This window comes from Martes martes, assembly GCF_963455335.1.
Source record: "Martes martes genome assembly, chromosome: 5".
NCBI classification, from domain to species: Eukaryota; Metazoa; Chordata; class Mammalia; order Carnivora; family Mustelidae; genus Martes; species Martes martes.
In genome coordinates this window covers 158111466-158255644 of record NC_137892.1, presented here as the reverse complement: position 1 = coordinate 158255644, position 144179 = coordinate 158111466, and the positions used below count along the sequence as shown (strand labels likewise).

The 144179-nt window shown below is 43.9% G+C and overlaps 1 pseudogene across 1 annotated transcript; it reads right to left on the bottom strand.

Annotated features, from left to right (window-relative positions):
- Positions 1-22263: 22263 nt before the first annotated feature.
- Positions 22264-22886, bottom strand: LOC308343377 (large ribosomal subunit protein uL30-like; annotated as a pseudogene). Its single transcript has one exon. The product of its transcript is annotated as a large ribosomal subunit protein uL30-like (transcript).
- Between the last annotated feature and the right edge of the window lie 121293 nt (positions 22887-144179).

Here is a 144179-nt window from a genome sequence, read left to right as displayed (position 1 = left end):
TTGTCTACGGTGGCTTTTGTGTGACCAAGGCGGAGCTGAGTAGTGGTGACTGCGACCAAATGAGGCCCCCAAGGCAAAAATATTTACTATCTGGCCCTTTCATAGAGAAAGTCTGTGGAGTTACCCTACCAAAACAGGGGGGCTCAGTGGCAAAGATTCAGGATTCAAAGTTGTGAGCAAGTCTGGGGGCACCTGGGTGGCTCAGTCAGTTAAGCATCTGGCTCTTAATCTCGGCTCATGTCTTGATCTCAGAGTCATGAGTTCAAGCCCCGCATTGGGGTTCGCACTGGGCATGGAGCTTACTTTGAAAAAAAAAAAAAAAGCAGGTAGCAGATCTGAACCCAGCAGACATCTGGGAAAACTTTAAAAGAAGAGTGAAACACGACATCAGGGAGAAGAAACCCAAAACATCTGCATTTGGTTTCAAAGCAGCTTAGCCTCAGGCAACTGTTAGCTTGCTGCTCAAAAAAGTCAATCTTGGAGCCTCTGGACCTAAACCTGACCCCCAATAAAACTCACAGCGAGGATTTGCACGTGCACACGAATGGCCGCAGCCCCTCTGCTTTCTCTTGCGAGTAACAATTGGCCTTGGGTTTTCCACTCCGTTTTTAAGCAGCTTATCATCACCTCCAAAGAGGGGAGAAAATAATCCTTAAAAGATTGCATTGCTAAAAGCAAAACAAAACATTATCATTAGAAAGAAATTGCCTTTCGGGACACCTGGGTGGCTCAGTCCCTTAAGCGTCTGCCTTCAGCTCAGATCATGATGCCGGGGTCCTGGGATCGAGTCCTGCACTGGGCTCCTTGCTCAGCACAGAGCCCACTTCTCCCTGTGCCTGACACTCCCCCTGCTTGTGCTTTCTCTCTCTCTCTCTGACAAGTAAATAAATAAAATCTTTTTTTAAAAATTGCATTGCTTTTTTTTTCTGGCAAGAGCATATTATGAAGCTTTAAACTTTAATGAAGTAGTTTTGTCACATAATTATTCCTAAGTTTTGTCTGCCACTTGATATCTGGAAATATTTTGTCATATCTATGAAAACTGCCCACTCCCCCAACCTCCCCCACCTTTCTTTGCTTGGAATAAATTTCACTGAAATGAACTGACTTTAACATCTCAACTCATTACCTTGTATCTGAACCAAAATAGTGCCCGAGAACTTCTGTAAGTATCAAATGAAAGGAAAGTTGGTAACGATATTCTTTATCACCAAGGTGTAAGAAAATACATGACCACAAAGACATGGGACAAAAGAAAATTAATTTTTTCTAAAAGACAAAACCCCCCACGATGCTTGGTCCAATACAATGAACTTTGGTGATTAATCAACCACGTGTGGTGCCTTTATGATCTATCACATGCTAAGCTGTGTATCCAGCAGAAAAAAATTCCAGCCCGATACTCCCTACCCGAATCCCTGGGTGGAGCGGGGTGACATACACTTTTATCTCGGGTTTGTAGATGGGAAGCCCAGCCCACCTCCCCCAAGCCCACACCCCAACGATGACACAGAGCCCAGGATGGCACAGAAAAACACCTGCACAGGACACTCTTCACTCCGAACTCCCCACCCAGACCCACGATGCTGCCGCTGCTCTCATTCTTGCGGTGTAGAGAACACCAATCATCCCACCACTCCGCCTGTCTCCTCTTTTCTGTCTCTCCTCCTGCAAGATATGAGGTTCTTTTCTCTTCGGGATCTGGTCTGACCAGTCCATTTTTCTGCTTGCTGGGAAATGACTGCTTTTCCAGGAGTTACCTCTTCCCCTTGTCAGAGTTTCTAAGTCCAAGGATGAGAGCCTGATCCAAGCAGGGCCAGGCAGGAGCGGCGGCAGGGAACAAGAAGCCGGTCTCTGTGTGCCCTGGGCTGGGGGGCAGGCGGCCCTCGGCCCCCCCCCCGGTAGCTGCCTTGCTCCCTGATAAATGAATCAGAGAAGAGGAGGAGACAAATGGGAGAGAGGAGGTCAGGGGAAGGGACTCCACGCCCCCACCATTCCAGTCCCTGGATCCAAGTTTTCCTGAGGCCAAAGCACATTTCTTACTCTGGGTCCCCTGTGGAATCCACAATTATTGTAATAATATCACATTTGTTTTGTCTCATTGAGAATGGCTTCCATCACGAGCCCACCTAGCAAAGCTTATTACAGTCTTCAAACTTACCATTCATTTCCATTTTTTCAGGGCACTAGCTGGTGACCAGTTCAGGCTAAGATCATAATGGGGAGTCCTACTTTATGCCCCAGCCCTTGTGGTACCGACATTGCCTTAGAATCTCATGTCCTGATTCAGAGGAGTGACTAACAAGCCAAACGCCAGGGGCAGCAGGGGCCGCAGAGAACAAGTTTCAGGGCGGATGGGTCTTTGGACCCTCAAATACTCCACCAGGAGCCTCACTGCCTCTGTTCACATATGCCAAGGCTGGCATTTGATTTTTTTTTTTTTTTTCTCACGCTATAGTGTTAAGCTCCAGCAGTAATTCCCATGTCAAGCTGCTGGAAAAAGCCAATCTAACATCGCCATATTTTTCTGTTTTAACTCAGTTCAGAAAAAAATTAAAACACACATTTTCTTCAACACCTGTCTATTTCTAGATAAAGCTAGAAGTTAGAAACAACAGCAGACCGCCTTCAGCAGCTACGGTCATGAAGCTCGGTCACTTCCATATTCTTCTTTTTCCAAGAGACCGACTCTTATTTGGAGAGCACGTACCCCCTTGTCCCTGTGCGTTCAGAACCAGTTGTCTTTCCTCCGGGGCTTTTTCCTGGGGAGGTGGTCGCTCTCGCGAGGAACAGTGAGTGGCCTCCTGGCTCATCTGACCCCAGGCATCTTCTCCAGGTTGGGCGGCTGACATTCCCTGGGAGGGGCATTCCCTAACATGCCCTAGGAGGGACCATTTCTTGGACAGTAGGGAATCCAAACTCGAGTCCAGAATCCAAACTTAAAGGTGGAATCAGTAAAATTAAGGACTGATACATAAAACTACATATTTTTAAGATTTTATTTATTTATTTGAGAGAGAGCATGTGAGAGTGAGCAGGGGGAGGGGCAGAGGGAGAGAAAGAGAGAGACTCTTAAGCAGACTCCACACTGAGGTCAGAGTCCGATGCGGGGCTCGATCTCACGACCCTGAGATCACAACCTGAGCTGAAATCAAGAGTCTGACATTCACCTGATTGAACCACCCAGGCATCTCAATAAATAATATTTTTTTAAATAGTTGAGACTATAAAGAGCCACGTCAGCACATACCAGCATCCAAAAAACCACCAGAATTCGCTCACCCTTGGTGCTACACCACCTTGTTATATCTTTTTTTTTTTTTAAGATTTTTTTTATTTATTTATTTGACAGAGAGAGATCACAAGTAGGCAGAGAGGCAGGCAGAGAGAGGAAGGAAAGCAGGCTCCCTGCCGAGCAGAAAGCCCGATGCGGGTCTCGATCCCAGGACCCCGGGATCCTGACCCGAGCCGAAGGCAGTGGCCTAACCCACTGAGCCACCCAGGTGCCCCCCACCTTGTTATATCTTAGTAGCTTCATCCCTCAAAGGCCAGGAAGATGCCTGGTGATGCCTTAGAGTTATGGTGAAATTTACTCATGCAAACATTTTATGTAGGAGATGCGAGCATAGAGGTCCTTCAGTGCACGAATCCCTCCAATGCTCTCGGCGTGCTCCTCCTTACAAGCCTGGTGGCAGAAGCTTTCCCCGACTCTGATTCCACGAGCACCCCTTGATTTCGGGGACTTTAAGGTACCTCTAAATCAGGACGAGTCTTATAACCAAAACCATGTCATAGTTTAACTAACAGCATTTTTTTTCCTTAGAAGTACATAAAATAACAGTGCCTTTTATAACCAGTGGCATTTTAGAGTCTATGAAATTCAACAACTCAATGAGTCCTTCCAGAATCCAAGGTCTTTTTTAAAGCAGGTTAACTTTGGTATTGGATTTAATTCATCTCTCCGTAGCTTTGGTCAAAATGTGCAGAAATCACACCTTGGGGACCCCCTGCATGGCCCTGAGAGGGATGGGACATGTTCCTCAGAGAGGTCCCAAGGTTTATGAAGTTTGGGAAATGTATCAGTTTTCTCAGTCACTTTGATTTACTGAAATAAATGAGGCATCAGTCAACAGGGTGTTCTCCCACTCAGGATTTCCCTACCATGAAGCCTTTTTCCTAGGACCGATTTGAAGGTGAATAGAAATGCTGAGAAAATGAAGCCCTGAGAGATTATGCAATTTGCCCCAAAGACCCAGAAAAGAAGTAATAAAGCCAGCAATGCAGCTGGGGCCTTCGCACCGTAGTGCCTCGTTAACACACACTACTACTTCATGCACCATTTTTCAAGGCAACTAGAAAAGCACCATGGTATAGACATCTCTTTGCTAGTGCACTTTTCCAAGACTCTAAAAACGAACAAGTTAACGGAAGCTAGTGAAAGACAAATTTACACTGGAGATCAACAACCACTTAAATTGTGGAATTTTCTAGTGCGTATGATATCTGTGGAATGTGTCACTCCATTGCCTTCCAAGACCCAAGATCAGCTTTTGGGGCGCCCACACTTTTCGGAGCAGGTGGAGGTGAAGGGGCAGAAGCTAGAGACCTCTTAGTATGGGTCCCTCGTGCCTCGAAATCTGGCAGAACTTTTGAGAAGTAATACCCACCAGCGGCTTACTGCTACTGGCTTTGCGACTCCTTCACTTCTGATTATGAAAATATCCTTATTACACTGCACTGCACCATAATCATTTGCATTTTTATTGTTTTCACTCAAAAGCTCCTAAGTTATTTAGATAAGCACCATTAAACAAAAATTTGAGTAATTAGTTCTTTTGATGCATCCTGGTGGCAACAGAGGAACTCAAAGACATTTATTAACAATACAATCTGTCCCAGGTGGGACTTATTATAAACAGAGCTTAGCCCTAAAGCAACCTCTTATTAAATCCTGAGCAGGAATTAGGTATTTGTCTCTTCCCATGCCATTCTTCATCAACCAGCCCCTGCCATTTGGGCGGGATCATTGTATCTTTTCCTCCACTGAAATACCAGAAATCACTGCTCATCAGAGTCCCGGAGGGTGGCCGGAAGTCAACCACACACTCTTTCTGCACCCATGAACTCAGAGAACTTTAAAATCAGAAGGAAATCTCAGGGATCATCTTCCTTAATCTCCTCATTTCACTCATCGGAGACAGAAATCCAAGTAAGTTAGGAGACTCCCCAAAGGGCCACAGATGGTCATTGTGACCCACACTGTCCATCTCTCGCTCCAGTGAATTTTTCAGCCCACAACTCTCCAAAGTGTCCCATTGAAACCAGTGCCTGGTTGCCAGTGGATTCGGGGTGTTCCAAGTTGCTGATCTATGACAACACACCCACCTTTTCCCCAGGGTGACAGATGTTATTAATGTCAAATCTTGACATACATGCATTAAAATGAGGGTCTTTGTGGGATCTTAGAAAATCACCAAAAGGAATATTTACATGAAAAAAGAGAGTGATTTTATTTTGTGTACATTGGAAAACAGATCTATGAGTTGATTGGCTTCTAGGGCAGACAGGAGACCTGTGCTGTCATCTCTCCTTAGCCGGTCCAGGGTACCCAGGCAATGCCACACCTGTCGGCGTCTCTGTCCCACGTCTGTGAAACAGGCCAACCAGTTTCTGACTTGAATTGAGAGGGGCAGGGAGCAGGCGAGCCGATCAACCCCGGAAAGTTCCTCTGGCTGCAGACACTCCTCTCTGTCTTCAGATGTCCCTCCTGTAGGTGAGATTTCTCCACAGAGCAAATGTCATCATTAATGAGGCTTTCTCCCCTGTGTCATGTACCATATGGCAGCACAAACAATTTTTCAAAGAAAAGATTTCCTGTTAATTTCTCAGTGTTTTGTGAACACATGATCTCTGATGAATAGGCCTAGAAAGGGGGGACTCCCCGCCTCACTCGCTGGCTGAGACTCACCCTCCCAAAATCTGAGCCAGGTGTCATAGAGATAAAGGCTTATCTGCATGCCTACTCCCGAAGCATGCAAAACACAGGCTGCGAGTCCCTCGCCAAACGGTTGTGCTCCCCCCAGAAATACTTGTACACTTAACTTCAGTCTCCCTAACGGGACATCTGCCTGCTCTGCCAGCCACATGCTAACCCAGAAGAAAATACCAAGTGGGGGGGGGGGCATATATTTCAGAAGGGACAAATATCTTTTAATTTCACCCTAAGTTCCTAGTTTTTCTCACTTCTATAGCTAAGAAAAACAACACAAGGTTTAGTGTTGATTAACAACAACAAAATACTTGGGTTGTTCTTTTTTCCATAGGTGGACTTCATTTTTGCTCAGATTCCTGCCATGTGACATTAATAACCTTGCAGGCTGAGAATACTTGAAAAGGAAACTTCCATCCATCTGGGGAGGCTTGGCTGACTCTCCCGGATGTCATTCACAGAGGAGCCTAAAACGTTTTATCTGCCTGAAGCTCTAAATGGCAGAGGAGGAGAAAACCCAAAAGATGAATGAAGGATACATGCCTAGATTAGACCTGAGAAGAAGTTGGTGAGGTAGAGTCAGAGAGACAGAGGGAAGAGTGGCCCATTCAACTGTGGGCATGGCCTGGGTGTCATGATTAGCAAAAACAGGATCCTGGCAGGGACCAGCCAGAAGGGAGACCTGCCGTCGCCGATGTGTGAGAACAACAGGTAATGCAGAGCAACAGCTGAGCTCGTCCCCTTCCATTTTCTCCAACCAGACAATCCACAGAGGAGACTCTACTTGCAAAAAAGTTCCGGATTAACTTTATGGGCTATGTTATTGTCTTTACCGTTAATTAGTGCCAGAAGCAACTCCCTGTTTTTCCCTCTTCTCTCTTGCCCTGGATTCCCCCTCTGGATGCTAATGAAGTCAGAGATTTTAAGTTTCACAGTCTCCATTGAGACTTTTCTACTGGCAATAAGGAGAAAACAAATTAACGTGGAGGATTTCTTGACGGGAACAGTTTACAGTCAAACACCCCACTGTTGACAAAATCATCATAACTGTCACTTCACGCCTCTCTGCCAATTGCATAATCAGTGTCATTACCAGGAAGTCATGGAAATATAAATGAGTGTGGATTAGACACCACAAAATTGCATAAATATGAATATTCTACGCGACCTAAGCAGTGCCACAGATCGTACATGACACGGAATTGGCACTTCCTTCCCAAAGATCCTAAGATCTCTCCTTCAGACCAAGGAAATCCCATCAGTTTAGGGATCTAGACAGATATCCTGGGTGGACCTTACTAGAAGGCAGGTGAGGAGGAGTGGGGGGAGGGGGTGGATGAAAATATTCTCTTTGGAACTGATTTTAAAGTACAAAAAATTGTTAGTGCCTTTTTATGTTGAGAACATGTGATTTCCTTTTTATATTTTCCTAAAAGGAATATAGTTTCAAAAGAAATCATTGTTAAAATAACAGAGTTTAAAGCCAAATGCATCTAAGTTGTCATCACCTACTCTTCTGGATCACTTGTGTTTGAATACTTTGTTGAAAATCTTACATCAGATGGCCCTGCGACCTGGTTCCACCCGTGATGGTCTTCCTTCTTTCTGTCGGCCCAAGACCAGCTCAAGCCACACTGCTCTCTCCCATCTTTGAACATCTTCAGCTTGGATTCTGGAAAGCACAAACTTTGACACTTTTTAGATTCTATAAGATATGATTATTGGACTGGTTTTGTCTGTATCAATTGTGCCTTTGCAATTTCCAGACTTCCACAGACCCTCTCCTTCTCAGTGTCCAGAATGGGACTCAGATGTCAGAGGGACTCCTTCAATTTGTGTAAAGAAAATTATTAAATTAAATGCCAGTTTATTTAGTTTCTAGAAAATAAAATGGGACTAGAAAAATATGGGATAAAGCCACAAAACAGTGTGTTCACTGAAACTTGCCGATGGGGGTTGGGAGATACCTTCGTAATCAAGATTATTTATTACAAGCTTGGGCGTACATTGAGGAGCAGCTGAATCTCACAGGGTATCACTAGATTATCAGCGCCAGCAGGGAAAACAGTTTTATCTGATTGTTCATAGCAACGGTGGGCAGAATAATGATGCCCAACAACGTGCATGTTCTACACCCTGGATCCTATGACTGGGTTAGGTTACACTCTCGGCAAAAATGAAACCCAAACACAACTTTTACACCCATGTCAACATTCAGTGCTTATCATGTTTAAATTCTCCATTTTTGACTCAGTTATCATGTCTTTTAAATACTTGTAAACTGTCATGGTAAAGTTCCAGAGAAACTTTGAAATCTGTGTCTGCACTAGATAAAAGATAAAGCCACTTGTTCAAAGTTCAAAATATAGATTTCTGTCCAAGAGATGAGACTAGAATGATAGAAGTTGCAAACCTCATCTTACAGGGAATTTTGTCTTACAAGGTTTGAAGCGACACCAAGCAACTGACAAGATCACATCTGCGTTAGTGGAAACTCCTTCCAGGTACAGTACAGAGAACAACCTGGATGAAAAAGGCCATGAGCAGACCAGGTAGGAACTCTGGTGGGAGAGGCAGTGGCCTGGCCTTGGATCGTGACAGTGGACATGGAGAAAAGTGGGTGAACTCTAGGAAAGATTAGAAGGTGGTATTGATAGGAGTTGGCAACTGGTGGAGGGAGAGAAACAGTCAATGGGAATCACAATGGCTTTGGACAACTGGGTGGATGATAGCCATTCAATAAAGTATGGAGTATGAGATACTGTGGTTGAGTGTGAGATACATTATAGTTGGGCATATAAAATGAGTCCTGATTTGGACATGTTGTATTTGTAATGGGGAGGTGATTGTTGTAGATAATCATAAGTAATTAGATATATCAGCCTGCATCTCAAAGGAGAGATTTTCTTGGCAAGAAAGATTTGGGGGTATCAATATACGAATGCAGATGGAGGTCAGTAAGTGTGATAGTGCCTGAGGTAAGTGTATAGATTGAGAATTTAGTGAAGAACTCCAAGGAACACTATTTTTAAGGAGCAGGTCAGCAGAGGAATCTACACAGAGACTAAGTCCGTAGCCAGAGAGAAAGAAAACCAGGAGAATTCAGTGTTATGATAGCTTACAGGAAAAATTTCAAAATGGCAGGCATAATCCAAAGTTCCAAAGGCTGCTGAGAGGTGCAGCAAGGTAGAAGCATGAGCCTTGGATTTTGCAAAACAGATACCATTGGGGACCTGAGTGAAAATATGTTTAGTGTAATAGTGGGGACAGAGATCAGCCCAAAGTGTGTTAAGGAGGGGTGACTACGGGGCACCTGGGTGGCTCAGTCGTTAAGCGTCTGCCTTCGGCTGAGGTCATGATCCCAGGATCCTGGGATCGAGCCCCGCATCGGGCTCTCCGCTCGGCGGGAAGCCTGCTTCTCCCTCTCCCACTCTCCCTGCTTGTGTTCCCTCTCTCGCTGTGTCTCTGTCAAATAAATAAATAAAATCTTTAAAAAAAAAAAAAAAAAGGAGGGGTGAGTACAAGGTGACGAAGTAGGGCAAACAAGTGAGACACCCCTCTCAAGAAGCTGGACTAAAAAAGAGAAGTAAGAAATGGGATGGTAGGGAATTGTTAGAAAATTTGTTTTGAAGAGAGGAAAGTGTTAATCTGAAGAAGCCAGTGGAGTGGATAAAATTGACCGTTCAGATCATCAAGGAGACAATGAGTGTCAGAACAGAGATGGAGAGACATGCTATGGATGGCGATACAAGACATGTTTTCCACTGTAATGGTGGGGGTGGGGGTAGGAAATGATGGATATAGCCGGTTGCAGGTGAGTTTCCACTGTAAGGCGGGGAGGGAGGAAATGATGGATATAGACAGTTGCAGGTGAATTTCTAGGTTTGATGACGGAAAATGGAGGCTATCTGCCAGCTTTTTATTCTTCCGTTAAGTAGACAATAAAGTTACCTAAATGCTTAATTTTGAAAAGAGAGGTATTCCAGAATATAAACCAAATTTTCAAAACAAATAAATCCAAGGTTCTCAGGTGATACCATCTCAGCATACATCTGAATTTTCAAAAACCATAATCCAGTGGTCTGATGTAGTTTCAAAGGGGATTCCAAACATATGGGAGACTCAGCATTACAGAAGAGCACATTCATAATGCTCAGAAAAAAAATTCTCAAACTCCTCTACTCCTCTGTAGATCTCTCATGCCCATAGCTTCTCCAGAGCTTCTCAAATATCAGACACTAAAAATGCCTCCCCTAATCCAGCCTGGGGCCACTTTCCTTAGCCTCCTCCCATTTCCTGCTTTTTAGCTTTCAATTATGAAAATAAACTGAAGCTCTTGAATGAAATCTTTCTTTCTCTCCCTTACTTCTCAAGCTTTCTTCTTTCTATCCATTCTCCAGATTCCAAGATCTGTATCATGGAAGGTTCAGGCACAGGTCTGACAGGTATAGAGTTTTTCCTGGAAGACTAGGATACGAATGCAAAAAGAATGAACAGGGAGAAAGAACTCACACATTATTAAATTGTGGCCCGCCGTCTCATCAATAGGACAAGAGCTGCTCTTGTAAAATGTGATGTTAATGTTGGAGAACAGCCCAGCACGTTCATTCTCACTGGAGTGTAGACCCCAGTGCTGAAGGCTTTCTCCAAAGAAGGACCCGGGTTAAGTGGATAAAAGGGTGATCAATAACTCTGAAAAATTGACTATGGCACAGTGCTGTGGCTGACACTGGACAAAATTTGAATTATTGATTGTGCACAGAATATGCATATTTTAGGCATTAAATCTCCAGGTACTGAAAGGTTCCAAAAGGCATGAACGAGAACATTGACTGCGTGACTCATTGGAGACTTGAGGTGTCGTCGAGCCAGTAACAGTATCCCCGTGTGGGCTAATGAAACAAGGAGATGCATTTCACTCCTCCACCCAGGCACTGAAGGAATTCTTGTCTTTGTACATTAACAAGAAGAACATCAAAACTCCTCCCCAGCAAAGCCCAATTCGGAGAGGTTGGCTTATCAGTCAAGTGTAATGACAACAAAATCTCACTTGTTGAACACGACAAGAGCATTTCCTGCTCGTGCAATGACATTGGTGGAGCCAGCAACCCTTCAGGACCCCTGTCCTCCACGGCGGGGGGTGAGGGTGCTCAGCATTCCAGCTGCTGTGAGCCTGAGTCCCCATAATGGCTGCTGCAGGGGAAGAGGGCACCAGGGCTATCTCTGCTGGGCATCTCCCTTTGCCCTTCCAGACTCCTATCCCAGAACCCTCTAGCCTGTTCTGAGTCACAGAAGTCTGCTCTGCGGGATCATGTCCTCATCGAACTTGACCAATGGGGGGTGCCAGCAGGATATCCAAGGGCAAAACTTGAGAGACAACAGGTGTAATTCCTCCACTCCCTCTCCATGGGGTCACGGTAGCCTTCTGCATCCCTCTTCCAACCACCAGAACTTGCTCTCTCTTTCCCTCTCTATGTTCTGTAACTGCCCCCTTCACTTGCCTCTTTAAGCCTACATGCTGTAATGCCTCCCCAACGTCACCAGACCCAGAGTGTACCACCATCCCTTGTTGCTTTCTTAAAACCCAGCCCGCACCTTTGCAAACACCACTGCAAACTTAAAATCCAGCCCACCCTTTATGGAACTCTTTTCCATTACCCAGATTTTAAATGCTTTGTTCTGAAAATGACCCTCGTCACTTTCTCTTGAAATCATGGATCAGACATGTCCTGCTTAACCCCTATGGGACTGGGAAGTTTCATCTTCTCAATTACCCAAGAGAAAAAAAGAATCTAATATTGGTGAAGACCAGAAGTCTCTACCACAGAGGCCCGGCAATAGATGTAACATAATTTACGTGATAATTAGAAAGAAAATGGTCACTTTGTCACTTTCATCATTAGAAACAACATATAACTCATCATAATTCCTTTTCAGTGTGACTGCAGACAGTTGGAGCACTTCCAAAAGCAGTGATCAAACACAAAATTACCAAATTAACCCCCTAACTGGCAATCAGACTGAGACAGTTGTTTCCTCTCAGGTTAGAGAAGATGGCCCATTAGCTCTTCAGAAGCATAAGTTGGACAAGTCACAGGCCTTATGCAATATTGATAGGATGTGTCCTCCCATATAAAATGCCATAGCGTAGCTTTCAATAGGCTATTATACAACTGTCACAGAGGGCCAGAAATACATGCTATCTTTTTTTTTAAATTTTATTCATTTTTTTAATTTCTTTTCAGTGTTCCAGAATTCATTGTTTATGCACCACATGCTATCTTTAAAATATTTTGTCTGCTGATTCATCAAAACAACCCAACAGAGCTAAGCCTAACACCCAACACCCAATGGTCCAGAAATGCCGAGGGTGTGCAGGGGGACAAGAGTTGTGCTGGACTCTGGAACCCAGTCCATGCTCCCCAGGAACTGGCTAGGTGCCCAGGGCCATATCGAGCTGGTTTCTTACATATAAGTTGAGGCAACTAGCTTAAGGGCTTTTTAAACCAAGATCTAGGAATGTATCTCATGAGTTCTGGTTAAACTTGGCAAATTTTGGAATATGTTTGCATATGTATTTTTTTTTTACATAAAAGAGTCACAGTTTTCATAAGATGCCAAAATATTCCTTACCTCTCCCCTCCAGAAAAAGCTTACAAAGTGGGATAGATAGTTTCCAATGATTCTCCCAGACCTAACATTTGGTAATCCTGTGGTCATCTCTGGTCAATATATTTGTCCAGTGAGAACACATAATACATTCTCCGGAAACAATGAAATTGTCTTAGTATGGAGACTTGGCATACAGTTGGTGCTCAGTAGAGGTGTGTAAATCTGAATCTGGATCTTGTTTCTCCTAATTTTTTAGTATGTCATTTTAGAAGGTTATAGAAACATCCAATATAAATGGTCTTTTCTTGGTTTTTTCAATTATTTACTCAATAATGAGCCCCTCACTTGCTTTACATTCCCCATTTCCATTTTACCCCTGTGCCTCTATACAGGTTAAGAAGTTCACAGTAATTTCCTACACATGAAGGTAGAGGACACATTCTAGTTAAGCAACTCAATTTTGAGCCAAGATCCTAAAATGTCTCTTTTAATAACTAGTCATTGTTCTGCCCAAACTCTTCTCCAAAGAACAAACATTACAACGATTATGAGCAACTCTTAATGGACTAAATTTTCTAACTTCAGTGTCCCGTGGTCCCTAAGCCGCCAGCTCTCAGCGTCACTGTCCAGTTCCTTTAATTAACCATAGGTTCAGTTTTGCTTACATTCTAATTGGGTCCTTGACTAATTGTGCATTAAATACTTGGCAGAGCACCGCAGACAGTCTTAGACAGCCTTCATTCCTCCCAACATCAATCTGGGGAAACTTCAGACGTCAGAATGTTACAGTTCGTAGTTTCCCATGGACACAAAGGAAAGAGGGTAAGATTTTTTTTTTTAAGATTTTATTTATTTATTTGACAGAGAGAGATCACAAGTATGCAGAGAGGCAGACAGAGAAGGAGAGAGGAAGAAGCAGGCTCGCCACTGAGCAGGGAGCCCGACGCGGGGCTCGATCCCAGGACCTGAGATCATGACCTGAGCTGAAGGCAGAGGCTTTAACCCACTGAGCCACCCAGGCGCCCCAAGAGGGTAAGATTTAAGGGGACTCACACACAGGATCAGGACCCACGGGCATACATTTGAGACTGGAAATGCTTTTCCTTGACGGTCTCTTCTCTCTGGCTCGATTTTCCCCTTCCCTGTTTTCCTACTCGCCACACGAACGTTGGCCTTCCTGTCGCAGCTTCAAGCCTTTCATTTAACACCCTTTTGGGGGGTTTCTGCTTTGTTTTATTTTTTGCTTGAACACAGAACTCCCACTGGGGATTCTTCATTAAAATATCATCTATAAAATCTTGTCCAGTGTTATCTTCCTGTAACTTCCTCTTTACATTTTAAAGTTATCTGGATGAGCCATTGGACTGGTCAGGTGTGTTCATTCTAAAGCTGATGATTCCTTACCCCAATCCTGCAAGCCTCAAACCAGAATTATTGACAGGGTGCTCGAGGCATGGACTAACAGGCAAATTCCCTGAGCTGGTTGGGATTGGGTGAGCGATATGAACCAGACAGAATCACCATCTTATGATTTAGGACACCAGACTCCTCCAGGCTGGCCTCTGATTCCCTGTACAAACAGCCCATTACCTGTAGGCCCCTGTTTACTTATAAAGGGCTAAAGGATGATCTTTCAAAAGGATCACTTTCAAATTCATAACTGTTGCATGAATATTAAATGGACAGGGAGCGCCTGGGTGGCTCAGTTGGTTAAGCATCTGCGTTCGTCTCAAGTCATGATCTGCAGGTCCTGGGATCAAGCCCCGCATCGGGCTCTCCGCTCAGCGGGGAATCTGCTTCTCCCTCTGCCTCTCACGCCACCCTCACGCTCTCTCTCAAACAAATAAATAAAATCTCTAAAAAAATATTAAGGGATATATTTATCAGACTCAAAGAAGAATGTGAAAAACAGATCTATCTGAAACATCCAAAATACTGAAATGAATTTCTGATAGATGCAAAATGAGGCACAAAACGTAATCTTTGTAATGATGTTTGGATCATTTCTTTTCTCAGGGTAGAAATCAATTGTCTCACCACCAGACAAAATTAATTTGCATTTCTAGTAGTTTGGTGCAAGTGACAGAGCTGCGGTATAAGCTAGTCAGAGACAATAAAGGGACAGCCCCCTATAGAATGACATAACCCTGGAGGATCTGCCAGACAATTTCCAGAATTCTGTTAAAATGACAATTTGTAATCTGCTGCCCATTTCAAAGGCTTTCAAAATTTTTCCCAATCAGCTTGCCCTGGAGATCATAAACACTGTCTCCTAGAATCACGCTCCATCACAAAAATGCTGGTCTCATTAGGTTTGGCCTGCTTATTTCCATGGCTGTTGCAGGAATGCTCATTAACCATATATTTGCTTTGTAAATTGAGAACCATGCCATTCTGAGTTATTACCAAGGCCACAGAATTAAATCCTGTGTGGACATTTTCATAAGGAGATGGAATTTTATCTTTTAAAGCCAGTGCTATTTGCTATCCTGAAGCCAGGAAACCAGGTCCAAGAAACTGTCCACCGGATGTCATTTACGGCACCTGCAAACTTGGGTGACTTCTGCCCTTCCAGGTCCCTCAGACTTGCTGGGGTTCTTGGCCTGACAGGACCTGACATTCCTCACCATCTGTGAGGCCTGGACCTTAAGCTACATTAACCCTGAAAAATATACTTTTTTCTTGAGAGTTAGTTGTTATTCCCTACTAAATCAGAATTCTTTTCAAACGTGACACTCCTTCAGTGGCCTTTCTTGCCCATTCAATTATTCCAGTCAAATGGTAGATAGCTTTATATTAAATCTAGCTAAATAACTATTTTTCCATGAGAAGTAAAGGGAGCTGATAAGAGATGGCAAATTTGGAGGGAGCAGTGGGAATCGGATATCATTTAAAAATGTTTCCCTTCCCTTTCCAAAAGAAGAGAGTTCTTAACTAAATGTCCTTAGGAATGATTCAGAAAGAAAGAGAAAGTGCTTCCTAATATACATACATAAAAAAGACAGAGCATTGAACAAAACATCAACAAAATTCTGAGCAACTCATCAGAATAAAATTTTTGTCATTGATTCCTTCGCCTTCTGGTTCTGAATCTAGACCAGGAAAAAACCAGGAGAATCTGCCTCAATCTGGTGGTACAGTTCGATGGTATCTAAACAATATCTGTTCAGAAACCTCTTCCCAGGTGTCTCTACTTAGAAGTATCCATAGTTCAAAGTACCTGCTATCGTCCTTTCCTCCAAAGATCTAAAACTAAAGACAAAACTGCTGGCTTATACATTATGAGAAGGCCTTCAAGCAGGCAAGCGCTAGAATAAAGCAAAAATTATCTACAGATGACAAATAGTTAATGATTGTGGTTAATTTATTATTGTCATCAATAATACCAGAATATGGCAGGATAAACTCCCTATCAGAGTACAATGCATAATTAGTTCAGAAGGTTGATCAATGTGTCCCCTGAGAGTAAAACCAACCCCGAGAGTCTTCTCATAAGGCACAGACTTTCTGAAATATTTATATTAATAACATCGCACATCAACAAACGCAAGCAAAGGCTACACATCTCTTCTAATTTGACGAGTTTTTCCCTGTAGCTCTTGTAATAGCGTTGAACTAATTTAAGAGAGACCTAACACATTAAACAAACTTAATTATTTCTAGTATTTCTCTTTTTATATGGTAAAAACTAAACCTTGTGATTGCTCTGAGCTTTTGGGAAATCTCAAAGATAGTTTTAGGTGTAAAAGATATCCTGAAATTTTCTTTTGTTTTTTTTCTAAATATAGGATCCAGGTTTGGTGAAGGAAAGTCAAAAGAGTTGTCAGAGGAGAGCCAGGGCACTTGATTTTGGTTGAATCATTGGTGTCTGAGAACCAACTGGATGGTGACCTATTTAATCAAAGTGACAACAAAATATTTTGAAATACACATAAAAGGTAATACACTCATAAAAACCTTAGCTCTTTCACAAGTGAGAGAACTTTGTTCTTTGGATTTTTTCTTTTTAAACAATCAAGGACATAATAAAGTCAACATAAAGCACAGAAAATTGTTCTAGTAGGCCCAGGTTCTCTGCTATGTAGACAGATTTTACAGAAAGTAAAGAATACTCTTTCGTCTTGTAAATAACAGTATTAATCAGCAAACTGTGAAACAAACCCATCAAAAATGAGCCAACTTAGCTAAAATTTTAACTTATTTTAAGCCTTCTTTTCAGATTCAGCTGTTATAAATCAAGGCAAATAAAATTTATTTTCCAGGCCTTGTCTTTCACAAAGCTCTTCTGTATTCTAGAACAAACAGACTCTATAGTAGAACAAAATTATTTTTTTCCTGATAAAACAAAGCCACATATCCATTTGCATTTTTCTATCATTATTGCTTATAGTGTAGTCTCGACCATGTATATTAATTATAACTTGGACCAATGTGAAAATTTCCTTCTTTCACAGAGAAAATTAGGGGGTATATGATTGAGAGCCGTCTGTCATTTTGCAGTGTTTAAGCAGAATAAGATAGCTTGTGAATATGTTTAAAACACTTTCCACACCCACACCCAACCCTTTTATACCCTCTTAAAGTGGTAAAATTGAACCTGTTTAGTAACATGACCCAAAGACAGTATAGAGAAATGTGAAGCCTAAAGTTATGTTTAAACATTAATATTTCAGGATTCCATACTACATAGAAAATATCAAGGTATCTAAGAATTATCCATTAATTAGCTCAATTTAATATTAGTTTAAGACTTTAAATTACCTGAAGACCTTGGAAATTATGTTTAAGCTGACACACTAAAAAAACATAATTACTATTGATATAAAAAGTTTGTTAGAATAATGACTCAATTTAGTTGAGCACAAATTACTTTTTGTCATCTTTAACAATGTGTAGGAGTATTTTTAGCTTATTTGATCATGAAACTTTCAGAATTCAAGGAAGTTCAGACTGACTATTCTCCTCATGAATGAGAAAATCAACCAAGTAAAGTAACACATGTGCTTACATACCCTTAATACCAACGAATCAGACAAAACATAGATTTGTTTTTGAAAACCATAACGAGTAAACCAGTCCAGTTCACCAAAGCTTTATCTTACTTATGTAAACATGGGTTCTTAAAATGTTTCTGATGCAGCAGAATAATCATTTTAGCTGTAACTCTTTTAAATTATTAGAAATTCAATTTCATTACTTTGGGGGAAGATTCAGGAATATTTTATCTATATTAAGTGTATACTTATTTCAATAAATGATCAGAAGAGAGCTCTTTTAAGACATGGAAACAACCTAATTTGTTAATATCCTCTGGAGACAGGTGGTGGGGGGCGGGGAATCCTACTAACACAAGAGGAAGAAGCCTTTCTCAATTACATACTTGGGCACATAGACATACAAGAAACATCGAGAAGGTGTAACTTTGGTTCTACAATATCAGCCTCAGGTCTAAAATAAACACAGCCACACAAAAAGTCTGTGGCCTCAATCTTAAAGAGTTGTTCTCCCTCCCAGAAAGTCTTAACTGATTAGAGCTCAGAATAGACAAATACGAAGGGTGAAAAAAATGAAATCTCTGATTGTCTGTCACCCAGCAGAGAAGAGATCCCTACCCTCCACCTGTAGAAATCAACAAACTGTGGATGGTAGAACCAAATTTCCAGTCACTGCTGTCTCTCCAGTGGGGAGTAACGTAGCACCCACCTGGCCATCTGTGTGCCAGAAACGAAAATGAAACACTGCATCAGGGAAAAGGAATAAAATAAAACAGAACATCCACAATGGTAAAGCTTAAGTCACTTTGAACTCAGACAGGAAACAAAGAACAAATCCGTACAGGTTTGAACAGGCCATGACGTTTACCACTCCAGCAACACAGTTTGTCAGGTAATCCTCATATCTAAATGGCACCTCCAGGAGCACCTGGGTGGCTCAGTCTTTAAGCATCTGTCTTCAGTTCGGGTCATGATCCCGGGTCCTGGGATCAAGACCCTCATTGGGCTCCTTGCTCAGCAGGAAGCCTGCTTCTCCCTCTCCCACTCCCCTGCTTATGTTCCCTTTCTGGCTATCTCTCTCTCTCAAATAAATAGAAAAAGTGTTTAAAAATATAAAAATAAAAAAATAAATGGCACCTCCAAACTAGTAAAGAATAATCCAAATGGTAAAATCATGACTCTCGTACAAACATAAACAGGAATGAAAGAGTTGGTTTTTCTCATCAATTAACAAGGGAACTCTGAGAGTGAAGTACCCATGCCTAGAATGTTCAGCCAGATTGGTGAGCCACAAAATTTTGCACAGTTTCATCTAGTTGTAGCTACTGGGAATGAAGATGTCAAAGCAGGCAGGGAGGACCACATTCCCTTATCCTACCGATGAAACATCATCTCTATTACACGCTCTTTGCAATTTCAACAGTCATTGAAAACATTCATTATATAAAATTTGACTTGTGTAATTGTCAAAATACATTCAAAATTTGACTAATAAGTTGGATGATCCAGCTGAACCATCATCACCAGTGATCTGCAGTAATGCGTCACTGTACTGGGGGGCTGAAATTCCAGGCTCAGTTTCCAGCACTGACATGGACCAACTCTGCATGGCCAACTCTAGACATCCAGTATCTCATTCATAAAATGAAGGGTCAGGATGGATGGCCTCTGAGGGTCTTTCTGGCTCTAAGGTCAATTGGAATGTTGTCAGCGAAAGATCATTAGGCAACTGCATTGTATTCGTCTGGGTGCCTCTACAATTAATAAATTTCTGGCCTCCTCCACAGACACAAACAGAATTTGGGTGGGAACCAGGGATCTGTGTTTTCAATAATCTTCACATTATTTTTATACAACTGAAGTTTGAAAATCTCTAGTGTATAGGCTTTTTCCTGGGAAGAAAACAGTTATGGCTAAAAAATAGTTATCTAATTGTTCTGGTAAATGGTACACTACCCACTGCCTTCAAAACAAAGGTCATCCACACTGAAATTTGTCTGAAATAATGTTGAGAAGAAACCAGGTTGCCTCTATTTTAAAAGTGGTAGTTTTGGGGGGCACCTGGATGGCTCAGTTGTTTAAGTGTCCAACTCTTGATTTCAGCTCAGGTCATGATCTCAGGGTGATGAGATCGAGTCCGTGTCAGGCTCGTGTCAAGACCAATAAATTGGATAAGCCCCTCACCACACTAACCAACTCAAAGAGAAGACATAAATTGTCTATACAGAAATGGAAAGAGGGGCCATCACTACTGATCCTGTGGACACGAAAAAGCTAATAAAATCATGTTATGAATAATTGTATGCCAACATATTTTATAACTTAGATGAAATGGAACAATTCCTTAAAAAACACAAACTACTAATACATATATGAGAAGTAGTTTGGTTAAGCCTATATTTGTTCTTAAAAGTTAGATTAATAATTAATAACCTTCCCAAACAGAAAGCACCAGACCTAGATTGGTTCGCTGGTGAATTACACCAAGCACTTAAGGAAGAAATAGTGCTAATTCTCTGAAAACTCCCCCAGAAGATAAATGTCAAGGGAATACTTATTAATCCACGCTATGAGGCCAGTGTTCTCATGATAGCAAAACCAGACAAAGACATTACAAGAAAAGAATACCACAGACAAATATCTCTCAGGAACACAGGCTGAACAATCCTCAACAAAATATTACCAAATAAAATCCAAAATTGTATAAAAAGAATTATACTTCACAACAAAGTGGAAATATTTCCATTATGCAATGCTGCTTTAACATTAAAAAAGCAATCACTAGAGCACTGGGTGTGATGCATAAACAATGAATCTTGGAAAGCTGAAAAAATAATGTTTAAAAAAAAAAGAATCATTGTAATCCACCACATCAACAGGTGAAAGAAGAAAAATTATGTCAGTTGATACAAAAAAGCATGTGACAAAATTCAACATCCAATCATGATAAAAACTTTCAGCACACTGAAAAGAAAGAGGAACTTCCTCAACTTTATTTTAGAACATTTCCAAGTCAACAACAACAACAAACCAGTAGCTAACATCATACTTAATTGTGAGAGACAGGATGCTTTTCCCTTGAGATCAGGGAAAAGGCAAGATGTCCTTTTGCACCATTCTTATTCAACACTATACTAGAAATCCGAATAGTGCAATAAGACAAGAAAGAGAAATAAAAGTTTTATATATACATATATATATACACATATATATGTATATATATATACATATATATATATGTGTGTGTGTGTGTGTATATATATATATAGGAAAGGAAGAAAGAAAACTGTCTTTATTCACAGACGATATGATCGTCTACGTAGAAAATTCCAAAGAATGTACAAAATATCTCCTGGAGCTAATAAGAGAAGATAACAACATCATAGGATAGAAGGTTAATACACAAAAGGCAGTTGCTTTCTTTTAACTGGTTTCTCTTTCACTGGGGAAAAATGTTAACCCAAAAAAATGGGCACTGCTCCTCTGAGAAGGCTGTGGCCAAACTGAGGAGAAAATACACCAACAAAATCAACAAGACAGTGAACAACGTGTGTTGGAGAGGATGTGGAGAAAGGGGAACCCTCTTATACTCTTGGTGGGAATGCAAGTTGGTGTGGCCACTTTGGCAAACAGTGTGGAGATTCCTTAAGAAATTAAAAATAGAGCTTCCCTATGACCCTGCAATTGCACTAGTGGGTATTTACCCCAAAGATATCAATGTAGTGAAAAGAAGGGCCATCTGCACCTCAATGTTCATAGCGAGAATGGCCACAGTCACCAAACTGTGGAAAGAACCAAGATGCCCTTCAACAGACAAATGGATAAGGAAGATGTGGTCCATCTATACAATGGAGTATTATGCCTCCATCAGAAAGGATGAATACCCAGCTTTTGTATCAACATGGGTGGGACTGGAAGAGATTATGCTGAGTGAAATAAGTCAACCAGAGAGAGTCAATTATCATATGGTTTTGCTTATTTGTAGAGCATAAGAAATAACACAGAGGACATGGGGAGATGGAGAGGAGAAGGGTGTTGGGGGAAATCGGAGGGGGAGATGAACCATGAAAAGACTGTGGACTCTGAGAAACAATCTGAGGTTTTGGAGGGGCGGAGGTTGGAAGGTTGGGTGAGCCTGGTGGTGGGTATTAAGGAGGGCACGGATTGCATGGAGCACTGGGTGTAGTGCATAAACAATGAATTCTGAAACACTGAAAAGAAATTTAAAAAATAAATTATAAAAAAATACACTGACAAATTAATAATCCTCTGAAAGAAGTGGCACAACATATGCTTTTTCTTTTTATATTCCTTATTTTAGAATTTTTTTTTAATTGGATGAGAGGAAGGATGCTGGCTACGAGTCTGATTCAAAGGGAAAATGGCCTAACTAAAAGTGACAGTCTTAATGGTTATACTTTAGTATGAGAAAATTAAAAAACAACCCATTTTGATACAGGAAAATAGGAACTTACCCTTCCTTTATACAAATGGTAGACTCTCTCTGCCACTTGAAAATTTCAGGGCAGAAGAAATTGTGTTAATACCTTTGCAAAATAATTCTGATAATTTTCTTTGTTCTTATGTATTCACTTTTTTTTTTCAATTTGAAAGTGGTCTTTTATTAACTGACCAGATTACAAAAATAATCCTAGTAGACACCTTAGTTCATCCTAATAACCTATTGATCCCGTCTTCCCCGTCCCCAGCAACTCCACCTTCTGCAAAGCGGGTGGTCTTCTACTTCATTCCCCCACCATGGAGAAGATAATTGAAGGTCTGTAAAAAGTGGCTTCTTTGAAATGTTTTCCAACGATATAGATTTCGGGAATCAGATCCTCCATGCAGAGGATGCCCCATTTACTAAGAGATGGAATGATCAATGTGTTATCTGTCAGGGCAATCTGCTTCTTGTTGATTTTGCCATAATCACGTTTGTAGATCAATTCATTCCTCAACAGCAGGGTTGGGTCCCCCATGCTCTATAAGGTTCCACAGTCCTTAGCCTGGTAACTGTAGCCTTGCTGAGCTTAACAAAGTTGCCATTGAAGATCTAGCGAAGGCGTAGAAGCTCCGGCACCTGTCGAACCCTGGGGCTCACACCACTGATACTTCTGATCCTGATGATACATGCTGATTTGGGGGCCGCAGAGACGGAGAAGTTGCCAGCTGCTCTTGCTAGCCATTCGAGTCTCAGTCCCGCCCACCTGCCTATACTCCTTACGGCGATGCTTAGCTTTTTCATAGATAGGCTTCTTCTGTACTTGCTTTAAAGGAGAACCATTGGTCATTTTCCCTAAACTCCTTCTGCCCTTTGAAATATTTTTATGTAGCCTTTAGGGCCTTCTGTCTGTCATCCAGCAGGCTGTGATTCTCTGTGCCCACTCTCTGACTATGCACGTGTGTCCTCAAACACAGGGTTGCGAGGGTCGCAGTAGTAATTACTACCCTGTTACTAGACAGCCAGTAATTGCTGCAATAAAACGAGGCATAAACGTTCAGACGGCACCCTGTTCTGGCTCCACAGTTTCCATTCCTGAGGGACGCTTCACCCAGCTTTCCGTGGAGCTCCACTGAACCGTCTTCCAGAACCCTGAACTCTTGACAACATTTCTAAATCCTGGGGCTAGTGCCTTGGGCTCCACTGGAGGGACAGAGCTATGGGAACCGGGATGACTTTAAATAACACAGTCTTTGAGCTGGGTCATGTGGGTCCCCCGGAGTCCTGCACCACCTCCCATCGTTCTCCTGGACGCTCAGAGCCCTGGACAAAGGAAAAGTGTGCAGCAGAGCACGACAGCCTGCCCTTGCCTCATGGGAATGCGGGAGCCTTTGACAACAATAGAACATCCTGTCTGAACTCCTTTCGCCTCCACCAAGCATGCGGAGTCTCCCAGGGGTGCATCTTCAGCCTGCCCAACGCCGGCTCACCGTTCCCGCGCCCGCCGACACAGCCCCCCAGATAAAAGAACCCTAAGAAACAAAACACCTATCCAAAGGAATTTCTGCATATAAAGGCGCAAAACAGGATCTTGTACCTTTTATATCTTTCAGGAGAGTCAAAGGACCCCGATTTTAGTTATTAATATTACTAAAACCTGGTTCGTATCACCAGCTTCCCGGGGGGGGGGGGGAATATTAGATTTTACAGCATTTCAAACTTAACTATCTTGCTAGTGATGCATCTTTTCCCAACCAGAACCAAGACCCCATTTGTGGGAGTACACGCTTGACGTCTGAGTACACCGCAACCCAGAACCAGTAAGTTGTCCTGAAAACCTTCATTTTTCCAAAACGGGTTTCTGTGTGAAAGTTTGCAATGATCTGAATTTTTTTCCTTTCATCCCTCCTTTTTTAAAAGATAGCACCAGAGCCGCTGACAGACCTAGGCCTGACACCTACTTGTTGGAATCTGGAAAAGAAAGAGTGACAAACCTCACACCACTCCGGGAGAGGATCTCTTTGCAAAAAAACGTTCTCCTTCTGAGAACGGAGACTAATTCGCAGTTTGTGAGAGTTCCTTGTCTCTAACCTTACACAGGAACTATCTCCTCGGGGATGAGAAGCTGAGTCTGAATTGGAAACAAAGAATTCTCTTTGGGGAATTCCTATCAAAAAGAAAGAAAAAAAGAAAAAACATGTCCTATTGCCTTTTCTCACTGGAATCCTGTAATAGAAATTTACACCACGATCACAAAAGAGAATATTCCAGAAAACTTCTTTATAGGTAACCATATCATAGGAAAAAAATAGATGAACTTGTAAAAACAGGAGGTAACCTCTTGGGGGCAAGTATGCATTTCCTGGGTTCATCTCGAAATCTCGCTTAAGCTTACCCTTTGGAGGATTCGTTTTGTGGGATTTAAAAGGAAACCGAAGAAGTCGACTCAAGCAAATCAGTGAAGAAGTGGTGTGAGAGAGACTACGGATGAGGGAGAAGAGTAACGCCAGCATTCACTCCAGGACGCCACGAACTCCAACAAGACCCGAGAGAAGGAAGCAAACAGTCAGGAGTTATTGTCTATAAATGGACCAGATGTGCAAGAACATCTGAGCACCGACTCTGCCAAGGGGCAGAGCGGGAAGAGAGGCAGAGGCGAGAATCAGAACAAAGGGAAGCACGGGGAAGAGCAAAGCCCTGAGAACCCCAGCGTACGACAAGGAATGAAAGTCACGAACACCACGATGATGGGGCATTAGACTCTGCAAGGAAGAAAGGAGGAGGAAATAAACATAAAACAGACCATTTTCACACGAATTGCCGCGCGCTCCTAACCCATCGAGAGGAGCATTGTGTAGCTACTAAAACAATATGGAAAATAAAAGCGAATGTTTGTAGAAGTTCAAAAAGTAAGATAATGCAAGAATCTAATTACTTTACAGTTTAGGGAGGGTAAAAGGGAAGGCACAAAAGATTGAAGAGGAAATTGAAATGACCTCCTAGACTTTTTTCTCCCTCGATTTCCATAGGGATGCTCGTCAAAATAAATTAAAAGGTTCTGTGTTTAACCAGTCAGACAGGAAGGGTGGCAAGGGACCTTAGGAACAGAGGGAGTGGAGAAAATGAACGGGAGACAAAGTTGGGTTTTGGAAAATTCATCATGTTTCCCCCTAATTCCAGAAGGATTATAAATCACTTATGTATTTGAAGTCTTCACAAAAGTATGTCAACGTGACAGTCACTCTTCTGTTCCTCTATAGGACTGCCTTCTCATATTTGCCACATGCTTTCTTTGCTTTTTAGGAGAATACTCCGGTCTATAGAAGCTTCAAAGATCACCTTCAAAAGTTTCTTTCAGATTAAAACGTCCTGGTTAGATTGGGGTTTTCAAGATTAAAATAATTTCTGGCTAACATTTTTGAACTGCTCCCAACAATCTTAAGAAAATACCTGTGAAGGCCATCTAAAGAGACAAAAGTTGCATTTCCAACAGAAGTATGGCTCAGTCAGCTTATGACTTGGGTCTAGGAAGAATTTCTGCTAAGAAAAAGGCAAATCTGAGAAGAATTACCATTGTTCACTAATATGCATGTCCCCTATGCCTATATACAAATACGCAAACATTGTCAACCTTCAAGAAGACAGGAAGGCACCAGATCATTCACACCCATTCTGTCCTAACTCAGAGAAGTATCTTGCATGATAAAAAAATTTTTCGAGATGTCTCAAACAAGAGCACGTGGCACAGGATCCAGTAATCCCAGTTTTAGAAACCAGGCCTAGAGAAGGAATCAGAAATTTCAACCGAGATGCACGGGTAGATGTGCTTATGGAACCTTTTCAAAATCAAAAGAGAAACTGACAGCCACCAGCAAGGGAAAATGTTAAATAAGTCATGATACAGCCATGAAGTTCCTTAAAATAGCCATGCTTTGGAAAAATTTAACAACAGGAAAATATGCTCACAATACAGTGTCAAGTGATTAAAGAGTAGAATATAAAATTTATTTGTGGTATGAACCCGAATATGTTAAAATCACACACACACACACACACACACACACACCCCTAGAAAAAGCAATGAGTTAGCAGTGCTTGTCTCTGGGTGGCAGAAATACAACTTTAATTTTACTCTTTATACCATTAAAATTTCTCTACAAGGAGCCTATGTAGCTTTTATAATAATAAAAAATGGTATTCAGTTATTTAAATAAAACATAATTGAAGTGCCCATCACGAGGCTTGGACCAACACTGAACTTGGACTGAGACCATCACGTACTCCTGCCTCAACAGAGACAAGTTCATCGCTCTTCTCTGCATCTCAAACAAGAACACATGCTGTCTCGGTTGGGATGAGATTGCATGGAATAATTCAACTAAAATGACATATTTTAGGGGCCAAATACAACGCCAACACAAAGTAGGTGTGAATACACGCTAGCCAAAGCTAGATGCTTACAACGGAAGTAGCCAGTGATCTGTCAGAAAGAAAGAAAGAAAGAAAGAAAGAAAGAAAGAAAGAGAGAGAGAGAGAGAGGGAGGGAGGGAGGGAGGAAGGAAGGAAGGAAAAGAAAGAAAGGAAGGAAGGAAGGAAGGAAAAGAAAGAAAGGAAGGAAGGAAGGAAACAGTGGCTTCTTCTCCACCAGCGTGGGACTATCACACCCACGTGGGTGATCTCTAGCCTCCCCTCCAAATGGAAAGTGCTTCCAAACGCGGGAAACCACCCTCCTTTCTGATGGATGTCGGTGGCACACAGCACTGAAGAGATCCTTCATGGCAGGGGCAGAAACATGACAGCAAGACAAACAGACAGGAACATAATGGAAGACCCAGTGCAAGAAGAAATGATCCAGCACCTCATTCAATAGCAAATTATCCCACCAGTATAATAAATAAATTTAAAGCTTATCGTTACACCCACAGTTTCACATCCCACAAGGACACAGACTAGGTTACCCTAAGACAGAAGCATCCGCGTGTCAAATGCACACGGAGGTGGCCTAGGGGAAGGAGAAATATGTTTTCATTTCGTTCTATTAATATTTTATCTGAATGCGTTCCTTGTCGTCTGGGGTTCTGTGATCACCCAGGGCTGAGCTGCTCACAGCCAGAACGCGACTTGGCCTTTCAGATTTATTCTTCAGCGTTTCCAAACAACATAGTTAAGCGTTATGCAGGAACGCTGCACAGAAGCCAAAGATCTTATTTTTTCGAGTCAATCATTATCATCCATCCAGAAAAGCAACATAATGGAATACTTTGATTTTGTCAGTGAAAACCTTCAACAAGCCTAGATAATCTTGACTATGTAGGTGTTTAATATTTTTAATGCCAAAGGATGTTAAATAAATGTTCACAAATGCTTCCTCTAAATTCAAAATCAGCTTCAATGCGAAGCCAAACCATGCAGGGAAGAGTGGTCTAGAATATTGTGGAACATCTGGAGCGGGCTGGGGACCAAGATGGGAGAGGACTTGAGGCCTCCTCGCTGGGGATCTGCTCATGGGAAACACAACAGAGAGGCTGAAACAAGGTAGAAGGCAGAACAATAAACACGAGACAGGCCACAATGTAGGATTTTTTTTCCAGACAGATCTGCTTAGGGCAGCTCTGAATCCCCCAAAGGACACCAGGGTCCACCTTGGTGGGAGGAGTCTCGTGACCCCTGATAAGACTATGATCAAGGATCAGTATCCATCCTGCAGCCTGTGGGGTCCCTGTAACATAGCCGGCAGCTAAATACAAAATCAGGGGGGCCTGCCCCACGTGGGCTAGACCTGGCACGCTGTGGCTGATGCCTTCATCTGGGCTACGTTGTCCTTCTGACCTGGCAAACCCTGACCCTGGAGGACAGACTCGGAGCCACGGTCCTTGCTGTCTGTCCCCAGAAGGCGGTGGGGCAGCTGGGAGGCTCAGGGGCCTGCTCTGGGCAGAGGTGAGAGCACAGTGACACGGGGAGTTAGCAAGTCCCCAGGGCTGGGGTGGACTGCTCAGAGCCCAGAGTTCACACAGTCCGCTCTTGGTTTCTTCCCACTGCCCGGCCAGCCCTCCTCACTGTCCTTGACTGAAATCCCCTCTCGTTGAGGGCCCAGGTTGGCACCGCTCAGGCTCAGCCCCCACCTCCCCTCTCCTGCACCGCCACCCTCTCCCTTCTCTCCCCTCCTTACTCGGCTCCCATTCCTTGGGCGTTCACTGCTATTTTTCTTTGCCCCTGCTTTGTCTCTCTTGGCCTCCTGCTTTGTCATAACCTGCTCACACTCACTCAGCAAAACGACTACTCTGAAATCCAGCCCTCTGCCCACTGAATAGAGCTGGGACAAAGCACAGCACATTGCCTGAGCTCCCTTGAAATTCGTGATGGAGGAACTCCAGTGCACTGCAGTGATTGATGTCATGCCCATGATCTCTCTGCTCAAGTTTACTCTCTTTCCCATCTCCCCTCAATGACGATTTCCCCAGCTTTTCCTCTCCTCAGGTGCCCACAGCTTTCTCTTCTCTCCCCCATTTCAGCAAGGAGCCTGGCTTCCTACTTGACCGGGAAGTCAGAAGCACCAGAGGGCACGGTCAGCCCCCCACCACGCCTCTCTTCTGTTGAGCATCTGGGTTCACATATTCTCCCTCCCACTGGCTCACTCTAAGTCCGTGGTTCTCAGAGTGTGGTCCTGGACCAGCAGCATCAGAAGTCCCTGGGAACTGGGAAGAAATGCAAATTCACAGGTCAGATTGCAGGCCTGGAAACTCTGGGGTAGAGTCCAGAATTCTGAGTTTTAACAAGCCCTTAGGTCAACTCTGATGCACTTGCAAATTTGACAACTCCTGCTGGAGACAAATCCACATTTCCATCAAAGGCCGACCTATACCCTTCTGGAGCCCTGGTCCTGCAAAGCCTCCTTCCTCTCCTGGATCACCAACTTCACCGTCTCTAGGAGCTCATTCCCAACAGCATGGAAACCTGCTGTTAGTCATGTCATCTTACCAAAAAAAAAAAAAAAAAAAGGAGAAAAAAAGAAAATCAATTGGCCTTCAGGCAGGAGGGGATGCTGCAGTCTGGAGACAGAATTTCTCCTCCGAAAAACCTCAGTTTTTGCTCTGAAGACCTTCAACTGATCGGACAAGGCCCACCCCCACAGTATCAAGGGTAACCTTTCCTTAAGGTTAATTAATTTGACCACATCTACATCTAACTCTATCTACAAAATACTTCCGTAGCCACAGCTGGTAAGTGTTAGATTAAGTAACTGGATCCTGCAGGGCACCCAAGGGGACGTGTAAAATAACCATCACACCATCCATGTGCCAGGACCCCCACATTCTTATTTTTCATCCAGGTCACTTTTCTGAGCCCTAGACTAGTGTAGCCACCTGCCTGCTTGGCCTCCCCACTTGGCTACCCACAAGGATCTGTTCAAGGCTGAATCTTCCCGGCAGATTTCTCCACCTCATTTGGCAGCAACTCATCCTTCCAGGCTCCCATTCTTGAAGCCTCTGAGACATCCTTAATGCTTCTCTTTTGCACCCCACGCTCAAGTCCCGTTGGCTCTCCCTTCCCTCTGCCCTCCTCGGCTTCCACCTCTGCCCCAGCCCCATCACCTCTTCCCTGGGGTGCTGCAACAGCTTCTGCATCAGGGCCTCCCACCTTTGCTCCCCATCTCAACCCAGCAGCCAGTGAGCCTCTGCGTACGCAAGCCGGGCCACGCCATTCCTTTGCCGTGGACCACACAGCATGCCCATGTTGGGCCCAGAATAAGAGCCGAAGGCCTCAACGTGGTCCACTGGGGGTCTTCAGAGATGAAAGGGGGCTGGTTCCTGCCACTTAGACTACCACATCACCTTCTTCCTACTCCCAACCCCGGCACAGTGGGCACTGGGCTTGGCCAGTTTCCGAAAGAGTTTGAAATGAGCGGTTTTTAACAACACAGTGACCAGTTTACAGATGTCCTCTGCCCTGTCCTTTCCCCTTCAAAACTGAATGCTAATATTAAACTGATTTCTCCCAGGTGGGCATCCTGGAGGAGGTGGGAAGAGGTCCCACCTGCATAGTAATGCCTGATCTTGCTGAGACTGACCCGAACACTCGGACCTCGGAGCACATTGGAGAAACCACGCTGAGCCAAGCCTGATGTCCATCCAGAACCGTGGATCTGGCTGCTGCTCCATCTCCAGTCCCCGGGACCTTGGCTTTCTGTCACCAACGCACACATTAGCCGGAGACTAATGTTACGTGTAACAGAATTCACACCCACATCCGCCGTGACTTCCAAACATGCTGAAAGGCAATCAGACTCCTGCTTATTTAAAAAAAAATCCTTTGGGGAGAGAGGGAGAGATTCTTATCTGGAAGCCAATGGGACAAAAGGGCTAGCATTTTACAAGCTGCAATAAAAGCTGGGACATCATCTCAGAACGAGGCCAGCTGGGAGACAGGAGCTTCTAAACAAGGAGGTCACCGTCCAGACCGCCTCCGAGGGGGTGCTGCTGGAGCTGATAGATGTCGGGAGGGCGGTAGTACAGTTTGCAGACTGCTCTACCTCCCCTGCTGGCTGCACGGGGTGGGCGGGGGGCTTTCTCATCCCCGTCAAATCCCTTCCCTACAGCCCCACTGCCTCCTCCTCCTCTCCACACTATTGGCTTCTGAGCACTTCATTAAGCCATTTAAACGCTCACATTAGACCAGCTCCCCTTTACCTAGAGGAACCACTAGGACACTGTGTCGCTCCTCATTCACTTAAATCATCTCACGCAGGCGTCTGGAGAGGCCGTCTCCGTGATGCTGCTTGAACTCCTTAGCTAATAAGAAAGGCAATAACATAACTGGCCAAAATGGCTCTTGAAACAGTAGCTGCTCCTAAGAGCATCTGGTCAGTTTTGCGGAGGCTGGAGGACGCCCCAGCCAGCCTCGTCCTTCCAGAACCAGATGGCCTCAAGCGTGTCCATCTGAACTCAGTCGGGGGTGGGGGGGGATGAGGTTTACTTAATCACCTTTGGCCCTGGCCCACTGGGAAGTCCTTCCTCGCGTCTGACCTGAACTCCTCAAGCCCCTCTGCACAAAGGCTCTTCAAATTACCGAACAAGATTTTGGCCTGATTTCCTCTAGAGTAAAAGTATTTTATACCTTTTTGATGAAATGAGATTATTCCACATTTATTTTCTTTTTTTTTCCCCCTCTCGGTTATTTCTACCACTTGAAAATGTGAAGACCAAAACTGTATGTTATTGTATCAGAAAGCCCAGAATATTGTTAAAAGTATGGAGAGCCAAATGGTTTCAAACCTAGTCCCTGCAGCTCGACTGCCTGCCTTCAAATGCCAGCTCTACTTATTAGCTTTGTGACCTCGAGCAAGTGGCTTAGCCTCTCTGTGTTTCAGCTTCTCAGCTGCAAAATGAGCATGATAGCCGTATGTAGGGCATTAGCGTATCATGAGGTTAAGTAAGTTCATAAATATAAGAATATAGGTGGTACTAAACATTCTGTGCCATAGAAAAGTCTGCTATGAATATTAGTTCTTAATTTTCTTTTTTTTTAAGATTTTATTTATTTGAGAGAGAGGGAGAGAGAACCTGAAGCCTGACATGGGGCTCGATCCCACGACCCTGAGATCATGACCTGAGCTGAAAATCAGGAGCTGGGTGCTCAACTGACTGAGCCACCCCGGTGCCCCTAGTTCTTCATTTTCTATAAATAAATATGATTTTCATTCTGAGCATCTCTCCAAACAGGCTAGCAGGAAACGTGCTTGCTCTGGTCTTCAGGATTTCCTCTGGGGAGGGAGAGCCCTTGACCCGCCGGGCTGTCCGTGAGTCCAGCTCTGTCCAGCCAGACCCCTGCTGGGCCCTGAGAGCTGCAGGTCCAGGCCTCCTGTGACAGTTTGGGCCTGGGGCTCTGGCTGGGTTTCCCACGAAGCCACCTGCCAGGACCCACGTCTGACACTGTGGCAAGTGCGGTGGCCCCAGTATCGCGCACGAGGCCTGGACAGTGACCAGCACTCAACACAGGCAAAGCAGAGACGAGAGCTCAGGCACGGGTTTGCGCATCCGAGAAAAGGCCCCAACCCCAAATCTCCAGGTTGGCAAGGTCGGGTTTCCTTTATCAGGTCAGTTTCCAGGATTCAAAATGCCCTCATCCTTTCAGAGGTGAAAGAAAATTGAATCCTGACTATCGTAGCTGTAGCTTTAATGGCACGGAAAGATGTTCACAATATTTTGTTAAATGAAAAAAAGCCAGGTTATAAAACAGAATCAAGAATGATGGCCCCGTGAGTCTCTCTGGGCTGCTGTAGGAAAACGCCACAAACTTTGTGGTTTAGGACAATGGAAATGTATTTACTCAGAGTTCTGGAGGCTGGAAGTCCAAAATCAAGGTGTCCGCAGGGCCACGTTTCCTCGGGGGGGGGGCACTGGGGGGAGCGTCTTCTTGCCCCTTTCGGCTCTGGGGGCATCAGCGCCTGGTATCCCCTCGCTGGCCAGCATCACTGTTATCCTTGCCTGCATGTGGCGTCTCTCTGTGAACATCTGTCTTCACGGGGCCGTCGGCATTCTCCACGTGGGGACATCAGTCACATGACCTGGTTACACCTGCGATGACCCTGTTTCCAAAAAAGGTCGCAATCTGGGGGGTCCTCGTGGCTAGGACTTTAGTGTGTCTTTTTTGAGACGTAACTGTCTCTTGCCTTAAAGAGTCCGCCGCTTTTTCAACAATAACAAAAGACTGCATCTGTTTTGTGTTTTCTAATTTATTTTTTTTTGAATGATGTTCAGTCAGCCGGCATTTAGTACGTCATCCATTCGACTGCATCTCTTTCTGAAACCACGTGCACACACACACACACACACACACATACTCACACAACACAACCCTTGACCTGAATGAGATCTTATTCTCCACACCTGTGTCACCGGCGCTAACACCCGTTGTCACATTGTCCCCATCCCTTCCTCACCGGGTGAGCTGCGCTGACACCTGGATGTGGGTTTCCTTCAGTCCGCCTCTATTTACTCACAGGCTCCCACACACGTCTTCGTAGGTGTACACTCATTAGGTGAATGTACATCTCTGGGGGAGGGTTTTGTCACTGTTTTTTTTTTTTTTTTTTTTTTTTTAAGTAGAGTATTTTACGTGCCTCTTCAGAATCCTGCTTTTCTCATGCTAACGTCTGGCAGAAGTTATCCCAGTGGCTAATAAGCCTCGAAATCACTATTTTCGATGATTATATAGTATATTCTGCAAGTGGGCATCAGCTGGAAATGAACAGTGATCACCTCAAGACACTTGGGGACAGGGTCTCTTGTCCACCACCTTCGTGTGTATGAGGCGAGCACCGAACCCGAGATAGGACAACTCTTCAATTAGCATGTGTATCTCTTCTCGTAGTTGATAAATTCTCCAAAAACTCTATCGCTAGCACAACTGGTACCACCTGCATCACCTTATTCCTGCTTAAGCTAATATTCAGTGTTCTACATGAGCCGTCACATCGTGTCATCCTAGTAGGCCGATGGCGTTAAAAAGCTCCCGCGGGTAAGGACAGGGCTCTGAGGGGTGAGCACGGCTCGCTGGTCAGACTGAGGATTCAAACCCAGATCCACTTATCCCCACAAGACCCTCTCTCTCCTCCACATCTGCTTTCATAAAAGGAACGACATCTCCCTCGCCAGAACTGGCTCGGAAAGTCTAGATGCGCTTGTACCCGAATCCACCCTCCAAACTGTCATTGAAAATAGACAAAGAAATGAAGCAGACCAAAAAATTGAAGAATTTTAGCAACCCATGACCGCAGCCATCCTGCAAAGAACTGTCATAACTTTCCTTTGCTTATTTACAATCGGTGACTTAACTTTCGAGGGTCCAATGTGTCACACATAAATGGCTTATTTCTAAGGACAGAAGAGAAACGTCAGCTCACATGGGACTGGGCAGGGAGACATCAGGAAGTGGAGACAGAGGCGGAAGCCTGGGTTGGCGGGCACTGAACTGGGGGAGGACAGCAGTGACCTCTGAAATTACACCAGGATCCCCCTCTGCGGGCCCGCCCTCTCTAGGAGTGTGGTTCCCAGAAAGTTCATTGAGAGCCTTTGATAAAATCCCCACATGAAAGTTCCATTGCAGCACATGTTACCTTTAATTGTCAATAAGTTCATGGGTAAGTGTGACAGGTGCTGACGGACCACGGAGCATCCCCGTAAGGAAGGGATGTGAATTTCAAAGGAAAGTAAGTGGTGCCTGGAATTTACCTTTCTTACCTTCATTAAAGAGCAGAGAGTGATGTGCTTCTCAGCCCGGGCTAAGCATCACAACCACCTGGGAAGCTGTCAGAGGACCGATGCCTGCATCTCAACTAATTGGTACTAGATGCACCTGAGCATTGAGCATCTCTAAAGCCCTCCACGTGACTCTCACGTACAGCAGAGGCTGAGACCCCAGTCCCTAGAAGATTCAACAACAGCATAAAAGGGGATTAAATTTGCTACAAATTAGAAGGACTGTATGCAAAACAAGATAAAATTGAGAATGAGAAATAACTTCCTTTGCGTGGCAACAAAACCTTCTGTGGTCTGCTCGCAGCCTTGCCCCTCAGCCTTCCCTCCGGTCCTTCCCTGTAGCTGCTCGCTGCAGGGGAAGTGAACTTGCCCCACATAAACCCCCCTGCTTTTCTCCTCCATTGCTTGACTAGTGCATTCTGTCTTCCAGGAAACTTCCCTTAAATGACTCCTGCTCATTCTTAACAATTCAACCTAGGGGGTCCATCTCCGTAAAACATCCCTATGATTCCCTAAGGTATGGACCCACTGGATTGCATTTAATGATCTGTTTGGTGTGTGTTTCTCCACTTGACCTTGGAGAACATCATAAAAGCAGAGCTGGCGGGGAGTCTGGGTGGCTCAGTCCATTAAACAGCTGACTCTTGGTTTCAGCTCAGGTCATGGTCTCAGGGTCCTGGAATTAAGCCCTGCATCAGGCTCTGTCCTCAGTGGGCAACCCACTTGAGATTTTCTCTCCCTCTCCCACTGCCCTTCCCCGCACTCACAGGCATGCCTGTGCTCTCTTTCTCTCACTCTAATAAATCTCAAAAAAAAAAAAAAAAAAGGCAAGAGACTGCCCATTCATTTTGGGTCCCCATCACCTAGGCCAATAGCTGGTGATCAAAGACAATCAGGAAATGAGTATGAGATGAACCCAGGAAGCAGGACAAGGGTAGCAGGAAGCATGCATCAGTTACTCATTTAGTATACTAGTGAGAAATGTATGGTCTTGGCAGGCATACACATTTAAGAAAAAATTTGTTTTGTTGATGATAGCACCGGAAGCTTGAAAGAGAACACTGTGGGGAAAGGGGCAACATAGAGTTAGTTGCTTCTTACATGGTGCTCATAAATCTGTTTGCATTTCTCCCCTTTGTCCTTGTAGGAAGCCAAGTAACAAAGATATCCTAGTAGCCACCTTATTTCCCCCCCCACCCCCCTCCCCCGCCTCATGGAAATATAAGATACTTTGTTTCCACAGGCTGCTGTAAAAGAAACCCCTTCCCTTGGGGGGATTGCAAAGCCCTTATAACAGGCAGCTGCAAATGTTTGCTGGCCACTCTAATCAATTTCTTGCAAGTGACATTTCAGAAATACAAGAACCTGGTCATTTATTCCTTGACTGTCTTCCCAGACAATAAATGACCTAGCATCTCCTGTGTGCTAAGCCACCCAGGGGCTCCTCTTTCCAGCAACTTCACAAGAGACACTGTCAGAACTCCTTACAAACAATCAAGTGCGAAGGAGGCCCCCACAGAGTGCGTGTGCTGGTGCAAAAGGCGCTGGTGCCGAAGCAGAGGGCACACTTCTCCTGCAACATGTTGTATACATTGTTCAAGACGGTGTTCTTGTCCGGGCTTTCTTGCGATCGAGCAGTTAGACTTTGCAGGATGACAGTGATTCGACCAAGTGCACCTGGATGGCAGATGTTATGGACACCGTCAAGTTTAATGTGGTACCATCCAGGCGATTCTGCTGTACCCAGCACGTGGCAAGCCTGCCAACAGTCACACCTGGTGAGGGAGCAGAACTGTGGGGCGGTCATTATTCAGAGGGGAGAGGAGGGATCATCGGGGTCAGCCTCTTCTTCTTTTTTTTTTTTAAAGATTTTATTTATTTATTTGATAGATCCCAAGTAGGCAGAGAAGCAGGCAGAGAGAGAAGGGGGGAAGCAGGCTCCCTGCTGAGCAAAGAGCCCAATGTGGGGCTCGATCCCAGGACCCTGGGATCATGACCTGAGCCGAAGGCAGAGGCTTAACCCACTGAGCCACCCAGGTGCCCCCCAGGGTCAGCCTCTTCTGACTGCAGGGGAACTGCAGCGGGAGAGCAGAATGGTTTCTTGCTGAGAATCACATGGATAGCCATACATATGTCCAGTCCAAATGTGGGGACTTAAACTGGAGTCTTCCCTGCATAATTTAGATTAGCTGCTTGTTTTGTTTTGTTTAAGGTTTTATTTGTCAGAGGCAGAGAGAGCACAAGAAGAGGGAGCGGCAGACAGAGGGAGAAGCAGGCTTCCTGCTGAACAAGGAGCCTGATGCTGGGCTCAATCCCAGGACCCTGGGATCACAAGGAAGGCAGATGCTTAACTAACTGAGCCACCCAGGCATCCCTAGGTAAGCTACTTGTATTGTCCAAACACACCAGCCAATTTTCCGAGCTTCATTTGACTCTTCACCTGTAGGCAGCTTAAGGATGACGGATTGTTATCAGCTTGGGCAAATCAAGTCGGAGCTCTACAAGTGGCCCATATCCAGTTGCTCCCGCTGTACCTCCCTAATAGGGCTCAACACCACGAAGTAATCCCTGCTGGTACCCAGTCATTTTGTTGTGGCTCGCCATGTCTGGCCGCCCCTTATCTTTGACCTGAAAATTCTCCGGAGTCAGTTCTTAGAATCTGAAGAGTTTCCAACAGTATGTGAGAGAAGCACTTCTCCTAAGACCTTCATCTCTTTAAAAAAAAAAAAAAAAAAAAAAGGAATAAAGGAGGAGCTAGAAACCAAAAGGAGACATCATCATAGTTCTCTTTGTCTTGCCTTACGTCTCAGAGGGAAGCGCGAGTCTTGTAGAGCAGTGGCTTAATTTCAGCTGAACATCATTCAAAGCGTTCAAAGCTACTAGCGTATTTTAGAGAAGAATACAGTGGGAATTTTAAGTAAAAAACAAAAATATTTTGGGTTCTAAAACAAAAATTTTCATTATAAGTTTTTTTCATCAAATTAGAGGAAAATAATAAATAATAAATAATAAAAATAAATAAATAATAAAATAATAAATAATAAATAATATAAATAAATAAATAATAAAAATAAAGAGGAAAAAAAACGGAAGTTTGGTTCCATTAATGATTGTCTCCCCCATCCATACACAAGGGCCATGTGTGGACAACACGTACATTCATACACACACCTGTGTACCCTAAATCTCGATGTCTTGTAGGTATCATGATCTCATAGTGATACTACTTGGTCTCTTCTAGTCTCAAGTAACTAGAACAATAATGCATTGATAGACATTACCCTCCCGCCTAACTTTCCCCACCCTCCATAATGCATCCATTTTCTAAAAAGAGTTGCCATCCATGAATACTGTCTTGTCATCTGCACATAGTGAGATCTTGACTTTTTCTTTACCAGTATGGATGTCTTTTATTTCTTTTTCTTCTCTGGTTATTGTGGCTAGGACTGCCACTACTATACTGAGGACATCCCTGACTTGTTCCTGACCTTAGGGGAAAAGCTCTCAGAAAACCCTAAAGATGTCACCCAAACACTCTATAACTGATCAATGAATTCAGTAAAGTCACAGGATATAAGATCAATGTACAGAAATCTGTTGCATTTCTATATGCCAATAATGAAGCAGCAGGAAGAGAAATTAAGCAAACAATCCCATTTACAACTGCACCAGAGATAATAAGATATCTAAGAATAAGTTTAACCAAAGTGGCGAAGGACCTATACTCTGAAAACTACAAAACACTGATGAAAGCAATTGAAGATGACACAAAGAAATGGAAAGACATCCTATGCTCATGGATTGAAGTAATAAATACTATTAAAATATCTATACTAGCCAATTGTACATCTTCATTGGAGAAGTGTCTGTTCATGTCTTCTGTCTATTCTTTGAGATGATTATCTGTTTTTTGGGTGTTGAGTTCGAGAAGTTCTTAATAGATCTTGGATATCAGCCCTTGGTCTGTAGTGTCATTTGTGAATATCTTCTCCCATCCCATGAGTTGCTTCTTTGTTTTGTTGACTGTTTCCTTTTCTGTGCAGAAGCTTTTTATCTTGATGAAGTCCCAAAAATAGTTATCAGGGAAGTTCAAATTAGAACCACATTGAGATACCACCCTACACCACTTAGAACGGCAAAAATTAACAAGGTGGGAAACAACAAATATTGGAGAGGATGGGGAGAAAGGGGAACCCTCTTACACTGTTGGTGGGAATGCAAACTGGTGCAGCCACTTTGGAAACAATGTGGAGATTCCTCAAGAAGTTAAAAATAGAGCTTCCCTATGACCCTGCAATTGCACTACTGGGTATTTACCCCAAAGATACATATGTAGTGAAAAGAAGGGCCATCTGTACCCCAATGTTCTTAGTAGCAATGTCCACAATAGCCAAAATGTGGAAAGAGCTGAGATGCCCTTCAACAAATGAGTGGATAAAGAAAATGTGGTCCATATTTACTATGGAGTATTACGCAGCCATCAGAAAGGATGAATACCCAACTTTTGCATCAACTTGCATGGGCCTGGAGAAGATTATGCTGAGTGAAATAAGTCAAGCAGAGAGAGTCAATTACCATATGGTTTCACTTATTTGTGGGACATAAGGAATAACATGGAGGACATTAGGAGAAGGGAAAAATGAAAGGGAGAAATCAGAGGGGGAGATGAACCATGAGAGACTATGGACTCCTGGAAACAAACTGAGGGTTTTAGAAGGGAGACGGGGTGATGGGTTGGTCCTGGGTATTAATCAGGGCACGTATTGTATGGAGCACTGGGTGTTATATGTAAACGATGAATCACAGAACACAACATCAAAAACGAATGAGGTACTGTATGGTGACTAACATAACACAATAAAAAAATAGATGACTGGATAAACTAGTTATGGCATATCTACAATGGAATATTATTTAGCCATAAAAAGGATGGAATCTTGTCGTTGCTACAATATGGATGGAGCTAGAGAGTATAATGCTACGTGAAATAAGTCAGACAGAGAAAGACAAATACTACAGGGTTTCAGGCATATGTGGAATTTAAGAAACAAAACAAATGAACAAAGGGGAAAAAAGAGAGAGAGAGAGAGGCAAACCAAGAAAAAGGCTCTTAAGTAGAGACAGAGCAAACTGCGGGTTACCAGAGGGGAGGGAGGTCAAGTGAAGGACGAAATAGGGGATGGCGATTAAGGAGCACACTTATGTGATGAGCACTGGGTAACGTGTGAAACTGTTGAATCACTCTATTGTACACCTGAAACTAGTATTACACTGTATTTAACTGGAATTTAAATAAAAACTTTCAAAACACTCAATATAAATAAATAAATGTTTAAAACTACAATTAGTAACTTAGAAAAGAAAAAAGAAAAAAAAAGGAGTTGTCCTCTAAATAAGTAAAAAGAGCACGGACCCATGAGCCAGGAGAGCTTCCCGGGGGGGTGGGGGGGGGCGCATTTGCCCAGTGCTAGGAGTCCTTCTGCATGTGTTTCCGTACAAATTCCTCCTCGCCCACCTCCTTTCTTAGGTCCTCGTGTCCGTGAGCTTTCCGCAAATTGTGCCGTGCTGGCAAACACCACCTAGACAGCAGAAAAAGACCCGTTCTCACTCGTGGTAACTGCGGCTCTGCTCCCCACGCCCTCACCGGGGCCCAGGCTGAGGGAACAGCCCCGATCAGAGGCTCCCCACCCTCGGGTCAGAGGGACAGAGAAAGAACAGACGGCTGTGACCCTCCTGTGGCTTCTGCCCAGGAGTCCAGACGTCACTCACTCACAGGCCAGGGACTCGTGCTCACAGTGGTCAAGTGTGACATGATTGGCGTCGAGTATTCTCCTCCCATGGGGAGGTTCAGGAGGGAGGGGCCCTGCAGGGAGACAGGGGTCCAGTTTGGGGGAGCAGTGAATATTCTGGACAGATATTGCAATCTTTCATTAAGCCTTTGGTGGTCACTTTGCAAGAAATCAGAGAATACGATTGTTCTACCAAAGAGCCATATTTGCTCTCCCAGTAACACATTTCTTCCCTGTGGCTCTGTTTGTGTGCCTTTCTGTGTATTTCACAACTTTTCCCTTAAGTGTAAAATTAGATGTAATTTCTGGAGAGATCTTCAAGTGTCAGTTAAACTCAGTCATGTAGCTACTGACACACTCGTGACTCATGCAAACACCATCAGTGTGACAGCCAGACCGAGTCTACTCACACACAGGCAATGGGGACCATGTGGGCCGCTTCTGGGTCACAGCAAGCGTGAGACATCATTGTCTGGAAGATGCATTTCGACTGCACATTTGTTGAAATGTGAAAAAAAAGTAGATGAAAATCAATGAAATATGATTTTGTGGGTACGTGTGTGGGAAATGAGATGGGCTGATACGTTCTTAAAAGTTCTGCATCTTTGCTCTTCTAAGTGTAGGCTGTGATTCGGAGCTATTACTGCCTGGGAGCTGGTTAGGAGCGCAGACTTGCCCACCTAGCCAAGATCCACTGACTTGAAACACGAACAACACCTGCTGATGTATCCTCATGCCCGTTTAAGTCTGATAAATAACATTCTAAATGACATCAGTGTCCTGGCTGGTAAGTGCGTCATACCAGAGTGAACACACACACACACACACACACACACACATACACGCAAGGAAGCAGGTCATGGAGACAATCCCTACCCCTCCCTGCATCCTGGGGCTCCAGCATATGGGGCAAGAGGTAGGGCGCCAGAGGTTATCCCATTCAGCAAGACAAGAAGGGTGACAAGGACAGACTGGGTAGCTCAACCCCAGCCATGTGTGAAAATCACCTGGAGATATTTCTTGAGAAATACTGAAGCCTGAGTCTCATTCCCGGAGATTCACTGGGTTTGGGGTACCCAAGGTTGTCGAACACTTGACTGACCAGCCGCGTGGGTGGGAACTCCCGTTCAGAGGGCTGCGAGCCTCGGGGCACGGAAAGGTCTGTGTGAGCCGGGAGCCAAGATGTCCAGCTCTCCTGTGAGCGCCTGAGTCCTCCCCTTCGCTGGCGTCACCGTGTACACAGGCCCCAAACTAGGGACAGGAAAGAGACATATGTGTTGCGTAGGGTTTAGAGCTGACCGGAGTTGGAATCAGAGTAGCATAATGACTCTGGATTTGACTTGATCGCGAGTTCACGGGGACATAGCCTGCGCACACCTGATGGGAGCACACCACACTAACTTCTGGATCATCTCTTCTTTAACCATAAATAAACCAGCTAAACGCCCCAAGCCTCAGTGCTCTGGTCTGTTAAATAGGCTTAGAAGTAGCAACTGCCACCTGCCTCCTCCATCCACACTGGGATCCCGAGGTTTACAGACAGGCTTTTTGTGAAATGAGTCTTCCTAAGGTGCCATGCAGGTGTGTTATTTTTTGTACACATTTTTAGAATGGTCTTCAGTTCACTTTATCTCTCTAGAGAGCTACTGATTATTCGTGTTAAAAAGAGGTTAATTTGAAGACACCTGGGTGGCTCAGTCAGTTATGTGTCTGCCTTTGGCTCAGGTCATGATTTCAGAGTCCTGGGATCGAGCCCCATGTCCGGCTCTGCACTCAGCAGGGAGCCTGCTTCTTCCTCTCCCTCTGCCTGCTGCTCCCCCTGCTCATGCTCTCTCTCTCCCAAATAAATAAAAATCTTAAAAAAAAAAAAAGAGGTTACCTTTTACTTCAGATCATTTGAGTGTAAGTGAGCCAAAATTAGGAGTTTCAAAACTGAATTCCTTGAGGCACTGGGGTTGACTAAATTTGGCTTCCACAAAGTATTTTTCAAGTACATCTAGGGTTGTTGTTGGTAGTTATTTTGTTGTTTTGGTGAATTTGTATTTCCACACTTTAACTAACTTACGAGAGGATATATTATCTGAATTTACTTTGTCTTCTTCAACTTCCAAATCATGTCTCCTTCTTATGGTGACGTATGTGGTTCTATGTAAGGGAAGCCTTAAATTACACCAGAAAATAAGCAGCAAAAATATCGCCACCGGGGGCGCCTGGGTGGCTCAGTGGGTTAAGCCTCTGCCTTCGGCTCAGGTCATGACCTCAGGGTCCTGGGATCGAGCCCCGCATTGGGCTCTCTGCTCCGCGGGGAGCCTGCTTCTCCCCCTCTCTCTGCCTGCCTCTCTGCCTACTTGTGATCTCTCTCTCTGTCAAATAAATAAATAAATCTTTGAAAAAAAAAAAAAATATCGCCACCGATGGGAAGACTATTTGGAACGTTATTTGTTTTGGTATTATCGTTCTTTTTCTCCGAGTTCATTTAAGGGCTTTTTACTACCTATACATAATTGGTAACATTTGCTTTTGCAGGCGGTTAAAGCCATGTAGTTGAAGAGAGTTTCATATATGTGCGTGTATACACACGTATTCCTATATAGAGATACGTTTATATATGCATGAAGACTCGTATTCACAAGTAGTAATTTTCAGGAGATGGTGAACCTCTGGCATTTCTCAAAGCCTCTTGGGTTGTGAAGGTCACAGACATAGAATGAAGCCACCTGTCCTATCTGGGCGCCCATCAGTATAAACACCGGGGAGGACGGCATTAGCACTGGAACAGCGGGCTTTCTTCGTGTCTCCTCTCTTTGAAATGTCTAACCATTCTGAGTTGGGTTACAAATGTTGGCAACAATCACACAGACTTTCGAAGTGAAAAAAATCACTTTCACTGAAGCCACTGATGACAGGATAAAAAATTCATCCAAAATTTCATCCAAAAGGATAAAGAATTCAAAAGGGAGGATGAATGTTGGCTCGCCCATATTTCTTTGCTCAGGTGTCAACATTACATCTCGGGGACGTTCCCAAACGACAGCGGAAGAAGAAGCGTGGCCGCCATTATTCATGTCATGGGGAAGGCGGTACGTGCCCTGAAAGAGCCCGTCTGTCCATGAATCTTGAGTTCTTCTTTGGGAGATGAAAAATGGGGTTCACGGGGAGTGAGCAGATGCAGGCCCCTCTGTGATCCTTCTCCCACCCCCCAGTTCCACTTTTCACCTTTAATCTAGTGAGATTCTGATCAAAAAGAGCCCTTTTACCTGCAATCCCACTGTATGTTCTTGGTACTGAGGGACGATCCCAGTGCTTCCCAGTGAAAGATGATCCCAGAGCTAAAAGCAAGACATCCCCCCCTCAAAGCACACTTTCCTCTGTCCTGTCTATGGGTCGAGCGTGGAGGGAAGCAAGAGACTCGCAGAGGACCATGCTCAGCAGACGAAAATCCTGAAAACAGAGACAACACAAAGTAGAACTAATCATAGGAATGAAAGTTGGGTTTTTTTTTCCTTTGTAGGTTTTATTTGGGGGGTGGTAGGGGTAAGGGGCTCAGGGGAGATGAAACCTGTCTTGGGCTACATTGTAGAAATTAAGAGTTACATAAGGTAAGGAAAGATAAAAGGGAATAAAACATTCGTGTCAGGGAATCTTTGTTTTCAAAACAACTCAATGCTATCTATGGTGTGAAGGGATAATCAGTAAAAGGTAGCTCTTTCAACTCAAGTAACAAAGAGAAAACTCAGCTTTGATCACTTCAAAGGAAACCAAATACTGCAAATGGGAAAACCTTAAGGACAGATGGAGGAGAGTATGAGTTTGAGAGACCGTAGTAGTCAAGTAAAACAGCCCTCGGAAGACACGATAAAATGAGCCCAAGTCCTGTATGTGACCTTGCGGTGTAGACACTCTGGGCGGGTCTTGGTCCAGGATGTCAGCAAGCCCACAGTCTGGGGTGAGGAGTCCTTTGGCCTCGGCTGCACCACGTGATCAGAGAGAAGAGAAACCAGATGCCAGCCTGAAGGGGAGCAGGGGCTCATCAATTTAAGTCGAGGAATTAAAGGTTGTGAATCACTAGGTTGCTATTTTTAGAAACCGGGGAGGGAGGTAGCGTAACACAGCAGGAGGCATGAAAAGTGAGGCTCGGAGACACGCTATCGCCCTGAGGGCTCATTGCTCTAAACGTGGTGGCCAGATGCTGGTCTGGGTACACATCCTGGGAACACAACCTGGATCTTGAGCCACATCCCCAAACCAGGCCTGAAATACAGGTCGGCTCCCTGTGTCTCCCTCGAGGACAGAGCGACGTTGTCATCACGAACATGAACCAAACACGTCGAGATAACGAAGCAACTCGAACCCACAGTGTTAATACCTTGGTGTAGAATTTCGGAATAAACTATATAATCATCGTTTCGAACGAAATATGTGTCATTTAAGTCATGAGAAACATACACAGAATTTCAGCCTATTAGAGTACGTGTCATATTGGCCCTGGGGTATTATCTGATAGACTCGTGGTTTGAGATGGAAACGGAGTAAGAGAATTTGATTGAGTTGGCAAAGAGCATTTGATAGTTTAAGAAAACTTGGTTTAGCCACCTATACATTTAGGAGCTCAGTGCTTAGAAGGAATTTGCTCCTTGGGTTTGTAAGTCTGTCCTGACAGAAATACAAAGTGCTATGGACAGACTAAATTTTGAGAATAAAGCTTTAAACTGCTTAAGGGAATGTAACTAAGTGAGTTTCTAAGTTTGGTTGGCTATTTAAGTGGACCTCGTTTGTTTAACTTACGAGTTAATCACACAAATATTTTAAAAATTGATTTTCAACTTTAAAAACTGAACACTGATTCATACAAAAGTCATTCTAAATAGCCTTTCCTGAGACGAAAGCTTTACCAAATTTTTTTAAATCTAAATTACTCTATCCCTCAAAGAGACTCAGAGAGGGGTCACATTTCACTCCGAAATAAAAGAAGGATTGTCTTATTTTCTCGACCAGCCCTTTGAAGGGAGACAGGATGATCGCAATATTGCAGCTAATTTGGAACCCCGACTCCACTGAAGATTGTCTTTTCTAGGATAGCATCTAGGTTGTAATCATGCAACTTTCACTCAATAATAATGCAACAGTGATACTGTCAGCATCTGGGTTGTTCAAAGCACGTCCACTAGCGTGTCTAATCAGTGTTTTCTGCACAACAACCAAAAGCAATTTCTACTTTGGCTCTTCTCTATGTCCACTTGAAACCCGAAGGCACGGCGCTTTACTTACATCATTGTCGAGTGTCCTTGGACTTGACAGCGAAGACCACTCCATTTCTAGGAGATTTCTCCCCCGTGGGGCCAGAGAGAAAAGTAATGGCTTCAAAGCTAGAAGCTTTTTAACGTGAGAAGGGCTCGGCACCCTGTGTACACGACGTAGGATTTCCACATCCACGGAACCCTATTCTTCGCGCCCTAGCATCAAGCTTTCCTTGCCTTAGTCCTCCGAGAGAAAAGACACAGCCAAGACTGGGAGGCAGGAGCCCTGGGAGGACTTCGGACGGCATCCCCAGGCCTTAGAAGATGCAGCCGCTCTAGGGGTTGAGGCGTGACCTGCTTCCCCCATTGGAGGACCCTCCCCGGACACAGTGGAAACCCGTTTCGTAGGGACTCACTGCCCCTGCCCGCCCTCATGCCTGCCCACGTGGCTGCCCCAGCAGGGACACGATGTGTCACCAGGCCCACCCTCCCTGAGAAGAGCCTGCAGCTTCCGGGGTAAGGAGGGGACTCCTCAAGGAGACAGGGCCAGCCAGGCTCACGGGTAGGCCTCGATGCAGCACGCCGCCTCTCCTGAACGAGGTGACCACCTGTGGGGTTCCGCGCTGCAAGTCCTGTGTCCTGGGACACCCCTCAAACCCCGATAATCGGGACGGTTGTTTGCCCTACAAGTAAAAATCCCCGCATTCCCCCGATCCGTGGGAGCATTCAGAGCTCCTCGACCAAAAGAAGGGAGTGGCCCCAAAGTCCTTGAAAAATGTGTCATTCGAAAACACAAAAACCTCTGTGTGCAGTAAACCATCCTTTGCAGAAAAGGGAAGCGTCCCTCCCCCGAGGCGCGCGGCAGCCAGCCCTGGCTCAGTGGCGGATTCGGTCATCTGGTGGGTGGCTACTCTGGACTCCAGCAGTCTTTGACTTCAGATCAGTGAAAGGAAAAGTTATCTCCCCTTCAGGCTGTGAAGTTTTCATCCCCTTGTTTCGCATAACAACCTCCCTCCGGCTTAAATATGTGTCCCTTCCCAAGACTCTCCTTCTGGCAGACATTGTATTTTAAATAAAGCTCATGTTGTCACAGTCATGGGCGAACATGGTTCCATTTATAGATGGCTTATCTAGGAGTCCTCAGCACCCCCGGATCCTCCTCCGGGACCAGGAGAGGCTGGGTTGGCTCGCACTCCGCAGTCCTGCGAGATGAAGAAGAGTGTTCGAGTGGGCCTCACACCCGTCCCTTAATCTGTGCTTCCGGCCAGGCCCCTCGCCCAGGGACAACGCTGGGAGACACAGCTGTCTCCGAGGTTCACTACTGGCACCTAGTGGGTGGGGGTCAGGAATGCTGCTAACAGACCCAGATACCTAGGACAGGCCCCCGTAACAAATAGTCCAGCGGCAGAAGTGCCGAGAGTAAGGAAGGCATTCGCAGAGACTGGTCCTGTAGCCCTTAGGGGGTTTGAAGACAGCACGGCCCAGAGCTTGCACATTTATCACATTCTCTAATAAAGATTCTTGCTGTTTCTGAGGCCGAGAAAACCACCTTCATTTTGGAGAGAGACAGAAGAGCATCAGGCTTAAAAGCAAAACATTCTCGTTCACGGAGGACGAAAAGGATCTCCTGCCCATCCCAGGTACCAGGAAGAACGAGCGCCCAGTAAAGTCTGTTGACAGCCGTGCCGAGGATGTTAGCGAGGTCGCTGATGATTTTGCGATCTGTCCCGCTGCCATAATTGTACGTTACCCAGGGACTAAAAGAGAAACAAGCAAACAGGACGTTGTGCAGGGCAGTGTTTAGCACAACACTGAACTCCGGGTTTTTTGGTTTTGTTTCGTTTTAAAGATCTTATGTGTTTATTTGCAACAGGGAGAGACAGCATGAGCAGGGGGAGGAGCAGAAGGAGAGGGAGAGAGAGAGAATCCTCAAGCAGACTCCCCACTGAGCAGGGAGCCCAACGCGGGGCTCTGTCCCAGGACCCCGAGATCACGATCTGAGCCGAAGGCAGACACTTAACCAACGGAGCCCCTCAGGTGTCCCCCGAAATCTCTTCGGAGCCCCTCAGGCGTCCCCCGAAATCTCTTCGGAACACTTTGCAAATTCGCTGTGAAAAAAATCTACTGTTACATCCACACAGTGACCTGTACGTAAATGTTCAAAGCAGTATTATTCGTAATAGCCAGAAAGTGGAAACCATCCAAATGCCCACCAGCTGAAGAATGGACAAACAAAATGCGGTCCGTCCGCACAAGGGAGCACGACTGGGTGATAAGCGGGGACGGAGTCCCGTCACAAACTACAACAGGCAGGGACCCTGCAAACGTCACAGGAAGTGGAAAAACCGCACAGGAAGGACCAGGTATTGTATGATTTGTCTAACATGAAAACTCTTTTCTTTTTTTTAACAAAAGACAAACCTATAAAAATAGCAGATTAGTGGTTGCCTGGAGTTAAGGAAGGGAACAGGAACAGAGATTTACCGCAAATGGGCATGCAGGGTCTTTCCGGGGTCATGGAAATATTCTAAAATTGGATTTGGGGACACCTGCCCAGCTCTGTAAATTTACTAAAACCCACCAAACTGTACACTGAAAGTCAGTGAATTTTATGGTATGTAGACTATACCTCACTAAAGCTCTTACCAAAAAAAAATCTATCGGATTGGAAGGATTTTTTTCCTGGTATTTATAGAGAATATTATAGAAAGAACACTTCCCTGGGTGGGCATGGGGGGGCGGGTTCTATCCTCGTCCCAGTTCTACCAGGAATTACCTGCATTACTGAAGACAAGACGCCAACGGGCTCTTTCACGGCTTCCCAAACTGTAAAGTGACCGAGAGGCCTCGGGTCCTGTCTCTCGTGCTGTGAGATTTGGTTAAGTGACTACTCGTGCGCGTTTCAGTAGAAGAGCCGACCGCTACAGCTTGACTCAGGGGCTTGCATCATTACTTTATAATAATCAAATCACATTTGAGGTTCACTTTGGCTTATGGAGTAACTGGGACAATGGAATTCAAGGCCGGGATCGCACGCGTAATTGACGTATTCTCTCTCCCAAGTTCACCCTGGTAGCCTTCAGGAGGGGCTCTCCTTCTGAGTAGTATCTCACAGAGTCACAGAGGATGTCTGCCACCAACAAGGGAAGGGCCAGGGCGTGGTCTCTCCAAGAACTACTACCTTTCCAAAGGACCAAGGAATATAGCTGTTCGCTCAAGGAGGAAGCAGGAAATGTCCACACTGTGTAACTGGGGGAATCTCCAGGCAGCACTGCTCCCACACGCACCACTATGTCTCATCAGGTGGGCTAGGACACTAGAGCATCCATATGCAGCTGCACAGGTTGTTGACTGCACAAGGAAACCCAGTCAAGGGGATGGAAGTAGGAGCTGAGCTCCATTCCATGCTCTGCTTGCTAAGTTCAGTGTGGGATGATGGCCATGCAGAGAAGGGGCACATTTTGAACAAAGGCACTATATAGATCAGGGGGACCCCTGGACATTGCTGTACCACTATACTTATGGGGCATCAGACCCCAATGTCCTCTGACCCTCAAGAAGAACTGTTCCTGCTCTCTGCCCAAAGTTTCCTCTCCCTCTGCCTCAGGATCGATGGTTGGGCAGGGCCCTGACCCCTCCTTGCGGATCCAGTTCCCATCCCAACCTCCTTCCCCGTCCCAAACTACCGTCTTTCTCCTGCACTCAAATACAGAAATCCTCTTGTGAATGTTTCAAATAAACCATGCCTCTTAGTCCTGCTGAGATCCCCTCTGCTGCAGAGGGACACAAAACCAGGTCCCCTGTGACTGGAGGGCAGGGCACCTTGCCAGGCCTCGAAACACATCACCAATTCATGAGAGCCTCACAGGACCTCACGGGACAGGTCTTACTGTCTCGATTTCACAGATGAGGAAACTGAGGCTCCCTATGAAGTAGAAACACTCCCCAAAGCCTCCCAGAACTCAGGCAGTGGCAGATATGACTCTCCCTCTCTTTTAGGCTCCCCAACATGCTCTAGAATTTGCTTCCCTCTCCCTTGGCCTTACAGAACCCATTCATGCACATTCCCTGCTCAGACGATGTCACACCGGTGTTGACCTTCTCAGTCAGGCCCGGTACAGAGGGGCCGCTCCTGCTAAGCCTGCTTTCGCCCTCCCTCCACCGTGCATGTGCTTCTCATGGGGCTCCAGTCACTTCTTAAAAAAGATTTTATTTACTTATAGATTTTAGGGGAGGGGGAGAGAGAGGGAAGGAGAGGGAGAAGCAGACTCTGTCCTGAGCAGGGAGCCCAACTTGGGGCTCGATCCCACAACCCTGAGGTCACGACCTGAGCCACAATCAAGAGTCAGACCTCAAGCGACTGTGCCCGCACATGCCCCACACTCAAATTACTTCTGGTGGGCATCCTTACAATGCTTTCAAAGGATCCCAAAGACAAAATCCTTTCATAAGAAATTTTGGAAATCCAATTTTGTTTTTTTGGTCCTTACGTAGGAGCCGTCAGGAGAGCCTTGTACATCTGATTTTTTTCAAACCTATGGAAAAGTGTCTTCTCGATACGTAGAGAGAAGAGAGCTGGTCTTCCTTCTTATCTCTTTTAGGTCCTTAAAAAAAAAGTGGGGGTCACCCACACTCAAAATATTTTCCAAAATACAGTCACTTCCATTCCCAAACTCTCCTTCATATCACACACAGCTTAAACTCCTTAAGCAAGCATCAGTGACAATCACGTACCTCCATTCATCTAACATGATAAACTTCCCAGGAGGGCTCCCCAGCAAGGACCGACGCCTGCCCGGGCTGCGCTGAATCAGGAGGACGAGCTAAGAAGGCCCAGACTAAGGGCATCATCAGGGAGAAGGTCCAGACTTTGTACCAGCAGGTGGTCCACGCCGAGCACCGCGCGGGCCGTTTGAACAAAAGCAGCAGACTCAGAAGACATACCGGCCGGAAACAACTAATTATTTCTTCTGCTGAAACAATCCAGCTGGGTCTTTTTGTACCATGTGACTTCACAATTCCTCTGAAATAACTTGCGACTGTCACTGCCTTACTAAATCAGGGGGCATAATTCTCCCAATTACACATTTTAGTGAAAAAAGAAGAGGAGGAAAGAAAGACACATCTAGCGGCATCTTTTGCTAAACTTCAAAGAAACCGAAGACCTGTTCTTGCCCAATGGTGAGTGCCAGATCCTGAGGGCCGTCCCAGCTTCAAACAGGCTAACAGATGTTTGTTCTCAAGCACATTTTCCTCTCAGTGGGATTTTGAGGATATTATAAACTTCCTGACACAGTATTTCAGTGGAAATGGTTGTTGTTGTTTTTTTTGAGATTACATCGTTATCATTAAAAAATCCAGCAAGCGTTTGAATACGGGTTGGCCTATGTGAGACAGAAAGGATTTAGCTCCTCACCCCCGCCTCTGGGGAAAGGCGAAACTGCCCCAGCGGGGCACGTGCACACTAACCTGCTTTTAGTCCTCTTCCAGCCAGCCCCCTTCTGAATATGCCTAGTTTAGACCAGAGGTTTGAGCTGGGGTGACTCTGTCTGTCTCCAAAAGGATATTTGGCAATGGCTGTAGACATTGTTGGTTGTCCCAACTAGGGATGCTAATGGCATCTCTTCTAGTGAATGGCATCTAGGGATGCTATTCAACGTCCTCCAATGCACAGGATAGCCCCAACAACAGAAATATCCAGCCCCCAGTAGTAGTAGCAAGGCTGAGAGACCCCGTGTAGACAGAAGATAATTTGATCTAGTTTCAGATCATTGTAGATGAGACATGTTTTCTGCCTGTACTGAGCTTATGGTCTACTTAGGGCAGACACGTAAACACACATTTCCAATGTAATACAGAAGTGTTCTCCAAAACAGGGAGTGATGTACTGAAGACTCTTATCTTGTCAAGAACAAAGGAGAATGTACTTGACATGGTCAAGGACGAAGAAAGGGCTTGGCAGAGAACTGGCTCATGCAGGGGAGGAGTAAGAACCAGCCAAACAGAGGAGAAAGGGAAGGGATCAGCCAATGTGTGGGCACCTCCAAGCAGCTCTGCTTTTCCAAATGGGGAGCAAGGGAAGGGAGGGCCAGCTCCTGCTGTACTTTGGATGGATGCCAAGTGTGGGTTTTGTCAAGCAGGTCACCGTTGTGAGGTTTGCAAGTCCAAGGTCATCACCCTGATGCCTGGGTAGAGAAAGAACATAAGAGGAAGCTTGGAGCTAAGGAGACCAGGTGTGCAGTTACTGTAGGGGAGAGAGAAACTAGTCACAGTAGGTGGGTATGGAGGGAATGGCTCAGAAACAAGAAGCAGGAGGGTAAAATCTTGATGAATTTGCACATAGGAAATAAAGAAAAGGAAGGTTCTAGAATGACCTCCAAAATTCTGGCTCGGGTGACTACAGCTCCCTGTAGATGACTCCGGAGACTTCCGTGCCTGTTGGCCCCTTGACCTCCTCACCTCCAGGGACTTTTTTCCCCTCCAGCTTGGCCACCTATGCAACAGTCATGCCTTGTCATGGCCAGAAATTTCAATCAGATTTCCTGATTTCAATCATGCATTATTTGGCTTCCTCTTCTTCAGCTTCTAGAATATTTGCTCAGCACTCTTGATGCTCCAACGCATCCAGTCTTTCTCATGCTATCTCATGCACTGACCTTCGACACTTACCACTTCTCTGCATGTCTGGCGTAGAGTCCTTGATCCACTAATAAAAACCACCACCTTGATCTCATCCTCCAGTCTTTCTTCTCTCTCCCGTCATTACCAATGCCTATCAGGACCTTCATCCTTACCCAGGATCTCTTGGCATTCCTTCCTACAGCTGTAGGATTGTGAACCTACAATCATCTCAAAATAAAAGGTCTGATTAAAAACGCACAAACACTCTAATATTGGGTGATGCCAACTATCTGGCAAGCCCACAGTTGAAAAGCTAGAGTTACTAGATATACAATCAGCCTGGTTCATGGTCTCAAAACTTCCAAGGAGCCTCTCTTAATCAGCCTTTCCCTCTCCTTCACTCATCCCCGATCTTTATTATTGATTCACATGTGTGCAGAACCCATATGGACCACAGGTTGATTTTTCCCTCAGTCTCTGCCACAGAATCAGCCCACTTTCAGCATGTGTGCTGCAGGAAGCTGAACTCCCACCAAACTTCAAAGGACCCTAATCTGTCTTCTGCTTCCACCAGCCAAAGAAACTTCTCTCAACAAGTTCACCAAAAGGCCTTCATCTGCCAAATCCAGAGGAAGTGCATAAGACTATTACTTGTCCTCCCATTATCATTGGACACATCCCCATCTCTGAAAACGTTCTGTTCTCTCAGCAGCTGTGAGTGCACCGTGGCAGATTATGCAAGTTTCTGCCTGTATGAATCCGGAAACTGAACCATTCCTTTCCGCTTGTTTTATGCCGCAGGAAAAGGAGGAAATACAAAGGCTTCCCTTCCCTCCCTGGGGAGGTTGGAAGTATAGGCTTCCCTGTTCTCCATGGAAAGGCAAACCATCCATACCTTCACTTGCTCTGGTTCTGAGTTTAATGGGCCGTGAAGAATAAGAAGAAAGTAGGTTTCTAGGTGTTAGGGGGTGTAAGCAGGGTGGGGGAGGAGGAAGCACAAGGAACTAGTGGAGGGTTAAGGAAGCAATGCAGAGATTGGTACCAGATGGCCCCTATAGTAGGGAGGAGTTGATATCTAAGAACTCCTGAGAAGGGGGAAGAGCCATAATCCAGGCAGCATTGGGAGAGTAAACTCATCAGAGCCCACAGCAAGGAGCTTTGCTTGAGTGCCCCTGGCATCAGCAAGAGCTGAACCTTGCCCAACAGTCATCCAGGCTTCTTTGTACAGAGAATTTTCCATTATCAGCACACGGACATCTTCCATTTGTCTATACCCACACCAGAGAGAATTTCTCTCTGTCCACACCAGCACCTTATGTGCTGACTCACCCAGTCATGCCCCAAGGCTGTGTCTGTTTTCCACCCCACGACTCCATGTTTTAAAAAGCCCGACCTGTAAACCCAAAGCAGGGGGTCTGGTCACAAAGTGACCTTAAACCTTAAAAGGAAGAGGGACAAAATATATAAGCTCAAAGGCTACAAGTTAGGACAGGTGTTAGTGTCCCTTGTAGTTTGGTGTGGACCCAGGTTGAGTTTTAATAAGATGAGAACAAAAGTGATGAATGCTATTGTAGGCCAGATTGTGTCACTCCCAAAATTCTTATGTTGAAGTCCTAATGTCCCCCACCCCATACCTCGGAATGCGAGCTTATTTGGAGACGGGGTCTTTATGGAGGTAATCAAGTTAAAATGAAGTCATTAGGGTAGGCCCTTATCCAATATGTCTGGTGTCTCATGAAAGGAGGAGACTTGGACATAGAAGCATGGAGGGAAAATGATGAAGAGATATAAGAGAAGATGTGCATCTACAAGCTGAGGAGAGAGCTCTGTAGCCGATCCCTTGCTCACAGCCCTGTACAGGAGCCAACTATGCCAATGCTTTGACTTGGGACGTCTGGTCTCCATAAATGAGAAAGAATCAACTTCTCTTGCTTAAACCCCCTATTCCGTGGCACTTTGTTATAGCAGCTCTAGCAAACTTGGTACCACTTCCAGGTCATGACCCCAAAAAGGAATGTGGGTGAACCTCCTGGCCCATTTCCTGCCCTGCACATCTGGAGCAGTGATCTTGGATCCAGAGGTGGAAGCTACGTGTTATATGGCAGAGCCATACCACTGTTGACAGAACACCCAAGACTGATACCGTCTGGACAGTTACAGAAGAGAATCTATTGTGTCCAAGCCACTGTGTTTGGGGTCTCTTTGTTACAGCAGCTTAACCTACATCCTAACTTACACGTGTTGCACACAGGCCATGGCTAGCAATAAATAGACTTGCACACTACTGCCAAGGAATGCTTAAAAGGGAATTACACTTGACCTCTCATCATGATTATACATTATACATCATATTTATAGAGTTTAAAGTGCATCCTGTCCTATCCCTCTCTGCCTCCTAAATCTCCAGGCTCATTGATTTCATCAACTATGACTTGGTTTTCATTGTCAACAGCATGGCCCTTCCCCTTGGCAGACTACTCAAAACATCCCTTCCAAGATATTTCCTTCTAATTCCTCAACCACAATGTTCCCTTTATTTCACTCCAGTCTGGTTTTCGAGTTCAAAGTGCTTTCTGGAACACAAGCCTGCCACTGCACTATTTTTCTTTTCTTTTCAACCCAGGCACAGCTGGATGTGACTCAGCCAAACTCATTACAGGTAAGTGCTTTCCCAAAACACTTGTCTACCTCTACTCTTATGTCTTTTGCTTTGCAGTAAGATCCCCTTGAAACTGGAGGGACTTCTTCCTGAGGTAGGATCAGAGGCCATGGGATTTAGCTACACATGTTTGGCCCCTTTTTTAGTGTTGTCATTAAAATTCAGATCCATTGTTAATTGATATCTTTATACTTGATTTTTCTTAATATCAGTAATAGAAAAAAAGGCAAAAAAAAAATACAAGTACAAAGTACTAATTAAATTCTATCTTCCTTTAAGGAAACTCCATGGCAAGGATTTTCTCTTATCTAAGCTGAGATATATCAGTGAAAATTCTGAACTTCAAACATGGGTTTCTTCAGGGTTTTTTTATGATCCATTCCGCTGTTCCCGAGCTCTTTCTCAAGCAGCTATGCCATGAAAGTTCAAATAGAGGATCCGTTCTACATTCCAGATAAAAATTAGTACTCACCAAAAAAAAATTAATACCCACCAAAGCATTTGTCTACAAATGCAAACTAATCAGTCAGTACCACATTCTGTTTTGTTCTAGAATCAAGGGTAATGTGGTTACATTTGAATCATTCAATCATGACATAATTTACCTTCCCTGTGATCCGTTTTTACTTGGAATATTTTAGTTTATCAATGGACTAAGCAGAAGAGAAAATATAGACAAAATCATACTCCTCTCCCTGGCTTTGGTCCGAGAAAGAGCCTGTGACCTTGGGAAAAGAAAACATCCTTTCTGTGACTTTGCTTCCTCATTTGCAAAACAGGGAAAGCAAAGTCCCATAACTTACTAATAAATTATCTCATTACTGAGTGTAAACACTGTTATTGTTTAGCATTTATTTCTGCAATCTGTCAGAACATTTTGAAATTTCTGCATGAAATATACAACTTAATGCAGTGTTTCTCCTTCTCCCTTTTACATGGCGTGTCGGAGGAAGCGAGGCAGAATGGGGAACACATGGGCGATGTAAATGAAAGGCTCTTTAATTTATTTTGAAATGAAAAAAGGAAAGGTAATTAAGCTTCCTAAAAGCCTTCCAAATAAACTTCCCTTAAAGAAGGAGTAGAAAAAGAGGTCGGAACTAGTCTATCACATTCCTTGATGCTGGGGATGAAGGGCACGTTAGGATTCTACCAAAGAGTTAATGTGGTATAATCCAAAGACATTATAGGGTGGAGAAGAAGCACCGGAAGTATGGATAAGATGCTTGTCAACAACCAGGAAACAAATTCCATGTCCGAAGCCTTGAGATGCGATGACAATTGGTACAAGTGACTTCTCTTTCTCTCCCCCACCCTCTTTGTCTTCTTCACACATGTAAATTAAATATACATACAGCTTTTTTTCTGTTTAATGGTAAAAGGCCAAGATGTCAGTTTAAAACCACAAATGCAGGGCACCTGTGTAGCTTAGTTCGTTACGCATCCGGCTCTTGGTTTCAGCTCAGATCATGATTTCAGGGTTATGAGATGCAGGAGCCCCAAGTCACACGGGCTCTGTGCTCAGTGGGGAGTCTGCTTGAGGTTCTCTCTCTCCCTCTCCCTCGGCTCCTCCCCCTTTTCATGTGCCCTCTCTGTCTCTCTCTCTCTCTCTCTCTAATAAGATAAAATAAAACCTTTAAAAAAAGACACAAAAAGGAGAATGAAAGCTGTGCATATCTGCACACCCCTAGGGAAAGATTTCCTCTGCTACTTATGGCTACAAGCAAGGATAACAGAGGATCCACAACAATTAATAATGACTCAAGAATTCTGTATGGTTCATTGCTCCCTGGTAAAAACAAACAAACAAATAAACAAACAAACCTTAGCAGGACAAGGACAACCATAAATATGACTACTCAACATCCCACATAGATTGCTAGCCTGCTGTCAAGTTATATTAGCAAACCAGTTACTAAACTCCACAAAATGAACATGTTTTGTGTTTGTTTCAAAACTGTTCCCTCTTCACAAAGCTCAAGCTAAAGGAAACCAGTTTTTATTTCCCAGCGCTCCATAATTCCACTTCCTTTGAAATTACACATATGAGAAGTGGTCTACCCTCTTCAGATCATTAATGTTCTTTTTTTTTTTAGTATTCTATTTATTTATTTGACAGAGAGAGAGAGAGAGATAGAGAGAGATCACAAGTAGGCAGAGCAGCAGGCAGAGAGAGAGGAAGAAGCAGGCTCCCTGCTGAGCAGGGAGCCCGATGCGGGGCTCGATCCCAGGACCCTGAGATCATGACCTGAGCTGAAGGCAGAGGCTTAACCCACTGAGCCACCCAGGTGCCCCTCGGATCATTAATGTTCTTAAAGTCCATCCATCATAAACACTAGCATTTTTATCATAGGTATATATATATACACACACGATAATATATATGATAAAATATATGTATATATGTATACATGTGTATATATGTATATATGTATATGTATATATACATATATGTATATATGTATATATACATATATACACATACACATATACGTATATGTGTATATACATATATATGTATATACATATATATGTTATCATATATGTACATATATACATATGATAATGTGTGTGTGTGTGTGTGTGTGTGTGTGTGTGTGTATAGGCTCCAACTAAGAAAAGTAGAGGAATCTTACTTTAAGTTGATCAAAAAATTAACTCTTATGTGTCAACAGAGATGAACTGATCAGGGTGTAAATTTCCTCTCTTAAGGATTATATGTCTTTACCATAAAACAAAATAACAAGTTTCCATAGAGTGAATATTTTGTAATCTATAATTTATCAGTTGTCACTTCTACCCTGTTTTGATTATTTGCTTTCCTCTTTTTCAACACGATCAATTATGTATGTCTTGTCTTACTCAAGCACATTAATTTTGAAAAGATACTATATACTATACCACGTTAATCTGCCCATGAAATAATAGATTACTATGCAGGATGATCAATTACAGTTGGTTTTTTGCTCATGGTCTTTCAACAAAGACGGTAAGAATCTGAACCATTCTATTATTAAAATAAGGTTTTGGAAACCAAAATAAGCATGAAACAACAATGGAACAGAATTAAAGCACAATATAAAACCCCTGTAATAAAAGCAGCCTAGAGTCACAAATAAGCATAAATTGAAAGATCTATTGCTTTTCTCTGTAGACATTTCTCAAGATAGCGTCATACTACCGTTCATGAGAGATGCTTATCAGAAATAGAAATAATTCATCTCAGGGAGAAACGTTTCATTATTGGGTGGTGCAAAGCAGTATAACTAAAGGCATTCTAATTGAGTTCTCTTGGTCTGTTGAAAAGTTTTTAGTAAAAGGTATCCACAAGTATGCATGAGAACCAAGAAACAACAAAGCAGTTTGTGATTTTAACAATAATATAATTGATAATTTATAAATTTTAAATATAGTTTTCTACCAGGCCCATCATAATCCTTAAAGTTGAAGTTTAAATTAAAATATGCAAAAGAAACACTTAAATTGAAATACACCAAGATAATAACAGTGGTTAACTTAGGGCAGGTCTGAATAAGGGTCATTTTTATTATTTTTCTCCAGAGCTTCCAAATTCTCTATAAACTATAGTTAATATTTTTATAATAAAAATTTTAACATCATGTTTAATTTTTCCAAACTTACTAATACTTTCACTATCTGAAGAGTGCTGCCCTAAATATGGCACTTTATCTACGTGAGTCAAAGTCTTCAATAAGATTCTGAGGTCTACAAAAGCAAGCAGAACATCCCGAAAATTGCTTTCAACCCTCAGCTCCCAAGCCAAAGGAACATGTCCTATTAAAACTCGCTGGGGATGAGCTTTAATATCCATAAAAACATCCTCTTCTCCTGGAAAAATATACCCCAAACTGAAAACAGCAGGTGTCTCCATGGAGATGGGAGTGAGAGTGGATTTTACTTTCTCTTTTACCCATTCCTATTTTTTTTTGTTTCTGCATTGCTTTTATTTCTGTATTTCTTCTATTAAAAAAAAAGCTTTCTGTTTTCCTTGAAAAAGTTCGACTTTTTAATGAAAATCCTACATGATTCACAGACGCATACGTTGTCCAACTGCATCATGGGAACCAATGCAGAAAAAAATAATCTTTGAAACCCTGTGAATGGAAAAAAACTTTAAGAAGTCACTCAGGTAATGAATTGGGGTTTGTTTTTGGAGTGAGGGGACGTTCCAGGGTTAGAGAGTGGTGATGGTTGTACAGCCTTGTGAATTTACTATGAATTTTATCCTATGTGAATTGTATCTCAATAAATAAACAGAAACAAAAGAAAACCAGAAAGCACTGAGCAAGGAGCATTGATTTAGGGCTGAATTACCTGGAACTGCTCCCCTAGAATCACTCTGTCTCCTCCCAGCCCAAAAGTGGAAGATGAGGGACAGACACAGGATGCTTGGAACAACCAGCAGAGACCCTTGGTCTCCTAAGGCTGTCTTACCCATGAGTAGGACTTTTCTTTAAATCAAACTGCATTGTACAGGGAGACACCTTTGGCCATACTGAGGGGAGACTCTCAGGGAGGACATATTCTTACCTCACCAGGACAAGAAACATCCTCACTGGCTTGGAGTTGGAGACATTTGTGAAATTACCCCTGAGGCATGGTCACTCCAAGCGTTTCATCACTCTCTGTAGACAGGCTGATGCCTTGCATCAGCTGGCTTTTGTTGGATAATGAACCATCCCCAAATGTAGCAACTTAAAACAACAATCATTTATGTAGCTCATGACTCCACAGGTCAGCCATTTGGGCTGAGACTCATTTGGGCTGAGACTCAGCTGGGCTCATTCAGTGTCCACATTCAGCGGCCAGTCTCATAGGTTAGCTGGCTGTGAGCTGGGCTGAGTGGGCCACATGTCTTCCTTCATCCAGTGGGCTAGCCCAGGCTTGTTCACACAGGGCAGCCTTCTGAGAGAATAAGACAAGCATGCAAGGCCACTTCTCCTGTTCACAGTGAATCCCAAGGGCCCCCCAGACCCAAGGGGTAGGGAAACAGTCTCTACCTCTTATGGGAAGAATTGTGCAGTGAACGACGTGGGGTACAGGGAGGGGAAAAACGGCGGCCACTTTTCAAGAACAACCTACTCCACAGCCCTAGCAACAGAGACTCCAAAATTGTGAACACAAGGAAATAAATATTCAAGGGCTCTCAAATCACAGAGCTAACTTTCCCAGAGGGACAGGAGGACCTGGATGATTTAATGACTTCCAAGCCATGTATGATTTAGAGAGAACGTATTTTCATTAGAGAAAGCATCCCCACGTGGGCAGAACTGCATCCGTGCCCCTTCCCACCGTGCCACCCACTTCTCTTCGGAGCACCTCAGTGGCTGTTTCGGATGGAAAGAAGGGAGCCTGATCCAGCAGAAAAGAGACTGTCCTTATATGATCTTAAATGAGGGTTGCAGAGACAGAGGTCTGGAGTCAAAGGAGAGGGCGGGGTTGATGGTTCTTCATGCAAACAATGATTTCTGTGCTTGCATTCTCTGTCCTTCCAAGATAAGACTAGGTCATATGTTTTCTCAGGTCCATTTCGTGTTGCTTAATTTTATAGAGGGAAGGCAAATAACTGGGAAAACAAGAAGATAATCTTGAAACGAAGAAGACCTGAAGTCACCAGGTGACTGACTGCATATCAGAATGGCTCAGCAAACTAATTACAGATACGACTTCTTGGGTTCCACTCTCAGACATTACGACTCGGTGAGCTCAGAGGGTCAGTGGGGAAATCTGTAATCTTAGCGAGTGTTCCAGTTTGTCTGGGGGAGTTTGGTTCTATTAAGTAAGAAATGGGGATAATTCTATCTGCTCCATCTGGCTTGAAGGGATGTCCCAGAAGACATGGATGGGTGTGCCATGTTGGTCTAAGGTGGATTGAAGCAGATCCCATGAGCCCAGCCAGTCAGAGACAGAAAAACAGGAAGCAAGGAAGAATATATTGGGCACATCCCTACCTTACTTTCCAGGATCCCTACTTTGAACCTTTTTGCCATTTATTGATCACTTATTAAAATCTAGGACCTTCACGTTAGCCCCAGTGTACTGTAGGATTGCATACAGCTGCAAAAAGCGCAAAACAGAATACTTACAGATAGAAAGTTCTTTGTTTTCATGTAAGCAGCCCAATACTGTCATGACACATGAAAACCAAGGAGCCATAAGGATCCCATTTCTCCCACCTCACCACTCTGCCATTGTGAAACCTCATGGTGTAAGGGTAGAGCTAGAGCTCCAGCCATCACATCCCAGACAGAAACTGGGGGAATGGAAAAGAAAAAGCATATAGCCCCACCGCCTTTAAAGAAACTTCACAGTACACTACACTTCACACACACACTTTACAACACTTCACTACACCACACTTTCACTCATATTCCGTTGGCCAGAACTTAATCACATGGAAACAAAGTCACTAGAAAGCAAGATATACTCTCTATTCTAGACCGACATGGAAGCTAAATTTCTATAAAAAAGGAGAAAGAGAGATTGTAGGATGAGAAAGCCCTGCCATAACCAGACCTGTGTTTGCAGCCTAGAAGAAATTTCACGCACAAAAGTGTTTAATGTACAATTGTTGATAATACAATTCACCCTTGAACAATGTGGGGGAAGAGAAAATACAATAATGTACTGTATTTGTTAAAAAAAACACACACATATAAGTGAACCCCTACAGTTCAAACCTGTATTGTTCAAAGGTCAATTGTAATAGTAAGTATTTGGAAAAACATTAAATGGTTGACACTGGGGAAGTCATTATGGTACATCGTTTTAATGAAGTAATATACAATCATCAAAAAGGGTGGTTACCAAGATTACATAATCATTTTTAGTCCGAGACAGTGTCTAGCCTCTTCTGCCTTCTCTCTTAAATACCCATAAAACACAAAAACTCAAAGCACTAAGAATTTGGACTGAGAGATGGACCAATTCCCCAATCTTGAAGGAAATAACCATAGGTGGCCCAAAGAATGATTAAGATAAATCCATCTAGGGGTGCCTGGGTGGCTCAGTGGGTTAAAGCCTCTGCCTTCAGCTCAGGTCATGATCTCAGGGTCCTGGGATCGAGCCCCGCATCGGGCTCTCTGCTCAGTGGGGAGCCTGCTTCCCCCACCCCCACTCTGCCTGCTTGTGATCTCTGTCTGACAAATAAATAAAGAAAATCTTTTTTTTTAAGTTTTTTTTAAAAATTTATTTATTTTGACAAATCGCAAGTAGGCAGAGAGGCAGGCAGAGAGAGAGGAAGGGAAGCAGGCTCCCCCTGGGCAGAGAGCCCGATATGGGGCTTGATCCCAGGACTCTGGGATCATGACCTGAGCTGAAGGCAGAGTCTTTAACCCACTGAGCCACCCAGGCGCCCCTAAATAAAGAAAATCTTTAAAAAAAAAAAAAAAAGATATATCCATCTAGGCTGGAGTTCATGTCAAATTCAAATTCTACCTTATGAAATGAATTCCTCCCAAAAATAAAAACAGAAGAGCAAAATAAGAAGTCATTTTCCATTCTTCAAACCTGTGTCCCAAAACACTGAACTAATTAGCATTCGGGCGCATAATCCCAGCCCATTCTGGAAAGCCCCGGGAGATGAACGGACTTTCCTTCCCACCAACATTACGATACCCTCCTGCCACTGTCAACTTCCATCTACACAGAAAAATAAGTCCAGGGAACCACTTGGCAGGAAGCAAGCAGGAGGGGATGCCAGCAGAGTCTTGGTGCTTCCTGGCTCATGATGTCTCGGGGGTAAAGATTTCTAGGTGGAGAGAGGGGTCCCGACAGCAGCATAGGCCAAGAATTATAGTTTTTCATGTACTTCGTTGGGTCTGACTACAAGAAAACAACAAGGAAGGCTGTCTTGTGGGAGAACAGATGTACATTAGGTGAAAGAGCCTGGGAATCCTAGCGGGGACCTGCACATCTGTGGGTCCGAGGAGGGACCCGTTCATCTCACAAGGAGGCAGAGAAGTCTGAAGGGCACCGCCCCCTCTACCCCTTCACCCCCCACCTCCCCACCTTGCCTTCTCTCCTCACAAGCACTGAATGGGAACAGGTGCTTCCTTGTTTGATCGTTGAGTATTAATGAAAAAACTTCAAATCTAGAAAGATCAATACAGGAATAGATCTTTGATGAATCTTCTGCATTAGGCAGACAAACCTTGCCATCACGATTCTTCCATAGAATGAAGGAAAGCGTGGCTCTTTTGCAACAGCTGCAGGATATCCAGAAGGCAAAACTGATCTGAGATGAGAAAAGAAGAGCCTGATAATAAACGGGAGACGGCTGAGGAGGCTTGCAGGAGATTCAGGGTTCTAGGCGAAGTTCAGGTGAAGTTAAAACTGCAAGGCAGGGAAACACCATCTACCTAATCACACAGCAACGCGTCCACCCCAACCAGACTCGTCTCTCAAAATATAAGCACCCCCTCCACTCCTCAAAGATCCGAATTTGGAAACACAGAGCAGGAACAGCACAGAACTTGTGCTTTTAAAAAATAATGATAAAAGATCACAAAGAAAAAGAAAAGTTAAAAAAAAAAAAAAAGCGAACAGGACAGATTTTCCATCTTTCTGGCTTAGAGGACCTGCTAGAAAGGAAAGGAGTCTCCCTCTGTTGGTGGGAGTCCAGAATTCTGCATGTTTGCCAGAAGGAGGCCAGTTGGCAGTAGGTCACCGTGCCTCCCAACGTGTCCCCTTGTTTTCATCATCCTCCCCATAGGAAGCCATTTTAGACATTTTAGACATTTTCTCCCTAATCTCCCTTCCTCGAGAAATTTGAAATCCCCAGGTGTGCTGAGGCCCTGTTCATGGACTGCGCATGTGTACGCCGCTGTCCACTACCCCGAGGCGGGACTCTTCTGACCCACTCCCACACAAACATTATTAGAGACGCACGGATTTTCACGTGGGCATTCTGAAGAAATCAGCTAACATCATTTTCAAGCTCAAGCTGTTACAACTTTGGCCAGTGGGGGCACTTTTCAGCTGAATCCTCTGTTTTGGTCCCCTAATCTGAGAACCCTCCCCCACTTTCCAGAATCACCAAAAGTTCCAGCCTAGGCTTGTACCTTTCCTGGCCTGAAAGAAGTCATTCTCTAAGGAGCCATGATTACTTACGGAGGTGAGTGGTATTAAAGGCCAAGAGCTGGTTGGGAGGGGTGCTCATTGCTGCTGAGTTGCTACTGTTTCTAGGCCATCTCAGTGGTCAGAGATGGAAAAACGTACTTTAAAAACAGAGATGGAAAGTACAGCAAAGGGAATTCAGTCAATAATATTGTCATAACATTGTACAGTGTGACACGTGGCAACTATATTTATATCACGGTAAGCGCTGCGTATGTTATAGAATTGTCGGATCACTGTGTTGTCCACCGCAAACTAATGTAACACTGTATGTCAACAGTATTGCAAAAATAAACTTAAAAACAATAAAATGAAATAGCGGAGATGTAAGATATTTTCGATTTAATTTTACCATTACAGCTTTCTTAGCTTTTTCCTACGATATTTATAAAATAATTTTTAGATAATAATAACTGACATTAGTAATAAAACCAGTAACTGAAGTTTATGATTTTTATGATTATTTTTCTTTAGATGCATCATATTAAAGATTTGCATTTAAGACTACATATTAAAGTCCCTTGAAAACATCCACTTTCTGTCATGTTGCTGATTGGACATACAGTTTTAGCTGTTTCCATCTGTATTAAAATGACTAATGCCTCCATGGGGTCAAATGTTAAAACAATGCTAAAGGAACACACTGAAATGTCTCAACAGGTAACTATTTCAGGGGTTTCATGGGTTTCTTCCACTGTTTGTTTTTATAAATATGTACATAAGACATAAGAATATCTCTTATTCTGGCAAAGATAAGTTAGCATCTCTTTAAAACCTATACGAGGTGTTTTATAGACAGATATGCATCGTTTGGGTTTTGTTTTTTTTTTTTTGGTGATCGTGTACTACTTTTGACCTTAAAACATACTTAAAATTTCATTTTATTAAGAGACACATGGGCCACATTTGGCTTTTCCTTCGTTTTGGAAACACTTTTGTTTTCATTTCCATGGAACACACCCCTTGAATTTCCTGCCCCCGCTACTCAGGTTCCTTTGAAGGCTCTCTTCTCACCATCTCTTAATCCCTACAATCCCTCCCTGGGGATCTCTACAATCCCTCCCGGGACAATCTAATCCACTCTCTTGGTTTCATTCTCCACCTCTATATTAGTGAATCTAAATTCTAGAACTTTACCCATGACCTAACTTTTGGGCCCCAGACAAATGTATCCAACTGCTCACAGGCTGCCTCCATTCCACATCCACACGCACCAGACATCCAGCATGCACCAGTCTTTCATCATCATCCTGCCCCTTTCCTCTGTCCCTGAGTCTTTTTAGTGTCAGACATGGCGCCAATCTAATGGCCCAGGCATCGGCCTCCCCTTCTCTTACCTATCTTCCAGATATACCAATCCCAAATGCTCTCAGTCCCACCTGCTATGCAGCATCCCAACCCATCCATTTGTCCTGACCCAACCCCTCTCCTGGGGCAGGTGGGCATCAGCTCTTGTCCAGGTCCCCCAGTACCTCCTCATTGGACTCCCAGCTTCCAGTTCTCATCCTCTCCGACTCAGTCTCCACACCGTACTCAGAATCATCATTTTAGCACACATATAAAATTTCAGCATTTTTCTGATCAAAATCCAATAACTTATCCTTACAATAAAACCCAAACCTCACCTATTTACGCCCTAATCTAATTTATCCACTTACAAACCTTGCTAATATAGTCCCTCTACTAAATTCAGCTTTGCTAAATTTTCATTTCTAGAATTCCACATATTTCCCAGTGCTTTTATATTTTTGCTGTTGCCTCTACCTAGAGTATAATATTTCCCCCTCTACCCCTCTCTCAAATGCTTGGCTCATACTCATTCTTTAGGTCTCATCCTAATTACTACAGCTGGGGCCTGGGAATTATGTTTTATGAGTATAATGTTAAATACCCCCAAAGCACCAAGTCGATGGGACGACATGAGGTAGGCTCTTAATAACTCTTAGCTATTAATATTATTTAGGTAGTTCATGGGTAACAAGGTATTCTCCAAACAAAATTTATCCTTAAGATCGATTACTTTGCATTTGATTAATCAACCACTTTTCATTTAATTTGATTCATATCCTCATTCTTATGTACTTGCTGCTAAAACACATGTGAGTTCCCGCCTTGCAAAGTCATGTAGAGATAAGTGGGGGTAACTCATTTAGAATGATACGGTTGGATTCCAGACCATTGTAAACAGCTGTCCATTCTTAATTAAATGCTATAAATCACATTTTATCATATGCTCATATTCCCCAGCTGCTGTAAATCAGAGAGATGAGGTATCAGCCTTGAAACATCATGCTTAATAACAACGAGACCCCCAAATAAGCCACAGCCTTTTGTTTTCCTTCAGGTTGGTGGAGAATAGCTTTATCACACCTACCTGGTATGCGGACCTTTCTCTGTTGGAACGTTCACTGTGGGGCTGATATTCTAGAAGTGCTATGTCATGAATACAGAGGAAACGTGTTTCTGCATAGTGTGAGTGATAATTAGCCACTGATGAAGAGCCTCAGCGGTGTGAAGAACTTGAAATAAATGGATTTATGTTGGGAGATAAGCCAGCGAATATAAGGCTATATACTGCAGGGGAAAAAATCACTGCAAAGTAATGATTGTTTAGCTAGAGGCTAAAATTTCTGCAAAAGCTGTGAAATAGAAATTTTTGAATAATCTAAAGCATTAAATTTTTAACCTCACTAGCTCTTGTTTTATTAAGCCAGAGGTCTAATAATTCTTACTGAAAACAAAAAAATACCAGACCTTCACCCTGCCCTGGCAAATGGGTAACAGAGAAATAAGAATTATGGAATGGGGAAGAGACCTGGAGACACCACCTCGTTGTTCCTCTGAGAACATCTCAGGGTGTCAAGACTATCCTATCTTTGCAATCACAGACAAGGGACGTTCTCATCCTCTAAGATCATTTATGTGATTCTAAATAAAAATCTTCTTTTGCTGAACAATTAAGTTCACTGATTGTTGCAATTAGAATCCAGATCTATTTCTTCTGTGGCTCGCAGTTGCAAGGGAGAACAGGGACCACCTGTCATTTCTGCCTCAGGGCCCTGCTGAGAAGACAGAAGCCTAGTTCTGCTGAATCTCGGCAGAGGGGGCAAGCCATGGGCCCAGGAGTGACAGAGAACCCCCATTTCCCCTCCAGAATGGTCCAACCGGCTCAGGCGAGATGTTCTTCAGAGATCAGGACAGAGCGGTGTCGTTGAAGTGTGAGTCAAATCCAGAGGGAGCACATCAGAAGGGAAAAGGGGGCTCAGAAGAGGAGACAGAGATAGGGGAGCTTACCTGCGCCACAAGTGTGAGGGCACAAGAGCTGTTATGAAGACCACCTACAGCTTTGGCTATGGGGGGAAGCACATGGTAAGTGCACCTCCGATCCTGCTCCAAGAGTTCTTGGGTGAAGACGGAGGGGATTGGAGAGATGATGACAGATGATGGATGATGGATAGATAGATGGTAGATAGATTAGAGGGGTAGGCAAGATACACATATTATTATCAAACTATTGAATTTTTGCTGGAAAATTCCTTTGCAGAAAACTTGCTGGAAGGGATCTGGAGGTGCCTGTCTGACCCCGTAGTAAGATCATTGGTCTGGTGTCTCTGACCAACAGGACACTAGATCTGAGGTCTCCTGCCTCCTTCTTCTCCGAGAGCATATTTTCACAGTCATAAAGATAATCACATCTGATGCCTATGTAACAGAGTTGAACACAGATGTAGAAAAGCAAAGTGACTCACTCAAGCTGTGCCATTTTCCCCGAGGCTGCATTCACTCAGAGGTATAAGTCTTTCTGACACATTTCAATGCGGGTGGATTTTCTAAAAAATCATGCCATGCTTGCATGTCCTTGGAAAAATCTAAGTTCATCTGGTAATTGGTCAAAATCGCTAAGGCTTCACAAATTGATGGACTAAGGTCATGAAGAGACATTTGCAAAAAGAAGAAAGAAACCTTATTAACAAGCACATGGCGAAGTATTTGTGTGTGTGAGAGAGAGAATTGCGGCAAGTGGTAGTTTTCTCTATCAAATTAGCCTGTAATTACAACAAAATTATATCATTAAAATATAATACAAAATTATATCATCATACCTGCTGCAGAGTACATTGGTGAGGCAGGAAGCAAACCAACGCTGGGACTACGACCAGACAGAATCCTTTGGAAAAGCAACTGCGCGAGATTATCGACAAACTCAAACATGTGCCTTTCCGTGGACCTGGGAAGCTCAGGGATCGTACTCCGTTACGGAGAAATAGTGAAAATACAGAGCAAAGGGTTGTGTAAGTTGTTTTCTACAGGTTCTGACTAGAAGCAGACGCTTCCATAACTCCATAAGCTATGGTACAATCTCACGAAAGAAAAGTAAGAAGCCATAAAAATGTTTACAAAAAGTGATAACATTTAGAAATGCTTATCTTAGTATACATTTAAAATAACAAGAAACTGAATTGTATAACACACAACATTGTTCAGACTTTGTTAAACTAGAGAACAATCCTAAGAGAAAATCCAAAGAAGAATTAAAAGGTGATTTTGAGGGATCTAATTACGTTTTTGCCTTTCTGTGTGTGCATTCTTTGGCAATTTATAGTTCTCTCTAATGAGCATATGCCTTTGTTTTTTCAAGTCACAATACATTAACTTTAAAGAACAGTGAGGCTTCTTACTGGATTCATTTTTTTTTTTAGATCACTGTATTAGCTTAAAATTACTATCAACCTCTCATCTTCCCTCTGTCGAGGCAAAATGATTCTTGCTCCTAAACCTTTTCTTCCCAGTCTCACCAAATCAACTGTTTAGTTACAATTGCTACCCTTCTCTGAAAAGGTCTCTAGGTCCTTCTTTAAGAAATTTCTGAAGAAAATTCTGGCATATTATGAGAGAGCTCAAAGGATCTCTAAGATGCTAGGAAGTTCTTAGAGTTCTTTCTGTTTAACTCCGACAAGTGTGTGTGTGTGAGAGAGAGAGCGAGAGAGAAATGGAGGCTGGGAGAAACAGAGAGCCTTTCGAGTTTTCCCAGAGCTAGTGAACACCGTGGCCAGCCTCTCCTCTCGCTCTGTTGCCTACATGACCCGTTAGCACACTCAGCGCACCCATGCCGGACTCTCATTCTCTCCCTCTGATCTGCAACCCACTCTGGGCCTTGTGCTCAGCATTCACGTATCTGTGAAACAGAAGGATAAAGCAAATGGGCATATCTTGCAGTCCACTGGTTCTCAATAATCATGAGCACCATTTCCCTCCCAATTTTGGAGGGCACAGTCACACCCTCCTTATTCACGTACCGGAGAGGAGCAGAGATGAGGCTTGGCAGAACCCAGGAGGTAGGTGACTCATCTGGAGGATAACTGCGCTTGTCCCGAAACACGGTCTTAGACTCATGATTGAAAAGAGCTATGTACTGATGTTAACAACTTTACTCAAAGGACAAATCACGAATTGAGGCAAAAAGGAAAACTTTTGAGAAGGTAGAAGACTGGCCATTTCTGCCAACACCTACTCTTAGCCAAGGTGCTCCCTGAAGCTGGTTCTCTCCAGGCCTTAATCTGCACGAACCCCCACTTCTCAAGCAATCCTGGAAGCAAAGAAAGTTAACCATCAAAAGTCAAAGGGTCTCCCTTGTGGGACAGATGGCACAGATGTAACAAAGCACGTGAGCAAGAAGTAGGACATGAAGGAAGCAATTCCACGCAAGCTGACGCGCTTTGAAATCAGATTAATGGAAAGACGTGGAAAAGACACAGTAAACCAAAATACTGACAGTAGAATTGAAGGGCTTTCAAAATACCTCCTGATGTTTTATAACTTTTTTTCTTTTTAACTGTCCCAGCATTGCTGCTAGAAATATCCTATACTGGGTAAGGTTCTTCTTACTTCTCGGTAAGTTGTGACAAGACAAAGTCACAAACTCTGTAAGTTGCGAACCGGTAAGGCTCGGTGACAAAGGAGAGGAGGACAAACGTTCACAGATAATGCAAACGGGAAGGCACTGGGTGACAGCGTCCGTCCGATGAGAAGGAGGGACGGGAGGGCACCTGCAGCCGGAAAACAGGATCGGGAACCAGCACCTGTGGGGCAAGGAAAGGGTCTGAGTGGTTCAAAGGAAAAACCGTCCCCACCGAACTGCCAGATCGGATCAAGGGCTGTTTTGTCTTTAGTTGTAAATATCAACACAACATAAACATAACTATGGCTGCACCTTAAGAAATTGATGTTTGGGGAGGTCAAAAACTGTTTAATGTAACCAAATAAATTAAAACACGAACTGTATATAGTTCCTTGGAGAGCGAGAATCGAGATGCTTCCAGGCAAGCCTTTTGCCATAGCACAAAACTCCCCCCGGTGAAGACAAGCTACAAGGCTCTGTGTTGGCTCACTGGGCCCCAAGCCAGAAAAGCAGCAAAGCAGGACATCTTAGGGGAGTGATTGCTACTGATTCCTTTGCTCAGTATGAAGATTCCTTGGCTCCCCACCCTCTCCCCAGACCTCCACCTCATCTCCACCCCATGGCCCGGCACCCGCCAATCTGTAGGAGCATGGACCCCCCTTGCACATAGAAAGGGGGAAGCCAGCAGAGCATGGCCCACTTTCAGGCTCGCAGAGAGCAGACCCAGCAGCCAGATTGCTGGGGTGCACGCCCCAGCTGGGCTCCCCAGCCTCCCAGCAACATCCTGCCTCCACATCCTTCCCTGGCAAACGGAGCCACGGAAGGCCTGTCCCAGAGGGTTCCATGAGTCCTGGGAGTCGGCACGTACACAGCCCGTCCACCAGACAGTGCCTGGGACGCGAAGAAACCCAGTCAACGCTAGCTGTTTCTGTGACATGCGCAATTCCAGGAAAGACATCTGTGCCGGTGTAAAAACAGATATAAAAATATGCCCAGGGTACAGAGTCATTTATGCTAATGTGTTCACACCTATGGATGAAAGTTTGTACAAGGAGGGGGAAGAAATTTAAAGATTAAACACAGCCAAGCCACCGCAGCAAATACTCGTGTTTTTCTAGTTTCATCTCTAGACATAATTCCCCAGGGACACAGGCGATCCCGCTCTCCCCTGCATTATAAACACGACTGTCAAAATTAATCTGCAGTATTAGGGGTAGTGTTGACAGCTTCATCTCTATAAATGTTATTACTGTATTTTTTCGAAACCCACAAACCTCTGCCCATGCTCTCCATCCAGAGAGAGAAGCACTTCTCCTCGTCGATAGAAATTCAATTTGCTGCTCAAGTTAAGAAGCAGTAAACTTCTCTCCCCCTTGCTTTACTGCTGCTTTCACAATCATAAAACGAGCCTAATGTTTAAATGCTAGAAAGCACTTAATGTTTAATCGTTGGAGATTAAGTCTCTTTCCTGATGCCCTAGCTGCCTGGCAACAGGTTAGACATCGATCGTCCGCCTGCTCCTAGGGGCAGTGTTGCCGCTCAGAGGAACACCTGCCCGGCCTTCGAGAGCTCATCAGTGCCAAAGGAAATGAAAAGTTTCCCTCTCCAAAGCAGCTGCCAGTTTCAAGGAATCAACACAGAGCAGCACCGGGCCACATCTGGTTCAGCGAAGGAGGAACATGTGCACATGGGAATTTGTGACGTTCTGGGGGCCCGAGAGTCTGGCCAAGCCGGGGCCTCCCAGGGCACTCTTCCACGATGGCCAGGGGGAGCCCCTCAGTCACCACACTCTTGAAGTGAAACCAGCAGACGTGGCTTCCCATGAGAAACGCCTCGAAGCTGCCTGCTCCCCATTCATTCCGCGTCGTGGGGCTCAGACCCATTTACGGCCGTCCGCCGGCACTCTATGCCTATAGAGTGTTTTTCCTTTGTGCCTCTGAATCAGAGGACGCAGGCACAAAAAGAAGGAAAGAAGTAATTGCTTGCTGTCGCCCATTCAATCTCTCGCAGAGCCCATTTTGCAAGACAGGAATTCAGTGCTGGTTCTCAGAAGGATGTTGACACGCGAATGACATCGTATGGCCAGACCTTGCACACCATCGAGGCTCCGTGAATGAGGAGCACGGACAAGCAAGGACATCACGGTGTCACCATGACAGCCACTCCCTGCTGAGTCGGGTTTAGGAAGCAAAGAGTCTGAGTTCGAATTCTTGCTCCCTACTTCCTGACGCTCCGACGTTGGGCAAGACCCCTCTCTCAGTTAGGGTTCTTTTTTACGAAAAGAGGCTCATGATGTAAATGATTATTCAGGACGGGTCATCCCTTCCTGCAGTACATCCAGTAAATGTTCGTTCAAACTGAATCTAGAGTAAATTTGTCATCAGAGCCCAGAGAAAGCCAGATTTCTGAGTGTCATTTGGAGCCTTGACATTGAATACGTTTTATTATCATTAAATTGCTTTATGCTGAGTTTCCTAATCTCAGCATGACTGACAACTGGAACTGAATAATTCTGCTGTGAAGGGCGGTCCTGTGTATTATAGGATGTTCAGCAACATCCCTGACCTCTACCCATTGGATGCCACGGCATGCCCGCCCCCAAGTTGTCACAAACCAGAAATGTCTCCAGACGTTGTCCCTATGGTTCCTGCAGGGTAAATTGCTCCCAGCTGAGAACCACCAGCTGATACAACTATCACGGGATGCTAGGAGGGTGATGGCAAAAAATACTCTTTGCTCCCTATAGACTGCATGTTAAGCACACTGAGATAGCAGTGGAATCAGGAAATCACCTTTTCTTGATAGTTAATAGTAACTTTTCCAGGTGACGGGGATTAAAGCATACACTTATCATGATGAGCACTGAGTAATGCGTATAATTGTTCCATCACTATATCGTACACCTGAACCTGATATAACACTGTATACTAAGTATTCTGGAATTCAAATAAAAAACATAATAAATAAATAGAAAAGGGGAGTGGGAAGGAAAGAATGGGGGGAGGGAAGGAAGGAAAGGAAAGGGAAAGAAGAAAGGGAAGAAGGAAAGGGAAGGAAGAAGAAAGAAACAAACAAACAAAGAGGGGGAAACGAGGAGAAAAGAAAGGAAAGAAAGAAAAGAAAGGGAAGAAAGGAAGCCATCACTTGCCCTTGGACCCATAACGGGGGTCAGATCTCAGCATGCTGCAGAGACACAAGCAAAGTCTGGCCAGGAGGAAATGACTTACACTCAAAAAGAATTTCGGGGGCTCCTGGGTGGCTCAGTGGGTTAAAAGCCTCTGCCATCGGCTCAGGTCATGATCCCAGGGTCCTGGGATCGAGCCCCACATTGGGCTTTCTGCTCAGCAGGGAGCCTGCTTCCCTTCCTCTCTTTCTCTGCCTGCCTCTCTGCCTACTTGTGATCTCTGTCAAATTTAAAAAAAAAAATCTTAAAAAAAAAAAAAGAATTGCAAGATATTGCCCATTCTCATCAACGAAAACCTGCAGAATGTACCTGAGAACAGGTTCTGTCGGCAGGAAACTAAGGAGCATGGAATACAACACGGGGTTGGTCCTAACTTATCAATCAGGGTATATGGTGAGTGATTCCGGATGGACTGCATTAACTCATGCCGCTAAAAGAGGCTCTAGCAGTTTACTTTGCAGGTTGGCTAAAATTTAACTCAACCATGGACTACTCTTAATGAGGCTGAGTTACCAGAGCTCCCCAGGGAAAATGTTGAGGACAAACCCAAAGGCTTAGGAAAATAGAACACTGGAGTGCCTCACACACACCCGCAGACACACAGACACAAGCACACACACAGATACACACAGACATCACTGCCTCCGCGGAGAGTGCCCGAGGACTCTTCCTGAGTCATTGAGAAATGAGAAGAGCGCCACTGTCCCCAAAAAGTCCTGTGGTGGCTCTTCTCTGTGGGCCAGGCCTGGTGACTCAGATGGGCATGACGGGATCCTAGAACGGCAGAGGCCAAGTGGGAGCACTCGAAGACGAGTGGGCATATTGACACAATGGTAGCAAGGATAGGGCGGTCGTCAGCATGTTTGACCCATATGAATTAAAGGTGGTGGCTAATGAAAGCATCCCTTGCAAGCAAAGAGATGAGTGGTGCCCCCAAAATTGTTCCTCGATCTACAGAGCTGGAGAAATGGTGGCCAGATGGAGAGGTAGCTCCTCACCCAGTTCCCACGCCCAGGACCTGCTCAGAAGCGGCACCTACGAGCTTGGCTCCTCCCACCCGCCTTCACCCCAGACTCCTAGCCTCCCTCTTTGTTCTGTTCTCCTCCAGAGTATTATCCAACTCTGAAACTCTTTCTTTATTCAGCAATGGTCTTCTATGTACTAGGCATTGTTCTCATTTGGGGGACTACATAACTGAACAGAACGAAATCCCCACCATGCAGAACAACCCTGTCTTTGCTGGTTTCCAATAGAGCTCCCTGATCGTGTTGCCCTCGAGAGCAGGGATTTTGTCTTGTCTTGTTTGCTGCTGCATCCCTAGCATCTTTAAAAGCACCTGGTATTCAGTAGGTGCACAGTAAGTAGGCGTGGAATGAATGACTACCTCGTCTGCTGGCAGTTGAGAAGAGTCTGCGTCTTTCTCATGGTTTCCCTTCTCTCAACATCTTTGAGTCCCAGCCTGGCTTCCTCAATCTGATCATATCACAGACCAAGCCTTGGTTATGGTGAACATCTCTGTCAAGTCCATGGGTGCCAACACAGGGACAAGTGGCCTGGGAAAGTGGTTTCCAAATCAGGACGATGGTCAGAAACACTTAGGGGAGTTTTGGAAGAGCACGGATCCCAGGGCACAGCTCTCTGATGTTCTAACTCTCTTGGTCTGGGAGGGGGTCCAGGAATCTGTCAAAGTGCTCAGAGCGGAGCACTGGGCCCCCACACTTGGCATCCCCACTCTACACTTGCCCTTTTCCAGGAGCATCAATGGGGTCCATCTTCTGCCCCAGAGCCCGAGTCTGAGAAGGACCAAGAGTGTGTGGGAGCACAGGAGACTGGAGAAGAGAAGAGAATATTCCTCTTAAACTGTAGATGCATGACTAATCTAAATGTCCCCAGAGAAGTCCACCATCGTGCCCGCGGAGACATCGCTCGAGCCATGGCTTTCCTTCTCGCCCCACATACAGAAAGAAAACGTTCAACCAGCGTTTGCAGGTGTGACAGTGATGCAGAAGTGAGGTGACACCTCGAGATGCGGAGATTCCTGTTTCTCAGCAACTGGGGGTCATTAATGACATTGGCCTCTGGTTTTCCCATGCACAGTTCCCAAGATGGAATCAATCGGGGGTCCTGGGAGCATTAAGAGCCAAATAAGAGTTGCATCCTGAAAACATCGCTCTCCTCTGCATGACGTCAGAGCAAGCCCAGGGAAGGTCCTCTTTGATAGGAGTATTTTAGGATGAGAGGAAGGTGCCGTGATCTCATTGTGAAGGAAGATCCATCCCTCGAGGTCACCTGCAGAGCTGGAAACGATTCACGCTGAGAACGCTGACGTTTAGCATTCTCTCTGCGGCACGGTTCAGCATCCGCCACGGGCTAACCCAGCAGTCCACAGCGGGAGCTTGGGAGGCTCGGGTTTCAGATCTGGACTAGATCTGAATAGAAGTGCGGGCTGGGAGGCTGGTTACAGGAGCCAGTGCAAAGGCACAACGTGTTACACCGAACTCGGGGGCTCAGGCCTGCTGCCCAGGCAGCATCAGACAGCTGGGGTCACCCCTGTCACAGGGGGCCTGAGCTGCATGGGCACCTGGACCGGGGGGGGGTGTGGCCCCAGCTGTGGGGAACCTGAGCAGAAGGACATAACCAGGTCTTGTCACGGCAACAGGGGCTCAGCGGCAAATGTGGGAGAGGACGATGGAAACCCAAAGCAGAGACATGCATCAAGAACAAATAATTTAGGCTCAACTCCCAGGTTGCTGACACTATGGCTGCCACGAGGAGGCAAGAATTTTGTAGTTTTATAAAACCATAAGGACACTGAAGACCAGCCTTCATCTTTTATAAATCCAAGCAGATCTCATGAGTGAGTGAGATCTATTCCATTATTCTTTTTTTTTAAAGACAAAATAAAGAAAAGAAGCTTTCTGTGAAGTGATGAAACTCCTTAAAATGACTATCACAACACCCTTGACGATCTCACAATGGGGAGGGTGTTTTTCGACGCTGAAACATGAGAAATTGTGCTCAAGGAACCCAATAAATGCAAAATGACGCAAAGCCCAATCCCAGATGTCAATAAAGAATAAATGAGCAAAATTCTTCAGCGGCTTAACGTGAGAGGTATTGAGCATTTTGCAAGGCTGAAGTACAGATGGGTACTTTTTTTAATGTACAGTGCTGCCAGAGGGAGTAAAGATAAACACATCTATCTGGAAAAAAAAAAAAAGCAGACCATTACCATCGATTATATATTTAAAATCATAACCATTATTCTTACTTTCCAGTATTTAACAATGAAGCATTCTTATCTTGGCCACTTTGATATGGAATATTTAATGTGATATTATTGTGTGTTATGACATTTGTGCCCCATCAGGTGAGTTCTGCTCGCCTAGGGATGGACCAAGGTTACCGGTAGATGAGATGACCACCTGGTGAAAGCCTGGGGTCCTGGTGTCCCTTGCTGCCTTGTGTTGCCGCATCTGATTTCCTCCTGGGGATCTGCTACCCATTCCATCCACCGCTTGGATGCAAGCAGCAGAGAAACGGAGACAAACAAAGGACTGACCTGCACAAATGGAATATTCTTCCCTCTTCTTCAATTTTACCTGGAAAGTAGATGCCTCCAAAGGATTTGCGTCCAGCTCTGACATTTCTTCTGAGAGCCACATGAATCCATCCAACCAGCACGTTTACCCCCTTCTTAAAACTCTCCAGAGTTCACCATCGAATGAATGGCACCAAGATTCATTCTGTTCTTTGCATTTCTTACTCTCCCCTCTAGTCTTTTACCTTACTACCCTCTGGCGGTGATTCTAAATACGAGAGCAGGCACCCATGACTTTTTAAAGTCTAATACGAATTATAATTTTTTGCCACTGGTATCCAAAAGCTACGACAACACGTGAACTCCACTTGTCCCTTAATGTCTTTGAATAATTATTGTCATGCATTTTAACTCGAATATTCCACACGTAATTTAGATCCCAGGACATTGTTATTATTCTGCACAGTCGATTCTCATTTTTATTTTATTTATTGCTTCCACTGCTCTTCATTTCTAACTGTGTTTCTGTTTCCAGTGGGATTCTTCTTTCGCCTGAAGATCTCCCTTTAGAATTTCTCCAGTGAAGTTGTGCTAGTGACAAAATCTCTCAGTTCTTATTTGTCTAAAATGCCTTTACTTCACATCGACTTTTTAAAAGACATTTCCACGAGATGCAGAAATCCAGGTTGATCCTTTTTTCCCCTCAGCACTTTAAAGATGTTATTTTTTTTTTCTTATCATCTGAATTCCTCCATACTTGTTGAGAAGCCAGTTGCTGCCTTATTTTTATTCCTTTGAGCATAACGTATATAATTTTTCCCTCTGGATCCCTTCAAGGATTTTCTCTTTGTCTTTTGGTTTTTGAAATTTTACTTTGAATTTGCCCCGATTGAGAATCACGGAGCTTCTCAAATATGGACTGAAAGTGCATCTCCCGTCATTTCCTCCTGAAATATTGTTTGTGCCCCTTTCCTACTTTCTTCTTCCAGAACAGCTATTAATGAGTGCTTCCTGCAGTATTTAATGTTTCTTACTTTATTTATGTACATTCAACTTTCTGTGCTTCAGACTGGATATTCTCCACTCTTTTAGCTTGAGTTCACTAATTCTCTCTTCTAATTGCTTCTAATTGCTATTAAACTCATCTAAGGAGCTTATAATTTATTTATTGAATACTTCAGTTCAAGGGTGCCTACATAATTCTTTCTATCAATTTTGGTTCTTAATAGCATTCTCCACTTTGTCATCTATTTTCTGGAATGTAGCTCGTTGGGACAGGCTATCTCTCACAGTGTCCCTCAGCTGTGCAAGCCTGCTGTGCGTGTAGCATTCCTAAGTCACAGCACCTTGCCACTACAGGACTTGGGAGCAAAGAAGCAATGTAAATATGTAGTTGCTTGGGCTGCCTGTTGAGCCTGTGCGATGAAGTCCTTTCTCTGACCCCGGAGCCTCGTGTCTTCTGCCAGCATCCATGACACATAGCAGATTACATTATTATCTTCTTAGTAAGGTACAATCAAATTTGAGAGCTGACAATCAAACATGGGTATTTTAATGGGCCTGTGTGGAAACTCTATCATCTGTGGTTATGTTTCTATTGACTTTTTGTCCTTGACCTTCTTTCCTGATATGTCTGGTAATTTTTTCTTGAAAGTAAGACATTGCCTATTAAACATAGCAAAGGCTCTGGAACACATTATCTTCCTCCAGGGAAGATTTTCCTATATTCTGGTAGGCACTGTGTAGTGAAGCAGACCACCTAAAGCCAACTAGACATTAAACTGATTTGAGGCAAGGTTGCAATTTTTGTTAAGTTTCTGGTTCATCTCCGTTCCTGGAATAGCTTTCCATGGTTCCCAGTGGGAGCCTGGGACATCCACTGTGTACCTGGGCCTCTCCTTGACACATCCTGACCTCCAATTTGTGTCTCCTGAGCACCCTGAACCTGCCAAAAGGTCCTCTCTACCTTCAGTAGCTTTCTGTTCTGCTTCTTAGATCTAGCCCAGCACAGCTCAGTCATCAGGTGAATACCTTAAGGGGGAAAACCACCAAAGGTTGGACTTGCTTCTCCACGCCGGCTTATTTTCAGGACCTTGACGTCTTTTATTCTGCCTTTCTCGGCAACATCAAATTACAAATGTTTGTACCACAACCCCATGCTAAAAGGTCAGCTGGTTTCTCTGCCTTTTATCTAGGGATCTGTTCCTGCTTTCTCAACTCCTCACCCACTGTAAATGCTCTGAGGAGGGAAGTGGCTCAGAAGCGTTAGCTTATTTTTTGGTACGTCTCTTCCCTCTGAATTATTTGCCTTTCAAGTCTTAGTCGCTTTAGCATTTCTTCAATGTCTTTAGTCGGACTTTTAAAAATACATTCAGTCTGTCTTTTCTCAATTTTGGGGGGAACCCCTGACCTGCCACAAGCCAGAAACCAAGCAGTCACTTCTGATATGCCTGTCTCCTTTACTTTCTACCCCCAATACTTCCTAAGTGTTTCTCCAATCATTCCACTTCTCTCCATCTCCTGCAGCATTACCATTTTGTCTCGTCCCTATGTTACTGATGTGTCCCCATCCACTCTTTTCCCTTTAGTCTGTTCTCTAAAAGCAACCACAGAGATGTTACATTAAAACAAAGTATTAGTTTTCTATTGCTGCAGAACAAATCACCACAAAGTTAGGGACTTAAAGCAATAGGATGCATCATTTCAGTTTCCCTGAGTCAGAAGTTTAGACACAGCTTAGGTATGACCTTTGCTCTGGGTCTCACCGGGCTACAAAATAGTTGTCACATGGGCTGTATTTTTATCAGAAGGCTCGACTGGGTAGAAATCCTTTTCCAGGATCATTCAAGCTGTTGGTGGGATTTGTTTCCTTGCAGCTGGATGCGGGAGGGCCTCAGGTTTTTGCTAGCTGACCTCTAGAAGCTGTCTTTGGGTCCTGGAGGTCTTGCTCAGTTCCTTGCCATGTGGCCTTCTTCAACATGCCTGCACACTCTCTCAAGCCAGCCAGGAAAATTTCTTGCTCTAGTGTGTTTAGGTGGAGTCTTTCATGTTATCATATGATAACATGTTACAATGTTATCATAAGAGCAACATCTTATCATTTTTTTCCACATTCTTTTGGCTAGAAGCAAGTCACAGGTTCCACCCACACTCAAGGAGAGGGGACTATCCTGCGTGTAAAACCAAGAAGCAGATCATCTCGGAAGTCTTACAAGCACAAATTATATGACATTAGCTTCTGCAGATTAAAACTCTCCTGAGTCTCCTGGGTGGCTCAGACAGTTAGGCATCTGACTCTTGATCTCAGTTCAGGTCTTGATCTCAGGGTCATGAGTTCAAGCCCCATACTGGGCTCCATGTAGGGTATGGAGCCTACTTAAAAAACAAAACAAAAACCAACAAACAAAAAACCCTTTCTAATAGCTTCCTATTGTTATTAGAAAAAAAAAATCTTTAGGATGACTTATAAAGACCCACATGATCTAAACCTAGCCCTCTATTTTCATCTCATACTGTGCCACCCCTTATTATCAGTACTCCAGTCACACTTTTAGTCCTTGAAGGACTATTGCCCTATTCCTTCTTACCACAGGGCCTTTGCACAGGTCCTTAATTTTTACTTAGGAAATGCCAGTTGTTCTTAAAAGTTTCCACATAAGCCTAATTTCCTCTAGAAGGTCTACCTGGCATTCCTAATCAGGAAAAAAATATCATGTTACATGGTTCCAGATACATCCCTTTTGTGATTTTCCATACAGCATCCACTTATCTACCATGATTTTGTTTCATCTGCCTCTTCCAGGGACTCAGGTCTGTAAACTCAGGTGCCATCTTTGGTTTGGTCCATTGTCTGTTGCATGCAGGAGATCCTTAGGATGCATTTGCATTTGCTGAATACTTGGTCAACAGATGAACTCAGGTTTTTACCATATCTGCATCAGGTTTGTGCAACTATTTATAAAGTTGTGTCTTAACTCTTAATTATCTATTGTTTCAGATGTTACTTTCACAAGAACCTAATAAGGAGAAGGGGTAATTATCAGAGAAAGATTTGAGCATCTCTGTGATGAAAACCTCACCTCTAAAAATAGCCAGGTTCTGATAAATTTATTTTCACTATTCAGGCAGGCACTGTGGAATATAGGGAATAGCCCAGAGGACCACAGGGGGAGGGAGGGAAAACTGAGGGGGAAGAAATCAGAGAGGGAGACAAACCATGAGAGACTCTTAACTCGAAGAGACAAACTATGGGTTATGGAAAGGGAGGTGGTGGGGGAATGGGGTTACTGGATGTTGGGCATTAAGGAGGGCACATGATGTGATGAGCACTGGGTGTTATATGCAACTGATGAATCATTGAACACTATGTCGAAAACTAGTGATGTACTTACCATATGTAAAAATAAAATAAAGGGACACCTGGGTGGTTCAGCTGGTTAAGTGTCTGACTTCAGCTCAGGTTGTGATCCCGGGTCCTGGGATCAAGTCCTGCGTCTGGCTCCCTGCTCAGGGGGAGTCTGCTTCTCCCTCTGCCCCTGCCTCTCCCACTCCCCCTGCTTGTGCCTGCTCTCTCTGTCAAATAGATAGAGAAAATCTTTTAAAACTTTTTATAAATAAACAAATAAATAAATACCAAATGTGAATTCATTTTTTTTTCGATTCAGCAAACATAAAACTGTCCTCTCAAATTAATAGAAAGGTTTCTGAATGGTTACTCTCAATTAATATCCTTACTTCACTGCAGACCAGTAGCAAACATTTTGCATATCAGCACAGATCTGCCTGGCACCACAGTCTACTTCCCCAGTGCCTGTGAATTCTGTATTCTCTGTGGATCTGTCCAGTGTATCCCTAAGGCCATTTGCAGTAGATACAATTTTCCACACGCAAAAAAGAATCTAGTCAGATTATTTCCCAAACCAGCTGGTTTTTGAGAACAGAGCGAGGATGAAACAGAGGCTAAGAAGAAAATGCCTCTTGCCAGGGGTACTTCCCCATAGCTGAGTTCTGATCATGATATCCTCATGATCAATGCCTTCAGCAGCATTGATAAACTTCAATTTTTTTTCTACATTCCCTATTGGCCTTGAAAGACCTTCTATAATCACGACCCAACCAGCTCTTCCAAAACTATCTCCTATTACACTCTGTGATGGACTGAATGTTTATCTTTCCCCAGAATTCTTATTCTTTTATTAAATCCTTAATCCCTACTGTGTACTTGCTGGTGCTCTCTCTCTCTCTTTCTCTTTCCCTCTCTCTCTCTCCACACTCTGAGGAAAGGCCATGGGAGTGCACAGCAAGAAGGCGGCTGTCTACAAGTCAGGAACTGACTCTCCTGGCACTTTGAACTTGGACTTCCCAGTTTCCAGAGCTGTGGGAATGAAATTCCGTCTTTTAAATCACCTAATCAATGGCATTTTGATAAAGCAGCCTCAGCTGAGTAAGACACAACTTCTCTAAATTCCAGGCCCTCTGGGGCACATCACTGTTCCTCACCCACAAACTGGGCTTTTCCATTTGGGTGCCTTTACTCATTCCCATCTCTATCAACTTGTATCCATGTCTGAAGAGTTTTTCTCACTATTAAACACACACAGGCCTACATCGATCCTTAAAAACTGAATGCAGAATGTGAGGATCCTTGGGAATGTCAAGCAAAGTAACAGCAATTGATTTTTTAAAAAAGAACACACAAATATTATATTCCCCATGAATGTCACTACCATTAAAGTCTATGATATTGAAATAAAAGTCAAAATAGACTGTCATTAGCTATTTATGGTGGGGATTTTACATGAAACCTTGCTTTTTGTCCCCCAATGTTAAATACAGAATAAGAATGTTTAGAATTAGCAACACTAAATCTTACCCATCTTTAGTGGCCAACATCAAATATTGTCTAGGGCCTGATTAAACCCCTGAGCGCACTCCCATGACCAGGGTCACACACTGCATTGGTTTTTCTTCCTGAAGTCCCAGTGGCCCCCACATTAGGTCCATTGCCCTCACTTCTTCCCCTGTTTGCACACAGGCCACTTCTCAGGATATAAAGTGATAAATAATGCCCTGCTTTTACACAAACCATGGCCTTCCTTTTCCTTGTTTAACTACCTGACTACTGGTTCCTATAGGGAACCAATGGGGAATTTAGAAAAGTTTGAAGACAATTCCAAATATTTGATCAGTGACTATTTTTTTTTGTTTTAAGATGTAATATTAATATATTGGCTTTTATATCAATAGTAATATAAGCTATATGAACATACTCTATATGTCAATCTATATGAACATAATCTATATGAACATATATATGCATTTATATAAACATACACACACCCACACACATATATACTATTTTTTTCTTGATGGAAGAATGAGTCCATAAATGCAGAAGGACTTAGGGCCTATGAATGTCATAGTGTAGCCCTCAATAGTCTTAAATTTATTTTGAAAAATTTTCAAAATGAAATCAACTTTGTATTCTGAATGTAGGCTAAAAAAGTCACATCAAAAAATGGAGGAATGACTCATTCAAAGCAAACATAACTGGTCATCATCTCTCTCTCTCTCTCTTTTTTAAGTTTAGAGACAGAAGAGCCACAATATCTTTCTTCAAGTTATATTAACATCTCCATTGATTCATTGCAAGGTGGCAAGAAATATTTGGTTTGGGTCCAAGCTACAAATGTATTGGGTATGGAAAAGTCAAAACAAGTACAAGTTAATCTGGATGATATAGGTAAAGAACAAGAAAGAGTACGTCTTTACAACTAAACAACTCATTTGTGTTGACCTAGTCAAATGAAGTCTAGATCTGAAAGGAGTTCCCCTGAAGGTCCTGCAGGTCATGATACAGAAAAAAGAGCTACCCATCATCAACCCGCTCAAGACAACTCAAAGATAAGTACTGCTACCATTCTGTTGTACAGTCTTCCAGTCTTATTTCTACATGGGTGCATGTGGTTTTATCCGTATTTATTGAGAACTTCCTATGTTCAAGCGTTGTTCTTAGGGCCAGGGAGAGTAAGACAAGCAAGGTATCTGCTGCCCAAATATCTTGCGATCTACCAGGAAGATGGAAAGAAACAAGGATTAAAATAAACTGTGATGAGTCTTACGTTGTGAGACGTACAGCATCCTAAAGCATTCTACTGTATATTCTACTATTTTGGAAGTTATGGCTTTGGTTTTTTTTTTAAGTTTTACAAAAACATTACAAATGGTGAATTATGTAAACATCTCCATTTTTACCTGCCAGATTTTTGTTTTATTTTTTAAAATTTAATTTTATTCCTTCAGTGTTCCAAGAGTCATTGTTTATGCACCACACCCGGTTCTCGATGCAATATGTGCCCTCCATAATACCCACCACCAGACTCATCCAACCCCACCAGCCAGATTTTTAAAATGTTAACATTTTTTGCTTCAGTTCCTTTTTTATTACTATTAACATATAATGTATTATTTGTTTCAGGAGTGCGGGTCTGTGATGCATCAGTCTTACACAACACACAGGGCTCACCACAACACATACCCGCCCAGTGTCCATCACCCAGCCACCCATCCCTCACTCCCCTCCCTCCTCCTGGCCCACACTCCGGGGTGCCCTGGAACCACTCCACGCCAGCTCAGGAGAGCACTTCTGCGCATTTCCTCCCACCTGCACGCTCAGTACCCTCGGCTCGGTGACTTGAAATCAGCCATGCTGGAAGCATTTCCACCACAGATGCAGACGGATGGCACAACAGGAATTCCATTCCCCACGCTCCAGCCAGCCAACCCTTAAACACAGACAAGCACACCCCTGTCTATACAGACATATAAATGGGGTTGGCTCAGCTAACCAGAGAGAAGGAAAGCAGAACTCCGCCATTGTTTGTGAAGAAATAATCACCTTCAACAAATTCTTCCAATTTCTTCTTCTCAGCATTCCATGTCATGGGGCTCGTACCCCTCAGATAGCCTTGGCCCATACAGCCTTGCCCTGGGTATCATGGGCACGTATGTCTGCCAGATTAATATTACATCAAATGCTCAATCCAGTCTGCTTTGTCTCTCCCACAGAACCTAGACTCGTGCTTTCTGTCCAGTGCATATTCAATAATAGTGGCTGAAGAAATTAGTCGCAAATGAAATTCGTTTGTGGAGAAGCCTCCATGAAAGGCAGAAGTCATGCTCGTCATCTCCAGGGGTCAGAAAGACATTCAATGTGTCTCAGCCGTCAAACTTGAGACAAGACGCAAGGCGTCGAGGACGGTGCATTAACTGAAGCAGAATTGAGCCTCGGGTACTTCAGAAACTCGACAGACAGAAGTTAGACATCACGCAGGAGAGCAAAACCGGGGAGGAAGAAAAGAGGCTGAAGCCAAGCTAAAATGAATTTGCAAATTCAGCCTAAATTAAAGGCCACAGCAAGTGATGAAATGAGAAAATGCTTGGAGAGTGTCCTCCAAATGCAATGGATTATGACTGTTGTTCTTTTTAATTTGGCTTACTAATGGACTTAATAATTATGGATAACAGCGCCGAGCATTTCCTGGGAAATAAGGAGGCACATTCTGGGAAAACAATCCAAAACAAGAACAAAAATAAAACCGAACCAAATAGCAACACAAGAGGCAAAGTCAGATGCTAAATAAAATCTAAAAGAAGAAATGAAAAAATATTAGTCATTTATTAGCATAAGCTCGAGGATAATGTTTCACTCTGGGACCAATTACTGCAAGGAAAGAGGGAGAAAATGGAAGGAATAAACTATTTTTTTAAAGAGCAAAAAATGGGGGGGGCAGAGACATAAATATAATTAGATGGGATTTATATGAACTAAGAAGATTTCCAAATGAAGGGCGAGAGAACAAAGATGGTCTTTGCATGTGGAAAACCGGCAGCCGCAAGGGGAGAGAAACGATGCCAAGTCCACGAAGTCCCGAAACCATGAGCACTTCCCTCCGAAGCTTCCAATGCATCATCATTCTGGTACCCAGGACCCTGTCTCTCCGGGACAAGAAACCAAGTTCCTGGAAAGCAGCGAGCGCACCTTAAGCATCCTGGCCACCCCTCCGAGGATGGCACAGGCCCCCCCCCATAATACGTGTCCCACAAACCCAGAGCCATGCCTCCTGTGCCTCCCGCCCCTGCCTTTCTATGAATTCGCTTTGTCACGTGCATCACATGCCCGTCCTCGCTCCGAGGGTTGAAAGGACCAGTGCACGCGTAGCTTCTCTGCAAACGTGATCGGCAATCACCTTCTCTGAATGGATTTATTCACTCTGCTGGGAAACTGCATTTTCCTGGAAAAATTTTCTGGAAAAATGTTTGCTCATGTCTAGACCGTCACTACACACACACACACACACACACACACACACACAGACAAACAAAAATGAACACCGCTTACAGAGCCTAAAATTTCTTGAGGGCTCAGAACTTCATAACACCAGTATTTCAATATGTGCTGAACGAAGTCAGCCAACTGAAGACAAAACTGGGGCCACATTTTTCTGCCTCACGGACCCTCCATCCTAATCAAACTCGATCTACTTTCTTCTGAAGTTGGCTTTTCACTCAGGTATAACTGAGGGCAGCCTCAAGATTTCTGTCCCAGACCCTCTGCTTTTTGCTGCTGAGTGTCCCAGCAGCATCATTTACTACAAATGATTCCTAAAGGCATAGCCCAGCTATGATCACTCCCCCACTCTCAAGTTCCATTTATTTTTTTATTTAAATTCAATTAGCCAACATACAGTACATCGTTAGTTTCGAGGTAGAGCTCAGTGATCCGTGAGTTGCACAGAACACCCAGTGCTCATCCCATCACGTGCCCTCCTTGATGCCCATCCCCCAGTGACCCCCTCCCCCCACCAAGTTCCATTTTCATACATACCTACAAGGAGACCTCATGGATTTCTCCCAAACTCACAAATCTCATAAGCTGGAATCCAAGCTGATCTTCCTTTCTCCAAACGAAACTTTTTGAACCATTCATTATCACAAAGAGCCTCATCACATTCACAGGCATCATGTTTCAACCACCTAGAAACATGTGTACATCTTTTCCTTTGCCCCAGGTGTAATCTTTCATAAAAAATTACGCGTGGCTAGTGGATCTATTTTAGACTTTTTTAAGCAAACGTTCTCCCATTGTCCCATTTTTGCTTCCATAAAATTATATCCTCAGCACCTAATGTCTAGACCCCTGACACAACCTGCAACCAGGCTTCATTGCCTCTGGGCTCTCTCAGCTCGAGGTCATCTGTCTGAAGTCAGGTTCCCTAGAAGCAGAGTCTGAGATGACAGTTCCTGCACATGTGACTGATTGAGGGGGTCCTCTGAGGAGAAGGGGAATAGGGGCAGCTGACAGAACAGGGGCTCACAAAAGCTCACAAAAATTACACTCCCAGCCAGAGACCAGCTTGAGTCTGGGAACTCAGTGACGGGGGGAAGCTTTGGAGCATGAATGACAAGACAGAGTTGATGCCATCTTGAGACGAGGGCACCAGCCATTAGTAAACAGTCAGAATCCCTGATGGGTGGGGTGTCTTACCCCAGCCCCCCTCCAGAGGGTTCAGTTAGCCAAGGGCAGATCTCCAGAGAAAGGACAGTTGTGGGGTGTGGTCATATTCAGAGCAGCAGGGGGATGGGTGATCCTGTGATGAAAAGCATCTTCAGCCAAGGGCACCCACATCCCCAACACCAGTGGTTCTCAAAGTATGGTCCCTGGACCAGCAGCAGCACCGTCCAGGAGTTGTATGATATGCAAATTCCTTGACCCCGCTCAAGATCCCCTGCGTCAGACACTCTGGGGTGCGACAAAACAATCAGAGCTTTAGCCAGCCTTCCAGGTGATTCTGAAACACACTCAAGTTCGCATCATTTACACCGTTCAACACAGAGCATGTGGATATGTCTTAAGCCCCATCTGAGTATTTCTCCACGAATTAAGAGCCCATAGTACACCTTTATTATTGTCTATATCAAAACTAAACCCCCAAGGTTAACAATAAAGCCTTTCCACCTTAATAAGATACTTTCTGTTCTTCCAAAAGCCTATCTTAGCCGCCCCCTTTTTCTTTGTGGGTAGTTTCCACAGAATCGCAGAATATTGGAAGAGAACTTTGAGATTAATTAATCCAGCTCCCTCCTTTTTGCACATGAAATGACCGAGCCCCCCCCCCCCAACTGTAAGCATCTTAATCAACATGATACCATGGAACTTGGGTCTCCTTCTGGCAAGTGTAATGCTTTTTGTGATGTCCTATGCCAACTTCTCTCTGATTGAAGAAAATCCATTATAAAACTTAGTCACAACTTGCTGGGCTTTACCTTTTTACATCTGTTGTGTTTTTCCCTGCAGTTACCACACCTGCCTAACGTTTTTCAATCTAGTTCCATTACCTCCTCCAGGAAAAGGTCCATGAGAGATGTGTCGTACGCACCAAGCCACAGAATTTCACAATAGCCCTACAAAGTGGGTGTCATGATTTGGCTCCTTTTACAAATGAGACAAGAAAAAGTGATGAGACTTGCCCAAAACCACATTGATGGGACACAACCAGGACACCTAGTTCTGAAAGTCACTCTGTCCTCTCTTCTGTGGGCAACATTTCAGGCATTTGGGTACTTCTGTGTCCCCCCCTTCCCTGGGTTCCCAGATTTCCACAGGAATTCCTATAGCTTTGCCCTGATCCCATGGTACTGGGTTGTAAAGAACTCTTAACGTGTATCCCTGCCCATGTGGAGTGGCCAGATAGGACACGGTCTACATAAGGAGCCTAAAAAACAGGAGTTCAGTAAGTATTGGTTAAGTGAGAACTTAACCAAGTTCTCAAGGCCCTAACTTGGCTCTCACCATTAAGCTTGGCATCTCCACCAAGCTCCCATTCCCCCAGTCCTTCCCCAAGCCCCAGAGGCACCATAGCTCTGTCTCATCTTGTTGACCAGCTCTCCAGGGCCAAACCCTCATCCTGATATCTTTGTCTCCAGTGATCTGTCCTTGGAATCTCTTTTCTACCTCTTTTTCTCCTCTCCTTGGGTTCACCCCATGTTCCACCGAAGCACAACATTCTCTCACTCCTGAACATACAATTCCCTCCAGCTCGAGTGGCCCTTCCCACTCTAAACGCAGGTGCAAATGCTTCCCACCCCGAAGGCCCCGTCTGCGCACCACTTCCCTCAGCCCCTCAGCTGAGCATCTTCTTCCCTCTTCCAGGCTTCGACGGCACATCTCCGACTCCCGTGTGTTCGTGTTTAGCTGCTGGCATCCTGCTCAAGTCAACCAATGCTCTCTGTGCATGCCTATTTCTGTTGCTGCTATCAGCCTCTTAAAGCCAGGATCCATGTCAAATTCATCCAGACCACTCGGAAACAGCCAGCTCGATGACTCGCAGATAGCAGGCACTAGGTAAATACTTCCACCGTGAGTAAGTGATGTTAAAACTCGCTCGCTTAAATGAGGTATTCACCCTGAGCTTGTTCTAGAGGGAGCTGAGAAGCCGCGTGCAGCAGGATCAATCAGCAAGGGCCCATCAGGCCAGCTTCCCGTCAGCAGATGCTGCTCATTGGAGGGCAGCACTCGGCCTGTTCAGGTACTGCTGCCAAACAGAAGGTTCTCTTGGCAGAAGCGTTGGCACGCTCTGCGTTGTGCAGGCTGTGCCCCTGAGCCAGCCTCTCCATTGGCAAATGAGCCTCCTCAGAACTGGCTTGTGCCACCCTCCAAAGGCCTCCTGCCACCCAGACAGATGGGCCCAATGGGGGTGTGCTGGGTAGCACGCGTGCTCATCCGGTTGGAGCTCCCAATGAAAGATTTGTCTCTCCTACTTGGCATCACCCCCATGCAACCAGAGAAGCACACTGCTGGGTCATATGTGTGGTGAAGGAATGACTCTCCAGTTCTAATTTTGGAACCCATTAATTAAAGAGTCCTAGACCTGGAAGTAGGAGAGGGGTTGAGGAAGAGCTGAAAGAAAATACTTGCCCAAAGTATTTTGGGCTGGTGGCATCCACGGAATTGGAGAGAGACACCTTCTCTTTCTGGGTGGAGTTCAGATTTAAGAAATGTCTTTAAGCAGCGGCTAAATCCTTGACTGGGCCTGGGTTGCCAGCAAGGCAGCGGGACATGAGACATTTCTCTCAGGGACTGGGGTCTCTCTGGGCCTCTACACATGGGGGTGAATAAAAGTTTAAACTCTTCCCATCTGAGCCAAGATCTGTAAACCACATTCCAACGGTGTGGGTTCAGAGAGAAGAGTGCACTCTCCAGCCCACCTTCTTGAGAACCTGGTTGCAGTCATGTCCAAACTCAAGCTGGAAACCTTGATTGGCTCAGAGGGGTTTATCTTAATCGTCTGATGGCCCTTGCTGGCTAGATGAAACAGTCCGTGGTGGGAGCAGCCAATGCGGCCTTTGGAGGACATTACCACTCAAAAAGTTTACAACTGACAAAGAACTAATACCACCTGCAACTCTAAAGCATTTTAATTCTGTTTGGGGTTTGGGTTTGCTGTGGGGTTCTTCGAGACACTAAAGACAGAGAGGAACCGTACTGATCTACTTCATCGGTAGATCTTACAAGTAACTTCTTCCGCTGAGATTTGCATCTTGGCTTTTCCTTTCCAAACTCTAATGTGCCCATGACTCATATGGAACACGAGAAGTGCAGCTTGACTCTCCCGGGTGGTCCCCCGCAGAACGAGCCAAATCACTACAAGACCATGGGGAAGCCGCCTAATGGAAAGCAGATCATCTGGCAAAGCAACTGTCCAGTGGCCAGCAGGTGACCCAGTTGCTGGACCAGTATGCTGCCCAGTACTGGAAGGCGCTCAATCTCAGAAATGGGCTATAAATGTACATTCAGAGCCGTCACATTTGGAAGCTAGAGCCTTAAAGACCTCAGCTCTGCTGGTCGCACAAGGGGGTGTCAGGTGCTTCCAGACAGATAAAATCCATCCAGTCTACTTACTGTCTGCTCTTTGTTTCCAGACAGCACCAGACAGAGCTTGAATGGGGATTAAGTATCCATCATAAAGGCGGTTGGGAGACATTAAAAAAGAATAGGAGAGAAAAGAAGAGAAGTTTAATCATCCACAGCAGAAGGGGTATCTCACTGTGACAGCTTGAGTTGTTGGATTTCTTAAACAATGGAGGGTAACACGCAGCCCTACAGGCAGGGCATCACAGTGGTACCTGAAAGCTCTTTCTGCAAAAAAGAAAAAAAAATTATTTTTAATAATGAGTCAAGCTTTAGCACTGTGGGTTGTTTTACATAAAAGGTTTTGAAGAAATTAACTTCTAATTTTATTTACTGATCTACATGCATTTTTAGATCTTCAAAAGTATTCAGGACTCACTTGTTTTTTCAGTTAGAGTTAGTCCAAGAGTTTGACATTCGGATCTTTGGATGACTTAATTTTAGATCATAAGTGTGTCTGTCCAAACTCAACTTCATTGCCCAGAATTTTTTTTTTTTTCATTCGCTACTCTTTCGGACAGGAAGTCACTACAATGTTCATTTGTCTGGTAGCAGGATGAATGGCCAACTCCTGGCACGTAGTTGAAGAAGCTATAATTTGCTCCCCGTGTCCCTTGAAGGTCACTAAATTTAATACCGTGATTGAAACTCAGGGCCTTCTATAAATCTCCAGAGAACTGCAATTCTAAGAAGGCAGATGATTTGGGCAGATATGTTGACCTGTGCACACATGTTAAACAATTATAAATTGTTTCCTTTCATCTGTCTCAGAAGTAATCTATAGTAAGATTCCAAAATATAAATCGTCTCTAAAATGAGACAGCCAGGGAAGAGCCCATGAGGACTGGTGGGTCCTCCCACAGCACTGACACCCCTGCATGGCCCCAGATGATGACAGATGGCACTGATTTTCAGCCTTGGCTTGACTTAAGCAGGTGGCTTTTGTCTCTGGCTTCCTTCTTGAAGGCAAACAACAACAGCAAAAACATGTCTCGTTTATTCCATTGGCATCTTTCCCAGTCAATGAATGAGGATGACACTTCTCCCAGGTAACCATCTCTAAGTTTTCTAACTGAGCTAGTTAGTGCAGAAAGTGTTTTGCATTGGAAAATACATAATAAAATCATGCTTCAACTTGGTGCCTGGAGGGAAGGTAGGGCATTTAAGACAAAGTAGTTCTGACTTTGCCTCTCCAAGTTCATATAATCTTTGATATCCTAGAATGGAAAATTGGTTGTACCCCTGGATACAACGGAAGCCATCAGAGCTCTCTAGATCCTCAAACTGAGGGAACTAGGGTTGCGTCTACAGGAATGTAACTTTGTTGAAGTAACAGAGGCTCCTGGCAGGATGCAGATGAGCATGTAAAAGTATGTGAGGCAGAAGAAGGCAGGCAGAGTGACTAATAATGGAGGGTCAAGAGAGGAAACAATGTTTGAGAGCAATGAGAAGGTCAAAGGTATTAACAAGTACTGAATCCCAAATCCATGTTCCTACAATTTCTCTTGGCCTAAATTGAAAGGGTTCTCCCTATTTTTATTTTTTAAATATTTTATTTTTTAAGACTTTATTTATTTATTTGACAGAGAGAGATCACAAGTAGGCAGAGAGGCAGGCAGAGGGGGGGGGAGGCAGGCTCCCTGCTGAGCAGAGAGCCTGATGCGGGGCTTGATCCCAAGACCCTGAGATCATGACCTGAGCTGAAGGCAGAGGCTTAACCCACTGAGCCATCCAGGAGCCGTTCTCCCTATTTTTAATTACCTTCATTTCAATATAACTCATACCATCTCCCTATATGAGTTTGCTAGAGCTTCTGTAACAGAGTACCACAGACTGTGTGGCTTAAACAACTGAAATGTATTTTCTCACAACGCTGGAGGCCAGAAATCCAAGATCAAAATGTTAGCAGGGTTGGCACCTTCTGAAGCTATGAGCCAGGATGTTCTTTTGGCTTCTGGGGGTCAACTAGATGGAATCCTTGGTGTTCCTTGGCCAAAGAAACATCACCCTGATTTATGTCCTCATGTTCACATGTCATTCTCCCCATGTGTGTGCCTTTGTGTGTAAATTTCCCCTTTCAATAAGGATACCAATCAGACTGAATTAACAGCCTAACCTGTTCATTATCATCTCATCTTAATCAATTATATCTGCAACAACCCTATTTCCAAGTCCATATTCTGAGGCATTGAATGTTAGGGCTTCAATATATAAATTTGAGGAGGGTACTATTCAACTCATATCACTCCCTAAAGTAACATTTCTATAACAGGCTGTATCTTCCTTCTCAGGCTGAGGGATCAGAACCTCACCAGTCAGAGTTATAATAAGGGACAGAGGCTGTTTGATGTTGTAGAAGACCACAGATGTAGGGACATGCTCAAACTGAAGAAGCAAAAAGGAAATCAGAAATCCATTAGCTAAAAAAAGAAAGTCTGATGTACTGCCAAGCCAAAAGGACCAGAAACAGGTATCAAAGTTAAGATAAAAATAAAGGAAGTTGTAAAGTTAGATTCAACATAAATATACAAAAAGCAGGGAAGGGTAAACAAATGTACAATTATCAAACTAAAGTTTTGGTATTTTCTCACTCCAAAGGGCTATTCATGCTATTATGGATGGATATCCAGCCTATCTCAACCAGGGCTGAAAATCCTACATAACAGCAGTTGAGTTCTATTTTCTCAACTCCTGAGACACTGACTCTTTGAAAAGGAATGATAACACGTTTATACTACAAAAAATTAGTATGTAGGTTGTGATTTCCAAGATAGCTCTTAAAAAAGAAACAGAATATTTCACTCCAAAACAAGAAGATACAAAAAAAGACTGATAAGAAATATTCAATCACACAAAAGTAAGATGATAAATAAGAGAAATAGAAAAGAAAAAGAAACCATACGATAATTGACTCTCTCTGCTTGACTTATTTCACGCAGCATAATCTCTTCCAGTCCCATCCATATTGACACAAAAGTTGGGTATTCATCCTTTCTGATGGAGGCATAATACTCCATGGTGTATATGGACCACATCTTCCTTATCCATTCATCCATTGAAGGGCATCTTGGTTCTTTCCACAGTTTGGTGACTGTGGCCATTGCTGCTATGAACATTGGGGTACAGATGGCCCTTCTTTTCACTACATCCATATCTTTGGGGTAAATACCCAGTAGTGCAATTGCAGGGTCATAGGGAAGCTCTATTTTTAATTTCTTGAGGAGTCTCCACACTGTTCTCCAAAGTGGCTGCACCAACTTGCAGTCAATTATCATATGGTTTCACTTATTTATGGAGCATAACAAATATGGAGAACATAGGGAGATGGAGAGGAGAAAGGAGTTGAGGGAAATTGGAAGGGGAGATGAACCATGAGAGACTATGGACTCTGAAAAACAATCTGAGAACTTTGAAGGGGCGGGAGGTGGGAGGTTGGGGGAGCCAGGTGGTGGGTATTATGGAGGGCACAAATGGCATGGAGCACTGGGTGTGATGCATAAACAATGAGTTCTGTTACACTGAAAAGAAATTAATTAAAAAAAAAACAGAAAAAAAAATAAAATGCTAACTCACTAATGGGTGGGGAATGGTTTAAATAGGGGATGGGAATTAAGGAGTACACCTGTTGTGATGAGCACTGGATGATGTATGAACTATTGAATCACTATATAGTACAACTGAATCTAATATTACACTGTATGTAAACTAACTGAAATTTAAATTAAAACTTTAAAAAATAATAAAAATAATAATTTAAAAAAAAACAAAAAAAGAAAAGAAAAAGAAAGGACAAATTAAAAGTACAACAAAACAATGATACATCTAAACTCTAATATATATTAAATGTAAATGGATTAAATGTTTCTAGGAAAAAGCAAAGATCATGCAATAGATTTCTAAAATCCCTCTCTGTTATGCATAGTAGATCCATCTGAAACATAAGGATCCAGAAAGGCTGGACAAAAGGATTAAAAAATATATGCCATGTGATTCTAACCAAAAGAGAAATTCTACTACTCTTATAACATTAGGTAGAATATATTTTAAGGCAATAACATTTCTACAGATAAAGAGGATTCTCTTATAGAGACCAAAACAAAAATGTGCCAAAAATTTTTGGGAAATATATTATATCTTTACATCAATCAGGAAGACTTGGCATTTAACTATATTGACTCTATTAACTTTATTGAGTCTTACAATTTAGGAACATGGCATATCTCTCCATTTATTTAACATTTTGATTTCTCTCACCTATATTTGTAGGTTTCTTGTAGAGATCATGGTACCTTTTTGATAGTGATTCCTAGGAATATTATGTTTTGATGCTCTTATAAGTGAAATTTTTAAAAAATTCATTTCCAAATGTTTGATGCTAGTATAACATACTAATTATATTAGTACAATAGATTTTATATCTTTTTGATTTTTACATATGCTTTTGCATATTTTTATATGCAATTTATTTTTATATGGCTGTCATTGAGCAAACTTGCTAATTCGTTTATAATTTCTAACTAGTATCTTTAGATTATTTTGTATTTTCTACAAATGCAATCATACTCTCTTCAAAGAAACAGATCTTTGAAACTCCCTTTTAAATTTTTATGCCTTTTTTAAATAGTTTTACCATAGTAGATAGAACCTAGAATGCAACTTTAAGCAGATATAGTGCTAACAAGCATTATTTTCCTATTCCTGATTGTAAAACTAAAAGTTTCATTATTTTACTTCCAAGTAGGAAGTGGCTTTTAGCTACCCTTTATCAAATTTAGGAAACTCTCTCTTATGCTTTGTTAACATAGTTAAATGCCAAGTCTTCCTGATTGATGTAAAGATATAATACCTTTCCAATCAAATTCTGGCACGTTTTTGTTTTGCTTGTTTTTTTGGTTTCTTTCAAGTTTTATTTATCTATTTTATTTTTTAAAAGATTTTATTTATTTATGTAACAGAGAGAGAGATCACAAGTAGGCAGAGGGGCAGACAGAGGGAGGGGGAAGCAGGTTCCCTGCCAAGCAGAGAGGCCGATGCAGGGCTTAATCCTAGGACCCCGAGATCATGACCTGAGCCAAAGCAGAGGCTTAACCCACTGAGCCCCCCAGGATCCCTTATTTATCTATTTTAGAGAGAGAAAGCATGAGCGGGAGGGGCAGCAGGAGGGGATGAGAGAATCTCAAGCAGACTCCATGCTGAGTGCAGAGCTTAATGTGGGGCTCAATCTCACAATGCTGAAATCATAACCTATGCTGAAATCAAGATTCAAATGCACCACCCACGAGCCCCAAACTCCAACAGGATTTTTACAGTGTGTATAGAAATGGAAGGAAAACTAGTAGAACCAAAACAATATTGTGACATAAGAACAAAGTTTAAGGATTTACCCAACCTGGTTTAAGACTTATTATATAAGTCAATGATAATGAATATAGTTTGGTTTTGACAAAAAGAAATATACAAATGCAACAGAATAACAAGTCTGGAAGCGGATCCACATATATTATCTTTTTAAAAAGTTGTCAAGGCAATTCAGTGTAGAAGGGAAGGTCTTCCACAAATAATGCTGGATCAAATGGATATCCAGATAGAAAAAAGGAGGAAAAAAGAGCACCAAACCTTATTTCACACCACACATAAACACTGACTCAAAATATACCACAGACCAAAGTGTAAAGCCTAAACCATAAAACTTCTAAAAGAAAACAGCATAAAATCTTTGTGACCCTCTCCATCTCCCCTATATTATTTGTTATGCTCCACAAATAAGTGAAACCATATGATACTTGACTCTCTCTGTTTGACTTATTTCACTCATCATAATCTCTTCCAGTCCTGTCCATGTTGCTACAAAAGTTGGGTATTCGTTGAGGGAAATTGGAAGGGGAGGTGAACCATGAGAGACTATGGACTCTGAAAAACAACCTGAGGGTTTTGAAGGGGCGGGGGGTGGGAGGTTGGGGGAACCAGGTGGTGGGTATTGGGGAGGGCACAGATTGCATGGAGCACTGGGTGTGGTGAAAAAACAATGAATACTGTTATGCTGAAAATAAAAACTAAAAAAAAAAAATCTTTGTGACCCCTAGTAGGCAAAGATTTCTCACCTAGAACTCAAAAGGCATAAAATGGAAAAAAAATTCATCTATATTTAAAGCTTAAATGGAAAAAAAATTCATCTATATTTAAAGCTTTTGTTCTTAGATATATGTTAAAGGTAAAAAAGCAAAGTCAGGGTGGGAGACAGCATTGGCCAGACATGTCATCTCTGAGGGAGGACTTGTAGAAAGAATATATGAACTGCCACAGGCCAGTGCTTAGGAAGACAACCGAATTTGGGGGCAAAGGATTCAAACACTTTACAAATGAAGATACATGAATGGCCAGTAATAACCTAAGTGGCTGCTTGGGGACAGGATGGAGGTGGAAATGGATTCCAGAGGAGCACAGGGATTCTGGTGGGGACGATAGAAGTGTTTACCAGGCTTGTGGTGATAGTTTCATGGCCATATATATACGTCAAAACTGGTCACGTTGTAGACTTTGTTTTTTTAAAGATTTAGTTATTCACGTTTAGAGGGGGAGGAGAGGGTCAGAGGAAGACAGGAGAAGGAGAAACCTAGAACAGCCTCCCTATTGAATATGGAGTCCCAGTCAGGGCTCGATCTCATGATCTGAGATCATGACCTGAGCTGAACTCAAGAGTCGGCCTCTTAATCAACTGAGCCACCCAGGTGCCCCCAGGTTGTAGACTTTAAATACATATGGCTTATTTTATATCAGTTAAACTCAGTGAAGTTTAAAATATCCATCTTACATACATATGAAATAGTTTTACATAAATATCACAATACACAAAAAATAAAGCTTTTTTAAAATGATGCCATGGACAATAACATCCAAAAACATAAAACTATAAAGAAAACCTACAAAAGAACATGTATTAGACCTCTTCAGAGAAAATCATGAAACTTTATCGAACGACATTAAAAGACTTTAAAAAGTAAATTACCACGTTCATGGAAGAAAAGTTTCGATATTTTAAAGATTTCTAAAGATGTCCATTCCTCAAATTAATGATGACCTAAATACAACCCCAATTCAACACACTAGCAGGTTAATATAGGTATGAGCATGAGCAGAAGTTGACAAGCTGACTCTAGAACACAGATGAAAATGCCAAGGCCCAAGGGTATCCAAGACACCGAAGGAGAAGAACAAGGTGTTCAGATGTGCTCTACAGATAGCAAGACTGGTTATACATCTCAAGTAATGAAGACACATCGGGGCTGGTATGGACACAAAGTGACAAGTGGAACAGAACATACAGCCTGAAAACATACACACGCTCATGTGGATAGTAGATAAATGGCAGGGGTAGCACTGAAAATAAGTAGGAGAAGATAGACTTTTCAATAAACCATGCAGAGATCATCTGATATCCATGGGGAAAAAGGAAATGGAACCCTGGCTTCACACCACAAATGGACAAAAAATTCCAGTTTGATTTAAATGCTAAGTGCCAAAACCCAAAATATAAAACTTTTAGTTGATAATATAGAATATTTCTGATACTATGTTAGTCTGCTCAGGCTGCCATAACAAAATACAATAAGACTGGGTCACTTAAACAACAGAATTTTTTTTTTTCTTGCAGCTCTGGAGGCTACAAGTCCAAGATCAAAGTGCTAGCAGGTTGGTTTCCTCCAAAACCTTCTTCTGGCTTGTAGACAAGCCAGAAGACACCCAAGACACCAAGACACCCCTTGTTGCTTCTTCATCAGATCTTTTCTCTGTATGCATCCCTGGTACACAGAGGGAGAGGGAGAAGCAGCCTCCCCGCCAAGCAGAGAGCCCAACATGGGACTCGATCCCACGACCCTGAGATAATGACCTGAGCCAAACCTAGACACTAGACCAACTGAGCCACCCAGGCACTGCCCACATTTCCTTTCCTAATAAGGACACTACTCTTATTGGATTAATTCCCACCATAAGATCTCATTTAACCTTAATTACCTCCATAAAAGGCCCTACCTCCAAATACAGCCAAATCCTGAGCTCCTGGGGGTTAGGGCTTCAAGGAATACATTTGGGGAGGGGATCATAATTCAGCCCATTACAGATACCTTGGGGTAGATAAAGATTGCTTAAACAAGACATAAAATGCAAAAAATATTTAAAAATTGATAAATGTACTTGATTTACACTTCAGAATTTCTGTTATAAAGCTCATAAAAAGACACAATAGAGGGGTGCCTGGGTGGCTCAGTGCATTAAAGCCTCTGCCTTTGGCTCAGGTCACGATCCCACGGTCCTGGGATTGAGCCCCGCATCTGGCTCTCTGCTCGGCAGGGAGCCTGTTTCCATCTCTCTCTCCCTGCCTCTCTGCCTACTTGTGATCTCTGCTTGTCAAATAAGTAAATAAAATCTTAAAAAAAAAAAAAAGACAAACTAGAAGACAACACTTTTGCTGCATTTAAAACCCACAAGAGACTGCTATACAGGATATATAAAGAGTTTCTACAAATCAATAAGAAAAAAACCATACAAACATGTATCAGGCCACGACAACTCAAAAGAGAAAAATGGGGCAATAGACCCAGAGCAAGAACTTCAAAAAGAAGAGATTCAAACATCTGAAATACACTGAGGGTTTTGGAGTGGAGGGGGTTGGGGGGTTGGGAGGGCCTGGTATTGGGTATTAAGGAGGACATGTATTGCATGGAACACTGGGTGTGGTGCATAAACAATGAATCTTGGAACACTGAAAAAAACAAAAAAAAATTAAAAAAAAAAAAAGGTGCTCCAGCTCCTTCCTAATCAGGAAATGCAAATGAAATTGGCAAAACTTGAAATCTTACAATACCAAGTATTGGGGATACTTCACTACAAGTGAAGGAACTGCCCATACAATGCTAAGAGGAGTGTAAATGGTACAAGTACTTTGTAAAACAATTCGCATTATTTAATAAAGTTGAAGATAAAGATATCCTGTGACTGGGTAGCTTTTTTCTTAGGTATAAACCCAGAGAAACTTCTAGTATTTATATAGATGCATACAGGTAGACCAGGATGCAATCTAAATGTACAACAAAACTCACCTAGATTTTTAAAAATTGTGCTCTATTCCCTAGATCGAATATTCTATAATAATGAGAATACAGGAAAAACAGCCACTCATAGCATCTTCATGACGCTTACAAACAATTTTGAGTAGAAGTCAGACAAAAGGATACCTTCACTATGATTCCATTTATGTTTAACTCAAGAACAGGATAATCTCAACCAGATTGTTTAGAGACACATTTATAAGAGACAAAAATATTAAAAACAAAACAAAACAAGGATGTGATCATCAAAAATACCAGGACAGGGGACAACCTCCAGGGAGCGATAGATTTGAAAAGGAAATCTGGAGCCAGTAAGTCTCTATGTTCTGGACTCTGTGGTGTTTACAGTGTTTGCTTTATAACTGTTCATCAAACAACAATTTATACAGATTGTATGCACTTCCTGTATGCTGTATTTCAAAATAAAACAAGGAAAAATAATTTACAAAAAAAGAATGTGTCTAGGAAGTCTTGGACTTCAAAAATGAAAGCGAGAATTTGCATGCAGCAGGTAATCTGTGTAATCTTGCCCAACTGGGTGTCTGATGTGATGTCGGCGGCTGGTTTTCACATCCCAGTCACCAAGAGGGAGACAGACTTAATAGCTGTGTTTAAAGCGTCAAACTTAAGAACAGTAATAGTCTTATTTTTTACTAATTTCCTCCAAGCTCAAGAACCTTTTTGTTATAATGGTCTATTTTCCTGTCTATCAGAGGCAATTAACCTCCCACCTAGCAGCGGCCAAGGGCTTCTGTCAGCCCCTCCCTTTGACCCTTGGAATTGACCTCCAGTCCTAACCAGCCAGGCCTGGAATCACAGTATGGTCAAGGCAGTCAAGAAAGAAAACCACAACAGCGACCAAACAAAAGCAAAGATACAGAACGATGGGGGATGGCAGTTGTAGAGAGAAAAGCTTCAGGAATTAAGGGTGACAGAAAGAACTTTCTAGAGCCAAGACACACTTCCATTCACAGACTGCATTTTGTTTCTCGGGCGGTGAGTTCCTCCTCACTAAGAACTGAAAATTCAGCTCTTTCGAAGGGGCATGATTGTCAAGTTGATGTAAGAGCCCCAGAAGCTTTTGCTCCCGGCGCCCCATTGATTATCGTGCTCTGCTCCCTGCAAACCGCAGATCTATTGGAATCGAAATGACTGGGGAGTGTCTGTTGTTCAGATTTCAAAGCAGCTCTGTCCTGAGCCACACACAACACAAGCAAAACGCCGAGGGAGCGGATAAAAGCTGGCCATTAGGTGCCGGTTATTCCTTCCACAACATTGAATATTTTCCGCCGGCTCTTATCAACAAACACGCTTCGACGACCGTATTCTCACCGCCCGGATGACAGCCCCCGAGAACCCGAGCGAGTGGGTGGACATCTCAGTCACAATCAGAGCGGCAAGGACGGTAATCCGTACCCCTCACAGGGGACACCGAAAAAACTGAATGAATAAAAATGAGTTGAAACCGGTAGCAGAAAGGAGCTAGAAGTACCGTGTGTATTGTTGGGAGATATTAAGTCTCAGGGCGGATCGCCTGCCCTGGAAGTCGAACACATTCTCTGGCAGCTGTGACTTCTCAGAGACCTGTTCCAGGAGCGTGTGTGTGTGTGTGTGTGTGTGTGTAGTTTTAAGTGAAGGAAGTGACCATAGGGGAGGTCGAGACAGGCAGGAAAGGAATCCAAAGAAGAAACGCACACAGGAAAAACCCTTCCACTAAAGAAACAAACCTTTGGGCACTCAGGTGCCGAAGCGTCCTGTTGTGGCAAACGCCCTTACTGCCCTCGGCTAGAAAAGGCACCCCCGGTGGCAGCAGTCCACTGTCCAGACCCGCCCTCCCTGTGCTCTCAGCGGTGCTGCCCCCCACCGTGTGAGGCTTGTCGTGGCCATTCTGACCTCCCGCCCCCATCCTCCTCTCCCCACGGCCCCTCTGCTTGTCCCGCAGCTCACCCCCAGGCTGTGGGCGCCTTTGAAACTGCCCGAGGCACCCACAAACAAGCCAGCTAAAACCAATGGGCACTAATAAGCGAAGGGACCCTGACTAGGAAGAAGGCTCCCTTCCGATCGGAGCTCCTGCGCCTTGGGTGAGTTCAGGTGTGCCCAGGATGGGTGTGCGAGGGGTGTCCGAGGGGAGAGCAGGAGGCAGGAGGAGGCGTGAGACTGCGGGGGGCGGGGCTGTTACGGGTGTTGCGGGAGAAGGACTGGGGGCAGGAGTCTCAGACTGCGGGGCAAACGGTCTGGCCAAGGCTACGGGCAGTGCTGGGACCGATGTCACCCACCGGCGGCGTCCCGCGCCGTGACAGTCACTGGTTCTCGGCAGCCCGCAGGAGGGAGCCCGCGGTGGACCTGTGGGGCAGGTCAGAAGGGGCAGCAGCCCAGCCGCTGCTCGGTTATGGTTCTTCCCGCAGCAGAAGAGAAGTCGGAGCAGATGCCTCTCTAGAAACTGGTGTCTTTCTCTGTTGGTCACCTGACACGAACAAGGCCACGTCCATCGCGTAAACCACAGCCCTGAGGTCACAAACTGCCAGCAATGGGCAGAATCCGGCAAAAACAGGTTTTCATTTCTGTCGTCTGTCTGGTTTGGGATCTGAGGGCTGAATAATGTTCTTTAAAACTTCTGAGGTAGTGACCAACATTTTAAAAACAGATTTCACATAATAAAAATCCACGGGCGCCTGGGCAGCTCAGTCGGTGAAGCGTCTGCCTTCAGCTCAGGTCCTGATCCTGGAGTCCCGGGATCGAGTCCCGCATCGGGCTCCCTGCTCCGCGGGGAGTCCGCTTCTCCCTCTGCCCCTCCCCTGCTCTCTCTGAAACAGATAAAACCTTTTTTAAAAAATCCAGATGTCCAGCTTTTCTTGAAAGGTAATGCATAGGGCTGACATCCCCTCGTGTTGGCCGAAGAGCAGGTCCCCCGAGGTCCTCCCAGGCTCCAGCGGGCCGCCCTGCCACCCCCCGCCGCCCCTAGATGCTTCCTCCAGCCCCCGCCACGCACTCGCTTCACTCTGGTCCCTTGAGCCTTTGACGTCCCTGTGTCGCTGTCAGCACACAAGCATTTCCGAGGCCTGACTTTGTCGGCTCGGATCACTGATGTCCACCGCTGGTCCGCAGCAGCGCCGGGCACACAGTAGCTGCTAACTAAGTACCTGCCGGACCAAGCGGCAGGCAGCGCCCCGCAGTGCTGGGAGAAACGGCCTGCGCTGGCGACGGGGACACGAGCTTGCTCCGAGTTCTGTCAGGACGCACGGCTGTTCAGCCCACCCGCGCGGAGTCGGCGGAGCGGCAAGAAGCCGAGACCCCAGGCCCGGCGATGGCATGTGCGCCCCCCCCCCACCCCGCTCTCAGGAACGTGGGGGCCCGACAGAGCCCGGAGGGAGCAGAAAGGGTGTGCGAGGGGCAGCAGAAGCTCTTAGCATCGCACATCCCGTCCTCTCGTGCGGGAATTTTCTTTGTCCCCCGAGCTGAGACGAAAGGAGTGGGTCTGCCCGGGAAACCTCACTTATCTCAGCTCCCGCACGGGCCGGGCCAGCCCGCAGCGCGGGGACAAACACTCACCGGGCGGCGATCCAGGCCGGCTGCTGTGAGGGGTCCCAGCCGCAGAGCTCGCCCACGCCGGGGGGGTTGGGGTGAGGGGTGGGAGTGGGGGGTGGGGGTGGGGGGGATGCAAGGACTCAAGCTCTGAGATGCTGCGGGGTGCGGGCCTCGAGTGGCGTAAAAAGGCAAGCGGACAAATGGCAGAAAGCAGAGCTGGGCGGCCTGCCAGAGGCCAGGCCCCTGGGCGGTCTCACCCGTTCTGAAAATGACCACCAGACGACCGAGACCAGCGGGCCCACACGACCTGAGGAGCGGGAGGGACTGGCAAATCCGCTAGGGGTGAAATGGGGCTCCCGCTAAACACAAGCAAAGGAGTCCGTGTTTCGTCTCATTTCTCGCTGTCCTGTATCTGCTGTGTCCGTTCCCAGCTGAAAGAGGGGAGGTTGTGCTTTGAGACCAAACATTGCTGCTATTTAAAAACCACCTTACACCAGTTAGAATGGCCAAAATCAACAAGACAGGAAACAACGTGTGTTGGAGAGGATGTGGAGAAAGGGGAACCCTCTTACACTGTTGGTGGGAATGCAAGTTGGTGTGGCCACTTTGGAGAACAGTGTGGAGATTCCTTAAGAAATTAAAAATAGAGCTTCCCTATGACCCTGCAATTGCACTACTGGGTATTTACCCCGAAGATACAGATGTAGTGAAAAGAAGGGCCATCTGTACCCCAATGTTTATAGCAGCCATGGCCACGGTCACCAAACTGTGGAAAGAGCCAAGACGCCCTTCAACGGACGAATGGATGAGGAAGATGTGGTCCATATACACTATGGAGTATTATGTTTCCATCAGAAAGGATGAATACCCAATTTTTGTAGCAACATGGACGGGACTGGAAGAGATGATGGTGAGTGAAATAAGTCAAGCAGAGAGAGTCAAGTATCATATGGTTTCACTTATTTGTGGAGCATAAGAAATAACACGGAGGACACTGGGAGATGGAGAGAAGGGCTTTGGGGGAAATCGGAGGGGGAGATGAACCATGAGAGACTGTGGACTCTGAGAAACAAACTGAGGGTTTTGGAGAGGTGGTGGTGGGGGTGGGTGAGCATGGTGGTGGGTATTAGGGAGGGCACAGATTGCATGGAGCACTGGGTGTGGTGCATAAACAATGAATCTTGGAACACACAAAAAAAATCACTTAAAAAAAATAGAAGTTGTATCTAAGCCTGACACAAGGCAGAGAGCTAGAACCTTCTGGTTCTGGGCAACTTGCTCTGCAGGTCTCTTCTGCAGAAAATCAGTCAGGGGGAAGGGCAGGACTTTGACAAGCACCTTCAAAGCATCTGACTACAGAGTCTTTTGTATACATTTTGTCACATAATTCCCTGTTCCAAGAGTGAAGGAGGTTTATAAAGAATCCACTAGAATTCAAAAGTTCAGCTGTTATGGAAAACAGTATAGAGGGTCCTCAAAGAGTAAAAAATAGAACTCCCAAAAGATCCAGTAAGCCCACCGCTGGGCATTTACCTGAATGAACTGAAATCATGATCTCAAAGGCAACTTACTGAATGGGGAAAAAAAAAAAAATCTGCAAACCATCTGTGTGACACAGGGTCAATATCCAAAACATAGAGGAACTCATACAAGCTCAATGGCAAAAACAAAAACAAAAACAAAAAAACCCCAAACGATCCAATTAAAGATGGACAGAAGATCTAAATAGACATAGTTTTAAAGAAGATATCCAGATGGCCAAGAGGTACATGGAAAGACGCTCGACCTCACTCATCATCAGGGAAACGTAAATCAAAACTAACCTCACACCTGTCAGAACGGCCATTACCAAAAAGACAAGAGTTCAGTGCTGGCAAGGATGTGGGGAAACAGGGAACCTTGTGTACTGTTGGTGGGACTGCAAACTGGTGCAGCCACTGTGGAGAACAATATGGAGGTTCCTCAAAAATTAAAAATAGAACTACTCTATGATCCTGCAATTTCACTTCTGGGTATTTATCCAAAGAAGACAAAAATGCTAATTTGAAAAGATAAATGCACCTCCATGTTCACTGCAGTATTATCTGTGGTAGCCAAGCAATGGAAACAACCCTAATGTCCATCGATGGATAAATGGATAGAGAGACTCTGCATATATAGCGGCATCTGGGTGGCTCAGTCAGTTAAGCATCTGCCTTTGGCTCAGGCCATGGTCTCCAGGTCCTGGGATCGAGCACCACCTCAGAATCCCAGCTCAGTGGGAAGTCTGCTTCTGCCTCTCCCCCGGCTTGTGCTCTCTCGCTCTCTCTCAAATGAATAAATAAAATCTTAAAAAAAAAAAAAAAGACTTTTTCTCTCCCTCTCCCTCTGCTCCGCCCCATCCCCCCTCCCTCTCTAAAAAAAAAAAAGGAAAAGAAATTCTGCCTATACATGCAATGGAATACAGTTCAGCTATTTAAAAGAAGGGAATTCTGCAAGACGCAATATGGACAAAAATTGAGGATGTTATCCCAAGTGAAACAAGCCAATCAGAGAAAGGCAATACTGCATGATTCCACTTACAGGGGGTCTGAAATAGTCGTGCTCATAGAATCAAAGAGTGGAATGGTGCCTGCCAGTTGTGGGGGTGGAGAGTTACTGATCGATGGTCATAAAGTTTCAGTCAAGCAAGATGAACAACTCTAGAGATCTGTCAGGCAACACTGCACCCATAGCCAACATCAATGTGTGGTACACTTAAAATTTTCTTAAGACAGTAGATCTCATGTGAAATGTTCTTTCCAAAATTGAATTAAATTCATAAGAATCCGCTACGTTAGAACAGGTGGAGTCTCAACATTTGTGTAGTCTATCTTTCTCTTTGACTTGTTTTAAAACCATGTCACCTTTTAATAAGCAAAAAAAAAAAAAAAAAGTGCACATCTTCAACAGACCCCACCATGACTCCTAGCTCTACCCCACCTCTGTCTTGAAAGTCTTTTTACAGTCTATCCCCTGCAGCCAATAGATTGTAGGGCTCCATATTCCATAGAGTGTATAATGGAAACAAGGAACCATTTTCTCCCAAATGTAAACTATACCGCAATATTAAGTAGACTTTTCAAACCAAACACTTTCCCCAAGCAAGAGCCTGATGCAGGCGTTGCTGACGTATTTCAGCCTCTCGCGTTGCACAGAGAGCTGCTGGGGCCCACAGATGGTCACTGACCTTTTCTCCCTCCTTCTGGGCACTACTTCTGTGCGTTCTGACTCAGTTTCCTGAGGATTGCTCTCCCAGTACTCACTCAATACTCAATACTCTGTCTTCCAAACACGTGGCTTCAAACACGGAAGCCCATGGATGAGAGAAAACTGTGAAGATGCTCATATAAACAGTAACCACTCCATTGGCATCACCTTGGTGGTGATGCTGGTAGGCGAGGGCCCATATGAACACACTCCTCCCCTTCAAAAAGCTCTGGCCAATAAAGAACATGCTCACAGGCCAGTCAGCCTAATAGAGTCCAGGGCCTGGTCTCAATGAATGACTGAGCAAGTCCCCAGTGACTGGAAGAGGACTGGGTTCTCTGGCCAAAGCTAGAGTCTAGTTGTTCAGACCAATAGGGGTTTTCTAATCTGAACCCTAGTTTTCCAACCCCTGTCCCCGGCCTCACAGGTGAAGACAACCGGGGGTAACTTCCCTATGGGTAGGAAGAGGGAACCCCATCCTACTGCACTTTCCTCTGGGCAGAAGGAAAGGACTGCCAGTCGTACTTGAACACACACTGGAGGGAGCGGACGGGGGGTCTGCTCTGCCCGCGAGTGGCCCACCATCTGCATAAGAGAGAGAGGCAAGAGACAGAGCATATTCATGCCAACTTTCCCACCTCATGGGGAGAAGTGGCTTCTGCAGAAGTTCCCCCTCCCTTCCAGGATACCTCGAAGATTAAACCCATTAGGGTAATGGTGAAGAAGAAAGGCATTCCTTGCTGCACCAGACACCATGAGGTATTCCAGAAAGATGGCAAGTGACAGGGCCCAGGTGCAAGAGCAAGAGCCATAGGAGGGCCCTGTTACAAGCAGAGAGAGGGACGCCAGACTGCCCCATCACCAAGGAGTTGACCTGGAGCTGTGATCACGAGGGCACCAGCGAGGTGCCACCCTGTGGCGACTCAGCAAAGGAGAAGGATGGTTGGCCTCCATCTTCCTTCTCCTGTCCCCAGGGCAGGGGGTCTGCAGGGGGGACCACCTGCAGGCAGATGAAGGAGGAGCAGGAACCGGATCGAGAGAAGTAATTCTGCAGGATCGGTCCAGCTGCTAGGTGGAGAACAGCCTGTGGGAGGTGCCCAGGGGAAGCAGGAGGCCGGTGGACACGGCTGCAGTCTTCCAGGAAATGGATAACGGCAGCCGGGATTGGGGTGTCGGTAGAAGAACAGAGAGGAGGACACGGATCAAGAGACCTACAGGAAGTGAAACCAACAAAACAAGGTCATGGACGGTGGAGGATGGAATTTCCCACTCCTCTTGTGGATTCCCAGCGCAAGGACCTTAGTACACTTCAACTCCACTCACCTCCCAGAGCTTGTGCTGTTCTTCTCATGTTTGTAATCACCATGTATGTTAAACATCTCAATACATTGTTTTTGTTGATTTTTGTCAACAGCCATTCCCATTTCTGCTGGTCTTCCTTTCAACACTCCATGTCTCCATGTGGGCTCGGTTCCCTCCAGAATGAAAACTCCCTGCATCGTTTCCTTTAGTGCAGACGCACTCCTCACAAGTCATCTTCAGTTTGGCTTCTCTGGAAGTGTCTTTATTTCACCTTCATTCTTGAAGAATGTTGTGATGAGTAAAGGACTCCAGGCTCATAGCTATTTTCTTTCATTGCTTGGAGGAAATTGTTCGGTTGTACTGTGCTTCCCATGATTTCCCATCAGGAGTCAGTCGCTGGTCTTGCTGTTTCAAAGAACTATCTTTTCAACGTCTCTGACTATGTTTAAGATTTCCATTTATCTTTGGTCTTCAGAAATTACAGCGGAGGGTCCAAGGCATAGTTTTCTTTGTATTCATCCTCTTGGGGCTCACAGGTTTGATTTTGAGGGTAGGTGTCTTTCAACGTTTTTTAAAAGTTTCGTGAATTTCTTGGCTATTATTTCTTCAAATATTGCTTCTGTCAATTTCTTCTTTCTCCTCTCTTCTTGGAACTATAATTACTTTTCCTTATGTCCCATGAGTCCCTTACTTTCTTTTCTTTCCATCTGGTCTTTTGTCTTTCTGTGCTTCAGTCTGGATATCATTCACAGGCTTGTTTCTGGCCCTCCAGTTCTTTCTACGGTACCTCAATATAATGTTATGCCCATTGATTGAGATCTGAATTTAATTTATTTTTATTTTTCCATTATAGGATTCCAATGTTTCTTTTTTGTAGTTCCTAGTTCCCTGTTGAAATTCTTTATCTTGCAAATTTGTTTCTTGAATGCGTTATGTCTGTACATAATGAACATATGAACATGTATGTATTTAGTGTTCCTATACAAGAACTGTTTTTCTCTTGCTTTTGGTCAGGGCTTACCTTTTTGTGTATCTGTAGGGTTTTTTTTTTTTAATTGAGTGCCAATGTTGTATATGAAAAATGATATAGACATGCAAGGCTTTGCATAAGATTTTCACTTTCCAGAGTGGATTTAGTATTTCCTCTGGCAGATCATTTTATTCCTGTTTGGGACTAAGCTGGTTGGGAGTTGGTGTTTAATCTTTGTAACTTGTGCAGTGTTTCCAGCCCAGTCTTACTTGGAGGGTGTAGCCTTTAGCATAACAATCCAAAACCTGGAGGAATTGACTTCTTCTTCTTTTTAGAAAGTTCTACAGTACAGTTTTTCGCCCTCCAGCCTTGTGACATTCCCAAAAGCTTTGCTCAGAACCTTAACCTCTCAGATGCCCCATTTTTTTTTTCTGATTTTGCATTTGCCTTGTAGACAAAAGCAGCTCTAAACACAAGACAGCTCTCTTCATTTTCCGTTTCTTCTGTATCTTAGTCCTAGAAATGCTCACTGCCTTGGTAGCTCTTTGAAGCCTCCCAATGCACGTCTGACTGTGTATATGCCTGTGTGTTCTAGATTTTTTCATTATTCCTCATAAATCCAAAGCTGCCTAGTCATCCAAAAGCAAAAGGTGGCAAAGGATGCTGCTTAGGTTTCTGACTTGCATAATAGAATTGATGATAGTGTCATTCACCATGACAGGGAATTCTAGAAAAAAGACTCTGTACCAAAAAGAGTTAACAGACCAGGCCTGACTGCTGGGCTTTGAAAGGCCTATTTATAAGGTTGGCCCTGGGCTGTCATCTGGGAACTTGATTTCAGGCAGGTTCCTGCCATTAACTGATAAGAGTGGCTCACTGGGCCTAAACTGTTTTAATAACAATTGGTTTATGCTGAACATCTGCTTTCCTTCTTGGAGTCTGGAATTTGAGTATGTGCCAGACAGGGGATACATATGTGATCAGCTCCCAGTAAAAACCCTGGGCACTGAAGTTCTAATGAGCTTCCTTGGATGGCAACATTCCACACGTGTTGTCGTAACTCATTGCTGGGAGAAATTAAGTGCATCCTGTGTGGCTCCAGAGGGACAGGAGTCTTGAAAGCTAGCACCTGGTTTTCCCCAGAACTCACCCCGTGTGCTTTTGCCTTTGCTGCTTGTGACTGGTATTCTTTCTCTGTAATTGATCACAGCCATGGACATGACTATACACTAAGTCCCTTCGCCCTCCGAGGGAATCACTGTTCCTGAGGACCTTTCAACACAGAACCGTTGTGTTGGGGGAAATAATGATTTCACATTCAGACAGATGAAGTTCGAGGTACTCTTTATCTTACTTGCCCTGTTATTTATTCATTGTTTTACCAAGTCCTTCTTTGGTTCTCATTTAATAACCAACATCCTTGACCATCCATCCTTGCAGACACATGACCATCTTTGCCTTTTGTAACTTAGCAATCACCAGCTTCACTTCTAGTTCTCTTCCTCTGACAAACTTGCAAGCATATGGCTTTGGATTCCTGGGTCCTAACCTCTTCTCACTCTATCCTCTCCACCGGGGCAATCTTATCCACACATATGGCTCCAAATACTTCTTATGGAAAAAGAACTCATACTTACAGCTTTGGCCTTGATCTCTCTTTCTCCCTTTCGGGCTCTATAACCGGACCTTCACCAGCCTACCTATCTCTCAGGAATCTCAGAGTCACCTCAAATGCTGGGTCATGCCAGTATTCTCAGAGAAGACCAAACCAAGTCCCAGGGCACCTCCTCTTTTCCACTTTTCCCCACCTCCTGTTCCTCAATAGGCCTGCACCCTTGGTCCCCTGTGTGTTATCTATCACATGATGTTTTTCTAGGTTCAGACAATAAGACTTTATTGAGTATCTACTATACACATTCTTCCAGACACGAGGGATGTGAAAATGATTAATACATATCTTCAAGGACTTTACCAGTCTTCAAGGACTTTATCAACTAATAAATAATAGTAGATATACATCTAAGTAAGTACCATAAAGTATGGTACATGTGATTACAGAGCAAAGTCAGGACTACTGTCGCCCACAAAAGGGGAAGTGATCAGATTTCCTGGAAGATGGAGGAAAAGTTGCTTGAACTACGTTTTGAAAGATCAGTGGCTTTTCTCCATAAAGACGGGGTGGATGAGAGGATGAAATGCACTGCAGGCAGAAAGGGACACACCAAAGTCACCTATTCCTATGAAAAGCCACGACAGAAAATGTCGCAGGAACTAAACTAACTTAAAATACAGGGTATTAATTTTCTTAAAACAGAAATTATTTGAAAACCCAAGAACCAAAAGAATGTAAGGAAATAAGAAAGAACCAGGGTTTCTAGAGTTTTGCTCAATGAGGCAGGGTTTGAATGATTAAGTTTCTGGACAAGTCTGTCTGTTAGATCTCATGAGAGCAGCTGGTAGGCACCCTCCCTTCCATGAGAGTAAAAGAGCCAGATTCAAGCTCCAGGAGACAACCAAGGGAATGAGAGCAAAAAGGACTCTCAGAAGAAATACTGAAAAGGAGAGAATTGAGATGAGGAAGTCAACCCAAGATTCCAACTGGACAGGCAGGATCTCTTTCCTAGACAATTCTTGAGGATTGTAGGTTGGACGGAGGAGAGGCACATGAGCACCGCCTCTGTTTGACCATGTTCTTTCCAAGGTTGGTAAAGAACAGTTGTCATTTCAGAAGTTGGCTACCTTCATATCAACATCATGATTTCCTGTAGCCAACGCAATAGTTACTACTCACGTCAAGGTGTGGTTGATGAACGACTTTTCGACAGCACTCAAATGACACCACAGTGTCCACTCTGCCTGACCCAACTACATTCCTGGACACAGACACAAGGACCCCAGGCCCTAGCTCACCAGAGCAACAACAGAGTTCCTCTTTCTTGTCCCCCTACCCACCGCTCAGACTTAGCCCAGGGGAGAACATCCTATGGGAGGAATTTTGCCCCATAATTTTTGTCTCTTCATGTGTGAAAAAGTGCCACCTTAAGTTCTTTCTCTGCCCCAAGTGATTCCCAGTTAAAGAAAAACACTAGGTTGCAGTGGTTGTTCACTTCAACCACTGTCAAGAATTTTCTATGGATGATGCACTGAGCATTTTATATGTCCAAGACATCAACCCTGCCCACATCCCTGGAAATGAATAACTCAACTGAATTATTATAATCAGTCTACTGTTAGAAAACAAGGATCAACGAGTAAATCTCCAATGTGGACATATGCTCAGGGCAGAAAAAAAAAATCAATAGAAATAAAGTGATTGCAAATAATCTTGACTCACTGCTGACTTCAAAAATATAGATTTTATTATATAATAAAGTTATATATATGTGTCTGTGTCTAAATATTCTAATTTAATATATAGTCTTTTTCTCTAGACCAACAAAAATAATTTTATTTATATATACTTATCTTTGCTTCCAGGCTCATAGACAATTTTTAGAATATTGTGCTCTTAAAAAAACAAGAAAAAATATTTCCCGCATTTTTTCCCAAAAGATTCCATGTAATTCAGAGAACTTAGCAATAGGTATATAAACATAGCAATGTAATTCACACTCAGCTATGTAGCTTTTTACTTTCTAGACTGTTACTGTGAGCTGGATTGAAGGATGAATTCCCCCAGAACTTCATGTCAGAAAGAGAGAACAATATATATATGGTCACAGGTTCTACTTTTCATAATCATTTTCCCCTTTGAAAAAGTCCACTAATACTGAGGCCAGTGTAATTGTAAAAAATCAAAAATCAAAATCCTTATTATAATCTGGGCAGCAGAGTGAGTGGGCCGGAATTAAGCATTCAGTTAGGTATTTCCAAATGGCCCTCCCCATTTTCATTGCCCACTGCCCTTACAACAGCTTTGGGATTTTCTATCTAAAACTAAAATATAATACATGAAATGCAAAGAAAGACAGTTATGTCTGGAAATAAATTTCACCTGTAAATGTCTCCCACTCTTGGGCCACTAATCAAAGATCAGTTAGGTAGATTAATTAAATAGTTTAATTCTGGCACATGAAGAAATAATTTGTTAATTAAGTTGGGGAACTAATATATGCAGGCGAGAGTACATCGTCACACTACCTGTCAGGCACAACCATTCTGACTTAGAGAAATAGCACGTCTAATCCTAAAATTCACGGGTGCCCTGTTATCATTAAGTCATCCATTAATTCCATTAATCATTACTCTGTCAGCTAATGCTCTGGTCTAATTATAAACGCGACCATCTTTTGAGGGTTTATGGCACATCAGGACTGCTCCTAAGAACTTCAAAGACATCACCTTTCAGATAATCCTCCCAGCAACCCAATGAGGTAGGACTATTGGGGTTTTCATTTTATATGTGAGAAAATAAAGAATTCAGATGGCTACAGAACTTGTCTTGAGTTTGAAACTAAAAATGGAGGTCCTGAAGTCAATATGGCACATGCCTCTGGAACCCGCTGTCTTACCTCCTGATGATCCTTCCCCAACATTTCTCTCTGGCATATTCTCTGTCTCCAATGGGCCCTCAGGACTCCAGACTGACAATCCAAAAGGGCTCCCCTTGGATCCTATATAACCCTAAGTATCTTTCTTCTTACTTTCTTCTTGCCCTGCACAAGGAGAGCCAGAGAAGCCACTGAAGGAAAGGGGCTACTGTTTGGTTTGGTTGGTCATCTGACCTCCTCTCAGGTTGCAAGAATCCTCCAAATATGTAAAATATTATCAAAACTCTCATACAACCCAACCCTCAATGGTGACTGTGATAAAAACGAAGTATTACACAGAACAATTTGGATAATTCAGGGCCACCTTTTTCTACAGCACCAACCATATCTTCCCAAGTTGATGAGTTAAACTCATCAGAGAAAACTATTGCTGTGATGGTCTTTAAACAAATTTGCAAAATCTAGAAGTCCAGACTTCTAGAAACTACTGCATTTCTCTCTGCTGGCTCCCCAGCACCCAGCCCTCAGGCTGACATTCAGGTCCCGTTTTGTGCTCTGGGTCAGACCAGCAGAGCTAGAGTGGAATCTCAAAGTCCTACCAAGAGTTCATTGCCAGAGGGTTTTGTCTTGTCTTGTCTTTTCCTTTCCTTTCTTTGCTTTCTTTCTTTCTTTCTCTCTTTCTTAATTATTTTTATCCTGGACCAAAGTTTAGTTGGCCTCATATTGGGTCTGAGTCCTCATGCCAGGAGACTTTGTTAATATACAAGTGAAAGTCCCAGATGTGGAGTCCTACCCAGAATCTCCACTCTGTCTGAGTGATCACTCAATCTCCCTCACTTTCTCTGTTTCCATTTCTAAGTCCAGATCAAAGATCTTTAAAGAGCATGCTTTGATTTCACCTTTTATGTGATACCATCAACTTTTTTTTATTATGTTCAGTTAGCCACTGTATAGTGCATCGTTAATTTTGTTGTAGTGTTCAATGATTCATTAGTTATGTGTAATAGCCAGTGCTCATCACAACATGTGCCCTCCTTAATACCCATCAACTTTCAATCTTGAAACCAAATCAGTCCATTTCAAGTTATAAGACCCTCAGACCTGGGTCTTTTGATGTTCAGACAATAACCACCCTTCCAAAACATCTTGTGTGCTAACGGAGACACTGTGAAGGGGAATGTGGTACTTTTCTGAGTCTGTGAAGTCCAAACGGGGGCAAGAAAATTTACAGTGCCCAAAGCTTTCACAGACTTCATGGAAGGGAGAGGTGGTTATACATCATCTCCCCTCCTCCATTTGATCACACACTGTAATGACTTTAGGACCCAGGTATATCAAATTAATAAGAAAGCAGGCAAGAGTCAACAGGGAGTGGTAAGGACAACAGTGAACTGGAAAGGGGACAACCTGCCAACAGATAATCTAAATCAGATATTTTTATAAATCTGTGCTGTCACCTGCATTCAGCCTCCTGCTGCCAGCTTGCAACTTCAAATCTAGACGGTTTGGTCACTAAGGAAGAGTGCTGCTGGTCCTTGAGAGACATGCTTCTGTTAACTTGGTCCAACCCCTGCAGTAGGAAAGGGCTTGCACTCACAGGGCTGTGGGAGACACAAGGATCTGTGCTCTCACTGGTCCACCATGTAGTGTGAGATTCCCTAGACTCCCCCAAAAAACTGCATGGGCATTGTGGGGAAGAAGGGGAACTTAGTGCATTACTGGCCAGCATTGACCATTCTGCAGAAACTCCAATGTCAGCCCTGACTCAGTATCTCAAACATGAAGGCTGCTCAAGAGAGCAGGGTGGATGCATGGGAACAGGGGGTGTGACAGTTCCCCAAAAGTGAGTAGCAATTCTTTTGCAATAGGCTAAAAGAAAGAGATTTTTTTTAAAAGGAAAAGAACATGTGAATGGGGGGAGGAGAGGTGGGCAGAGAAAGAGAGAGAAAGAGAATCTCAAGCAGACTCCCCGTTGAGTGACAAGCCTGACACAGGGCTCCATCCCACCACCTGGAGATCCCAACCTAAGCTGAAATCAAGAGTTGGTTGCTTAACTGACTGAGCCACCCTGGTGCCCCTAGAAGAAAGAGATTTTTAATGATTGGCACATATGGTGCAGGATGACAGGTGAGCCCTGGGGTGGGGAGGGAGTAGCTATGGTGAACTTTTCTGGAGAGGGTTTAATCCTTCAGATGTTTTCTTATAGACCCTGGCAACTGTTCTGTGGTGAACCTACGTTTAACCTCTCCATCTCTGCATTGTCATTCCCATCTTAAATTGCCCCCAACTCTTCAGGAAAGACACTACGTCACCGTGTAGTGGCTCCTAGGGCACTTGAGAGCCCAAGCTGAAAGAAGAAAGGGACCCCGCCCCACTCCAGCTGTCTGCTGAGACCCACCAGAGAAGGCAGCACCCTCTCCAGGCATCTAGAGCCCCCAAATGCTGATCAGAAGAGCATCCAGGGAAGAGTGGAGGTGGTAACAAAGGATCCTTTCCCACCAAGACACTCCAGAAGGACAAGGAACCTGGAATTCATGGAGACCAGCCACCCATTTAGGGAAACTGACCCCTGAAAAGCATAGGGCAAAAAGGATGACACCCAAGGATGTTTGAGAGTTTCAAACATTCAGCCAATATTCCAAGATGGCAAACCATTGGAGTTACTGCACTCAGAGATACGGGGAGGCCTAGAGTAAAACAAACGAGATCATTCCTGTAGTCACTTCTTTATATTATCCTTAGCCTGGGAATTCCAGATCTGCCCATCTCTTTCCCCTGTAGTGATGAATGTTGATGTCCCTAATTGTTCTCTTGGAAATTTGGCTCAGAAATCCCTGCTTCACAGAAGCCACATGGAACATTCCATCTAGTCCTAAAGCAAAATCTGTCACATTCCAACAGCATGGTCTTTCTCCCATTCTATTTGTGATGATCATTGCCTCTGCTAGGGTTGTTTTTTTTTTTTTTTAAATATTACTATTAAATAAAACCTTGCCAAATTTACTTCACAGAATTATCTTTATGGAAAACAGATGGAAGGAGCTAACCTAAAAATGCAAATCATAACATCGTAACGACTTCTTAATTTTAAAAGTTATGGGTAGCACTTGCAGGAGGGACTAGAAAAGACAGTAACAACAGCTGAGGAAGATGCATCTGAAGGAGGAAGGGACCAAAAACCAAAGGGAAGTTGTAGAGCCGGCGAGATCATAAGAAATGTTCCTCGTCTTCAAATGGGGTGGGCTGAACGCTCACACATGTTCAGCTCCTAATTGTTTACTCAGGTAACGGAAAGGAACAAAGGCACAATGCTTACCCAGGGTACAAATTATTCCCAAATGCGTCGACACATGCCACAAAGAATAGAGTCCTAGAGATACGCATTGTCCCTCCTCCACGTTTTGGGCGCAACGCCTCAGACCGGAAGAGGAAACCACGGTGTGCAAATGTTGCCGATTCAAATATAATTTACTCAGCAGTTAGACGCCTCCTGAAACGGGAATTTAACACACAGGTATTTTTATAGTTTCACAACTGGCCTCTCTTGAAATCCACCGTTCATGAGGACAGAACACTTAGGCATGCTCTCATTTGTGTAGGAAGTCGTTGGGTTTCTCCCTAAGCCACACCTCTGATTGTTGATTGACTCTTCCCCTTCCCTCTTTCTGGGTACAAAAAAAATTTTAGAAATATTTCCAACTTCCCACTAAATTTTCACACTGTCCCTGTGAATAAAATTCAATATATATGCAAAACATGCTCTTTCTACCTTTCAGTTCTGTGTGTTCTTTGAATGGCCGTCACCACAGGGATTAGAACACACACAGGCAGTCTCCTGCTTAATACATTTCGAGGTACATCCAAGTACTAATCCTGTCATTGGCGGTGGCAGTGGTCCCCCACACAGTGCTCAGGGCTAGCTGGCCTGTTAACTGCTGGCCTCTGGGTGAATGGCTGACACGCAGGTGCTCTGGGCAGCTCTCCCCTCCATAGAGCCAACTGAAATTAAACAGCTGGAAGTATTTTCAAATTTGTCTAGGGACTGCTTAATGTATCAGAACTCAGTATGAATTTCCCACTGAGATAAAGGTATAAAAGTTGTTCTTTCTTTTTCCTCTTTTTTGGGGTGGGGGGAAGACCTCTCTTTTCTACCCCTCAAACTGAACATCAGAAGAGTATTACGTCTTTCAAACCCCTGTCATAGGTTGCGGGGGAGGGGGGAGATGGAGCCCTAAAGTCAGCTGTTGTTCACCTCCTAACAGAGAGAGAGAGATCAAAATCTCACCATGGGAAGGAACCAGAGGAGGAGGACACATTACAGCATGGGGCTGTCATTTCCTTCCACCAGAATTAGGCATAATCCACTAACACTGGCCTCATCGAAAGCCAATAATGGGAATCAGTGTGACTGCCATGTGCGGGGAACATGAGTCATCTGGGGGCTCTCAGGCAATTCACGGGTTCGGAAAACAAATACAATGACCTCCACAACACACAATTCAGCAGAGAGTAACAGGCAGAATAAAATGGCTCATCTTGAACTGAAGCCCGGGCGTTGAGCTAGGAAAGCACAAGGAAGTTTCTCACTATTTCTCCACGTTGCTGGAAGGTTTCCCACTGGCTACACCACCCACAGCCAGCACCAGCACCTGTGCGACACGTCACAGAACCTGGTCCCTGAACCGATGGTGCTCTTTGGATTGCTCTGTGCTCATCACAGCCTTGAGCTACTTAACCAGACTCCACATGTGTGAGCGTCCAGCCCGAACCCGACAGCCAACAAATGTGACCTCACGGCATCTGGACGAGGACCAAGGACACACACATCCCGGCAGCAGCTGTCCATCACTCAGACAAGATGGGCCTTTCAAACCCATGTCTCTGTCTATAGCTCAGGGTCGTTTTTACGTAGGTCACGTGGCTACATCATCTACAGCTATAAGAGTGTTCGTGACAACAGGTTCCAGACATAGCGACTGTGGAAGGGTAAGGACACAGGGAGTGACTCAACATCCCGTGAATGTGCTTCCAGGGAAACTGCTGGGGCCTCAGGGCGCCCATCAACGTCTCTCACACAGTACAACAAAACTGTGCAAAACGCTGGGCTGTCATCATGCCTTTGAACTGCATCCACGAAGCTAAGCTAAGAGCACATTACCCAGTGTCCCCTTCCCCTTGTGGTCCTGGCTTGGTGCTGGTGGCCACAGGGACATTTTATGTGAGCCTTGGAATGCAAAGGTGATGGGTTTTTGACACTTGGTTTTTGACACTTGGAAAGTCCATGCTGGGATCCAGGCACAGCGGCATCCACGTGATCGCTGACCTGCTGGCTCACGCTGCGGGGGGCATGCGAAAGTCCGCTCTCCGGTGTCCATCAGCAGGCTAAGGCTTTGCCCCAGGGTGCAAAATTTACAGGGAACTAACACACTCAATAATCAAGAGAGATAATATATTAATGTGAAGGTTTGTTGTTGTTGTTTAATAAAAATTTGGGCGCCTGGATGGCTCAGTTGGTTAAGCATCTGCCTTCAGCTCAGGACATGATCCCAGGGTCCCTGGATCAAGTCCCACATTGGGCTCCCTACTCAGTGGGGAGTCGGCTTCTCCCTCACCCTCTGCCCTTCTCCCTGCTCGTGCTCTCTCTCTCCCACACTCTGTCCTAAATAGGATCTTTTTTAATTATAAAAATAAAAGTAAATAAAAAATAAAAAAATAAAAATTAATGCAGGAAAACATATGGTCAACAAATTCTCCAAATATTAAATAGGATGGGTAACAAAGGTGGGGTGAGCCATATCAGAGTCTGGGGCAAAGGGAAATTCAGGAATACTGAGCTCATAGGCCACAAGATTTCCTTCAGCTTGTCCAAAGCCTGGACCAGGCATGTGTGTGGCTTCCTGGTGGAGGACACCTGTTTCTCGGGCAGATCTCACCCCTGGGCATGGATGAAGACAGCGAGGGACACCCGCCAGCTTCATTTTGCCCCTCTCCAGGTCCATATCTCCACCCTTGGGGGTTTCAGTTCCTCCATACTGCTGTCTGCATCCATCGATCCTTCTCGATTGTCACTCTGGGGGCCATGGGGTGACCTCACGCTCAGCCTTCCCTGCAGAAACCAGCCGCAGTGGTGGTCACGGGCACAGCTGGCTCTGCCATATCCACGCCCACGAGGCCTAATTCCTCATTTCTGTAACAAAGCCCCCTAACTCCACACCATCGATTACGTGTCTGGGTCTCCCACGGACGGGCACGTAATCACTGTACCCGACTAAAGTATGTCAAGAACGCATACAACTCCAGGTGCAGGAGCGGGAAGGTATCGTCAGGTGGCGAGAAGCCCACAGCTTGCTCTTGGTCTGTGGGAGCCAGTTCCCCGACGGTCAGGATGGGCGCTCTCTCCCGAGATAACCAGACACTCTGTACTAGCAGAGCCGATGGTTCATAACTGGGTAAAAACGGATCATCAGAATGTCCCTATGTCTCCAGGGGGACAGACACATTCCTCTTCAGAGTTTGTTGGGGTTTTGCCTTTGTCAGCAAGAAAAACAAAGCGGCGACCCTCTGAAGAAGACGTAAGATGTCTTTAATAAACTCAAATCCCACAAACCCAAGCCCCATTAGAGGAAGCTACGAGGGTTGTGTTCAAAAGCACCAGTTGCTAAGTTCGATCGTACATAAAATATAATTAAGGGTGGGGGGAATGTTCAGCGTCTGTGAGGATCTTTATAATGGCCCAGGCTGTGGAATTACAGATTCGTCTCTGAGGAATTTGGGGGTGATGGTGAATCGTGGAGCTGAATGAAGCTGGATCCTGAGACAGGGTCACGGGAAGACTCCCACAGTCTCTGGGGAGGACACCTGCCTTGTGAAGGGTTTTGGCCTCAGTTTGGATGAAGCACCACTTACCAGAGAGAGCAAACCTTCGGTCCTGAGACTTGAGCAGGCCCACCGAGGTGGGAACCTCGGCATCACAGCTGTTGGAGATCAGAGACTTCCTGCTGCGGGGACCATTGTCTGGCACAGATCTGCACCAGCATTTCTTGACCTCGGCATGATTGATACTTTTGCAGGCGAATTCTTTATTATGTGGAGTCTTTCCTGGGTAGTGGCGTCCGTAGCTTCTATCCACTCCATGCCAATGGCACCAACTCCCCCAGCTATAACAACCAAAAATGTCGCTCGACATTTCCAAATGTCTGCTGAGTAGCCAAATGGTCCCTGGATGGGAACCAGTGGTAGAGACAACAACACCAGCGCCTTCTAGCTTCCAGTTACTCCAATGCTCGAAGAACAAAGCTAAAAGCAGAGGCCAGCCCCAAATTAGATCTTGTGAATCTGGGGGCAGGTAAGGGAGGTCTGGCATACCATGTGACGGCATAATTGTAGACAAGGAGGGGCTGATCACAAGTCACTTGTCAGAGATACACATTGTCAGGTTAAGAGCTCAAAAGAGGGACAGACTAGAAGACCAACCTGGGGGACCCAGAAGCATCCTTTGCACCGATGTAGCAGACATCATGTCCTTGGTCACAGAGACTGGAGAGTTCAAAGACCTTCAGAACACAGCACTGATATCTTAAGGCAAAGCTTCTCAGCCCCTACAAATGAAACTGATTATACCAGTTAGCCATTGTTTTGTGACGAGCTCCCAAAACTCAGTGCCGTAAACAATAAGCATTTAATTTCCCCTGAGTCCACAGGTCAGATAATAAGAGTTCTTCTGGGCCTGCCTGGGCTGGTGCCTGCATCTGTGGCCATCAGTGGGTCAGGGCCGCAGCTCTGAGGCTCCTAGCCAGACTTTCTTCTGCGTTTAGTGTAAATAGAATGGAATAGGCAACTCGATACCTTTTGATCTCAACTGTTACACGATGAAACATAAATTGCTATTATCGATTACTAAGGTACTATTCTGCAGGAATCCTAATGGTTAGATGCTGTCTGTCCCATCACCCCAACTATTATTATGCTGTCGGAATGGCAATCGGTAGTCATTACTTGCCAACACCAATTTCCTTCTCTCGGCTAATAACCCTTATTTAAATGCTAGCTCAAAAAGAACGGACCTTTTTCTAAGAAGCAGCCGTACGTCAAAAGAATAATTTTTTGTACACTCCCTATCATTCAAATTGTCCTTTTTATTGTCACATGGACCCTTACCACACACAAATTAAAATGGCTTTACATTTTTAAATTGACATTCACTCTCGGTCCTAAATAACAGTACACGGGTCATAACACAAATATAACAATGGCAACTAAACCAACAAAACAACCAGCATTCATTGAGTGCCTACTGTGTACAAGGCTTCTAGGGGCTATGCATGGGTAACTCTTTTCGTCTTTCACAGACATGGAAACCATCTTCCCAGACAGACGATCGAAAGTGTCAAAAGGGTAAGTGACTCCCCCAAGGTCACTCAGCTATGGGTTGGGATTCAAACCCCAACAGTGTGATGCCAAGCCTGTGTTTTTATCGCTGCCCTGTACAGCCTCTCCCATGCTGAATATGTCATAGATATTCAATAAAATTTTTTTAGTTAAATTTTTTATTTATTTTCAGCGTAACAGTATTCATTGTTTTTTCACCACACCCAGTGCTCCATGCAATCTGTGCCCTCCCCAATACCCACCACCTGGTTCTCCCACCCTCCCACCCCGCCCCTTCAATAAAATTTTGATTTTTTAAATAATCATTATGAAGTTATGATGTCTTTTTTAAAGGAAAGTTAAATACAAGTGCAGCCATTTGGTTAAAAATACAAGATTTGTGATCACTTTGAAATTCAAAGGCTGCTGACTTGGCTAACTGGAGAGAATACTAATTCCTATCATTTGCTTTATGTAGATATCACTGTAGGCGCAACACAAATTATTTAGTGTCATAGAATCCAATCTCTTGTTATAATATACCATAGCTTTGTTTCTGCAACACTGCTCTAATTGACTCTGATCAAACATTTTTCAGTTATGTGGTGGTGTTACATTTGGATATTTTAAGAAATTGAACTAGAAATGGTCTAAGTCAGAGGTGAAAAAAAAAAAGCTAAAGTACAAGAAGGTACAGTTTCATCAATTGTTCTATACCAGCATTCAATTAAAATGTAAATTTCTCCTTTAAGAGAAAAAGAGTAAGTTGATCAACTGAAAATTAGTGATGGAGAAGAAGATGTGCCATTGAGTCAGAAGAGCTGGGGGAGGGAGAAGGAATACATTGCAGCAAATTAACCTTTGAAAGAAGGAAAGCATTTGTGTGATAAATGCATATAAAATATAAAACACAGGTGAGACTTACCAAAGTAGTCATTTGAAAACCCACTTGCAAATAAATTTGGAAAAGGATTATGGGAAAGAAAAGTCAATAAAATTATGAACAACATCCAAGAACTGTTTCCTCATAGAGACACAATATTAAGAAACCTGAGGATGGTACATGTCTTCTTACTAAAATACAAAATAACATTTCTATTTTTAAAATAAGCTCTTTCATTGCAGCTGAACACACCTGTGGAGACCTCACATGGCCTCTGTGTACACTTCAACAAATTGTCAAAACGTAAAACATCCACGTAAGTGTCACTTAGGTCAAGACATAGAACATCTCCGAGCCCCAGAAGACCCTTCAAGCCTCCTCCCAGTTACTGCCCCAACATCCCCCCATATGTAACTTGTGGACTTTGAAACCACTGAAGTTTCCTTTGTTTTTATGCTTCATATAAATGGTGAGTCTCCCAGAAGTGAAGATATTCCTGTCTCTTCTGTCCGGCTTCTTTCTTTTGACATTATGCTTAGGAAATTTACCCGCACTGTTCCATGCTGCCGTATTTTATGAGTCTTCATGACTCCACAGAAGTCCATTTCATGAATTTCCAAAATGTATCCATTCTACTCTTGATGGACATTTGGATTGCTTCAAGTTTATAGGACCATTATGACAAACGCCACTGGGAACATTCTCATACACATCCCTCGGTGCACACAGGCACGGTCTACTGTTGGGCGTGAAATTGTCGGGGCACAAAATCTATGTGTGCTCACTTGAGTAGATGCCGCCAAATGGTCTTCCAAAGTAATGGAACCAATTTACACGCTATCTGCAGGACTGAAGGGTCTCTATTGCCTGTACCCAGCCATCGCTATGACTTTGACTGAACGCTAACTCAATCACACCACTTACTAATAATCACATGCAGATATCAATGACATTTGTTCTCTACAGTATCCATCAGCCAATTGGTATGAAACAAGTTCATATTGTAACAATATACACGACCATATTAGTGCAAAGTTGCCAAATAGGGGTCTTTCGTTCCACTACACAGATCTCAAATGATTTTCTTTTTTTTTTTTTTAATTTTTTATTTCTTTTCAGCGTAACAGTATTCATTGTTTTTTCACCACACCCAGTGCTCCATGCAATCTGTGCCCTCCCTAATGCCCACCACCTGGTTCCCCCAACCTCCCGCCCCCCGCCCCTTCAAAACCCTCAGGTTGTTTTTCAGAGTCCATAGTCTCTCATGGTTCACCTCCCCTTCCAATTTCCCTCAACTCCCTTCTCCTCTCCATCTACCCTTGTCCTCCATATTATTTGTTATGCTCCACAAATAAGTGAAACCATATGATACTTGACTCTCTCTGCTTGACTTATTTCACTCAGCATAATCTCTCCCAGTCCTGTCCATGTTGCTACAAAAGTTGGGTGTTCATCCTTTCTGATGGAGGCATAATACTCCATAGTGTATATGGACCGCATCTTCCTTATCCATTCATCCGTTGAAGGGCATCTTGGTTCTTTCCACAGTTTGGTGACTGTGGCCATTGCTGCTATAAACATTGGGGTACAGATGGCCCCTCTTTTTACTACATCTGTATCTTTGGGGTAAATACCCAGTAGTGCAATTGCAGGGTCATAGGGAAGCTCTATTTTTAATTTCTTGAGGAATCTCCACACTGTTCTCCAACGTGGCTGCACCAGTTTGCATTCCCACCAACAGTGTAAGAGGGTTCCCCTTTCTCCACATCCTCTCCAACACACGTTGTTTCCTGTCTTGCTAATTTTGGCCATTCTGACCAGATCTCAAATTATTTTCAAACATGCTTCATGTTTTATTTCTAAGCAAGTCTCCTCTGATCTTTCCTGCTCCATCAGCACCCTGACCAGGGAGGAATTCCAATCCTTTTTCTCCTCCTTTGTTACTGCATTCACTCCATTGACCTTTGACAGCTACATGATGGTTTGTCATCCCTTCCACTTGTCCCATGAGGCTCCCCCACCCCTTGTCCTTCAAAGGTGGTGTTCCAACCACCTGTGTCACACCTGACCATCTGCTCCTGATTTATTCATGTGTTCCAACCATGACCATTTCTACAACCCTTACTGTGTGCTTGTATCGAGCTAGTACTAGGGACAAGGGGTGAATAAAACCCAGAGCTATCCAGAGGACTTTACTGTCCAGCAGGGGAAAACCTGAAAATGAACCAGCACAATAAGTTATAACAGGTGCCACTAGGAGAATAGAATTATGTGTGGATGCAACACAGGCATTAAAAAAAAAAAGAAAGAAAGGGCAACAAATGGAAGTTTGAGCAGAATCTCGAAAGCTAAGTATGAGTATTCCAGGAAAGGGGCGAAAGGCTAAGCAACATGGCAAGGACCATGAACAGAGGCTGAAGGGTGGAAATTGCCCTGGGCAGTGGGCCAGCTCTAAGGAGATCGGCACAGCTGGGATTTAGACAGGAGCTGGTCGGCCCAGAGAGCGTCATAGGCCTGACCCCTAACACTGGGTCTCCCACTCTCCAGCCCCACCAGGACCTCCCTTCCACCAAGGCCACCCTTCTGGCTCCAGTGCTCCTGTCTCCCTCCCGGCCTTTGCACCTGGAGCTGCCTCCCAGATGAGTTTCCACAATGGTTGCCTAATTCTGAAACACCTCTTTCTCCCCCCTTGCTCTCTTGTTCATAAAGGGCTAACTGTCACAATGAGTGACTCTCCAAAAAGAAATGTATCCAATCCTGCCTACATTTTCTCTGTTGAGTTGCTTTCCCAGAGCCCCAAAGAGTCTAGGTGCTCTGCTGATTCTAAAGATTCTAAGAAATAGGAAAAGGCTATCCTAAACCTTCCATACTCTGCTGAATTACTTTAAAAAATTAATCAATCCACTGTATGTTTAACCTCTCTGGGGTGTTGTGTGCTTTGGGAATCTGGATGCCTATTTTACTTTTAATATTTGGGAGCTATTGGTCACTTTTTTTTTTTAAGATTTAATTTGTTTATTTGAGAGAAAATGAGAGAGAGAAAGCATGAGATGGGGGAGGGTCAGAGGGAGAAGCAGGCTCCCCGCCAAGCAGGAAGCCCGATGTGGGGCTCGATCCCAGGACTCCAGGATCATGACCTGAGAAGAAGGTAGTCACTTAACCAAATGAGCCACCCAAGCTCCTGGTCACTTCTTTAAATAATCTTTCTGCCTCTTGCTTTTTCTCTTTTTCCTTCTGGGACTCCCGTGATGCATAGGCTGTGAAAATCCTGTAAGCTTTCTTTCTTTTTATTTTATTATTATTATTATTTTTTTTTACCGATGCATGACATAATTAAATTGTTAAAAGTTAAAGACAAGAGAATTCTGAAAGCAGCAAGAAGATGATTGGTGATTTTCTCAGCAGAAACACTGCAGGCCAGGAGAGGGTTGGAGGATATTTTCAAAGTACTGCAAGGAAAAACATACATATATAAAGAATACCGTGCCTGGCAAGACTCTACTTTAAAAATGAAGAGAACATCCTTTCCAGAGAAATAAAAACTAAGGGAGCTTGCCCACACTAGACCTGGTATAGAAGAAACGATGAAGACAAGATACATGTCTTCAGACCAACATGAAAACAAGCAAAAAACAAAAGCAGGAACACACAGGAAGGCATAAATCTCGTTGGTAAGGGAGAATGCCTAGACAAATACAAAATGATGTAACACTGTGGCAATGGTGATGTGTGAATTACTTTGAACCCTAATAAAAAGCTAAAAGATTAAAAAAAAAAAGCGACCAATCCATAATGCATGTATTGAAAGCCCTATGCACAAAGCATGTAGATTGCTGGGGAAGCATTTCGTGGGGGTGGCCCTGGATTTGTACGTAGTGGTGAGAAAATAGTGCAACATCACCTCCCTCAAAATGGCCCCAGATCTCACTAGCCAACAGTCCGACTGGGGGAATGGACGTGAAGCAGAGTGCCAGAAACGAAGGCCACATTACCACCTGAATAAATGCTGCAATGGAAACATCCAGGGTGTTCACCATAGAGACACTGGGGGGGTTACCTCAAGGGGAGACAATGAGCCTTTTCTGAAGAGGGAGCTCCTGATTTCCCCAAGGGAAGAGCTTCCATCTCCAACTACGGGGAGGCGAGGCAAGCCGAGGACAGGAGGGTGCACTCGGGCTGAGGGCAAAGAAAGCACGGAAGGTGCCAAGATGGCAGAAGGAGGATGGCACCTTTGAGGACGTGAAAGCAGGTGAGTGGGACTAAAACAAAGGGTGTTTGGGGAGCCTTTCTGGGATGAAAATGGAGGAGCCAGGGAAAGACACGCTGTGCAGGGGCTTGAAGGTCAGCTTGAGAATTTTAAACTTCAGTGTGCGCGTCCGGTAATGCCTCAGTAGCTCCTAACAGACCCTGAGGAAGCAAGACGGCCACGGAGGCCTCCAAGGTCTGACTAGAAACGGTCGGCGGTGACGTTCATGGCAATACGCAGGGCACGAAGAGGAGTGGGCTTGGGGACAGCGGAGCATGAGGTATACTGGGGCTCTTCCAGCAGAAACGTCAAGTCGGCTGTTTACTATAGGAGTCGGAGAAAAGCCAGAGCCAGAGACAGACGTTTGTAGGACAACTCGATTTAAAGGGGTAAAGGAGCTGTGGGGTTCCACAGGTGACACGGAATCGAAGAAAAGGTAGGAAGAAAAGGGGACCCAAGATGCGCCCTTTAGAAGTCCCCCAATTTCGTGGTCAAGTTGAGTTGGAAATGTCTGTGGAAATAAAGACGTCAAGAATAAAAGAAGCCAGGAGAAGCTTCTCTCCCAAAAGACAACTCCATAGTGATGAAGGGCACAAAATTCCTAAGCTCCTAGAAGCCCCAATCCAAGTGCTTTCTTACTGCATTTACCCATAACCTTGTCCTCGCCTGTTCCAAGACTTAACTCTCAGCTCACCCCAAAACTTAGTCTGCCTGACCTTTAAGGACCCCCCCCCCAACATCTAAGAACACTACGTGTTCTCATGGTTTAACCTGCTCTTCGCTGTGATCTGGCCAGCAGCACATCCTCCCCAGCCTCCAAATCCCATCACATGCGACATTCCGCGTCGCCATCCGAAAAGAATAATGAATATCACGCAGTCCACCTACAAGCATGACTTAAGGGCCGGATCTGTTCTTTTAAAAGTGACATAAAGAAGGAAAAAAAAATGTTCAGCATCAGCAAGACTGGAGGTCTACAAAAACCCACTTTCAACATGCGAGCGTCCAAGTAAAAGAATCATTTGTAGTCGGCCTTTGCTTTGTGAGTTGTTGGGTTTTTGTTTTTTTTTTTCCCTCCTTAACAACTCAAAGTTTAAATTACTGGCCTGGTGAAATTGTCTGGCTCTGGTTTGAAAGGCCACTGTGACCTACTTACACCCACATATTAGCCTTAACAAAGGATTTTGAAAACAAGATAAGGCGGCCCACGGAGCAAGGAAACGTGGAGGGAAAGCCACAGCAAGTCGATTACACAAGGTTCTCTCGGAACCCGTCGTCTTCCTCCTGCTGCCTCCCTAGTCCTCAGTGTCATCCGGGGGCTTCTTGGGTTTCTGTGACCCCCCAAGGCTCCATGGAGCTATTTCTGTCATAACACTACATCATGATTGAGCTTTTAAAATTTCAAATTTTAAAATTTCATTCTCTCACTAATCTGCAGTGGAGTTTTCATGCAATATCAAAGAAGAATATCTGTAATTATCTGGGGGGAAAAGCCTTAAATATTCTCTTTTACAGGCACATATGTATCTGGAAAACAATGAACAGGCAAGACCAAATACAGAAGCACATATGAGAATGTAGCTGTCTTCCATTAAAAACATATGCAAAAAAAAAAAAAAAAAGGGTAAACCAAGGCCAATCTCTTCCCAAATACTTTATTTGGTGTTGGAGAATACTGTTCCTTTTCCTAGAACTGTGTTATTTATATTTTCATGTAGTCATTTTATAATTGTTGTCTTTAATAAATGATTACATAAATATTTTTGAAGAATTAATTTCTAATATTCTCGTACGGTAGATTTTTCTAGAAAGAACCCACATACACAGAGCTCTTTGGGGCCAGGGGCACATGAACCCATTGGATCCGACCTGTCAGCTTTGCTCTGGCCCAGCCTCTGCCAGGCCTTCCTAAGCCACAGAGTGCTTCCGGAACTCTAAAGGCAAACAGCAAAATCTCCCAGCCCACAGAGTGCCAGCTCGATTCATCTGGCATCCCGGCATGCAGGACCTCCCCTGGACAGACAAGAGACCAGGGCTCACACCTCAACCAGCACCGAGGACAGCTGGACCTGTTGTTACAATATGAATGAACACCTGTACCCCAAGTCTTCCCAGGGCCCCTGACCCACCTCCCCGCTCCTACAGGCATAGCCTCACTCTCTGCTAGTGAGCCTGACAATCTGACCCCCAAAGCATCCTGCCCTCAGCATCTCACCCCACTTCTCAGGCTTCCCCAGGGCCCCACCCAGGTTCTGGACCAGTTGTTCTATATTTGGAATATCCCCACCCCACCAGAATCCGTGGGGTCCCAACACACTCCTCCTTCTCTACCCTCTCTCCATCCCTCTGCCCACAATCCTCTGACCCAGGAAAGGTAGATTTCGGGATTTTTCTTCCTCTGCTTTATCTTATCTTCCTGCTCTGGGGCAGCCAGCCTTCGGCGGAGGTTTCAAAGCAGAAGGGCCATGCTTATAAGCCGGCTGTGCAAGGCATTCCGATCGGGGGTACCAGGCTCAGTGTCCGGAATGGTAAGTGAATTTTGAGTGTCCTAAGGCCTCTAATGGATTCTTCCTCACGCCTCCTCGTCCAACGACTTTACTACTTGTTTCTCAGTCTTTGGAGAGCTCATCTCCGCAACGGTTCCTAGGCGTTGCTGGGGTTTTTCTTTTCCTTCCCTGCTTTGCAATTACATCATTGAGAAGCCAGCGGTTCTGAATTTTGCTACATACATACCCAGAATCACTTTGGGGGGCTTCAGAAAATGCTGGTGCCCGGGAGGAGCCCCATACCGTACGTGTCAACCTCAGGGAAAAACCCGGTCTCCGTAGGACTTCAAGCTCCCCCAGAGATGCCAATACACAGGTGATTCCCCAGTGTTGGCATCCCACCACTCCATCTCTAAAATTCCCTGGAGAAAAGCATCTTCTCTGCCCATTCTCGCCTTTGGAACATCCCCTCTGGCTGGCTGGGCCAGCGGAAGCCGGCTTTAGGCCGGGATCAAGAGTCTTACACGCAAGAAGACAGACCTTCTCCAAAAGACTAAGGCCCATTTCTACTTCCTTAACTCTTCACTGATAAGGAATCAACCGGTCATGGAGCCCGGAATGGATTTGTCTTGTGGTCAGTCCCAGGAGTGTGCAAGATCGACATGACCGCTGATGGTGTACTCATCGAGGCAGCGAGCCCCGCATCAGAATCACCTGGCCAGTTTTTAGAAAGTGCTGATGCTTGCATCTGTCCCTAGACCAAATCCACAGGATTTCTGGATGGAGATCTGGAGAGTAGGATTTTTAGTGTTCCCAGATAATTCTTGTGTGCAGGGAGAATAAAAACCACTAAGCCTAGGGTGGCAGGTCCGTCTTGCCTTCCGCTTCAAATATGGTGATGCCTTGGTTGGCCTGGCTTTCCATTTCCCGCTTTCCCCTGACCATCGTCTCACAGGCCACCTGAGCCACCTGTGCTTTTGTCTGTGAGTCCTGTATCACCCCAGTCCCAGCTGAGACCCCATCTCGAAGCTCTGTAACTCAGATGAGCGTTGATCTTGAACTATAAGCTCCTAGGGGCACCTGGGTGGCTCAGTTTGTTAAGCGTCTGCCTTTGGCTCAGGTCATGATCTCGGGGTCCTGGGATCGAGTCCCGCATGGGGTTCTCTGCTCAGCGGGGAGTTTGCTTCTCCCTCTGACCTTCTCCCCTCTCATGCTCGCTCTCTCACTCTCTCTCTTTCTCTCTCTCTCTCAAATAAATAACAATCTTAAAAAAAGAAAGAAAGAAATCCAGATGGCATAAAAGTGTGTAACAAGGATATCGTTCCCTTCCCACTTTGGTTCCCTAGCCCCTCCCCAGAAGGGAGGATTTCTAGACAAATGCATGTTCCTGTTTGTACATCTGTGCCCTGAGGGACTGTTCTATTTTGTAAAGAGAATACAGATTCCTAAGACCTGTCTGCTGCCTTAGACTCTGGGAGGGAGACAAGCAGGGTCCCATGAATCTGTCTCTTTAAAAGCTGCTCCAGGGTCAAAGATCAGATGGGTCTGAGAGGTGCTGCAGGCAGCCACCCCTCACATGGTCTTCAAGCACTTAAGGATCTTTGAGGTATAATAAAAAGGGACAAGACAGCTCCGAATAGCGAACAGCGGGAAGGAAGTGGGGTGGTCCTTGTTAATACGGGTACTGGAGCAGGCAAAATGGACTGAACTGTGCCCCCCCACATTCATATACTGAAGCCCCAAGCCCCGTAACCTCAGAAAGTGACTGTCTTTGGAGGTGAGGTCTTTAAAGAGGTAATTAAATTAAAATGAAGTCGCTAATAAGGGCCCTAATCCAATCGGATCGGTGTCCTTATCAGAAGAGGAAATAGGAGGGAGGAAGGCGACAGGAGGACACAGAGAAGGCAGCCGCAGCACACCCCAGACAGAACCTGGGAAGAAACCAAAGCTACTGACACCTTGGTCTTGGACTTGAAGCCTCCAGTATCGGGAAGAAATGTATTTCTGTTGTTCAAGCCATGGAGTCCGTGGCATTCGGTTATGGCCGTCCCAGCAGACCTGCACAGGTAAGTTAACTTCATTCCACTCTGGTCACAGGGAGGTACGAAGGCTCGAAACAGAGCTTCTGGACCGCACAGACCCCTAAAATGATGTCATCCTCCACGTCAGGAGCCCCCCTCGGTGGTGAAACCGCTTCACGGCAGGTTTCTTTGTACGGCTGACTTAGTGCATTTTTTGGCCCAGCTACAAAGCAAAGTTGCCTAGACTGATCTCCACCCCCAAAACACGAGAGTAACGTTTGCAGGCTTGCTGCTTGAGGTTCTACATTTTTCTAAAATTTAAAACATGAATGCCAAAAAGGGACCCACATACACAGCAGGCATAACTTCTTGAACTCGCATTCACTCCAGACCTGTAGACCAAAGCCCTTGACTTTCTTTCTTTTTTTTTTTATTAAATTTTTTTATTTATTTTCAGCATAACAGTATTCATTGTTTTTTCACCACACCCAGTGCTCCATGCAATCTGTGCCCTCCCTAATACCCACCACCTGGTTCCCCCAACCTCCCACCCCCCGCCCCTTCAAAACCTTCAGGTTGTTTTTCAGAGTCCACAGTCTCTCATGGTTCACCTCCCCTTCCAATTTCCCTCAACTCCTTTCTCCTCTCCATCTACCCTTGTCCTCCATATTATTTGTTATGCTCCACAAATAAGTGAAACCATATGATACTTGACTCTCATATGATGCTTGACTTATTTCACTCAGCATAATCTCTTCCAGTCCTGTCCATGTTGCTACAAAAGTTGGGTATTCATCCTTTCTGATGGAGGCATAATACTCCATAGTGTATATGGACCACATCTTCCTTATCCATTCATCCGTTGAAGGGCATCTTGGTTCTTTCCACAGTTTGGCGACCATGGCCATTGCTGCTATAAACATTGGGGTACAGATGGCCCTTCTTTTCACTACATCTGTATCTTTGGGGTAAATACCCAGTGGTGCAATTGCAGGGTCATAGGGAAGCTCTATTTTTAATTTCTTGAGGAATCTCCACACTGTTCTCCAAAGTGGCTGCACCAGTTTGCATTCCCACCAACAGTGTAAGAGGGTTCCCCTTTCTCCACATCCTCTCCAACACACGTTGTTTCCTGTCTTGCTCATTTTGGCCATTCTAACTGGTGTAAGGTGGTATCTCAATGTGGTTTTGATTTGAATCTCCCTGATGGCTAGTGATGATGAACATTTTTTCATGTGTCTGGTAGCCATTTGTATGTCTTCATTGGAGAAGTGTCTGTTCATATCTTCTGCCCATTTTTTAATATGATTGTCTGTTTTGTGTGTGTTGAGTTTGAGAAGTTCTTTATAGATCCTGGATATCAACCTTTTGTCTGTACTGTCATTTGCAAATATCTTCTCCCATTCCGTGGGTTGCCTCTTTGTTTTGTTGACTGTTTCTTTTGCTGTGCAGAAGCTTTTGATCTTGATGAAGTCCCAAAAGTTCATTTTCGCTTTTGTTTCCTTCACCTTTAGAGACATATCTTGAAAGAAGTTGCTGTGGCTGATATCAAAGAGGTTACTGCCTATGTTCTCCTCGAGGATTCTGATGGATTCCTGTCTCACGTTGAGGTCTTTTATCCATTTCGAGTTTATCTTTGTGTACGGTGTAAGAGAATGGCGGCATCACGTTACCTGATTTCAAGCTTTACTACAAAGCTGTGATCACCAAGACAGCATGGTACTGGCATAAAAACAGACACATGGACCAGTGGAACAGAGTAGAGAGCCCAGATATGGACCCTCAACTCTATGGTCAAATAATCTTCGACAAAACAGGAAAAAATATCCAGTGGAAAAAAGACAGTCTCTTCAATAAATGGTGCTGGGAAAACTGGACAGCTATATGTAGAAGAATGAAACTCGACCATTCTCTTACAGCCCTTGACTTTCTTAACTTGGGCTTTGCTGCTGCACCATCCAAGAAGCGGGGTGGGGTGGGGTGGGGAGTGGCGGGTCCAGGATGGGGCAGGGCCAGGCGGGAGGTGGAGTGGAGCCTGGAGCAGGTTCACAACTGCACAAAGGCTCCTGAGACCAGCGCCGGAACAACCCCGCCAGTGCCTGCTGGCAGTAAGCTAACTGACAAGGAAGGGGCGCCTGGTTTCCTCTCTGCTCTGAAAGTAGACCTGGCTTTGATCAATAAGCTGTTATAAATATGATGCGCAGTTGCGAGAGAAAATAACTTCTGTTTCAGAGGAAGTGGCACAAGATGAAGGCACCGAGTAGCCTTTGAACATCAGTACCCCCTGTGGTGCTGGGGGGCCGTAGTCCACGTGCACCCTGGCGGGTTAGCCAAGCGGAGGGCAGTCTGGCTGGTTACTGGAATAGCACTGCTTGAAAAGCCTAGAGAAGGCAAAATTTTCTTTGGAATCAGGGCAACAGTCAACTTTGATTTTTTTTTCTTCCCAAAAAACTCTTGGAGGTGAACAATAACTATTACAGATCTGTTCTCTTGCAAATCCAATATATGCAACATGTCCTTCCGGGCATTCTCTTAACAGGGCTGCCTCAACCCACCAGCCTTTTATTACACTGTCTGGAACACTCCTAAAAATATTTCATCAGAGACAGTAGGATACTGGGTATGTGCCAGCTTATTTAAATTACAGCTCTAGAGTCATCAGCTGCCCCCAATAAAAAAAAAAAAATGGAGAGTCCCGTAGGGGTTGATGGAGCCACAGTCAGGAAGCCAGAACTCCAGCAGGACTGCTAGGAGGGGGTCTGCTCCCTGGATCTCAATCACTGACCTGTACTGTGCAGTGGGTCTTTATTGGTAAAGATGGTGACCTCTGGAACCTCCATGATGAATGCCAGAATCAGGTTCTCTTTGGCAAAATTAAAGGTCTTCAAGCTATGGGCACTGGCGAAAATATTTCAGAACTGCCCCCACTGTTATGCCAAATATATGAATCCACAGTGGTCTGTTGTCACCGCCCCCCCCCCTTAGGAATGGGGCAAGAACTGGGTCCCTCAGCATCCTGGGTGTGGCCACCAAGGAGGGGTGTTTCTGGTAGTCAGAGGTGATTGTAAATGTAGAGCCTGCCTCTGACAAGCTGTTGTATCCTTCTCTAGTTAGACCAGAACACCTACAGCTCAGAGAACTGAGACATCATGGATCTAACGGAACAGATTGGGTCTTGGGTCTCTTGCCAATATCTAGCAAATATCCACACAAGATCAAGGAGCATCTACTCTGAGACCCACATTCATTAGAACCTGGCCATTCATTAGAACCTTTTAAGAGAATAGCTAACCTGTAGCCACCTTTAACGTTTTCAGGGCTCCATCACCTATGCCCCCCACACACTGCAAAAACCTAATTGGCTTAGGTCAGTTTACAAAATATAGCCATTACTATTCTCCAAACCTGTTAGACCTTTCCAAGCCCTTCCTTGTTACTTACCCTCCCTTCTCTAGCTACTGATCCAAATCTAGACTTCCCTTCAGCCCCCTCTTTCTGCAGAAAGTCTTGCTCACCTAATGTCTTACTTTACTCCCAGCAAAGAAATCTTGTCATCTTGCCATGACCTTTTTGGCAATCTTTCTTGGTCTAAGCTCTTCAAGCTGATCGTCTACGTACTTTGAAGGCAAGGGTCTCATTTTCTACACTTGCTAATTATTTTGCATGTACTTAAACAATGAACCCAATTCCATGAACATAGAAGTGCTCGCCAAATATATCCATTGCTTTTGTGCCTACTGTGTGCATGGTGACCTCAGGGCAAAGAAGGGAGACCACAGCTTGGCTCTGATCCCCAAGAAATGATCCAGAAAGAGCATGGACACAGGTTTCAAAAAGACTGGCCTCCATCAATCTCTTTCTCTCATTGAAGTATGGTTGAACACAATGCTACATTAGTTTCAGGTGTACGACATAGTGATTTGACCACTCCATATGTTAGACTATGGTCACCATAAGTGCAGCTACCATCTGTCACCATACAATGCTATTGGGATACTGTTGACTATATTCCTTATGCTGTCCCTTTCATCCCTGTGCCTGATTTATTCCATAACTGGCAGCCTGTATCTCCCACTCCCCTTCACCCATTTTGACCATCACCCCCAGCCCCTTCCCTTTGACAACCATCAGTCTATTCCCCATATTAATGGGCTTGTTTCCAATTTTTTTAATTTGTTGTTCACTTGTTTTATTTTTTAGATTTCACATGAGTGAAATCATATGGTATTTGTCTTTCTCTGAAAAGACAGATCTCTTAATGAGCCTGTGTATTTATTCATTTTATAGTAAAAACATCTGCATTATTGAATTTCTGGAAAACCAGAAAAGGTGGCTGCTTCCCCAGAAGGCTAAGGGTGGTCTCAAATTTTCCTTCAGCTAATTCTTCAAAGGGAACTAATATGGTGTTTTCTAAACATTTGCAATCGGTGGGTTCAAGTTAATAATCTACCACCATATATGTAACTTTGGGCAAATTGTTTTATTTCTTTGAGCCTCCAGGAACTCATTTATAAAATGGAAATTCTGTTTATCTAAAAGGCTCATTGTGAGGACTGAACAGTAAAGTGCTCTGTATATTCTAGAATGCTGTACGAATGTAAGGCTTTGTTATTTGTAATATTTACTTCTTTATGGTCTCCAAAATACTCAGAAAAGTATTTTCAGTCAGAAAAGTTCATTGAACTTTCCCAAAGAAACCATTAGAACCTTTAATTAAAAAGCAAAAGACTTGAGTTCTACAAATCCCTTCCTGAGTTAAAAATGCCGCATTTCAGAAAGACTTTGTTTATTAAAATAGACGGTGAATACAGAACTTCCCACAGACTTGCTATCTTACATCTGAGGCTTGTTCGCTTCTTTTCAGAGGAGGGAGAGCGGTAATCAATGAGAAGCCAGGCACGGTTTCTCCCCGTTGGCAGTCTGGGTAATTTGGGGGGTGTGAGGTTCTAAAGCAAGAGTGACGAGACAACCTCAGCTCCCTTCAAGTAGACCGACCCGCTCTCACTTTATCTGCTAGGATGCAAACTGCATTTCCATCCCCAGAACGCGGAAAGGCGTTTGCGGTTTGTGACTGCAATAACTTTCTTGGAATGACAAAGTGGGCGCGTATTGTAACTTTGCTTCCAGACGAGTTTTATGAGAGCATACATTCCCATTCTTAGGAGGGTTCCTTTTGTACTGAATTAACATTAGAAAGAAGTCATTTGACTGTATTAAGCATGTTTCTTCCACTTTAGTAGACCACGCAGCTCAAAATCTGCCAGGAAGATGATGAAAGCAAGGAAATAATTTATCTGAAGGGAAAGAAAGATAAAATCGCTAGGAGCCTGCAGATTAAAGAACCCATTTTCTGTTTAAGATTGACATATAAACACAACAGTCGGAGACAAAACGCGGGTGAAGGACATATCTTCAATGTACTGCTTCAAATTTTAACTCTAATTAATTCTCTGAATTTCATAACAATGTATTTTCTAATTACACAGGAACCTGCTTCAGAATTCCAAGTAGGACTGTCACCATTCAGTCGTCCTTGTGTTTCCAGTGACTAAGTTTTGAATGATCAATACATATCTCATCTTGGGTTAATTACATAGGCTAATTTTCCTGGCCTAACAATCGTTCAGAACAATCTGATCTTTTTTAAAGAATTATTTACTTATTTGAGAGAGAGAGAGCAGAGCAGAAGGGGCAGAGGGAGAGGGAGAGAGACTCTCAAGCCGAGCCCATGCTGAGCTTGGGGCTGGATCTAAGGACACTGAGATCAGGACTTGAGCCAAAACCAAGAGTCCAAAGCTTAACCAGCTGGACCACCCGGGTGCCACTGATTTTTTTAAACTCTAAAATAACCACATACGAAAAATATACATCCTCAAATTCAGTGTATCTGTCTTAGTCAGTGTTTTCCAGAAGGACAGAATCAATAGGAAACATATAGACATAGAAGAGGACATGCTTTAGGAGTTGACTCACGTGATTCTAGAGACTGAGAAGTCCCACAGTCCACCATGTACAGCTAGAGACCCAGCAAAGCCCATGGAGTCTTACGGCTTGAGAACCAGGAACCCCAGAGTCAGACGGTAGGAGAAATTGGACGTCTCAGCTGAAGGAGAGAGAGACAGAATTCACCCTACCTCCACCTTTTCCCTTTTTGAGGGCCCCTGATGGATTGGGTGAACCCCACTCCCACATCGGTGAGGGGGATCTTCCCTCAGTTTACTGACTCAACGGCTAATCTCTTCCTGAAACAACTTCATAGATACATCCAGAAATCATGTTTCACCAACCATCTGGGCTTCCCTTAGCCCAGTCAAGTTGACACATAAAACTGACCACCGCAATATCCCTTATTACCAATGGGAAAATGTGAGAGTGGATTACTGAGTGAGACATAAACAGGGGAACCTGCTTTTCAGAGTGCCTCTCACTTTGTGGCACAATAATCTAATCTTATCCTCAGCTCTTGGCTCTGGGAGAAGAGGGAATTCTTTAAGTGAGAGAAGCAAGGTGGAAACCATATGTGTGTGTGGTTTTGACAATGCTCTTCAACTCAAGCTTGACTCTTGCTTGATGCTGATGGCCTCTAGCGATGAGAAAGGGCAAAGGGGCCCCTTCCATGCAGTCTTGCTCCCACCAGATGACACGTCACCACGAGCAGGTTGCAAACTCTATTCTGCCACACATGTGGTTGTTTCTTGGCCAGCAGGCATGAAATGCTGTCCCTGGGAGCTCAGCTGCTGAGGTACTCCCTGAGTACCTTGTGTGATCTGGACACAGAAGTCTCCACTGAGAGGTAGGAAACAACGTGCTGCAGCAGAGCCCCAGACTGAGGGCAGTACTCCAAGGGCACACACATTTCCTGCCAGCCCCTCCAAATTCCCGCACCCCTGTCCATGGAAGGGCAGAGGGGACTGCGCAGATGTTTGCCAAAGGACACATTCCAGTTATTGTGAGCACCACTTACTCCATGAGGAAAAGTCATCTCCAGAAACCCTCCCCTAGATAACAAATCTCCAGCACAGATGGTTGCAGATGACATTGGGTGACGATGTGGGGGCAAAAGGAGCTGAACTGTGAATTCCTGTCTAGCATCGTTAGATGCTAACCATGCCCCTATTGGAGGACAGGGTCCTCTTTGGGACACTGTAAAGGCTAGCTAAGCACCCCTAGGATAAAGAGTGAAACTAACTAGCCCCTCATGTAACTATTTCACACCATTGGTGCTGAAGTATTTTAAAGGAAAATTACAGGGTGTATGACCAATGAAGCATTCAGAGGGACAGGCGTGACCATTCCACTAATTTCTCTACTCCACTCCCTTTCATGTGGTTCCAAACTAGAGCACCAGGAGGGATTTTTTTTCCTTCTCCTAGTTTAAAGACAAAACAGTAAAATAGCTAGAGATGAAAATTTCAAATAAGCAGTCACCTCACGATAGAAAAAAACTGGGATGGGGGGGTCTAAGTAAATCGTTTTGAAAACAGTGTGCATTATAAGTGCTTTTCTCTGATCGATGTTCCATAAAAGACTCACCTAATTACCTTATAACTTCAGAGGGCTTTTATGTAAGTAACAGTCAAAGCTGAAATCCCTGGACAGAGCCCGAGTGGTCAGGACATCATCAGAAGCTGGTCCCCAGCCCAGAGTCCACTTCCAAAGTGGTCAGTGGGCTTCACTCTGCTTCAGTATCAAACAAAGCATCACATCCCAGAGTCCAGGTGATTTACACAAGACGAAGGGTATGTTTCATTGTGTGTAAGTTATCACTCAAAACTTTAAGATGCACTTGCTCGAAGGGTTTTAACTTGTGTCAGGAAGAACAATGCTGACTGTGCTTAGCCTCAATGGAACTATTTATCAGGGATGGACCCTGTTCGAGGAACATTTCTATTCAGAACTCAGTCTCCATACTTCACATCTGATGGCAAGTGTGAGAGTTTTCCACACACCAAGCAATCCTCCAACACCAGCAGGGGAAGACCGCACAGGTTAAGGGCTCAATCCCACAAGACTGTCCCCACTTGAGATGTGAATTATACATAAAGGGTCCCCAAGTTTTCTACAATCTCAGTCCAACTTGGCTGCAAATCAGAGGTTCTTATGTCCCCTCCATGAATTTGATCATTTGCTAAAATGACTCACAAAACTCAGGGAAATGCTTACATTTACCATTTCATTACACAATACAGGATATAATAAAGGATACAAATGAACAGCCATATGAAGATATATGTCGGGGGGGGCTGAATGCAGGAGTTTGTGTCCCCAAAGAGTTGGGGTGTACTACCCTTCTGGAATATGTATGTGTTTACCAGCCTGGAAGCTTCCCAAACCCCATACTATTGGGATTTTTACCGAGGCTGCATCTTGCAGGAATAATTGATTTTTAACTCTATTTCCACTGCCTCTCCCCTCATAGACAATGGAGAGAGGGGCTAAAAGTTCCAAGCTTCTGATCATGGCTTGATCTCTCTGGTGACCAGCCCCCATCCAGGAGCCCATCAAGAGTCAAGTCATCAGAACAAAAGACATTCCATCATCCAGGGAATTCCAAGGGTTTTAGAAGCTCAGTGTCAAACCTCTTATCACTCAGGAAATTGTAAGGTCTTGGGAGCTCTGTGCCAGGAACTGGGGTCAGAGACTAAATATTAAAACCAAAGATTCTCCTAGCACCTTTATTTAGAGGGGCTTTAGGAGCTCTGTGTCAAGAACCAGGAATACAGACCAGTATGTGCATATCTTATTTCATGAAGACACCGGGGATTGAAGTGGTCTAGGAGTCCAAGATGTCAGAGGAGTAGGAGACCTTAATTTTGTCTGGTCCCAGGAATTCAGCTAGATAGCTATCAATTCATTCTGAACACCTGCAAACTCAACCAGACATCTAAGGAAAGAACAGCTGCAATTTTCTACAAATAGAAAAGCGACCACTTTCCGCAAGGTAGGAGGTGCCGAGAAGCAATATGAGGTGCTATATGGGAAGATAAATGACAGGGGGAGGGAGCCTTCATCAGGTGGCTACTGGAAAGCGCTATAGCAGCAGAATGCAAAATCAGAGCTTATAGAAGTCTGCTCCAGAGAGGGACATCCCTGCCTGAAAGGCACTCAGGTGGTGAAGTGGGGAGGAAGCCTAGATGGGACAGTGTGGTCTCAGGATTGCCCGGGATCCCAGGAAGACCAGGGGGGCCTGAGTGTGGCAGAGCTCCAGGCATCAGAGCAGGGAAACAGGCTGCCATCAGCGAGCCCAGGAGTGTGCTCTCAGCTAGAGGTTGCCATAAACCCCAAGCTGCGGCACAGTGGGGTATCTGCTCTCCAAGCAGGGGCCCAACAAACAGCAGAATGGGTGAGACCCCCCTTCCTCCCTGGGGAGGAGCAGCAGGGGAGCACACCGCACGAGTCTGCTGGGTTTGGAGACTTGAAACGGGGTCATGTGCCTGAGTGGAGTTGCTGGGTCACAAACTGGGTGAGCACAGAGAGTGGCCAGAGACCAGGAGACAGGAATGATTGACTGCATTTCCCTGAGGGCGCACTGGCTTTCAGATCCAGGACAGAGACTGGGAGGCCGCCGTGTTCTCATCCTCTAAAGCTGTACTGAAATCGTTCAGGGAACAAAAGCCACAGACAGGGAACCCGAGCAGATTACTTACCTGGCCCCAGCAAGGGCAGTGCAACTCGGCCCCGGGACAAAGATACCTGAGAGTCAGTGCAACAGGGCTCCCCAGAAGATCACCAAGAACATCCGGCCAATGCTAACTTTACCAATCACAGAGAACTGCAAAACTCCAGTGACAGCGGAAAATAGTATATAGAATTCATGGGCTTTTCCCCATGATTCTTTAATCTTCTAGTTTTCATTTTTTCTCTTTCCTTTTCAACCAATTTCTTGTCTTATCAATTCTTTTTTAAAGTCTTTTTTAATTTTAATTTTTACAATTACATTCTATCTTTTCATTGTATTTAATTTTCTTTTTGTATAGACATAAGTTTTCCCTCTTTACATTTTGGGATGCAGTTTCTTCTAACAAACAGACCAAAATACACCCAGGATCTACTGTATTGCTCTATTCTCTTCACCTGCCTGATCATATTCTCTCTTTTCTCTCTTTTTATTTTCCTTTTTTTTTTTTGGGGGGTTAGAGTCTTTTTAAAATTTCATCTTTACATTTACATCCTATCCTCTCAATGTATAACTATAAACAGACAGGTGAACAGAACAGAGGAATACACTATATCCTGGGTGTGTTTGGTCTGTTTCTTAGAAGAAACTACACCCCAAAATTGTAAAAGAAAGAAAAACTTTTATATTTATATTTATATATATATATATATATCTCCTCTCAATGTATTTAATTATATACATTAATAACATATATTATATATATACACTTTATATATATATAACACATATTATATATACACATTTTATATATATATAACAGGCCAAAATACACACATGATCCAGTGTATTGCTCTGCTCTTCTCACCTGATTATATTCTTTTTTTCTTATTTTTTTCTCAGTTTTGTGTCTCTTCTGATTTGTTTAGTGTATATTTCTCTGGGGTCATTGTTGCCATTTTAGTATTTTGTTCACTCATTCATATATATATTTTATATATATAAAATGTATATATATAGTATATAATATTATATATAATATTATATATAATACATATGTATATATAATATATTATATAATATATAATATAATATAATATAATATATAATATAATATATATAAAATGTATATATAATATGTGTTATGTATATGACATGTATATAAAATATATATTATAATATATAATATATAATATTATATTATATATAATATATAATATATATAAAATGTATATATGTAATATGTGTTATATATATAAAATGTATATATAATATGTGTTATATATATAAAGTGTATATATAATATGTGTTATATATATAAATATATATAAATATATATTTATATATAAAGATATATATAAATATATATAAATATATAAATATATATGTTATATATAAATATGTATATAAATGTACATAAAATGTATATATATAATATGTGTTATTATATATATGTGTATATATATAATATATGTTATTATATATACATAATATATATACACATATATATACACATAATTAAATACATTGAGAGGAGATATATATATATATATATATATATATATATATATATAAAAGTTTTTCTTTCTTTTACAATTTTGGGATGAAGTTTCTTCTAAGAAACAGACCAAAACACACCCAGGATATAGTGTATTCCTCTGTTCTGTTCACCTGTCTGTTTATAGTCCTTCTTTTTGGTTTCTTTTTTTTGTTTTTTGTCTTTTAATTTTCATTTTTACAGTTACAGTTAATCCTTCCATAGTATTTAACTTTATTTTTGTACATATATAGTTTTTATTTCTTTACAATTTTGAGATTTAGTGTTCTAACAAACAGGCCAAAATACACACATGATCCAGTGTATTGCTCTGCTCTGCTCACCTGATTATATTCCTTTTTTTCTTATTTTTTTTCTCAGTTTTGTGTCTCTTCTGATTTGTTTAGTGTATATTTCTCTGGGGTCATTGTTGCCATTTTAGTATTTTGTTCACTCATTCATCTATTCTTCTCTGGATAGAATGACAAGATGGAAAAACTCCCTCAAAAGGAGAACAAGAAGCAGTACTGATTGCCAGGGACCTAATCAGTATGGATGTAAGTAAGATGTAGGAACTAGAATTCAGAATAATGATTATAAAAATATTAGCTGGGCTTGAAAAGAGCACAGAAGACACTAGAGAATCCCTTTCTGGAGAAATAAAAGAACTAAAACCTAATCAAGATGAAATCAAAGAGGCTATTAATGAGATACAATAAAAAATGGAGGCTCTAGCCACTAGGATAAATGAGGCAGAAGAAAGAATGTATGATACAGAAGACCAAAAATGGAGAATAAAGAAGCTGAGGAAAAAGAGAGAAAAACAACTACTAGATCACCAGAGGAGAATTTGAGAGATAAGTGATACCATAAAGGGAAACAATATTAGAATCATTGAGATCCCAGAAGAAGAGGAAAGAGAGAGAGGAGGCAGAAGGTATACTGGAGCAAATTACAGTGGAAAACTTCCCTAATATGGTGAAGGAAACAGGCATTCAAGTCCAGGAGACACAGAGAACCCCTCAAAATCAATAAAAATAGTTCAACATATAATAGTGAAAGTTGCAAATCTCAGAAACAAAGAGAAAATTCTGAAAGCAGCTCGGGACAAGAGGTTCATTACCTACAAGGGTAGAAACATTAGACTGGCAGCAAACCTATCCACAGAGAACTGGCAGGCCAGAAAGGACTGACATGATATATTTAGGATGCTAAATGAGAAAAATATGCTGCCAAAAAAACTTTATCCAGCAAGGATGTCATTCAAAATAAAAAGGGAGATAAAAGGCTTCCAGAACAAACAGAAACTAAAAGAATTTGCGATCACTAAACCAGCCCTGCCAGAAATAATAAAGGGAATCCTTTAAGCAAAGAGAGAGCCCAAAAGTAACATAAACCAGAAAAGAATGAAGACAATATATAGAAATAGTGACTTTACAGATAATACAATGGCACTAAATTCATATCTGTCAATAGTTACTCTGAATGTAAATGGGCTAAATGCCCCAATTAAAAGACACAGGGTACCAGTTTGTATTAAAAAGCAAGACCCATCCATATGCTTGTCTGCAAGAGATATTTTAGACCCAAAGACACCTCCAGATTGAGAGTGAAGGGGTGGAGAACCATGTATCATGCTAATGGACATCAAAAGAAAGCTGGGGTACCAATTCTTATATCAGAAAAATTGGATTTTAAACCAAAGGCTGTAATAAAAGATGTGGAAGGACACTATATCATAATTGAAGGGTCTATCCAACAAGAAAGTCGAACAACTGTAAATATTTATGCCCCTAACATGGGAGCAGCCAATTATATAAACCAATTAACAATAAAATTAGAGAAACACATCGATGATAATACAATAATAGTAGGGGACTTTAACACCCCACTCATTGCCATGGACAGATCATCTAAGCAGAAGATTAACAAAGAAACAAGGGCTTTGAATGACACACTGCGCCAGAAGAACTTCACAGATACATTCAGAACATCCCATCCCAAAGCAACAGAATACACATTCTTCTCAAGTGCACATGGAACATTCTCCGGAACAGATCACATACTAGGTCAC